This window comes from Vitis riparia, chromosome 6 (genome assembly GCF_004353265.1).
Source record: "Vitis riparia cultivar Riparia Gloire de Montpellier isolate 1030 chromosome 6, EGFV_Vit.rip_1.0, whole genome shotgun sequence".
Classification (NCBI taxonomy): Eukaryota; Viridiplantae; Streptophyta; class Magnoliopsida; order Vitales; family Vitaceae; genus Vitis; species Vitis riparia.
The window spans coordinates 18,407,695-18,547,370 of NC_048436.1; the positions used below are offsets into that span (position 1 = coordinate 18,407,695).

Here is a 139,676-nt window from a genome sequence, read left to right on the forward strand (position 1 = left end):
TTTTTTATTTAATTAAAAATAAAGGATCATATTAATTAAGATAATTAAATATAACATATTGATAACAAGTTTACTTTAATAATATTGGTCTTATTTTTAACCAATTTTAACTTTTTTTATTTAGTCAAAAACAAAACATCATCATATTTTAATTTTTTCTATTAAATTAAAAACATAATTTTTTTTCTCCAATTTAAAATTTTAGTCAACATAGTAAATTAAAATAAGGTATTTTATATATTAAATAAATTTATTCTACTTAAAAAAACCTTTCAACCATAAAGTCAAAGAGCTTATTTTGTCATTCAAGTAACCATTAAAAAAAAAATACTATATCAATCAAACCAAACTTTCCAACAAATTCTTTCCATCCAAACACACACCAATTGTTTTTTATTTCTTCTAAATCGCCTCCCCATCATTAGTCGTTTTATTGAGAGAAAAGTCTAATTATGCATGCAGAAAGTTAAATCAAGGTCCCTTGATGGGTAGACAACTTTTCCTTCATTTTCTCACAGATTCCCAGGAAAGAAAATTATCACTATATAATAAAAGACCAACACGATCACCACGTGTCTAAAACTCCAACAAAGTTGCTTCAAATGTCGGTGCACCGCAGTCGTGTCAACGTGAAGTTTGTCAACCGATGTACGGCTGGGATCCACAGAAGCCCACTAGATCTCCACGTGTCAACCGATTAACAAACTCCAAGCATAGAATAATTGTTGGTCACCGAAAGAACGATAAAACTAGTGGGTAGTTACTGTTTGGTGACGTGTACAAGCATTTCCCTGATTTTCCAATATCTAAAATATTAAACTAATGTGGACGATTATTGCTAAGATTTTGGTGTTGCAATTAGAAGCCAAATCAGCGTGTACGTGTGCCTCTGTGGAATGTTCAGAATCCAAAATCATCACTACTGCCAATAATTTATTAATTAATTTAGAGTTGAAACTTGAAAAAGACAAAAGGGGGTGTTTGGTCATGGGGTTAAAGTTGGACCATAAAATAAAGATAAGACAGTGTTCATCACCCATGATAATCTATTGTATGAAAATATTAGCATATTTTAAAAGGTAGATGACTGAAAATTTGGAGTGTTATCAAATATAATAATTGAGAATCCCAATTGATTTTGAAAGGCATGTGTCAATTCCAATATATTTTGGAAAATATTTTATGGGAAAATTATGAATAAGAATATTAGTATGGAAGTAATATTAAAATTTTAAAATCTTGGATCTTTTTGATTTCTACTTTGATAAGTTAAATCATTAGTTAATTTGTTTGTTATCCGATAATTTAAGGAAAAATATAAAAGAAAAAAAATAAAGGGGAAAAATAGAAAAAAAGAAAAAGTAAATAAAAAAATTAAAATTAATAAATTATTTTTATATAATACTTTTAATTTATTTTAATTACTTTAAAATTTTAATATTAGAAAAATGTTGATATTGCTAAGAAAAAATGGGTTACTCTATAAATAGAAACACGAAACGGGTTAATTTTATAAATATGAAGATTATTTTATCTTTTTAACTTATTAATTCTAAAAAAAAATGTAATTTTAAAGAAAATTGTACCAATTCATGCATATTTTAAAAGTTGATTAAATATATATATGAATTTGTTCAAAGTCCCCATCTGCCATCTAATCTCTCTAAGTACCATAATTGCCTCAAAAGAAAACCTCATTATTGAGGGAATATGTGTACATGGTGAGAAAGAAATATCATAATCAACATACTTTTAATTAAAATGTCTCAATCAATGACTCGTACCTACGTGAAAGGCTATGCATTCCCTTGACACATGCAGTCTAGGGAATATTATTGTGTAAGACAATTATTGCACATTATCAAACTTTTATGATACATTTATTAAATATAAAATTTATATATATAAAAAATTATGACTTTATTTTGATCTTAAAATTATAAATAAAAAGAATTATAAGGTTAAAAGGAATTATAATTATATTTTATTTTTTTAATAGGTTTTGTTGTGGTAAAGTTTGTATAAATATCACAAAACGGAATCAATCATACCACATCATATATCTCATTATTTTTTATATTTATTTTTTTAACCATTTTTTAAAGTAGTTCTAAAAAGCAGTTTTTGAGACTTAGAAATGAAATTTTATTTGACAACTGTTTTGCTTAACAATTTTTTGTTCTATAAAACAAAAAAATCAAGAAAATAAGTTTGGTAATAAAAAACTGTTTCTAACACCTTTTAGTTTTTTTCAATTATTTTTACTTATTTTTCAAGAACTATTTTAAAAAATAATTATATTAAAAATAAAACACTAGATATAAAAATTATTTTAAAAATAAATAAAAACATTAAAAACCAGCTTTCAAAAATTGTTCTAAAAAACTTAATTACAAAACCATTTTCGAAAACAATTACCAAATAAACCTTTTTAATTTTTTTTAACTTCTTTCTAATATTTTTAAATATATTTAAAAAAATTATATTTAATATTTGATTCTTAATCATTCCAAATGTTTGTATAATTTTCTTCTTAAATAGTCTTCAAAAAATAAATGAAAACAATAAAAAATACTAAAATTTGTTATTTAAAAACACCATATTCTCTGTTTTTAAAAATAAAAAACAAAAAATAGATTTTAGTTATCATACATGTTTTTCTAAATTTTTATTCTAAATAATATAAAACTGTTATAAAAAATAATTATCAAATCATACCGCAATCCATCCTTATATTCTTTGTGCATTTTGAAGAGCTTAAAATTTTCATTTCTATGAGAAAAATAAATAATAAAATGAAGGAGTTGTTGGCACAATTAATTTATGGGTGATATGGATATTCGTGTCGCATGCAGAAATACAGAAAATTAATTGGAAGGTACTTCGGGATTCATTCATACAATTATCGAAAATTTGACCTCACAGCAGCTATTGCAATCTGGACACGAAAATTTGCAAAGAATCAATAATTGTGAAAGGCTGGACCACATTAAGTTGGCTTTTAAAGATTGGTATTCGGCGTGACACATAATTATTTTTTTAATTTCACAAAACTTTTAAATAATAGAATGGAAGAAAAACAAGGAAGAAGAAGGTTGTTGGGATGAGGAGAAAAATGATTGATTACATGTCAGAGAGAAGAACGGTGAAAATTTGAAGTGTGAGTACAGCGAAGCCTGATCTAAACCGCACCTTCTGAGAGAGTGAGAGTTGACTTCCATGGCAATAACGCCATTCGGACCGTGCATGGTGGCCGAAAGCCTGAAAGAGCTCGTCATTACAATGGGCTCGGCTCAGTTCACGATGATGCCCCCACTTAACTCCGTCCTCACAAAAAGGAAGTTAGAAATTGAGTGGAGTCACCACTGAGACCCCTTTTGTCTGTTTATTTCTGGCTCTTTGAAAAGTGATCGCTTTTTAAAAGATATTGCTTTGTCTCAATTCCCATGATTTGGAGTTTGAGTTACTATGAAGAAAAGAAAGAGAGAGAGAGAAGAGAGTTCTTATCTTCCATGGCTGGCTTTTGGTAGCACAAGATACTGGTGGGTTAACAGCTTTCGTTGACAAACTAAAGAACATACCTTTATCTCTTCACCAAAAACGAGAAAATAGGTCTTTCAAGTATGAACTAAATAGGAAATGCACCACACAGACATAAGTTTTATCACATGGAGGAGTCTAACCCTTTTCAAGGGTAACATCCATCCATGGTGGCATTGAAGTTAACAGTCGTAAAAGGTGGCCTACAGTATCAGATTAAAGTCTCTAAACACTGGGGGTTTCGGTTTCACAAAAGATAAGAGCCCTAAACACCCTACCCAGACACTCCTTCCCTAAGTAGACGACTAGTGCTGGTTCAATGTACAAATCTGAATTCACCATCAGGCACAAAGGTGGGGTTAGCAAACTGTATCCCAGCCTATGTTATCGAATACCACCATCACAAGAATTGTTCGCAGACGAAGGGTCGTCGCTTTGCCCATCTTTCCCTGCTTTGTTGTCAGACCTGGAAAACAAAGCACGAGTGAGACTTAAAGAAAGCACAAGAAATGATGAACTAGTGTGGTAGTCTGCGTTATGGAATTGTGTTAGCATACACATTTTGCCGGACAAATTGTCCTCGAATACGTGGTCGTTGTTCTGCCAGTTTCTTCCTGCTTTGGTAACGAACCTGGCGAATAAGACATGAAAAACTTAATTCTGTTGACTCCATAGAAATACAAATAATGACAGCAAGGATGTACAGGTGAGTCAACTAGAAAATCAGTTTACAGACATTATTAAGCCAAACACCTCCTCCCTTCAACAAAATTATATGATTGGCTTTGTTGGCACGCATGAATGATGTTTTCAACAGCTGAACATCAAACTTCTAGGTTTAGCAACAGAATCAACGATGGGATGAACCCAGTAATTGCGCTATGTTCTTGCCCCCTGAAGAACCATGCATGGTACTAGCAAAAGACATGCACACTACTAGAAAAAACATGCATAGCTAAAGCTTGTTACCTTCTTTTCAAAGCATCTCTCTTTCCTTTTCTGACGGAATTTAGTCAAGGCAGCCTCTCTCTGCGCAAACCGGTCTTCTTCAACTCTATTTCCACCACCCTTTCCGCTGATGGCACCAGCTCCACTGTTTCCAGCCGCCCCATTGTCACCTTCCATGTTTGTTGCACCCACGTTCAAGGCAGTGCTGCTCCCATTCTGTCCATTGCTCCCATGGTTACTTCCCGAAGCACTCCCATTTACACTGTAGTTTCCAGGATTGCCTTCAGTGGGTCCACCAATCACATTTGATGATCCACATTGTGGAGCTGCTGCTGCCATGTTCTTCAAAAAGAGATCGTCATTATCAGTCTGCTGCTGCTCCTGCATGCTGTGGACATGGTGATGATAATGGTGATAGTGGTGATGATGATGCTGGACTTGGACCTGCTGGTGTGAGCCTATTACTTGTGCTTGAACTGCGTCAACTACCACATCATCTGCCTTCCCAGATGAGACTTTCTGTGGTGGAAACATTCGCCCATTCGTTACAGGTTGGAAGGCAGATGAATGGAAACATTTAAATGCTGACGTTGACTCTGATTTCTCGTTGTAAGCTTCTGACTTGGGAATAGCATATTTGGTGGTAGAGACCATGTCAATGTTGTTGCTACTGCCATTAGACTGCTGATTTGGAGGAATGGCATCCACATGAGAGGGGAAATTATGCATTGTTTCTGTCTTCATTGCAACTGAGCTATTATCGAGTAGAGAACAGCTTCCTACATTCCCTGTGGGAGCCTGCTTAACAGAGGAGGTAGTATTACTCCTGAACAGCAATAGGATTTCGGCTCCTCTATACTAATCTTTTATCCAAACATGGCTATCACCAGCTGGTTTACAATCAAGTACACTACAATGCAAAGGATGCTGCTGCCGTTTCACTCATAAGAAGAGGGCACTTATTATAAGTTGGTACCGCTTTTCTGCTGATGACAGCAGCATCCATTCACATCACAATGTGGTATGCATTAATTTGGAACAGGCCATAAAAAGTACTAATCATAGAGTAGCAAAGGCCCAACAATAGAAGGTATCTACCGTCTGAGATGCTATAGAACTTTACCTGATTAGCAGAAGAAGCAGTATTGTATCTGCATAGTAAATGAAAAGGAAATATAAAATTGTCTGAAAGGTATTTATAGTTGTAAAGTAGACGTTGTAGGTCTGCAACTTGTCCCTTACTTTGAGAATGCTGAAAGATCTGAATGTCTTAAAATACTGCGATCATCATGCACACAGGCCCCAACATCTCCTGCTTCTCTCAGCCTTTTTAAACTTAAGTCAAGGGGTGGCAGTTCTGTAGTTTCACAGCTTCCCTTGTCTTTGATCTGTGACACATCAGAAAGGCCATTTGGATTCTCAAAAGTTCTGCTTTCTACCTGTGGGTCAGTACAATTGGCACTTGCACTGTTATGTTCCAAGTGTCCTTTATCAAATGGTTTACTATCTGATTCAGGCAATTTATTCTGCCTCTTGCATGTTGGGTAGGTTGAAAACTTCTCATGTTGATATTCAAGTTGTACAGCTGGATTTGTAGCTACTCCTAATTCCAAGTCTCTGCCCATTGCAACATTGTCTGAAAAATGAAACAGACCTGGATTTTAGATTATAGCATGTCCAACCAATAATATTGCAAAAAGCCATACATAGGTGTCATCAAGGCGTACCAGGTTGTTCATCCTTGCCCTGGCATTCTTTTGTTTCAATAACATGCACCCACTGGTTGCTTAAAGTTCCAGGCTTTGTATGGATTACCTGGGGACAAGTGCTATCAGGTGCATCAGCCAATTGATCCAACGGTGATAATGGTTGGGGGCTGTCAACTTCAGCTGCTCTTTTTGTCCATGAGCTCTGCAAAGTTAAGAGCAATATCAAGTTCAACCTTTCTCAAAATTTATCAATTTAGGTTCTTCACAGGCTTATTTCAGGTTTTTCAGAATTTGAAACAGATTTGATACTGTATACTGTTAGACATGACAAAGCGAGCTTGGGCTACAAGTACCATATGCATTAGGATTGGAAACCACTGAAAAGGGATATGGAAGCCATTGATATCAAACCATGAACATTGCTATCATAATTATTTGTTTTTCTAATTATCAACATGTTAAGGCAAGTTCTAATTGTGGACCCGTTTTGGTTCTAGTTAAATCAATGGTATTTACTTCTTAAAGTAGTAACAAAGGACAACAGTGCCATCTTGGGGCAAAAAAAATTTAGAGAAAAATCAGTTGGAGGAATTTGCAGAGGCTATGGGATGGTGAATGGGCCTCTGAAAATACCTGGATCTCTTCTCATATCTATTTGTGAGAGGAACTCTAATCTTCTCTATTAATTCCCATATCACTAGCTTCACCACCTCCACCTCCTAACCTCATTTACAGGTTTATCAGTGATCATCAGTAAGTTGTTTCACATGGCTCAAGCTTAACATCTTCTTATTCAGAGGCTCTTGTTATCCACCTATGATGTTGAGCTTTACCAATTACATTACATCAAGGCACATTTACCTGACTAACATCCCACTGTTAAAACTTGTGTTATATAATCATGTTTCTTAATCTTTGCAATGTTTCTTTTCTGCCTTTTCTTCTATTTCTATACATTTTATCTTGATAGCAGACTTACTAAATGTTAGGATAGAGTCCATTAAAGCAAGACATAATGCAACAAAGTTAGATATGGGCTTCCACTTTTCTATTCATCATTTGCATTGATATTGATTTGAGCATTCAAACCCATATCACTTGCATTGTACATGACTTTGATGCATTAAAAGTTATACAGAAGATACTAGTCATGAATTCTTTACAAGATGATAAGTAGTTCACAGTCGGTATCCAATAGAGGCGGTAGTACACTACCTCCTAATTAGAGGTATAATTTGTTTTGGTTTTCGGAAGAAGTTTCTCATGATGAGTGCACTAGTGTGTATGATTACACATTGGAAAGGACCTACAGTGAATCATGACATGAGGCTATCAGATTATCATGATTCACCAATCTACTATGTTGCATTGACTTTGAACCTTGAGAGGATATTGAGTCTATATTGAAATCAACAGGAGACTTTGACCTATGGGTGATACCCTAATTTGGTCATATATCCTTACGGAATAGGCTATGGTTGATGGACGCTAGTGGCAACAGGTATTCTCAATAGAGGTACTATAATATCTCATGGGACTGAGATAGCGTATCCTTTTGGATCATCCAAGGGATATGTGATCATGAAATTAATAATCCTAGTAATATTCCTTAAGTAGAATTTGACATATGCTATTTATGAAATAAAGTACGTTAGTTGATCACATAGTAAGAGGATCTATAACTTAAGGATTTGAGAGGTAATCTTGATAAGTTGATAACACTATCCTGTTAGATTACGGACACTAGTTAATGGGGAGACTGCATGCAATGAATGGTAAGTCACAAACCCGAGCTTTAACTTATCATAATTTCATAAGATATTGGAGTACGGTTGACTCTCATTAGTCGAGAGTTTACTCAGCATCAAATTGGATTCCAAAGAAGCCAATATTTTTCTATGTGTCTTAATGGTCCCCTCTCAAGCTCCTAGTTCATGGTAGCACGTTTGCCCAGAGGAATTTGGGTTTCTAGTTTATAAGTGTGCATAAGAGTGTTTTGACAAAAACGTAAGGTTGCATTAGATCTTATAACTTGTCTTTCTGGACCGAGCTAATCAATTAATTAATTAATTATGACCCAGGCGAGCTGAATTAGGTGACCCAAACCCAATTTGGACTTCGGTTACTTAAGTTTAGAAGGAGCCCTATATATACCTCCTTAGGAGTTAGGGTTTTAGACTTTTGTCTGTCATCTTCTAGAGAGCTTCTAAAGAGAAACCCTAGCCATTCTAATAGGAGAAAGAGAAGTTCACCCATCCCTCATGTCAGGATCCATAGAGAGAGAGATCAGACACCCTTAAAAAATGTGGTGTAAGATGCCCAAAAGGAGGCTAAGAAATGAATTATGTCCCAAAGACCCTCTGAAATTCTTGTATTCTCCTAAAAAATCCTAGCATTTCTTTCCCACCACACAACCCATATCAAACTAAGATAAACAAACTGCCATAATGCCTTGCCATTGGCATTTACCTTTTTGAGTGTCACTAACCAAGCAAAGGATTTGACCTTAAATGGGGCTTGTGATTTCCAAACAAAATCAATAGGGAATGATGGAGTTGGATCGATATAGTTGGACAAGACTAAAAAGAACGATTTTATTATGAATAAACCTGAAGAAGATAAGGATCAGGCTCTCGAGTCATGACCAAATGGAGATAAGTGCAAGTGTGAAGGAGAGGACATGAGTATTTCAAGATCTTCTATCTCAAGATCCGAAAGATTGTGATGGAAGTTTAGATTCCAAGAAAAATGATTAGCGGACCTAAGAACTTATGAGATAGTAAGGTTTTTAACTATGACAATTCTAAATAGACCTGAGAATTGAGAACACAAAGGTTGATCACCTCATCACAAGTCTTCCTAGAACAGAATTCTTGTCCCATCTCCCACCACCAGCCAAATGCATCTAGAAAAATTTAGAAAGACCTATGCAATGGTCTTCCAAGGACAACGATGTGACCACTTGACTGTGCTTAGTATGTGTCTCATAAATAGTATACCTTTCCTTAGGAAACCTCCAAAGCCATTTCTCTAATAAAACGTGATTTCTTATAGAAATCCTCCCAACTATAATCCCACTCCCCCCCCCCCCCCCCCCCCCCCCCCCTTAGCCTTACACACCAAGTCCCAACTAACGAGATGGTCTCTGTTATTCTCCTTAAACCTTGACTGTCACCATAGAAAATCCAATTGCAATTTCTCAATTTTCAACACCACTGAAGAAGGAATTTTGGACATGGAAAGGAAGTAGTTAGGAAAATGAGACAAGCACGAGTGGATAAGAGTTATCTTCCCACCTCAAGACAAATAGACTTTTTTCCACCCATCTAATCTTCGCAAAACTCTCTCAATCACTGAATCCCAGAATACATCTGCCTTTGTGTTCTCCCCTAATGGAAGTCCCAAATAGGGAATAGGCCAATTTGACACCTTACAACCAAGGACCAATGCCATCCTATCGAGTTAATCTAGATAACATTGATGCTAAAGAGAGTACTCTTCTCTAAATTGACTTTAATTCCATAAATATACCCAAATACTACCAAAATTATCTTAAGAGTGTCCAATTCTTCCCAACAGGCTCTTGAAAAAAAGATGGTGTTGTTTGCAAATCGCAAGTGGGAAACAGTAGCCCCACTCCTACCAACTCTAAATGCTTCTAGTAACCTATTTTCCTCAGCCCTCAACATCAATCTACTTAGCACATCAACTACAATGGTAAAGAGAAATGGAAATAGAGGATTTCCTTGTCACAATTCTCTAGAAGCTTTGACCTACCTTTGGCATTACCATTTACTAGAACTGCAAAAAAGACAAAGGATAAGCAACTTCTCATCCAAGTCCTCCATCTAGGATTGAACCCCTTTCTTTCAAGTACAAGGTCTAGAAAGCCCTAATCCACGTGGTCATAAGCCTTTTCAAAATCAATCTTGAAAACTACCATTTCTTCTCCAGATCACCTTTTCTCATCCACCATCTCATTGGCTATCAACACAGCGTCCAATATTGTCTTTCTTAAACAGAAGCTCCTTATGTGATATGGATAGTTTTATTAAGAACATCTTGTAATTGCCCTACTAAGACTTTGGCTATGACCTAATACAAACAAGTGACCAAGCTGATAGGTCTAATATTAGACATCCTTTTGGTTTAACTCTTTTTGGGCACTAGGGCAATGAAGGTAGCATTCATGCTTTGATTAACTACCCCGCTTCTATGAAACTCTGAAAACACCCTCATTAAATCCTCCTTAACCACATCCCAACATTCTTGGAACACAACAATAATGAAGCCATCAAGGTTAGAAGCTTTATCCTTATATAACTGAAAAATGGCTTGATGAATCTTTTCTTCAATAAAGGCACGTTCTAACCTAGAAGCACTTGCTACTGAAATGGGTAACCAATCTAAACCTTCTTACCTCCAAGATTCTCCAAGGGGACTCATATATAGCTTCCTAAAAAAATGCAAAATCTTTGCTAAAATACTGTCTATGTTATCTAGAATTGCTCCTCCTTCATTTCTAAGGTCTTTATATACTTCTTGTTGCGCCTGCCATTAGCCACCTTATGGAAAATTTTTGAATTACAATCCCCTTCTTTTACCCACAACAACCTAGATTTTTGCCTCCAATCTACCTTCTCTCTTAATAGTAGCTCCTCCAACTCCCCTTTTCGAAAGGCTCTTTGCTCTGAAAGCTTTGTTGAAAGATTTCCTTCCTACTCGAAAGCATCAATAATAGCAATATTAGTAAGGTTGCTTTTCTTCCTTTCTTTTAACTCTCCAAAAGTCACCTTGTTCCACTGTTTTAGTTTGGATTTAACAAATTGTAACTTTCTCATGAACTTACGTCCTTCCCACCCATTACACTAGAATTTTATCCACCAACTAGTAAAATTACCTTTGAATTCTGGATGGAGCAACCACATGTTCTCAAATCTAAAAGGATTTGGTCCTCACTTAGGTTGGTGTTTAAGGCAATCGGGCAATGATCTAATGTCAATCTAGGAAGAGCTTCGTGTAGACTCTGTGGAAAACTTTGCTACCACTCATTTGAGCATAGGAATCTATCCAATCTTTTGCACATCAAGACATCTTGCATATTTAACCAAGTAAGAGAAGCATTCCTTAAAAGGGGATCAATTAACTCACATTCTCTTATGAATTCATCAAAATCTCTCATACTAGGTGTTAACCTAGAACCACTCAATTTTTTTGAACTTCTCCTTATGACATTAAAATCTCCCCCATACAACAATTTGGGTAGGTTAAATAAAAAAAATCCAACAACTCATGCCAAAAATCTTTCCTAAAAGTGGTGTTGTTTGGACCATAAACAAAAGGTAAGCCAACAAAACCTTACTCCATCTCTTAAAAAATTGATTGTGACTGAAAAGGACCCTATTACCACCTCTTCACTGCTAAACTTTCTTGAATCCCAAATAATCAAAACCTCACCCAAAGCCCCACAAGTTGGAAGGTAGGCCCAATCCTTATTCCTAACTAACCAAATGTTCCCCACAAACCTCCCTTTTTGTTTCCTGAAACATCACTATTTCTAGATTCTCCTTTCGCAAAAAACCTTTAATCACCCTTGTTTTATTTTTGGATCCTAATCCTCAAGTAGTATTCCAACCGACGATCCTCATAACAAGACTTCTCTATCCCCCAACCTCTAATCCAACACCTCCTAGTCATCCAAGGAAGGTCTATACTTTCATCCAACATACACCTTATCCATCACTATTGTTCTATTATTTCCCGAAGGTATGATGTTCTGGTGACATTTAACTAACTTGACATTCATAGAGGACAAAATCGAAAGGGCCTTGGCCACTTTACTAGGAGAAAGACCCTCTAAGAAAAAACCTTTTGTAGCTGGGCATTCCATTTTTGGGATACGGGACTCATTAGGGATGCTAGTCTCAATCCTAAACAAGATACTATTCAAAATCTTATTAGGGGATACTATTCAAACTACATATTATTTGATAAATCAATTACCCTCCTTTATATTGCATAAGAAGATTCCAAATTCTGTATTATTTCTTGCTCATCCCTTATTTCTCCATCTCTTAGAGTTTTTGGATGTGTTTGCTTTGTTTATAATATTTCTGTATTTTTGGATCCTCGATCTATTAAATGTGTATTTTTGGGATATTCTAAAACTCAAAAAGGACACAAATGTTTTGATCCTATGTTTCGTAAATACCTTATTACTGTTGATGTAACATTCTTTAAGACTATTTTTCTAATCATGGTTTACAATTAGAAAATGACTTATTTCAGTCCAAGTCTGTTTATCTTCCTATTATTATACTTCTCCATCTAAGACTGACAAACCATAACAAGCATATAAATGGAAAAAACTGGTTAGAGATAGTGAAACAAATCAAACTCAACTTCTACTTCATCCGAACTTGTTAGTGGATGATTCTATACCACCACCTATATTTGTTTCCTCAAATTCTCAATGAGTCAAACCTCCATATTGCACTCAAAAAAGGTAAACGCAATTGTACTTACTATCCTCTTACTCATTATGTATCTTTTCATAACCTTTCCCCCCACCTTTCAGTGTTTTGCTCATGCCTTGTTTTCTATTTCCATCCCTAAGTCTTAGTAGGAAGCTCTAAAGCATACCACATGGAAGAAAGCCATGGAAGAAGAAATGCATGCTCTCCTAAACAAAGATATATGAGAACTCATTGATTTGCCTCAAGGAATGGATGTTATAGGCTATTGTTAGGTTTTTTACTATTAAGTATCATCCAGATGAGACTATCGATAGGTTGAAGGCTCAATTAGTTGCTAATGGGTATACACAAACTTATGATGTGGACTATTTTGAGACTTTCTCTCCTATTGCTCGTCTTAATTCACTACATATTCCGATTACCTTAATTGTTAATTTTGAGTGAAGTCTATATCAATTAGATGTGAAGAATGCAATCTTGTATGGTGATTTGAGAGAGGAAATTTATATGGAGCAACCACATGAGTTTGTTACTCAAGGGGAGTTAGAAGTTAGAATTTGCAAACTAAATAAGGCTATTTATAAACTAAAGCAATTTCCTTGAGCTTGGTTTGATTAATTAAGTACTATTCTTCTATCATTTGGTTTCAAAAGATGTAATTTTGACCACTTATTTTCTCAAGAGGGAAAGTAGCATAGTGGTATTCATTCTATATGTAGATGATATTGTTTCTAGTGGTGATCTTAAAAGTATTGAAAAAGTGAGAGATTATTTGAAAAATACCTTTCCAACAAAGGATCTTAGGTTATTACGTTTTTCTTAAGCATTAAAGTTACACATAGTAGAGGTAAGATTATTTTGTCCTAAAGGAAGTATGTATTGAATTTGTTTAATGAACTAACATGTTAGGAATAAAAACAAGTACACTTTTATGGAGCAAAATGTGAATCTTAATGGAGATGAAAGCACTATGTTTTCAAATAAAAGAAGATATCAAAGTCTAGTGGGCAAGCTCATTTATTTGACAATGGAATATTTGAACAATATAAAAATACCGAAGCAATATTTTTTAGTGTTTGTAAAGGACTGAACAAAAGAATTTTGAAAATATTGGGGGAAATTCCACAATTTTTTATTAGCAACTCGTGTAGACTATAGGATAAAAATTCAAGGTTTTGAATATGAATTTATCTATTTCTCCTATGGGGAAATTAATGTGTAGTTATAAACTTCATATAAAAAATATCACACTACATATGGTAGTGAATCTTGTTTTATTTCATCAACTTTCACCACACTTGGACAAAATATTATTTTTAGAAATTTATCTAAATGACAACAACCAAATGGAAGTTGAAACATGCCTAAACTTTCAAAATATTTAGATTCAAATTATATTGCATTTTTAACTCATTATGAACTTAAAAGTTTAGGTTTTTGTAAATGGTGTAAAGGACATGAAAGTTGAAACCACGTTCCCTATGCTATCTAAAATGGCATGGGATATACTAACCTCACCAGTGTATATGATAGCATCAGATTTGCATTTTTTATAGTTTCATACATAACTAGAGACAAGAGGATGTGGCTCACATTTGAGATGATAAAAATATTTAGCATGAATAAAAGATTGGGAAAATGCAAATAGGTGGCAACGAGCGTGGAAAGTATGACATAGGGGATGTGCTATAAAAATTAAACATGCAACAAGTAGAGAATATTGAAGATGATGAAGCTCAACCTTCAAACGAAGATTAATTTTTGTCAAAAAGAAGTGTATATCTTAGTATCCGTTGCATTTTTATTTTTTTTCTAAATATGTAATTATGTATATCAACTTTTAACGTTGAGTAATATATATAATTAATAGTTAGGTTGGTGCCAATCTAGTTGGGATGTGCCTAAACTATGGTGATGCAATTGTTAACCTAGAACCTCCCACAAACCCTCCGCATCCCTTTACCAGTTAAGCTAGGCCTCAAGGGCAACTATGCTGATGCAATTGTTAACATAATTTAGTTTATTCATCTCATTTTTTAAGTTTTGGGATTACTTCAAAAAAAATTATAAGTCCAAATTTATAAGTTTCCATAATGTAATTTAAAACTTAAAAGTTAAAATATAATATTTTTATAAGTTACAATATTACATGTAAAATATAAACTATAAGTAACATAAAACTATAAGTTACAATTAAGTCACATATCTAAATCTACTTTTTTTTTAAAAAAAAAAAAAAAAGGATAACAAAAAATAAAAATAAAAAATGAGCCACCACCCTACCATGGCCTAAGTGGGCCTCATGCATGTGCTAAGCCAGGTATCCATGTCATTAGGTATCGCTTGGCCTAACCTATGGCCTATTTATCAGCTCAACCCTACCAATTGCCACCTCTAGCAAAGATCTTAGCATGGATTTTGTTCTTGACTTAAAAAAACTGAAGGACATAACTTTATTTTAGTAATGGTTGATCAATTCTCCAAAAGATGGCTCACTTCATAAGTTTCAAGAAAACAACTGATGTTTACTATGTGCCTACCTAAGTTGTTCATCTCGAAAGTTGTCCAACTTCATGGATTGCTCACTTCTACAGTTTTTTAATGGATATTCGATCCACAATTATATTATTTGCATGTATTTGAGTTGCACTTATGCTTTTGATTGCTACTTTCAATAAATATATTGTTATTTTTCTAAAGATAAAAAGTAGTTTGATTCTTCCTAATTCAATTCTTCTAATATGATTAAAATATGAAGAAAGATCTCTCAATAGGAGTTTGCCTTCTATCTCCCCCATCAAAGATTTTATTGCTTGAGATACCAACTCCAACAATTACCCTCGGGTGGTTAGGGTTGATTCAACATCAAAATCTACAAAGGAAGCTATTCTTCATAAGGGTAATCATGTCTAATAGCTAAATATCATGAGATTAAAAGCTAGCATTTCTCAATGAAGTCTAAAGCTATGAAAGTTTTCCATAATATTTTAAGCATGAAAGACTGCTTGATTTGCTTGAGCCTTCAAATGAATCCTTAATATCAACTTTTGTAAATCTAAATCTAAGACGAATAACCATCTTCTTTTTAATTGCTCCCTTCTCTTCATGAATATGGAATTCCATCTTGTAAAGATATCTTATGTGCAAGAATTCCAATTCTAACATCAAGATATTTTATGTGCAAGAATTCCAATTCTAACATTTACTCTTGAACCTTCATGCATTAAAGACTTGGCTAAGGGTGAGAATATTCATCTTGACAAGAAATTATCTACATGATAAAATATGTATCACAAGTACAAGGGCTATAGCTCAGTTAGGTAGAGCACCTCGTTTACACGCGCGCCAATGTTTTTCAGGAGAGTCCATCATGCATTGATCTTATTGAGAAATCGATGTCTTACTCCATGACTTTGAGGGAACAAGAGAACAATAGCCTGACAAACGATTCGGTCCGATTTGGGTGCCCATTTAATTTAAGCGCCAAATAGAACCCATCATTTTGAGATATTGATAAGGTGAATACCCAGACGAGGTGTTAAGCTTTTTATCATCCTGGCGTCGAGCTATTTTTCCGCAGGACCTCCCCTACAGTATCGTCACCGCAGTAGAGTTTAACCACCAAGTTCGGGATGGATTGGTGTGGTTCCTCTACGCCTAGGACACCAGAATATCGAACCATGAACGAAGAAAGGCATGAGAGAAAAGCATATTGGCTAGTGATTGTGAGGCCCCAATTCTTGACTGGAAGGGACACCAAAGGCCTCTGCCCTTCCATCCGATAGAGAGGGGGGGCAGCCACTTTCATTTCTGCAAGGCTCCTATAGTTCTAAATTTTTTTATTTGTTGAACTTCTTGAATGAAAATAAATAAATAAATAAAACTCATTAGTTGAACTCCTCAACATATTCAAGCTTTGTATGATTCTTCCAATTCCCAAGTCTCTAGATTTTAAGAACGAGTCAAGTAGCCTCTCTTGCTAGATATCTGCCCTTCTTAAACAAAGAGAGAAGCTCTTCTGATTGGGATGAAAGAACCAAATAATTCATAGATGTCATGGATTCTTGGTACTTGGTAGGAATTTGTTCCAACTTCCCCAAGTTGCAGAAGGATGACACTTACCACAGGTCAGTTGATGCAAAGCTGGAGGCCCTTGGTTCATTGGTATTATCTTTACAAGCTTGGAAAAGATTCTGCTAGGGATGTCAATATCCTGAATGTTTCAGAAACTTGGTTCAACCTGCCCTTAATATGTTGAGTTTGGGCAAAATATAACCTGGTACAGATGAGAATGGGAAATTTTTATAACCCGACTCTGGTTTGGGTCGAGGGTGGATCTTACCCAGCCTGCCTACCCCACGCCGGAAAGAGATCATTTTACAATTTTGCCTTTCTGAATGTTACTAATTACAAGATACCTTTATACATACACACACACCCAAAACCCTATCAACACCTCTTTCTTCCCTTTCCATGACATCTTGTCTTCTATAGGCACCCCTCATTTCTACAATTTTTTCTCTATCACAACCATTATCCCTCGTTTCCCTTTTGCCTTCATTTTCTACATATTTTTCACTCAAATCGTAGTAAAACTTTGTGGATTGGCATAGAATCATTTTTTTGTATCTCTTTTTTCTTCATCCAAATCTATGAATTGATGTTAGAATCAATGGAGTTTGGAGATTTCTGTGAAGGTTAAAGTTGAAATTTTTGGAGTTTTGGGATATTTACATGAAGGTTAAAGTTAAAACTTTTGGAGTTTTGAGATTGGTTTGTTGAAACATCACATCTTTTTTTTTTTTTTTTTGATAGGTAAAAAAGAAAACATCACATCATATATCTTTCTTTCTTTTTTATTTAGATTTTATTTTCTGGATTTATAACATTATGGAGATTGATGGGCTCTTCTAAAGGGTGTTGATTTTTTGAGGATTTATACACAGATTTTTTAGTTACCAAATCATGAAACTCTCTATATAAGATAGGTTTTATTTTCTCTTTTTTTGTTTGATCTCTTTTTATTCTATTTGTTTTTTCATAACATAGGAGCATATTGGAAAAACCATAAATAGCATCAAGGAGAAACAATCAAACAAATTTTCAAATTTTTTTTAGTACTCATGTCCCACCCTACTCTACCCTGAATTGAGATGGTATTTGGAATACTAAACTGCCCTTGGTTTTTGTTGGGAACAGGATCAGGTTTCTCTCTACAGGGGTGGGGATGGGAGAGGCCCCATCCCGAGCCCATCCCCTTTACATTTATTGAGACTCCTAAATCATATTCTCTTATACTGAGGTAGACAGATTACTCTTGAGCACTTCTATTATTTGTTTTAATCAATAATGTCAATAATATATCTCAAGAATGGTGAACCAATATTAGGATAGGGTAAATATAAATACTAAAAAAATTCGAAAATAAACGACATTTTGCGGAAAAAATAGGCAATTTATCAGTTGGAGAATTGTTGCAAAACCATGCCTACTAGCTGAAAATTGGCAATACATCAGCAAAAAATCATCATTTTTTATTTTAATGAGAGAGAGAGAGAGAGAGAGAGAGGGAGGGAGGGAGGGAGAATCATGACCCCATTATTTATGCATCCAATTGCCATTTTTTGTACTAAGATAAGTTGATTACTTTTTATGAAAAATATAGTAATTTATATCATATGATTTTTTGTAAAATGGATAATATTTATGAATTTTTATAAAATTTAAGAATATTTATACATTTTATTAGTTGAATAAGTCTAACAAACTTATTATTTTTCTTATTCTCAATTAAAAAAAAAAAAAAAAAAAAATCTTGGCCTTGTCCAATTTATCAATTCCAATCTCATTCTCTTTAACCAAATTTTTATGGAAATCAAAAGCTCCATTAAAGATTAAGGTCTTTGTTTGGTTAATAGTGCCCAAGAAAGTAAAAACCAATGACATGCTACAGTTGAAAAGACCTTACAAGTTCCTTAGTCCTTATTGGACATCCTTTTTTTTTTCTTTTGATAGGCAGTCCTTATTGGACATCTTATGCATAGAGAGTGAAGAATCGGTTGGTCATCACTTTCTACATTGCCAATTAACATTGGGGTTTTGGCATAAGCTTTTCAGTCTAGCCAAGATGGATTGGGTTTAGCCTAAGAGTATATGTGACATGATGAATATTTCATTTAGAGGTTTGGGGAGTTTCACCATAGGCAGGACCTTTCGGCAAATTGTTTGCATCACTATGCTTTGGATTGTGTGGCAAGAGCAAAATGATAGGATCTTTGAGAAGATATGGAGAGTGGGGGAGATGTCGTGGGATTTACTTTCACTTCTATTCCTCGTTGTGGGCCTCTTAAACTATCACCTTTAGAGGTGTTCCACTCAATGTTATTCAACTCACTTTAGAGATTTTCCACTTAATGTTATTCAACTCAATTGGCTTTCAATTTGTAATTCAAAGGGGGTGGATAACAATGAGAGAAATTGAGTCCTGTTTTGAGGAGATATCACCTTTGTCTAACTTTGAAACTCAGTAACTCATGCTTGCTCTAGCTTAAAAGCTCCTCAGCTCCACTAATTTGGAGATGCACTAATTGTAAAAATACATGCTTCAAAGTTCAAAGACTTCATATGATGTATCTGTCCCTTTTAAAATCAGAATCCCCAAAAAAAATTATCACTTTTAAACTCAGCTAAAATGGTTTAATCCACCACCTGCATATGGGCAAGTTCAGTAGGATCACACAACCAAACGGAGGACATTCTTATCAACCTGTCAACAACAACTACATTTGACTCCAAGACATGAGACTCCGAGCTCTGTCTCTTCCAGCAGTTGGCACACCCATTTTGAGGACGAAACCATTAGGAGTGATCACAAAGGCTCAAAGGATTGTGAACTACGAAGCATGGTAACTTCTATGGAAGTATCATAGCCATATGCAATACACGCCAAAGGCAAACACCATAGGCATGGCTTAACATGCATTGGATGCATTTAAATTGTCCAAGATTAGAGTATTTTTAACATTTATATCATAGATGCACCCAGGGATGTCTTGAGACACCCCAGATAATTCTAGGCAAAACACATCCTATAACCATAGAATTCTAGATTAATTAAATAAGATTTAATATTTTTATAGGTAAGTTAACTATACATGAAATACATTTATAAACACATCTCCACAGTGTTTGTATCATTCCTTTATCCTTTTTTTTCAAATTCTGTCTTAAGTGTTTGAATCATGCCGCACCTGTCTTAACTTCATGCTTGAAAAGAGACTGCCAAATTCATGAGAAAGAGAATGCAAATTTTATGCACATGAGAGTACATGTGTTTGAAGAGAAAAAGAACAGATGTGGCCAGGACTTATCAAAATCTAAACTCAAGCACCAATAATATCATCCATGAACCAAAATAAAAGAAAGGAGAGATAAAAACTGTAATTAAGGAAATAATAAACAAGAAAATAACATACAAAATTAAATTAAAGGAGTGTCCAATCACTTCTTCAATTTAAGTCCAAACATCCCTAGTGGAGTTGCATCTTTATTTAGATAATTCAATATTACTATTTGGAATTCTGATAAAAAAAATAAAAAATAAAAAATAAAATATTACAGTCCTGAACATCCCTATTGAACTTAATCTTCCATTTTGATCGTTTAGGGCTTTCTCTAAGGAGTGTCTTGTGAGTTGTGACCTTACCCTTTAAGTTCCACTATAATAAAATTAGAATTTCCTACTAAAATAGGGGGCTTTGCCTTTTGCCTAGAATTGTATTTATTTCTTTAATGATAGGTTTTCATTGGACACTCACATGTGAAAACTGCTTAGGTAATCAAACATCTGCTAGAGTATTATAAACAGGATTTTTTTATAATACCAACTGGTCTTATTTCAATGATATCCAACAACAATATATATGAATTTGCAGCTAAGAAGTTTTTGCAAAAATGAGCAAAAGCAGCAAGCATAATTGAACAAGATGTCATCCAATTTTGGCTGTCCATGATTGGTCCTACTAACTGCTTCTATATTATAAGTGTGAGAATATTTAAGCATACTAATCTTTGCCACCTCTCTGGTTAAAATACCAGTGGCTAGCTATCAGAGAATATTAACTAAAAGACATACATTGGACAAGTTCTAGCTATTTCATTCAAATGGATTTGTATATCATCACCTGGGTACCACTTCCATTGTCACTTCCATCCCGAATGCTTGGGCCAGTACTTCCATTATCACGCTCATCACTGCTGCCCGTATTGTTTTCAGACTCATCATTGCTTTTTGACTTCACAGATTTTTTAGTCTGTGTGCCACTTTCGCTCCCACTACCACTAGACTGAGAAAAGATGAGAAAATAATTCAAAGTTAGGGAGGGAATTTTAAACTTCATTGTCCCTGAGTTGGAAGAATAGTGATAAACTGATAAAAATATGATAATATATCTTCCGCAAAACCAGATAAGTTTAAGTACTTAAATATGCTACTAGGAGAGGAAATTGACCTTCCAAGCCCAAACTAGTGCACCAGCTAATATTATTATTAACATGGAGTGAGTGTCCATGATTGGACATGTAATTTCATGCCTGAAGCAAAAAGGTATAGCAACTCACACTGTGGCATCTTCTCCAAACATGCTGCCAAAGGTTTTTAAGTTCATTCTTTCGAATAGGTTTCACCAAAAAATCAACTGCACCCTTGGACAGACACTTAAAGACTATACCCATAGAATCATGGGATGACATCACTGCATAAAAAGCTCGTCAGGGTGGTAATTCAATGCATCAAATCAGCAAGAGTGATAGGAAAATGAGCCTTAAATTTCTATGAAAATGAAAACACTAAAATGATACTTACTAATCACAGGAATATTCTTGAAAGTTTTGTGGCTCATGATCTTGCATAAAAGACCAATTCCCGATATAAAGGGCATGACTACCTCTGTTAGGACGATATCAATATGATTGGACAAATCTTCCAAGATTTTCCATGCCTGAAGACCGTTTGCAACAGCAGTAACTGCCAAAACCAGATTGAAGGTTAAATTACGTGAAAGGAAAAAAAATAGTGATAAGAGTAGGAGTTAAGCTTGATAAACAACTTCATTGGGTTCCATTCAGCAAAGCATCGATCAAATGAATTGACAAGATCACTCCATCATCCATCTAATAGACTAACACATCAACCTAAGATGGCACTTTTAGAAATTGTACAAATTCTATTCGTAACATAATTAAAAAATCCCTTGAGGCTTGGCTCAAGTGGTAAAGGGTTGTGGGAGGTTCCAAATTCAAGTCCCAATGGAGACAAAAATTTACCTATAGAAAGAAACATAATTAAAAAATAAAATAAATACAAAAAATATTTTTTCAACCTACACAGAAGCAACTAATTGCCCTTGCGGCAAAATATAATCTGCACAAAATTTTAAATCCACCACATTTCCTACTCGTACATTATGATGACTGGATTCATATTAAAAATGCATTGGTGTTACATAGAAAGTCTGTACATGAAATCATAAAACACAAGCGATCAAAGTCATCTCATTGCTTTTCATTTTCAAACAACTTTTGTTTCCTTTCTTTCTATAAGGTCCAAAGGATGCACAATGAAGCCGTTTTCCAAACCTTCTTGCGAATTTTGCCCACCAAGGATCCATGTCATCCTAAAAGAATCTCTCTGACTCTGGCAGATTGCATCCAATGATATTTAAGACTTTTGCTCCCTTTTATGATAAAGGCTAATTGGCATCACACCCATGTCAACACATGCTCAAACACCATTTTCAATACTTACAAATAAATGTTATTTTATTTACTTAAAAGATATTTTGAAAAAATGCACTGTAGCCCAGCAATATCTAGTTGCTTCCCCACAAAGTCCTGGAGCCTCTGTTTGACACCATTTCATATCAAATCAAGTTCTTAAGTCTCACATAAACATTTTGGACGATGACTAGTTTCAAATCTTTAAAGAAGCATAATATCCAAAAACTATTTAACTTATACTTATTTAACAAATATTTTGCTTCAGCATTTAAAAACTTTCTTTAGATAATTTCAGGCAACCAAACTTTTAATGTCCTATTATCTACGATGTTAGTCAATAACTTATATTTCAGTTGATAGAATAAGCATTTCAAATCCTAACAAAAAACAACCCATTAATTTCCTTTATTCTATAAGCCATTCCTCTGGTCTTCATGTACATGCATTGCACTGATTTTAGGATATCTTGCTTGTACTTTCACTAATTTAATATAAAAAGAGTAAACTATATGTTGTAAGCCTAATTTCTCTTCTTTTTTTTATGCGTTCTTCGTTCCCCCTTTTTTCCTTTTCTAAAAAGAAAAAGCCTTTATAGGAGTTTCTAGATCAGAACATGAGGTATTAGAAGATAGATAAATAGCCATGCTGCAGTGAAGTGAGCATTTTCATGGTATGGTTACATTACTCAATCCCCAAGACAACAATACATTCTAAATTGTCTCCTAGTTAGGGGTGCAACTTAAATGGGTCAAACTGACCTAGCTCGATGTTTGGGCGGGGCTTGGACATTATTCTCAATACTCAGATTTGGGTTTGAGTTAGGTTTTTTCAACTTGAGCCCAATTTGAGTTGGACTCAGGCCAAGGTTCAAACAACTAGAGCTTAACCTAAACTTGATTTGATGTTTTTATAATATTTATAATATACATTATTCTATATGATAATATTCAATTTATTTTTATATTTTTAAGAAAGAATATCAAATTATATTTTATCATATACTTTTTCAATTTTTTTAGAAAAATATATAAATTTATGTTTTTTTTTTTAGTAGCATCCTTGAAATTTTGTCCTATTTACTATTTAAATTTTCATATAAATACATAGAAAAAAGTTTTTTAGAAAATATTATAGATGAATTTTGAATTTTGTAACCAATCAATCCACCTCTAACCCAACCAACTGAAACTCAACCCAAGCTTAGAGAAATGAGGTTAGGTTAGGCTTGGGTTGAGTACCTCAGGTTAGAGATTAGGTTAGGTTGAGCTTGGGTTAGCCATCAACCCAACCAATCCTCCCAAGTTACAGCCCTACTCCTAGTATAATGAGTTTTACAATTTTTTAAGGACTTTTGGACTACTTTAAATTCCTGTTTTGATTTGTCCAGAAGATGGTGGGTCAGGTATCGAATCATAAGAAGTTAAATTGCTTGAAATCCCACTAGAGTGGACTGGTTTGCAAAAGCTTGAAGCGGCCACTGTTTATTTTTTCTATTTACCTTTTTATTGCCTTCATATATTAAGAGGGTACTAGCACATGGCATATAGAAATTGATGAGAACTAACCATGCACTTCTTAAATTGATGATTTAAGCTGCACAAACATTGATCTGGAGGCTTAATAGCTTTGTTTATGAAAAGCAAAGGAACAATGAGGCACATAAGTAGGAAGTAGAGAAGCCAAATTGATTGGAACTCACTTATAAGAAACAGAAATCCCTTTTTTTTTCTTTTTTTTTCTGTTGATAGATAAAGAAGCAAATATGTATTAAAAAGAGACGTCAAAACAGTGACTCAAGGTATAAAAGATCAATACACCCACCGCCAAAAAGGCTCAAACAAGAGAAAAATCTACCAAATAGGAGGAGCTACAAACCTCAACAAAAACTAACAATCATCTATAAACAACTTAGTTTCTAACCAAAGAAAGCAAACAAAAGCGCTTTTTAGCATTTGGATTGAGCATGTCATCCTCAAAAGCAATTCTATTCCTTACCTTCCAAACTGTCCAAATGAAGCATAATGTGCCTGCACTCCAATCCTTCTTGCGTTTTTTACCCACAAATAAACCATGTCAACCCAAAAGAGTTTCTCTAACCGACGAGGGAAGTACCCAAAACACCCTAAAAGAGCAAAGAGTAGTTCCCATAAAACTCTTGTCTTTTCACAGTGAATAAGGAGGTGATCTATATATTCTCTATGCAATTGGCAAAGATAACATCCATTTGCTAAAGACCATCCTCTTCTCTGTACTTAATCCAAGGTTAAATTTTTTCTCACATTGCTTCCCACACAAAAAAGCTTAACTTTAGGTTGCACCCACAAATGCCTCTAATTGGAAAAGAAATGGAACTGCCAGACTCCAAGGCATTGTAAAGAGACTTAACTATAAACTTGTCACTCTTTGTCTCTATCTAAAGCATTCTATCTTCTGCATCCCTACACACTTTTTTCCCATGCAAACACACCAAAAATCTCTCCACGCAATCCACTTCCCAATAGGTCATGGCCATTCCAGTTGATACAATGCTGGCAGTGCAGGCATAGATACAATAAGCAGTTAGCAATAAAGCCTACTGACAAGGGCAGTTAAGAAGAAAGTCAATGTAGAGACATGAGCAATGATGAGAAAACGCTTTGGAAGCAGCATGACCTTTTGGAAAGGACTAATAAGTACTAGTCATGGTATGGTGCTGTCATAGAGCTACAGGTAATCCACTATACCAAGTCCTCTACTGCATATACATTTACTAACTTAGATACCTCAACTAACCCTTCAAGACCCAGATCATTTTGGCTCAGGACTTCCAACCACATATGGCTAGCGTAGTACTTCACTCCTCTTAGATATTGCTTGAGTAGAGAAAAGGCTAATATAGTTCACAGGTTACCATAACACAGCTGAAACTTCTTTTTTACTTTTTCTACTAATGCTGAAGTGTGACACTTTATCTCTCCCACAGCAATTTTCACAAACAGTGACTTAGAGAACAATTGGCATGGAAAATGTTCTATCTTTTGGATGATCATCTAAACTAAGAGAATCCAAATAATCTCAGCAATCTAGCATCCATAGCCATTCTCTCGTGGCCTAGGATATTACTCCTTTTTGTTTGTGAAGTTTTTTATCTGCTAAACAAATGGTTATGAATTTCAAAATGCTTGCCAAACATTGTAAAAACTCCATAGCTTTCCTGGAAGAAACAGAAATTCTGCAACTTTCATAATAGTTCACTTTGATGTTTATGTTACTTCCCTCTAGTACCATGTCATTGTTTGGATTGTAAATGACTTTTATTTTTGTGGATGGTTCCTTTAGGATTACATGTGTGTATTTTTGAAGGAAAAAAGAATGAAAACTTTCAGCAGAACTTCCACCAAATGGTGACCATGATTTGAAACCAATATCAAGATTGTTTTATTTGATACTACTGTTGAGTATGCTTTGTAGTTTTGCTTTGTACTTTCCTGATCACGGTATCATCACTGGTGTCCCACAGCAGAATAAAGCAATTAAAAATGAAAAATCCAAGTCAGATACTTGATTTTCCCCATCCTTGATTTTTCTCATGAATGTGCCCATGATTTCTTCATAGTGTTGTAGTACCTTATTAGTTACAAACTGGTTGACATAATGCTACCATGGTCCACAATGTAAGTATCATGCTCCCCTTATACCAATGTAAGTATATCGTAACTTTGTTTTCCCAGTCAAGGGCTTTGCTATATATATATATATATATATATATAGCAAAGCCCTTGACTGGGAAAACAAAGTTACGATATACTTACATTGGTATAAGGGGAGCATGATACTTACATTGTGGGTGCCTTATGGAAATTAGGAGTGGCCAGAAATCAAGTGGGATCGGATTTATTTCATGTCTATCCTGCAACAAGTGCATCATACTTTTGTTAAACAGGTAACATGATACAAAACAGGCAATCCATTCAATAAATAGATCAGGTTGGGCTGAATCAGATCTTGTTTAAGATTATATGCAACAAGGCAATCAAACAAGATTGCAACCCATTTAAGCCTCTAAATGTAAACTAATTGGAATTAATTTGTTCTCTAAAATGAACTATGTTTATTAATAAGAACCCTAATATTTCCTTAAGTTTCTAAAAGTGCACAAAGTTATATCAGCTAAAAGATCATATATGGATTGAGTGGTAAACATACCAATATAATATGATAACTAAATGTCAAAACAAGTTAACGGGTAGAGGTTTCTAACCTGAACATGACCCATGTGATAAATGAATCAAGAAGGTTGAAATGATCATAACATATTTACACATAAGATTCAAACAACCTGCTAATTTCATCCCATTTATGGAGTCGTGTTCAGGGTGTTAAGAATTCTCACCCTAAAGGAAATTGAATATTCCAGTCTAATGCTTCCAGCCATAGTCTACCACCCATAATGAATTCATGAAAAAAAAAAAAACCTAGCACACAATTAAAATCCAAAAATTGATCCTCAGAGCAAGCAAAAACAATTTAAACAGTATTAGAGTTGAAATAGATCCCTTTTTTGTTTTTTGAGAGTTGAAATAGACATGAGATGGGACATTTCCAGCTTCCCATCATTTAACGTCAAAACAAGCTCATGTGTGTGTTTACTTGCAGCTGTATTGGGATATGAACTACCAACCTTCATAACTGCAATTCCGAAGCAGAGCAGTGACTACATGGCGTGTCGAATCATCATTTTCCACCAGAAGAACCTTCAGTGATCTAATGGGGAGAAACCTATCCCAATTTATTGCTGACCCTTGAGACTGTTGCTGCAAATTCTGCAGCCCATCATGGACTTGGATTGCTTCTTCCGACCCCTTATTTGCACCTTCAATTATCTCATTGCTCCCAGGCTCATCTTCCTCAGATGAGCCCAAGCCTTGCCCCTCACCCACCATTCCATTCCTAACTTCTTTTCCCTCATCCCATGTACTGTTCTCTCTATTCACCAACCCTCCCTCCCCACCACCATCATTGTTTGCTTGAACAACCCCCATCAACCAGATTCAAAAAGACCAATGATGAGGGATAAGCATGATTGAGTAGATGACAACCCAGCATTCAATCTAATATGAAGCAAACACATGCTGACGATTCCACGAAATAAATCCTGCAAAGACAAATCCATAAATACCCACATTTTCCAACAGAAGAAGTTAAACAGACAACATAAAAAGGGATCCATGTAAAATAAAACACAGTTTAAACGACAATCTGATGATCATGATCATCTCAAAAAAAAATTAAATTAAAAAAAATAAAAAATAAAATGGGAAAGAAAATAACCCTCAACCCCTAAAGCCCATCTATCCATTCTATAACCGGACCAGCTTTCAGACAACAAACCATTAAACCAAACCATACAACTACTCAAAACAGATGATATGTGTAGAAGACACAAGTCAAGGAATCCATGAACATGGATCTAGGTTATTCTATTTAACAACGTGAAGCCATCTATATAGAATTCACAAACGAGAACAAAATATTCAAAGTTTATGGATTATCTATAGAGGAAAAATGAACACAAGGATCCCAGATTTAGTCATGATTAAATTTTGGTAAACATCACAGTAAAGAAATGGATTTTGTTAAAAACAAATAACCCTCTGTTAGCTGAGAAAACAGAGGAAAAAAGAATCAAAATTTTCAAACCATCATTTGTGTTGTTCCTCTTTGCAATTGCTTAAGAAACAGTTCATTGGATGAGTATCAATCTTCTGCGACTCCAAATAATACAAAGCCAAAGATTCAAAAGTTTTCAAAATTTTCTCTCTTTTCCTTACTTTTCTCAGCCCCAAACAGAGCATCAAAGTTGATGGATCCAAAAAAAACGATTCCACATAAAATCACAAATCCTGATTACCTTCGGAGCATTTTTAAAGGATAGGAAGCCGCAATTGTCTGAGCATAGGAATCCCAGATCAGAACCCTAATCTGCTTCCAAAAAATGAAAGACTTCAAAGCATGATTTTTCAAGGTCAAATAGAAAACGATAAACAAAAGCTCACAACAAAAATAAAAAGGAAACCCAAAAAAACAAAAAAAAATAAAACGCTTTCTGTGTTTACTGAAAATGTTATGGAAAAAGCTCTACTGGTTAAGAAAATGAGAAACAAAGGTTGAGAAAGAGAAAGGAGGAAGATATTATTAGAGTACCGATGACGTGTAACAAATGGAGGTCCGGAGCTGCTCCATGGTCCACGTCTGATGTCGTGTCGTCCGACGTGTAAAAATCCGAGGGCATTTGGAGTCTGACGTGACCAAGATCTAAAACCGGGAGTAGAGAACTATGTGCCGAATCTTTTAAGCAAATCCTCTAGATCTCGGGGCAACCACGTGGCGCGTCGCACGCTCAGTTAAAGGTCTGTCCCGAGTAAACGTCCGTCTTTTAAAACCGTTAGACGAGGGCTCGCTGTCTTCCTGTATAGATAACGATCGTTTTAACGGTTAGGCTTTTGTAGAATGACTGTGCTGCCCCCTATCTCGTTTTTCTCACCTTAATTTTGGAATATCCTTTTGTCCAAATTTTTTTTTCCGCCGTGAGCCTCCATTTTCCATCCTGACAAAATTGATATTCTCCGCAATTGAAGTCTACATTTTCAGTAAAGCAGATTTTTTAAGGTCACGTTTGTTTCCCGAAAATTCAAGGAAAAATGCATGGAAAAAAATAGAAAAAATAAATTTAAAGTAAAGAAATTTTTTTATATATTATTTCAATTTTTTGTATTTAACTCTTTTATATAAGGATTAAATAATTTAAAAATATATAAATCTCTTAATAATTTTAATTTTTTTTCATAAAAAAAACCAAACATGAAAAAATCATTTTCCTCAACATTTTATTTTTCTTTCTCTGATACTTTTCGGGAACCAAAGATAGTCTAAATGTATTTTTTATGAAAACTTGAAAGAATTAAATGTTTATAAAGATAATATTTTATTAATAGATAAAAAATTATAGTAGGTATGAGGATATTTTCCTAAGAAACTTTTATTTAGGTGGTGTTTGTTTTTTTAGTTTTTTACTAAAAGCAATATATTTTCATAATTTAGGTTGTTTATTTTTCTATTTTTCATGACTTATTATAAACTTTTTACTAAATAAAAAAAGTCAAACTATGTAGTTTTTTCTAAATAGAAAAAATAGTATATTGGTTTTTTTATTTTTTAATATTTAATATAAATAAAATACTACAAAAATAAACAACCTAATATTTAACACTATTAAACATTAAAGTTTTATTTATAATTAAGTAAAAAAAACAAGCATCAAACTATTTAATTGTTAATTTTGGGTTTTATTAAAATTATTAGATACGTTAAAACATCCACCCACAACTTCCCATGGTACATATGGGAAGAGAAGTAAAGCAAGTCTCCTCCTAAAAACACTAAGAAAATTAGAAAATAATTATGACTCAATGATCCTTTAATTCAAATACACCTACTTTTAATCATCATATATCGACTAACATCTACATTTTTCTTTTACGTCAAGATGCAATGCATCATGGTCCCTAGTAGATTATCTTAATACCATGTTGAGAATAATAGTTCGATGTACCACATATTTCTATTGAAAAGAATTTCAATATAAGTTATTGAAAGGCATTGAAATTTGAGAATGTTATGATAGAAAAATGATCATAAGATCAGATGCATTCTATTACAAATTAAAGCACTTTTATACCTTAGTTGGATATTTAGAAAAAGTTTTAACAATGTAAAATTATCAAAAAGTCTCACAAAAACCTTAAAATCAAAGTTAAAAATAATTTGGAAGATTCAGCAAATCATCCATAGGACGGTGCTTGAATCATGTTTGGACATTTGAACATTCATTAGGAGGATGTTATAAGTTTCATTAAGAGAATGTTTGAATGTCCATAAAATGCTTAAATGTCTTTAGTGAGGCGTTGAACATTCATCCTTACTTTTCTCAATTTGTGGCATTTTTTTTTCTTTTGATCTTTTGTTTCATTCACTTATCAAAGTCATGAACCATACCACAATACTTTCAACACATAACAGTGACTCTCAAACAATTTCAAGTCAACCATAACGGTTAAAACCCTCAAAATATAAGAAGTGTCAGATTCAATGTAGTAATAAAATAAAATGTTAATTTAAACTAATATATAATAATTGAAACTTCATTCTTAATTAAGAACTACCTAAATAGGGTGAATGGGTAGTCCAAGCAATGTTTATACCAATTTTCTAAATTTTACATCTAGAATTTCTAAGTTAACACTTGATGCAATCAAAGATAGTAGAAAATCAATCAACACAAAAAACAATCCACTAAATATTAAAAGAATGTACATAATTTTACTTAATTCAACTCCCTAGATACCAATTGGCACTTACACTTTTTTTTATTTTATATATCTTTGATATAGCACATCATGCTCTTTAGTGGATCACTTCAATACTGTGACAAGGCTAGTAGTTTAATGCATCATGTTTTTCCATTGATAAGACATCAAAGACAAGTAGTTTAAAGATTTTGAGAGTGAGGAGTGTTATGGTAGAACAATGCCTATAAAATCACTTGTAGCACGTTATAATCTAAAACGCTAGGCTTTTACTCATGACCATAGTTGGATGCTTGAAGAAGCTTTTTACAAAGTAAATTTATTATAAAGAAGATTGACAAAAACATTAAAATTAAGTTTAAAAAATAATTTGGAAGCATTAATATTTATAGCCTATGGAGGGATATTTGAACCTAGTTTGCTTGGATGTTTGAATGCCCTTGATAGGATGTTTGAATGTCCACCTCCATTTTTCTCATTGTTTTAGCCATTTCCATTTTTTTTTTCTCCAAATTTGCATTTCATTCACTTTCCATGACCATTGACCAAATCATAATACTTCCAAAACATATGAACCTCAAAGGAATTTGAATCTTAAGTAGCTTGAAGTCAACTACAGCTATTATCATCATTGAACCCAAAATGTGTTGCATTTAGTGCAATAATGGAACAAAGTTATTGACCTAATCTAATACATTAATATATTGCCCTTTTATAATTTTGTGACAAAACATGGATTGCAATGATGATCTCAGGCTCTTTTAAAAAAATTCATTAAATTCACTTTCCATGACCATTGATCGAATCATAATACTTTCAAAACATATGAACCACAAAAGAATTTGAATCTTAAGTAGCTTGAAGTCAACTACGACCATTATCATCATTGAACCCAAAATGTGTTGCATTTAGTGCAATAATGGAACAAAGTTATTAACCTAATCTAATACATTAATATATTGCCCTTTTATAATTTTGTGACAAAACATGGATTACAATGATGATCTCAGACTCTTTAAAAAAAATTCATTAAATTCACTTTCCATGACCATTGACCAAATCATAATACTTCCAAAACATATGAACCTCAAAGGAATTTGAATCTTAAGTAGCTTGAAGTCAACTACGACTATTATCATCATTGAACCCAAAATGTGTTGCATTTAGTGCAATAATGGAACAAAGTTATTGACCTAATCTAATACATTAATATATTGCCCTTTTATAATTTTGTGACAAAACATGGATTACAATGATGATCTCAGGCTCTTTAAAAAAAATAATTAAATGCCCATTTAAAATAACATACCTTTGAAAACCAAGTGACAAAAAGATATAAGTATATTAGAATATGAAACAAATACATATTAGCATTATTCTCTCTCTTAATTTGTGACAAAAAGAATGATAAAGCATAAAGGAAAACACAAATCATAAGATAATGAGAAGAAAAATAGCAAACATGAAGAATATATCTAGAATCAAAAGATGAAACAATGCTAGACAAGTGGCATCTAAAAAATATCAAAAAAAATAGAGTAATGCCACATAAATCCTAAAAGCGAAAGACTAAAGAAAAAAAAAGAGTAAAGAAAAAATGTCTCTCTCTAAGAAACAAATTCATTGAATATTAGAAGTTAATATCCAAAGGTGAGAATGGTTGAGACCTAGGATTGAGCTATGAAGCAACACAAAGTTTTACAAAAGTCAAGCTCTCATCCATGCTTTAGAGTCGTAAGTCCATTTTCCCTAACCAAAAATCCAAAGTGATCATGTTGGTAGCCAATTATTCATGTGACTTATCTATTAAACGAACTAACTTTTGCAAAGAATACTTGTATAGACTAAGTTATAGTAGAGACAATATGGGTAGGAGCAAGAAAAATAGGTTTAGTAAATCTAACAAATATAGGGGTAACTCTATGAGAACTACCTCAGCCCTTGAGAACCCTGAGCATAACCTTAAGAAGGTATAGGATGATTGTGACCTTGCTCAACTTCTCACCTTTCCATGTCTATAGTCTTATTACCCAAACCACACAGTTGCTAAGAAGTGTGGCTAAATGCTTGGACCAAGAGGTCTTGTCAATGAGTGGAAGCCTTTGAATAATTTGAGACTTCATGCTAAAACTCAAGCCCCTTTTTTCAAAAGAATGTGACAGATGGTGACTGAGAAGAAAAAAAATCAACAACACAAGTATCAAAAGTATACAAACCTATAATGTCAGGAATGAGTCAACCCATATCAATATCACTCCCAACCAGAATGTTGCTAACAAATTGAGTCATCTATCTCCTGATCAAGGTACAATAATAAATATGATATAATGTACTATATCCAAAAGTACCCAAAAGGCATGATAGCTTAAGAATATTGATAAAAGAAATACAAACAATTAATAGAAGAACCTCAATATAAAGAGAAAACACTACAATATTGCACTCTAAAGATGAGAGAGTTAAAGTATCAAGAACCATGGGTAGAGCGATGCCCTAATAAGGACACAAACAAAGGACTTCACAAATCACGTTTAGAGTGATAATTAAAGATAGTCCATATATAGAAATGCTAAATTGAATATTTGGAATGTAATAGTGGATGTTTGCATAGAATATTTGAGTATGGGATACACACCCCCTTTGTTAAAATCCAAAGGCTCCCAAAGACCTTCTTAAAATATGGGGAATAGGAGTATCCTTAAATGTAGACAATTTAAATTTATCCTTTAATGAATCTCTCACAAAAAGTGTCCATATATTGTGAGAAATGGAAATTGTAAACAAGCAAGTCATTTATGGTTGATGGAGCATGTGTAGTTTCATAGAGATTAGAGACTTAGATGGAGACGAAAGTCTTAATCAAGTGACTCTACTAGGAGCCATAGAAAAGATAATGAGAGAATTTGAAAATAAAGAAATTGACCTAGAAAATTGAACTGTTAAAAGGTCTTAGATACACGATGTAGAAACTTTACAAAAGAATATCAAACAAAGAACAAAAGAAAAATGCAAGTAAAACCACTTAAGTTATGATAAGAATGAACATAAGAAAATAAGGCGCGCGAAGGAAGAGAACAATGGGTGAGAAACAACCTTAAAATGCCTTTTATAGTAGGGACATTCAAATGCCCAACAAAGAGATTTGAGTGTCTTTATTAGTGTAGTAAAAGGATGTAGAAAGTAGCAATAAGAGTGTTCAAACATCTTTCTTCCAATTTGAACAAACACAACTAAAAACATCATTTCAAGTATTCAAAACACCAGTCTAAAGTTAAAACATTCATTGGAACATAATTTTGACTTTTAAGCACTTTCAAATCGAGATTCATAAAGATATCACTATAAATGCCTTGAGACATGAAATACTTCAATATTTATAATTTCAATTTATGCTTTCAAATACATGGACATGAAACTAGTCATTGGATCGAGAAGTGAATCAAATTTATTTAATTTCTAAAATCAGTCATTTTTTAAGTTTAAAAGAATATCATACATGTAACAATGTAAATGTCAATTCCATAATAAGATATATTACTCATCACTTAAATCCTTCAAGTCATTAAATTTCAATGTTCCATCAACTCAATCCTAGGCTATATAATTTGACAATATTCTATTTGAAACTATTTTTAGCAAGATTGTTGTTTAACACAACATACATTAAGGAAGAAATTATATAAGTACTTCCCCTTCTCATGATTAAATTATTATTTGTAATACATTTTTAACTTTGTGAGTAATTTAGATATAGTATGAAAATTGTCCTTCATAAAATATTGCCTATTCCTTAAGAGGGCATTTATGATTTGGTTAAGATAGTTTCATGAAAGCTAATTCCTACCTCTAAATGTGGCATATTGAATAAGTTGCTTCCAAATGATTTTTGACATGTTATGTGTAGAGTAGTGATGCCAATGAGACACAGTTTTCTCAGATACCCATACCTTATTGCTGTAATATGACAAATTTAGGAAAATTATAAACAAATTAGAAATAAGTTTGAAACTTTTTTTCAAATCCAAGACGAGTTCATGCATTGCCTTATTCCCACCTTATATTGCCCCTTTTAGACATACAATTAGTAAAAAATTAATTTTAAGTATATTTTTTTATTTTTCATTTTTTAAACACATAAAATAAAAAATATATATTAAAATAAATTATAAAATTTTAAATCTTTATTTATTTATAAATTATATTTATTTTTAATATAATTAAATTTTATTTAAAAATTTTGAAAAAAGCCTAAATGGCAAAGGGTATGAGAAATTCTCATACTCCTAAAGTCTTATCTTATTCTTTTTTTTTTCTTCTTAATTTTTGAATGAAGATGATTATATGTTTAAATAATTAAGATAAGTTGAGATGAGGTTGATCCGTCCCAAATCCGCCAAACTCTGTCAAGTGTAGGTGGATTCTACAAATATGAACCGTTTTGAAATGTAAAGAACATTAATGAGGCTTTAAACGACGCCGTTTAAGAGCATAGCACTCACACAAGGGAATAGCAGATCAGTTTGGGTGCAAAGCCGGTCCGTTTGACCGTGCCCAAAACCAAAACACAAGAATCCCCAAAAACGGAAGACGAGGCCTCAAACGACGCCGTTTTTAACTTATGTTTAATCACAAAAAAAAAAAAAAAAAAAGGAGAAAAAAGAACAGTAACAAAATTGGGATTCAAACCCTCTGGCAAGGCAAAAGAAGGGCGGAATGGCGTTGGTGAGGTTAGCAACCGCGAGAACCCACTATGGCTCGTCGTTTCTTTGTCTTAGGTCAGCATCTCTGCCCCGGTGTTGGAGCCAAATTCGAGCCTTCTCGGCCGCTATGTCGCCGCCGTCATCGGCGGTGGTGTATGAGCACCATGGACCACCGGAGAGTGTGACCAGGTTCGAATATCTTCATTGTTAGTGTAATTGACAGTTGCGATGAAAAAATATAGAGTATTGAATTTTCACATCTTTGTTTTGGCAGAGTGGTTGAGCTACCTCCAGTTGAGGTTAAAGAGAACGATTTCTGCGTTAAAATGCTCGCTGCTCCCATCAATCCTTCCGATATTAATAGGATCGAAGGTTGGATTAGTTTTTCTATTTGTCCTGTTTGGTTTCCGAGAAAATTGAGGAGAGGGAAAGAAAAGGAAAGTGAATGTCGTCTCACCTGAGAATCTGAGATAAATAGCCTCGTAGTTGTGTTAGTTTCAGTTGAGCGGGCGTTTTCTTTTTTCTCTTGTGTCTCTGATCAACCGAGACAAACAACCTAGTAGTTGTGCTGGCCTCGGTTGAATGGACGCTGTTATTTTTTGTTTCTAATATTGTAAGAATCTTAGATTCTGAATTTTAGTTAATTTTATTTTTTAAATTGCTGTTTAGCAGCACCCAAACAGTAGATTAGCGTCACTTCAATGCATCTTCCCCGTTGTTGTTTAATTATATTTGAAAGTTATTATCAAGGTGTTCTTTTATGGGATTGTTAGGTTAAAGTTTTGAACTACTTTTCTCAAATTTCAAGAGCTAAGATCAATGAAAATTTTGCTTTCAGAAGTAAGAAATTTTTTTGGAACTGCTAACAAAACTTTGCCTAATAATTTATATTTCTTTTTATTGTGTTGTTGATTTTCATTTGTTTATGAACAATGTCTTGAATTTTGTTTTGGAAATGATTTTTTTTGCTTTTGAGACTGACAATCTTTGATTTTATAGGTGTTTACCCTGTGAGACCACAAGTTCCAGCAGTAGGAGGATATGAGGGAGTTGGAGAAGTACACTCTTTGGGCTCTGCAGTTAAGGGACTTTCTCCTGGTGATTGGGTGATCCCATCTCCTCCCTCTTCTGGTAACACTCTCTTTTTCTAATTTGGATATCACAAAGTTATTATAAGTTTTGCATCACTTCATTGCTGGCATTCCAATACTTTGAAATGCACATTTCAATGCCTTTAGACGGAAAACACAAAATTAACTATGAGTATGTGAAATCCTTACACAGCCAGTTGAAGCAAAACTAGAAAATGCTACATCTTAAGTATCCAATCATTTGACAACAAAACACCAAGAGAATTCATATCAAAACATGTGTGCTTTGCATGATCTTATTGGATAAAATTTGTTCTGCATAGGAACATGGCAGACATATGTTGTGAAAGAGCAGAGTGTCTGGCACAAAATTAATAAAGATGTGCCTATGGAATATGCGGCCACTGTTACTATTAATCCTTTGACCGCACTAAGAATGCTTGAAGACTTTGGCAATCTAAATCCAGGTATGTCTTTAGTGCTAAAAATTTGTAATTTCTTTTATATGTGTTTCCCTGATTAGTATGGGTATGAATAGGTGATGCTATTGTGCAAAATGGGGCTACAAGCATTGTGGGCCAGTGCATCATTCAGCTTGCACAAATTCGTGGCATCCACAGCATTAATATAATAAGAGACAGGTGCTGATTGGAAACTTTGATACCAAAAAACTTGTTTTCATCTAAGTTTTTCAGTGCATGGTCGTGTCAAACTTAAATAATTAAGTGGCATTCAGCATTCTCTTGCATTTGCATGTGTTTCCAGTTGATCTTGTTCATGTATGAAACTTGGCTGATACGCATTTACTTGCGACTTCTTTAGTCTTCCTGGAATTCATCCACTTCGTGGTATAAAACCTTTTGTAGCATCTTGGCCTTTTTATTTAATACTTAAGTGAATGTTTTTGAGGTTTCAAATATTTTTGCAAAATATTTATATTTATGGACAACTGATCAAAACACAGAAGTTTATTGCATCATTAGATCCTTGTCCATGCATCAACAAAGGCTTTTGAGCCCCCTCAAGTTAACACTAATATCACTTTATCTTTTGATGGAATATTGTCCTTTTTCATCTTGTCCATGCATAGGTGATTACTTTTGTCCTTAATTTTTTCAAAGGGTGTTAAACTCTGGTGCCAAGTAACAACCTTATTGCTTTGTTGAATGTCCACCACACTAGTCAATCATCAGATGGTGACTTTCTTCCAGTATCCCCTCTCAGATTCTCTGCCAACTGGCTGTAGGTGCATATGGACAAGCATCCCCAGAGGCATCATCAATTTGACTTTTCTAGGTTGCATATAAATGCATGGATTCTCTTGTTATTGTATTGAAACCCACATAGTTGACTTCAACAATGGTAGGGTGAGTTCAGTGGCCTAACTTGCAGTTGGGGAAGCCTAGTATGATTTGTTGGATTTTGTCCAATTGGTGTCAAGCTTTCTGTAACCATCTATTATTCTCAGACCTCATGATGAGAGTCTTCCATGATTATGATAGTTTTCTTGCAGTTCCTAGTTTGCCCTGCTTCCCGTTCCTTTTGATTTGATACCTTCTGAAAATCATTGACACATTTGATGAAGATGAGGGAAGTATTGTGAATCAATTGGTCAACCAGTTGGATGTTGTAAAGTACAGTGACAAGGAATTGATTAAAGGTGTACAGACTCAATATCATAATATAAACAAAGGAATGAGAAGTGATATACGTCTGAATAAGAAGTGTGTGCTGATAATTTTAAGATTGTGGCTTCCTGCAGGTGTCTAATATAAGTGAGTGATGGAGTTTATTTGACTACATGTCTAAACAGATTGAAGAATAATTTGGCATTTGCTTCCAGCAAAAGAAATTTTATATGGGGAATTTCACCATTGTTTATCATCCTCCTCTTGCTACAGGGTTGGATCAGATGAAGTAAAAGAAAAACTTAAGGGGCTTGGTGCTGATGAAGTGTTCACTGAGAGTCAATTGGAAGTTAAGAATGTCAAAGGCCTCCTGGTATCTTATCTATTGCCCCAGTATAGTTGATACTTTCTGATGTAGGGAGGTGTTTATTCTTTATGATATGTCTTTGGTGTCGCTAAAGATTGTGCTTTATAGTAGTTAATTTTATTTCTTGGATTTTTCGGTCATAGCACTCAAATTTTCCATTTTACATTTAATTAATATGCTAGGCTAATTTACCGGAACCTGCTTTGGGATTCAACTGTGTTGGTGGCAATCCTGCCACTTTGGTTCTCAAATTCTTGAGGTGAGATGTGCTTGGAAATTAAGCTACTTTTTTTTGTTCTAAAATCTTCTTCTAGGGAGCTGATAAATTCTTGTCTTCAGGCAGGGGGGAACTATGGTAACATATGGTGGAATGTCTAAGAAACCTATCACTGTTTCAACTTCATCTTTCATTTTTAAGGTAATCCATGACATCAGATCCTGTTTCTTTCTGTTTTAGTCCATTGTTATTGTTGTCAATTTTGGTGCAAACTTTAGAGACTAAACAAGAAATCGCACATTCCTGAGATAAGTCCTTGTTAATTATTATATGCTTGTGTAGCACACTCTCCCTCTCTCTTTTTTTCCTATTTCCCCTCAACCCAATCCGCATGTTGCTATCCAATTGTCTAGATTATTTGGATGAGATTAGGCTGTCAGTAAAGCTTCATAGCTGCTTGGTTTGTTCAATTCTATCCAGATCTTTGGGATGATATAATGCTCTTGGATTGTTAAAATTATTTGGATGAAATTAGATTGATAAAGCAAGTCTCTTAGCTTCTTGGTTTGTCCAGAACGATAAAAAGAGGTCTCTTGCCTTTGCAGGCTTTTCTATCAATATCTTTGTGACATCTTTGGTTCCAGTAGCATCCTAACTTTTCCAGGCTTGCTATAACAATGTAACAAACTAGATATATGATGGTTTTTGTTCTCTGTTAAGTCAAATTATTCTGGTTTAAGTGGTTGTATTTGAGTTCCATTTCATCCATTTGGAATGCTCAATCTTCCATAAAGAAGTTTCTACAAAGCATATGGAAGTAAGCTGAGGTATAAAGAGGCCAAAAGTTGGAAAGGGAAAAATGGTAAATCTGGATTGAGAAGACTGGTGGAGTGCCGATATGAAGGAAAATTTCCTTAGACTTTTATGACTGTTTATGAGAAAGGTCAAATTAACTAAAGTCTTAAACAGGCCTGATATTAAACAGAATGTTGCAGATCTCTCTCTCTCTAGATAGCCATGTATTTTCTTCACAGCCTTTGTCATATATGACACCCTAATATCTATTTATTTTCAGGATCTTTCCTTGAGGGGATTCTGGCTGCAGAAATGGATGAGTTCAGATAAAGCAAAGGAGTCCAGAAAGATGATAGATTACCTTTTGGGGCTCACACAAGAGGGAAAGATAAAATACGAGTATGTTGACCTTCTAAAGAAAAAATAAATTGATCCCATGAGTGTGAACCTGGCATGATGCTGGATAATTTGATGCATGGGATCAACAGTTTATTCTGCATATCATTTTGGGTGTTACCTGGCAAGAGTCATATGGGCAATATGATAAAATAAGGTTTTGTCAGATAGACTCAACACTTACCAAGATATAGCACATTTTCTTTTACAGCATTTATTGACCTCTTTAGGTTTGTGACAGAATCACCAACTACGTGTCCTGCTGGTCAGGATCATATCCATCTATTACACAATATATCATAAAATTATCTTATTTTAAGTAAATAATGAAATTTTGATTAGAACTTTGTTAAATGCTTAGTTCTAAGGAGAGAAATCAGTGATGTAATGCTGATTTAACAAACTCTGGGAAGGTTTCTGATATGTCCCCTTTTTATCATCCAACTTATGCCTCTGGAAATGAGATTGCCGGCTGGGAATGTGGAGCCACCAAAATGAACACTGGGATCAATGAGTTTTTTTAACTTTCTGGGCTGGCAACACCATGCTGCTTTACTACATGTATCACTAGTTTCAAGGGTTCTTGATTATATCTACATGCTGTCTAGTGCTGACTTTGCTCATTGAGACATCTTTGTTTTCAGGATGGAGCTGGTTCCTTTCAGCAATTTTCATGCTGCTTTGGATAAGGCCCTTGGAAAATTTGGAAGCCAACCCAAACAAGTCATAAAATTCTAATCCCAAAGTGGGAACTGAGGTAGGTGTTTCTGAAGTTTTAGAGGGAATTGGGGTAAGTTTTTCTGTGTATATCTTTCAAACCGGGGTTGTTCCATAGCATTTGAAATGAAGAAATTAGATATGTTAGGTATCGTTTGGATAGGATACACTACCTGTTTTTTATTTTTTTAAAAACAGAAAATAGTAATAACTTATATATAAAAATAAAAACTTTGATACAGAATGTATAGACTTATCTTATATCCTTGAAAAATTCTTCAAAAAATTTTAAAATTTGAGTGAGTAAAGATTTTTTTGATACTTTTATTTTTTAAAACAAATTTTAAAAGCAATTCCTCTTTCTAATTTGAGACCCTAAATGTTTTTGTATTTTATATCAAAATTATTATTTTTGGTTTTTAAAAATAAGAAACAGAAGGTGTATCTAAGCGAACATTTAAATTTGTTTTTGCCCCTATGGTGCACATGCGGTAGTTCAACCGAAAGATTGACTTGTAGAAACGTCCTAGTTGGAGATCAGGTTAAACTGTTTAACCGTACGTTAATGAAAGATCTCCTTTAGATTTAGTTGTGTTTATATATAATTTATAATTCAATTGCTAATTTCAGGTGCAAGACTACAGGAATTGGCAGACAGCACTTCAAACTCCCTTTTTTTTTTTAACAAATGGGATTTTGTGGATCTTCCGAGGGTGCAACTTTTGAAGCAATATGTAGTCAAGTAATAATGCAAAGGGTTATTTGCAAATGGATGGATGTCTGGCATATATCTAGCGTTAGAGACGTGAGAGATACAAGTGCTGAATAATGAAGATTTCATCCACCCATGACGAAGCTTGTTTTGAATCAAAACTGGATCCTGCCAGTTTCACCTCTCAAAAAAGGTGAATTACATTCTCAGTTGAATGACCCCAGTCCAGTTCTCCATATAGGCCATATAGTTTTCCAAGAAATCCTCTCCAGCCCACATCCCTATAGGGCCAAGGAACTGGAACGTTATTTCTAAATAAACATTTCCCTATTACTTTTCCTTTTAGTCGTATCGTTGTCTCCCTCTCTTTTGTTTTTTTTTTTTTTTTTTTTTTGATCCGACACTTTTCAAAATAATTATTACTTTGGGAAAGAATGTATGGGTGTAGAAGCTTCATGAGCTGCACTCCTTTGTCAATATAAAGTCCACTGCCTCCTCCACAGTGTCGACAACCTGCACAGGCAAAAAAGATGAGTGTCAAATTGGGACTTGTGATCTTAAAATCTGGAAATTCATGCATATTGTTTAATGAGTTCTCCGGGACAGCTAATATGCTGAAAATTTCAAATTTCAGAAAGAACGGGATAAAAAAAAATGCTTTTTAAGTATTAAAATATGGGCGCAAAACAGGGGAAAAGAAAAAGCGATTTTTATCTCTATTGCAACAGGAAGAGATGAATACAGTCAAATAAAGACTATGTTAGGATTCTAAAAGTAAAAGTAAATGAAAATGAAAAAATAGATAAAAATTTAATAAGTTATTTTTATGTATTACTTTAAATTTATTTTACAAATTTTCACTCTTCTATCTAAAGATTAAACAAATTGAAAACGTATAACTTTTTACAAATTTTAATTATATTTTATCTTCTTTTCTATTTTTTAGGATATAAGAAAATCATTTTTTTTAACATTTTTTTTCCTTAATATTTTCTTGAAACCAATGGTGTAAAACTTATAGAAATGAAACCTGATATGTAAACAAACTTCTAAGAATTCAACAATCACTGACCAGATCTGCTGGAAATTTAGCATGATTTTCCTTTCCCTTGAAAACCCCGGTCCTTGTCAAAATAGAAAACCATGGATGTCCTGCCTGAAATGCAAAATATGGAATCCCATTCCTTCATCACCAAAGACTCACATAAGTGACTGGCTTGGAAACCAAATTCTTAGTCATAGAGAAGCAAACCTGACGAGCACCATTTATGTCAACTGAAGGATTATCTCCTATCATATACAGTGTTTTGAAAGGATGACTTCCAGCATTTCCATGATTCTCAGCCTCAAGGTTATGATGGAGAGATGACACATGTTGTGACAATATGGTTTCAGCATTCTTGAACACAGACGGGCTCGGCTTCCCGAATGATGTATATTCCAGAGCTTTAGGGTGGATTCTGCATATTAAAACTAGTAGGCATTAGAATAATCTGTGGTATCATGTGAGACCTGAAATTCAGGGAATATGATCATTTCTCTTCAGCCTAGTAATAACATTATAGATGATTGTCAATTTTGTCATTGGCGCCGCCTTAATTGCTAATGCCTCGATAGATGATTCATCTCCTGAATCTCATTTTAGGGGAATTGCATTCATTTGTCCCATAACATTTTCGCTTTGTTTGGTTCCTTGAAAATTTGAGAAAAAATGTGATGGAAAGAAAATAAATAGAAAAATTATAAGAAAAGAAAAAGTGAAATAAAATAAAAAATATATTTAAAATTAACAAATTATTTTTATATATTACTTTAAACTCATTCATTTATTTTAACTCTTTTATAAATAATTTAAATATATATAAGTTTTCAACTAATTTTAATTTTATATATCGTATTTTCCATGGTAAAACCAAACATGATAAAATTATTTTTCTTAAAAAAAAAATTTCTCTCCTTAGTATTTTCCGGAAACCAAACATGACCTTAAGTTTGTGGCTCATCCAAGAAGGGGCCTATGAGCCTGTTGAGACTTTGAATCAGTATGATTTCTTTGAAGGAGACTATACCATTACTCAGATCAAATCTCAACCTTCATTATATGTTACCATATTTTCCAGCCTCACCTATTGAAGATGGCTTCTAATGCAATCCTGAAAGCTCCCATCCCAAGACGTTCAGAAGGAAAAGCAGCCTACCTTTAATGTATCTTGTTAGTATATTGGATTTCAGAAGAAATAATTCCACAACAATTCAAGAAATCAAGATTGGAAGTAACCTCTAAGTAACATCATAACTGACCTGGTATTCAAGGTCATCATTAGCAAAATACAGAGGTGGTTGATGTCCAGTTTCCCTTCCAGGAAGACCTCCAGTTCTTAAAACATCGCAGAGAACCTAAAACCACCATCATTCTGTTCAGAGTTTAAAGATTGAAAGCCTGGAATACATGCATTTAAGAAATTCTAACTACACAAGAAAGAAAGGGGTAAAAGGATAGAAGAATTCATAGATCTTAGATACTAATCACAGCTCACAGAGACAAAAATAAAATTAAATAGTGATATTTGTGCCTTCCTAAAATATCTAGTTTTAATGATAGGAGTAATGTTTATATGGAGAAAATTCAAAGCACAAGTCAAGTGAGGATCATTGTGTTAGAAAACTTGACTAAAGAGAAGACGATTATGCCCCAGTTTTCGTCCTCTCAGATCTGAAAGAGGACTGATAGGAGAAGCATAGACCAAACTAAGCTCTTCATTGTTTTTCAAGGAAAATCTAATTTTACCTTTTTTCCCCTCTCAAGATTAATAAGATCTACAAATCCACCTGAAAACATTACTGCTGGATTGTTGAAGCCCTTGAGACTAGAGTAGCATCCCCTGTGAAAATCTTGTCCCATTTTCTAGTCAGGTATTTTTTGAACAGAGAAATAACTGGGTTTTTACAATATGGAACCAACAGTGCTTATAAGCAAGGTAAAGTTCAGTCATTTCCATAGTTGTCAAAGGTTAAAAAGGAATCAGCCCATCACCTCTTTACTCTGACCTGCCATGCTCCCAGATGTACCAGAGATCCCCTTTATCACATATACAAGGAAAATGAGTCTCCTTTACTCAAGTTCCTGTCAATGTGGTTCTGCATATGTTTTTCCTTTGTCTTTGATTATTCACGTATTGAAAGAAAAGGTCCATGGCTATAAGAGCAATAGTAGAAGTGCCAAAGTCAAGAATTTTGTCTTCTCTCCCTATTCTTTTCCCACCAATGTTTTACAATTAGACTTGGATCTTCTTCTCCAAACAAGCAAATACAAGTGTTGGTCATTTTCTTGCTTTTAGATTGGTATTTTAAATCAATTTTATAGCATAATGAAGTGGAAAACATGTTCTTTTTAGTAGATTTTTAGTTGTTCTGTACATATTGTCCACTTCTCTTTTTAAGTTAAACCTCACAGTTATTATCAAAGAAATGTTCAAATGATCAAATAAGCTGAAGATTAAGGACAACCTGAATGTCCCTGCTCCAGTCAACAGAATCGCTAACAACAAATGCTGCCTGAACTCTCTGTGAGTAAACAGTGTTTTTCATCTTCAAAGTGCTATTTTGATCAACTTCCTGCTTAGTTGACCATTTCTTATATTGTGCCAGGGGATCAATGTTGTCAAAACAGGATGAATACTCATCTATTGAAAGAACATTTCTGCAAATAAAATCAACAAGTCCAGAAGCAAATTTAAAATACAATTGTAGATCATCCTTGAAATTTAAATTTAACAGCCATGATGAAATTTTTGGCATTCACAAATCAGATAGACCAAGACAAGAAGCACAAAACCTTACTTAAAGCCATATTCAGACATCACTGCAGCAGGTTCTCCCTTGCCAACAGCAATAACAAGTTCATTCTCAAATCTGTAAAAGTAACACACTGGTTAATTAAGATGAAGATGAAGAGACAGATCAAAATTACACCAATAAAAGGAAGAGAGGATCTTTTTTTCTAAATCATCTTATTATTCTCCTTGGGATCTAATTCATTTTCCTGACCTGATAGGCATGTTATAATTTTATAAACTCTCATTAAAAAAAATTGTATGCATCATGTGTTATAAAATTTCATTATCTTGCATATATAGGGATAATATAACATATTATGATGCCTAGTGGTATATGAAGCATTTAAGCATCTTATTATTCTCCTTGGGATCTCACTTATTTCCCTGACCTGATAGACATATTGTAATACTATAAACTTTCATTTGAAAATTGGATGCATCATGTGTTATAAAATTTCATTATCTTGCATGTATTAGGATCATGTAACATGTAATGATGCCTAGTGGTATATGAAGCGTTTAAGCATCAGTGTTGGTTGGTTCCATGCATAGATCATATTTGACAAAAACTTGGCACACCCATTTATGAAGCCCAATGCCATCCTGCTCAATGATTCTTAGCTGATATCTTATTGCTATTCATCATTGAAGTGAACTGAACTCATTTATGATCTCGTGAGTGTGTTCTAATGTTACATATCATGAGATACTGTGAGATAAAAAAGCATATTAGCACAGATTCACAGATCAACCAACTGATGTCACTGAGGGAGGCTAGTTCAAGAATTCAAACATAATGAACACTAATAAACTTTCAAACATACATTGCTGGTTACATTGTGTTTTGACTTTCCCAATACCAAGAATAACTTATTAGGCTTAGGTATGTTAGGCTTTAATGAAAGTTATCTGCTAGATAGTTTTAACAACTTTTAACTTCTGATTGATGACATTATTACCAGTTCTATCTTATAATGGGAGATTTTTCAATATTATTGTAGTGTATTTCACTCTTCTTTCATATCAGCATTTTGCACAAGAAATTAGTTTGCATCTCACTAGTCATATACCTTTTTACCAGCTGCTTGAAAGGTGAATGTCCCTGGACAACCTGCATCAGAATCACAGTTTTAGGCATCAAATTCTGTGAGTTTGGACCTGAGTGGATTTTTTTAGTGGCACAATACCTGTGATGGTAAAATATTTACGCCCAATAGTTCACTTAATTCAGAGGCTCTTTTAGATTCATGAAATCCACCTCCTGTTGAAATAAAGAATTGATGTGGAATTCACTACTTCAAGAATTAAGATATGATTATCTAGGATCCAGAATCTTCTACAAACTGACACTCAATAAACAGTTCAAAAGATGACACAAGGGAATGATATCCTCAAATTTCTGATTAGAATTCTTTTTGGTTCGAAGAGACACTGAATAAAATACAAGTACAATTGGATGCACATCACAGAATATAACTATTAAAGTAATTCAACAGATTATTATACTCAGCACACGCATCTTCAAATCATCCAACCTATGAAAGACAGTCCAAATAGAATCCATACTACAAATTGCAAAATGGAGTCCTCCATTTAATGCTACCAATATAGGTTGACAAGATAAGTAAATTGAAAACAAGGACGCACCATTTGTCAAGAAAATGTAGGGAATCTTCAATTTACCTGCCAAGAAAGAGAGTATTAGGAGTTTAATGATGGATAAAAATGTTAAATGCTAAGTAAGTCTTGGGAGTAATTCCCAAACTATTTACAAACACTTCATCAAATAAATAAAACCCATATACTTCTATGCATGTAAACAATTCCTGACTTAGTCCAACATACAAATTTCATGGATAATTAATTCCCTAGATATTTCTGACATCATTTCTTCTTAATAATATGAAGTGATAGATCATTGCAAATCTTCGCTATTTTTTTAACAGCTATTGCTTTTCTTACTTTCAAGTTCATCTTGATTTTTTTTCCCCAAATCATGCCTGTATTTTTTCTAAAGAACTCCAGAATCCTGAATTATTTTGATGCCGAGCTAATCCCAAATTCAGGAGTATGCCTTGGACTGCCTGGTAATCAATCATGTAAACTTGACTAATGTACAAAAGATCCAGCATAATCATTTTATATATAATTAGTTTCTAAGGTCGCTTCAGGCACTAGACCTTTTACTAGCGAGTCTTGTGGATTGATCACATCACAGCTGTAATAGTTTTTCCTTAAGACTCCGTTTGAATATTGAAAAGAAGGAAAGGAAAATGCAGAAACTATGGATTATTTCCTCAAGCTATTTCAACTTTTTTCCTTCTCTTTCCCTGGTTCATCCTAGGGCCAAACAGAGTATAAGAAAAAAAAAATTTAAACTATCTTGCTTGGATAAAGTCGCTTCCTAACAAAATTTCCTATTTATCACAAAGTATTCAACTGATTTGAATTGCTAAAACATTACTTCCACTCCAACTTCAATATCTCGAATACTTACCTACTTTTCTCACATTTTTCTCAGCAACCAAACAGATCAGACAAGTACATTTCCACACAATCCAAGGGTAAATCCATAAAAAAAATAAAAATTCAGAACTGCTAGAATCTAATGCAACAAAAGCATAATTCGCACCGCAATCATCATATAATCTTTTGAGTGCCTGCGAGGAGCCCCCGATCGGAGTGTTACCGAGTAAAACGACGCCATCGATATCAAACGCAATGCCAAATGAAGGCCTGGAGATTTAGAACAGCTGCTTGTAAGAATTAGATGCCACAAAAAACAAAAACAAGCAAAATAAAAAAACAAAAAAACAAAAACAGAAAGAGATGAACCGCTGGCTCTGCGAGTGGAGCTGCGAATACGAGCGTGCGATTATGGAGAAGAATGGACATGATTGCGGTTTGCTTCGGCTCTGTGAAGCATTTTTAAAGATGATTCGAAGCATCGTCTTCTCACGGTGTTTGTTCCCTCTCAAAATGTGTGATTTTAGCAGTTTCTAGGGTCTGGAAGCACCGTGCAGCGTGCTCCGTTTCATTTCTATGTTTTCCGTTTTTAAAAACACTTTTCATTTTGTACTGTCAAAAACCAAATATAAATAAATAATATTGTAAAAACTAATCATATTTTACTTAATACATAAGTGTTAAGTCAGCGATTAACTTAAAAGCTAAAGTTATTAGATTATAAAGAGACTGATTGATACCAAAAACGTCAAAAATCCTCACATGTGTAAAGTATGAATTTTATTGATATAAAACATATGAATAATGAAATTTGAGTTTCACATTTTTTGATAAATACATTTTCAACATTGTAGCCAAATCCTAATAAATAAAATAAATCGGTAAAAACTTTTAGCATATTTTACCCTTTACTTTCTCATATTTAAAATTTTACGTCTTTACTCATTAACTTTGTTAATAACCAACATTTTGTTTCCGATTACAGACTTTCTATAAAATTATAACACAATTTTTTTTGCACTCTAATTCAAACACTAATTTGAATCTACAATCAATTTTGAATTAACAACTTTCAAATAAAATTTTTCAAATACCTTCAAAATATAACAACTATTAATTTTGATTTTTGGTTTTGGATAGATGTTCATATAACTATTTGTGACTGCTACTATAAAATTTGACAACTTTAAACTTAAATAATACATTTTTGTTTTTATATTTCAACTTTATTTTTTATTTAACAACTTATTCATTAATCTTTTTAACAACTTGGGGGTCAAAGTACTTTATTTTAATAAATTTGTTTTTATATTTCAACTTTATTTTTTACTTAACAACTTATTCATTAATCTTTTTAACAACTCGGGGTCAAAGTACTTTATTTTAATAAATTTAAAAAACAATATTAACGTGTAAGGGGAACAATATAAAACAAGGTTGAGGGGATAAAGTGTATTTAACTCTAAAAATAAGGTTCGAGATATTAAAAAACTTAAGCGTGATCCCTTTTTATGATAAAATCTTTGAAATTCATAAGTCCATATCAAATGACTATTCTTAGTGCAATATAACAAATATTATCTTGGAAGGGATGTGGCTACGAGCCTACGATATCGTCATAAGGCTGTCAATTCATCAAAAAGTTAATGTCCGCAGTGTTTAGATTATGTTTAGATTTTTCTTCATCTCAAAAAATATGTCTCAATTAATAAATAATGGGAAACTGATGTCCATGTTACTTGCTAAGCGAGAACAGGAATTAAAAATGAATATTTTATTAGCTAAATCATGATACCTTCGGAATTAATGGAGGCAATGATATTTTGAAGCGAAAGTCAATAGATGCACGTAAGTGCACTTAAATTTGAGGTCAGTTCTTCAAACCGTAATGTGGCGGACAATGCCGAGGATGGCTTATTGGGGCCATGATAATGGATGGTCATGGCACAGCGTGGAGACTGGCGAATAGTGGCAGGCTCTGGAAGGCCTGTGAGTTTGTATTAATAAATAATAATATATTATTTTCGCTATGTTTAATTTATATTTATTATAAAAATTAAATATAGTTGAAATTAATTAAAATATTATTTAATCTCTAATTATTTACTGTTCATATAAAAATTATTTATTAATTTTCAACATTTTTTTTCTTTGTTTTTACACTTTGTTTTTATTTTACCTTCGCATTTTCGCTTTTTCCCTCTAATTTTCCATGAACCAATGGCACATTAAAGAACTTGTATGTTCAAGTAAGGTGCTAAGGTATGATGTTCTCGATGAATTCAAACTAGGATGAAAGCAAAATCATCCATCTCTCTGCTGCAAGTAAATTGGGTCATTACATTTTTTTTTTTTTTAATAATCGAGAACCTTCTATGACCAAGCTCTTAAAGACTCTCCATAAGGACCCAAATCCCAGGATACTGAAAGCCCCATAACAATTAATATTGGGTAAATTCAAAATATCATCCATGGTAAGATTCGAATTAGGCCCTGATTGAGAAAAAATAAATAAATCAATCTAGTGAGTATTTGAGTTGGAACCCATTTCTCAAGGATATGAAAAAAAATCAGTAGTTTCCCCTCACAAGTACTTATTTATTTTTTTCCTTTTTGTATTGATAAAATTGGATTTGGGATATACAATACAGACTCAAGACAGAAGGTCAGAAGAGCATAACCTTCTTTTTATGCAGGCCAACCCTCCATGGGTTGCTGGATTCTTGAAAAGAATGTAACCCCAGTAACTCTTCAATATTGCTCTAAAACAACTACCACTTCACCCTCTCAATACAAGGAAGAACCTATCTTCCCAATCACTCTTATACATAATCCAACCACATAGTATACATTTACTTACCTTCCAAGCAAAAACCAAAATACTGATCAGGAACTATGGTGAATAAAGCAGCAGAACAACATGGTTATGATCACTCCAGCATCTCATCAGGGTTGAAATTCAGAGACTCATTCCATATGAGTTCCTTTATATCGTCTTCACTTAAGGATGATTGTTCAAAATCGAAGATGAAAGGAGAGGGGCAGATGGGCTCCTCGTTGATCTCATGGAGAGGCAACAAAAATGGGTGATTCAAGGCTTCCTCAACTGCGCAAATATCATGTGAAAAAGAACATAATAATCAGGAGAAAAAAAAAGGGAAAAATGTTCTGTATTGATAAACATAAGAGGCATACCAGTTATGCGCTTGCTTGGATCAAAAACTAGCATTTTTTCCACAAGATCCATGGCTATTGGAGATATGTTAGGAAACTTCTCTGAGAAAGGTTGCTTTGGAACACAAGGGAGCTGCTTGACATACTTCCTAGCATTATCACTTCTAAGAAATCCAAGATCTGAATCTTCCGGGGAACCTAATAGCTATTTTGGGATAACCAGGAAAATTTTCATTAGTGACCACCATAATAATATTTCACAGGATAAATACAATGCCGATATATGCAACTTGTCCTGATATCTTCTACAAATAGAGTTCATATACCCAAACCAAGAGAACGCCCTGTCGGCCTGCTAATAGAAAAACTGGCGGGGAAATAAAGAGGAAAGAAAAATACCTCAGTTATAAGCACCAGCTGCTGAACATAGTCTTTACCAGGAAAAAGTGGCTCTCTTCTAAGGATCTCCATCAAAATGCAACCAACTGACCAGATATCAATGGCTGCAGTATATTCTGAACAGTTGAGTAGCAATTCAGGGGCTCGATACCACCGGGTAACAACATATTCTGTCATGAAATCTGTCTCTGAGGTGGTTCTTGCAAGTCCAAAGTCACAAATCTTGAGGTCACAGTCAGCATTCAGTAGTAGGTTGCTTGGTTTCAAATCTCGATGCAAAACATTGGCAGAGTGTATATACTTCAGCCCTCGCAATAATTGATACAGGAAATACTGCCAAGTCCAACAAACATTATGCTTCACGTTACTGCTAATTTATAATTTAATTTCAACAAATTTTGCAACATATATTTAATTTCAAGCTGCAAATTTGAACATATATTATGAATGCATCAAACTTAGTTCTTAATATTCAAATGAGTTTTTGGACACGTCATGCTGTTTTTATGTTTTCAGCACCTTGTTTTTATTCCTCAAATAACACAGTATTAGTGTTCCCTACTAACTACCCAGGTGACACCTTCAGCTTGTAAGATAACAAGGGGTTGAGCTATCCAAGTTTTCTACAAAATATGTATTTGCTAAGGCAACAGTGTTAATAATTGTGACCTAGTGTTTCTTGTAGATTCTTCTAATTTGAAAAGAAGATGTAAAAATGATTGTCTTAACAAGCACTCTTTTGGATCATGGCAGCCTCAAAAATCATGTTATAATTCAAATGATACAATGAAATCCTACATTTGGACCTATGCACCTTATTGATATGCTAATGCGCTGATGGAACCAAAGGAAACCAAAGGATGCCTAAACAACAGTCCAAATAATGGATTTCAAAACGACAAGTGCATGTTCATGCAGGGCATCGGTGTCCACTTCCTGCATCAACAGCTTATACATTAAATTAAATGCTCTTTCAATATTCAAATACCAAATTGCAATGTTAGTTTTTCATATTATACGATGCGACTCAACTAAAGATGGCCAGACAGATTCGCCTGTAAAAGGGATTTCAAACTTGGTGTTATTAGCTGTTTTAATAATAAAAATCAAATGCCATGCACAATCTTTATTCACAGATTTACGGGTGAAGTAAAGAAGTTGCACAGTCTATAGAGACACTAGGCTGAAAGGAAGCAAGCCAGAGAACCAACTTACCTGACAATGATCATCTGTTAGTGCCTGGGAAGAGCGTATTATCTGATGTAGATCAGTATCCATTAATTCATAAACAATATACACATCATTGAACTTTTCCTTGTCAGGTGGCCTTATGATGTCCTTAATTTTGACAATCTGCAAAATAAAAGTGTCCTTCAGCATCTCCAGTTCACAACATTACAAGAAAAAGAACGGGGTTGCATATCCTCCACAATACTCCCTTTTTCAAACCTTGCAATTATCACAACACCTTGTTAAAATCAATATTACCTTTTCATTATTAAAAAGAAAAAGAAACAAAAATAAATAAATAAATAAATAAAGCAGCAAACAAACAGAGACAAATTGAAAAAGAAAGTAACTGCCCAGAATATGCCACCCCAAGCAACAAAGTTCTATGACTCATGTGAATACATTTTCATGATCCATATGGCAAAGGAGTTTGATCTCCCGGAGTGTCCTTTTAGCATCAATCCTGTTGTCAAATGCATTCCCAATCTTCTTGATTGCGACTTCCTTATTTGTCTCGGAATTCGTCGCACAGCTGTAGTCAGTGAATAATAATCAATTCCCAATCACAAAGAAATACAATTAGGAGCTCTAAGCCAAAAGTGTCATAATTCTTATATAAAAAATTGCAACACGCATATGGTAAGCAATCAATATAATTCCTGCCTTGTTGTTTGAGCTAGAAGCCTCAGAATCAGATTGAACTTCTGTTTATACCAAGTGGGCAGGGATTTAATCATGTAATCTGCACAGGAGTTTTGTAGTACATCCAAGGAAAGTCTGTTTCATCACTAACTTCCATTTAATACAATTCAGGATTTAACTCAGCATTTTTTATCCAAGAAAAGGCCATCCACAATACTGGAACATACAATATGCTTTCTACAATCCTGAATTACATAAATGATAAAACCAGAAATCTTATAATCACACTACGCATCAGAATTTTGAAATTAGAATAACTTTTAAAAATAAACTCTCTGTTTGGTTCTTGAGAAATTTGAGGAAGATAAGAAAACAAGTTGTTAATCTTATGTTTGATGTTGCTTCAGTTCCCCCCCACCCACAAAAAAAAAAAAGGACAAAAAATTCACCTTAACCAAGCCAAGAAGTTGACTTACGCTTTAATTAAACCATTTTCCTTCTCTGACTAAATCTTGAAAAATCCAAGAATTTATGTTTTTTTTTCTTTCCATGCTTTCAGCAACCAAACAGAGACTAGATCCCAAAATAACCAAGAAAATTCCACTCAAACGAGCCAAAAAACACTATTTTGCTGTATTGATTCATTTCATTTTTCATCACCAAAAAAGGAAAAAAAAAACAATTTTCAAAATTTCATTTACGTTTCCACTCCACCAATTTCTCAGAAATCAAAAGGGGCCCTACCGAGACAAATCCACTCAAGCGAGCCGACAAACACTATTTAGTTTAATTTGACTTCGTTTTTCAACAGCCAGAACCAAAACCAAACAAATAAAGAACTAAACCCGATTTAAAATTTCTACCATTTTCTCAGAAACCAAACAGAGCCCAAATAACGCCTACATCTTTCAATCCGAGGAAAACAAAGGATATTTTCCAAGTACTTTTTCATGCTTATAAAAGCACCAAAAAAAAAAAAAAAAAAACCCTGTGACAGCTCTCAAAAAGCAAGAAAAACAATTCCAAAATGCCAGCCAAAATAGCACTTTAGAATCCAATAAGCCAAAAAATAAAAAGCCGAGAAAATCTCACCAAACGATTCCATAGGCGCCACGGCCAACCGGCTGAATCGGCGGAACGTACTTAGCCGAGACCTCGAAGAGGTTACCGAGCACGTTGTACTGGACGTATTTCCCAGCGTAGGATGGAACCCCCTTCACTTCCACAGCCGTGGACTCGTTCTCCATTTCTTCAGAGCCTCAAATTGAGATGAAATGAGATTGAAATTAAAATGAAATGAGAGGATGAGCTCTCACACGCTCTCTTTCTCCCTCTATATATGAGAAGAGAGGGGAAAAGTGGAGGAAAGTGAAGAAAGGGTTTGAGTGCACAGAGTGGAAAGAGGGACCGTTTGTTTGTGCGTGGAATTTGAACTTTCAACTTTGAATTTTGAACACACTCAAAAAAGAGAACTCGGGTATATCCAAATGGACCCTACTTTCAATTCTTCGTCGTTTTCATTTCGTCTAGAATTTCACTTAGTTGGAAAGAGTTTGTCTGCAGTTGAGAAGTCTGCAGTTGTTGCAATCACACTCTCTCACCCCATTTTTTATTTTTATTTCTTTTATCATCGCATCACAATTTCCTTTCATTGTTTGTTGAAATTAATTTTTAAAAATTAATTTTTAACTTTTATAAAATAAAAATCTGTTTAAAAATTTAAAATATTTTAAATCTATTTTAAAAATAATTTTTATATTTAATGTTTTATTTTTAATTATTTCACTTTGTATAATTATTTTTTAAAATAGTCCCTATAAAAACAATTAAAAATAACTAAAAAAAATGTTATATGAAAATACCTTATTTTCTATTTATATTTTTAAAAATATAAAATAAAAATAATTATTAAATATATTTTTTATGTTTTTTATTTTAAAAAATAAAAAATTATTATAAAAAATAGTTTCCAAACAACCTTTAAATTCTCTTTGATTTTTTAATGTAATTTTTAAGAATTAAATATTAAATAAATAATATTAATTTAAATAAAATTTCTCATACAATTCAAATTAACTTTTTAGTTACTTTAAAAATATTTTTTAGAGTGATCATTTTTAAAAATGTCAAATATTTGCCTCTTCTTTCTTCAAACAACATTTTTAAAAAGAAAAATAATTTTTAGATCATAATTTTGTATTTTTATATTAAAATTCGTCAATTTTATGTGACAACTACCCTTATTTTTTTCCCGTTTAAAAATAAAAAGTAGAAAGTATATTCAAGTGATATCTTAGGTATGCATTTATTTTAAAATTTTATTCTATAATTAAACATTTAAGATAATCTATCCTATTTTTTGTTTGCAGTTTTTATCTCAAACCAAGAAAAAAGTCATTTTCAGATTTTTAAATTTTATATTTGGTTTTAAAGAAAACAAAATAAAGAGGAAATAAAATAATAAAAATATAATTATAAAAATTTTCCTTTTTTAATTATTCATAAACTTAAAAAAAAAATTATAAAATAGACTTTCTCTAAACTTTTTCTATCCTTTTTCAACAAAAATAAACCTTTTTAACATTTTCTTCTTTCTTTTTTTTTAACAACATTTTTTCAATACCCTTTTCATTTTTATATCAAAACCCTCAACACTTTTGAAGGTCATAAAAATTATTACAAATTTTCATATTTATTTTTCTCAAACATATCTCTCATTTTATCCGTATCTATTTATTAGACGATCAATTGTTATACTTACTTTAATTTGATTAATAAATAACTGATTTTAGGGCTTATACAAATACTATGATTTATCACCGCACCTTACTGAAGAGTAATTTAATCCCCAATTTGGATTTGATTTTCAAATACATATTTTTCTAAAATAATGATTTATTTTTTAGATTTTTATTTCTTATTTTATTTTTTTTAAATAAATAAAAATAAGTTGTAACATCAATTTTTATAAAAATCAGTTTTTTATTTTTTTTAAAAAAAACTAGTCTCACCATTCAATGGAATGCAAGTCCACCGTACACATTTTCAATTTGCAGATGGTTTCATTTTTTATTTTTTATTTTTTTATTATAATATTCCATTCTTAAAAGTGTTTTTAAAATGGTAATTAATTATATAATTTTTTTTTTTTTTTTTCTCTCTTGGAAATTTATAACGTGAGCCGTGACTGGCAGGTAAGTCATTCACTCTTCTATAAATAAATATGGCATATAAATCAACTTAGCCTCTTTCATTTAATGTATGTAGTTACAATTAAACACAGAATTTTGTCCATATTATTTATGTGACGTGTCGCATAATAATCATACCATCACTGTCTTACAGGTTACAGCTCATTAAAAATAAAAAAACCACCATGAATAGGTTGACCCTTCAACCGTAATAATAGGACTCTCGACTTCATTCGAATTCTTTGCCACGTGGACATTTCACAACACGTGTAAATGAGATTAGAGAAACATTACACATTACCCGTACACGAGATTAGAGAAACTAGGAGGAAAAGTCGTTCACGTTTTTATGACTGAATATACTAAATCTATATAAAGAAGAATCTGATGAAAACCCGATGTTCCGATTCACCTCTACTTTCATTTTGTTAATTATGCCATGTTGCGTCTGTTGAATTATATTCTCTTTAGAGGAATGGTTCCAATAAGTGACAGAACTAAAGCTTATGAAAGGAACAACTCGATGGGAACTTGGTGAGAGTGATTAAGTTCTGTTTGTAAGATAGTTTCTATATACTATATATTTATATTTTCCAACAATATTTTTTATTTTTTATTATTAATTTTATTAATAGGAGAATCTTTTGACTCTTCATTTTATACCATTTGGGGAAAAAGACGAGTACATCTTCCTTACAAGACAAAGTAAGGTTCCAATATATACCCATACAAGAATTCACAGCTCACTTTAGAATTTAAAGTTCTAATTGGAGAACGACCCTTAAAGAAGAATAAAAGTCATCTTTATTTTGTGTCATAACTTTTTAGTTTAATATAAGACTTAAACGAGTTTGATGAGAAGACTATTTTTTCCATTTTCTCTTTAATCTCCTTTGTATTCAATACTAAAATTAAATATATTTAGATGATTATTAATTCAAAGGTATATACATATAGTTAGACCTAAAAATTAATTGATAAAACATAAGTTTAAAATTTGACTAAAAATAACTTAAAATTACCCATAAAATATATAAAAATATAATAAATATATTTTATCATAGATTTTGAAAGAGATAGTATAGGTTAAAGTGAAAGTATAGTATCAATGAATTCAAAGTTCATCTAGTTTTAAATGTAAAAATAGTAAAAATAATAGTAAGAAGATAAACTATAGAGGTGTCACCTAAAATAAGTAGAGTTTTTATCCCTGATCTTGTAAGGTTTCAAGATTGAAGCGATCAAATCCAAAATTATATATATGCAGCAGTATGACAACCACCATAAGTAAGTTAGATCCTTCAATTTTGAAGCTTTATTTATCAATTATGTCATATCGTGTTTGTCAATTATTTAACACTACATAAATCAATTATATTTGACAACATTGAGACTCTAGAAAGCTTGATATAAATAGGAATTATAGTTAAAAAAAAAATTACATGTAATCAAGTGATAGGTGTTCTTCTCAATGATACGTGTTCTCTTATGAAAGGACAAGTGACTCATCTTTTTATAATTGTTCATATTAAAGCTTATAGATAAAAGAATTTGGTGAGAATTTGACTTGGACGATTCACCTTTGTTTCTAGAAGAGTGGATATTTTTCTATCATTTGGAAACTTTTTGGGTCATACAATGCCTATAATATAAATATAAACCGCAAGAGTATGATTTTTCTCAACTACTTTAATCATGAAATTTAAGATGTCTATTATTTTTGTGTGATTTACTACTCTGCAGCTCATTAATGAAATTATCCTTTTTCTTCGCCCACATTTGACATAAATATATTTCATATATTCTTGCTTTTATTTATAAAAAATTACAAGAAGTATTTTACACTTTGGAATTCTAATACTAATTCAAGGAAATTTCCTTATGTATACCTTTCTAGACATGAGGATTGACTTAGGAAGAGGATGAAGAAAGCCAGAGTTTGAGGACATGAACCTGAATTTCTCAGATAGTTCTATTTGGGAACTTAAGGTTGACGGGTTGAAATCATGACCAGTTGGTATATACCTAACGCGGTGGAGTCAAGTCTACCCACCAACTTGTTGAACAACTTTTTTGCCAAAAATAATGTTTGGTGTTTGAAAAGGCCAGCCCATAACCAATTCATTTATGTTTGGGCCAAAATTTGAAAACCCAAAATCAAATTGTCTCCACAATCCAAAATGAAACCCTGTTATGGCCATGTTTTAGAATAGTCTCAAGAATATTTTTGTTGAAAATAGAGAAAATAAATTGATAACCAATTTAAGGGCTCCCACGGTCGCATGAGATTAGCTCCTCCTACCCTACTATAAGCTATAAGCTAAAAACTTCCAGCAATTCCTAGGAACATCTCTTCCAACAGCAAGGAGATAGATAGACTTAACATGGCATGTAGAGATATTGTTTACCGATGGCCCATATTGTTTTAAAAGCACTTCATAACCATGAGGACATGAGATGGAAGCACACTAATATGAACACTCTTCTAGAAGTTAATATATTAATGTCATGTCTTCCAGAAAAGGTATCATGGGCTTCATTTGTTGTAGTCTAGTGCATCAACCCTAGCCACGTGTGGACTTCAATAACCTTCTTCATCAAGAGGGTATCTTCAAATTCTCGTCTCCAAATTCATTTATTATAATAAAATAATATTGAAAATTGTCTTTTTTATATTGATATTCAAATTTTCTTCTAGTTATTCGAAAGATGATTATAAATATTTAAATCATGAGTGAAAAAAAAGTTATGAGATGAAAATAGATTTGTAAAATTTATACCTTCATTATAAATATTTAAATTATGAGGGAAAAAAGTTAAGAGATGGATGGAGACATCCCTTGAAGTCTAGACTAAGAATGTAAAGATAAGAAAATCAAGAAAGACATCCCTTGAAGTAAGATTTTGCAAGTTGAGCTCTAGATATAAGAAGAGAAATATGAGATATGGAGATAATGGTCTCAAGATTGACCATCATTTCCATAATTAGGCATGTTTTAGGCTTAACTTGTTTGAATCTTAGCGTGGATTGGACCTTGGTGGTCTTGGGCTTTAACTTGATTCGAGTGTTGATGTGGCTTAATCAACTTAGGCCGTTGTAGACCTTTCATTTTGTCTTCCTAGCACATGTCCTATTAGGAACTCATTTGATACTTCACAATAGTCTTTTGGTGGCCCATGACCACTCATACAATTTACATTTTTTTGAGCCACCCAAAGACTTTAGTTGAAGGATTTATCTGACCCCTCATTGTGAACTTGGCAGCCCCCAGTTTAGTTTAGGTTTCTTTCACCTATGTGCACTTTAAGTTAGACTCACCTAGGCCCATTTCGGCATGCCTTGGCCCACTTAGGTTTACCTAGTCTTGCTTAGGTCACTTTTCAAGTATGGTTGCATGGCTTGTATGACTAGCATGTATTCGATTTTTTATTTTATTTTATTTTATTTATTAGTGTTAGGATAGAACCTTTAAAAATAAGACATGATGTAATAAAATTAGACTTGACTTTCTATTTGCCTTTTACATTGATTTTCATTTGAGTATGCTCGTATCACTAGTATTGTATATGACTTGCATGTATTGAAAGTTGTACAAAAGATACAAGTTATGAGTTTTTTACAAGGTGATAAGTAATTCATAGTTGGTTAATGAATTTTAGCAATTCAGTAGAGATTGTAATGTATTATTACCTCATAATTAGATGAATGACCTATCTTGCCTATTGGGATATGTTTCTCATGGTAAGTGTATTAGTGTTTATGATTATATATTAGACTACACATACGGTGAATTTTGACATAAGACTATCAAGTTATTATAATTCACCAAGTTATTGTATTACATGGACTCGTAATAAACTCTTTTAATAAAAACAAGAAAACATCATTTTGGAAACAAATTTGAACCAAAATAAAAGTCAATTTGTTTTTGTGAATAAATAAATAAATTGAAATACTGGAAATTGATTTTAGTGAATAAAATTCTTTTTTGCAAATGTTGTAATATTTGGAAATAATCAGTTTTTTATTTTATTTTATTTTATTTTAAATTAGTCTAATAAGTTAATTTGTGCAATCCCTTTGTCAATATTTTATATCATTATAGTTTGTTTTCATCTTGTCTTATTGTATGTACTTGTTTCCTACTTTTTCTCAATATTTGTGATTAATTGATTGTTATGATTTCATTCATTTATTTAATAGAGACCATTTCAAGTAACCCAACTCTCAAACTTAAATTCGATTTTTGTAAACCTGTTTTTCTTTTAAAAATGAAACATTTTAAAGTTTTATTTCTTATTTTTTTTCCTTTTAAAAAGAAACAAAAATAAATAGCAACTTTATTTAAAAAAAAAACACACACACACACAATTTTTCACAATAAAAACTAGTATTGCCATTGATTGGGAGTGCATTTGAAAAATGTGAGTTCACATAAACATTAATGGACAAAAATTTTGTCTAGAATGAATGATTAAGATTTAATGCATTGTATTTGTTTACAAGTTTATATAAAAACTAATTTGAAACTTAAAAACCCGATTAGTATAAAAAAATTCACAAACTAAAACTAGTACAAAAAGAGTTTGTTATTTCTTTTTTAAACATGATTATAGTTTAAGAATTTTTTTACTAGCAAATGAACTTCAAATTGAGCAAAACTTAATGCATTGAAATTATTTTAAATGAATTTAGTAATTTTTAAAAATAATTTAAAACTAAAAAATAAAACCAATTAAAAAAAAAGAAAGAACAAAACTAGTTTTGAATGAATCATGATCAGTACTTTTCCTTTACATATCTATATTTTTTCTAAATTTTTTAGCAATATGAAATCAAGCCTTTAGAATTTTGATAAATCCAATAATTTTTAAAATTTTCAATTTTTAATATATAATAATAATAAAAATCAATAAAATAAGTTATAAAAATTATAATATTTTAATTATTTATCAAATATATTTATTTTATTGTAATTAAAAAAAATTAAAATACTTTGTAAAAAAAATTAAAATTTTTCAAAAAAGCGTTCAACGGAGAGAATTAGGATGAGAACGACCTGTCTCGAATCCACCTCATTGTCATCCCTAGTTATAAAATATTAGGACCCATACAAAATTCAAACTATTAAGATTTAGATATAAAATTATGAAATTAGTTAAAGAGTGATGCCCTTTTCGTTACCTATTGAAAAAAATATCCTTCTATACTTACCATCACCCTATAAAGGTCTAACTTTCAATGCCTTCCACTCGTATTATTTTCTATCAACCAAGGAAAAGGGTAGAGTAGTGTCCATTTTTTATTCTTAACAAACATTAGCTTTGACCCAATTGTAAAATAGTATCTTACAGTGATTCTTTTTATAGAGAGTTGTTGTTGAGTCAATAAAGAAGGTTTAGCTCGACTCAGTCATGCATGATAAAGAATGTGTCTTTTGTTGCCAGCTAGGATTTCGATTCTAGATATGGTCAGTCAAAAGAAACTGAAGGGCAAATCTAGTCCAATCCAATCCAACCCATCAAATTCTATTCCTTTATAAATATATAAGTGGTAAAATACCACGGACATCCTTTTCGCTTAAGGACCAAGGAATACCAGCTTCCACATTCTGGTAGGCTGACTTCTATGGAGTAACTATCAATTTTAGTGATGATAAAAATAGAATGGAAAAAATATTAATATTAAAAAATATTTTTATACTCTGAGATTCTTTATTATGTAATTAAGGCAATGTTTGATTTTTGCAAAATTTGAAAGAAAATGTTAAAAAAAAGGAGAGAGAAAAAATAAAATAATAAATAATAAATAAATTTAAAATCAATAAATTATTTTTATTTAATTTAATTTTAATATAAAAATAAAATAATTAAAAAAATATACAAATTTCTAACTAATTTTAATACAAACATCTTAATATAATATAGTGTTTTTACCGTTTCGAAACTTATTGATTTACAAGAGGCCATGATATAACCATTCATACATATTTATTTTATTTTTTTAAATAATAATTATTATTAATTTTAAATATATCTTTTATTTTCTCGATTTTTTTTTCTCAAATTATTGAACTACCAAAATCTTGTAAGGGTTGACTTATGCAGAGTTGTGAGGGACCGAACTGAACTCAAATGGGACTGAGATGATATAATTTATTCAATGCAGGCGCCCCCAGCCCAGTGTTGCATGGTAACCTGAACCTAAAAGGCTGGGCCGCCGACAGATGGGCCGCCCTCAAGTGCCTCACTCATTCACTCTCTTTGTCATTTTCTTAATGATGCCGATTCTTGAAACTTAAAATACATTGTCTTTTTTCTTCATAACCCTAACTTCCATGCTTAAATTAATCATAATCAAATTATTTTAATTATTAGAATCTAATAAAAGATTCAAATTATTTTAATTATTAGATTGGCGATTTAGGAGTTCAAATTTTCAAAAGAATCGAAAATCATCCGATCCAAACAGACCCCATGATCTGAATTATCTTCAAGATCTATCCAAGTAGATATTAACTTATTTTCCTCTGCTTTCAATGAGGAACAGATGATTTGAGAAAAAAAAAAGGTAAGAAGTGTTTTAGAAAACTGGGAGATCAAATCATCATTCTCATCACATTTCCATGAATTAATATTCTTTCAAAATTTGCTAAAATGAGACAGACTCGAAGCACCAGAATCATATGTATACAGATGAGCATATTTCTGGGCTCATGATTAACCAATAGAGAATTCCAACCTTCAACGCCCCCTCTCTTTCCATTGAAAGAAAAGGCAAAAGAAAATGAAAAAATGAAACAATTTCTAGGAATCCAAATAACGCCGCAGACCAGTGTTCACTAACTGTACAGGGGAGTAGGGAAATATGAATTCAGTGGATAAGACTACCCATCCGAGCTGTACCCACTGGGAGTTCAGCGGGAGTAGTGGAGGTCGTGCTGCGCCGACCACCATTTTCTTCTCGTTTCCCTTTCACCCCACGCGCCATTCCTGCAACTGCGCCGACCGATTTGACCAGGCTTTTGAAAATTTCTTTTTTGACTCGTCCTCTAGGTGGAGGGAAGCGTTTTTCTGGTTTGACTTTGGAAATAGACGCTAGACTAACCATTTGCAGGAGATGGGTCTGAACAGTTTCGAAGCTAAAGAAAATATAGGGAAAAACAGGCTATGAAACTCAGGAAACAGAGAAAACCACTGAATGGAGTGAGGACGAGAACACACCAATAACAGGGGATAGAAAATTTGAAACCCCAGGAAGACTGAGAATCAGATGATTAAATTCGTGATCCCTCGGTGAAGAGAGAGAAGAGGGTGTAGAGAGGAGAAAGGAGTAAAGAAAAGAGGGGATGGAAACCAAGAAACAGAGGATTGAGAGGCGAACAACTTTGGAGAAGAAGGGAGAAACAGAGAACGAAAACCCAAAAGAAAGAGCAAAATAACAAGATTGATCTGTGGATCTGTGAAAGGGGAGTGAAGCATATGTAGGTGAAGCAGTCGAGTGAACAAAGAAACTTGGCTCGCAAGCTAAAGTCGGGTGAACAAAGAAACTTGGCTCGCAAGCTAAGTTCAGCTCAGTTTACCAGTTACCCATTTCTAACTTTCTATTTTGGGAAACTTACCCATTTTAATTTCTTTTCTTTTCTTTCAATCTATATTTCCATTTTATGTCAAATAAAAGACAATTATGTTTTTTTTCTTTTTGTTTTTTAAGATGTTGAATCCATAAAAATTTTGAGATTTTTCATCCAAATATTTTTATTTTTTTGTATTTATCTTTTAGTTTAATTTTCGTTTTTTATTTTAAATTTATATTACCCTTTTATTTATATTTTTTCTCTTATTTTTAATTATTTTTTATATTTTTCATATTAACCATATTTAAAAAAAAATGATTATCACTTTACTCTTATTATATATATATATATATATTAAAATTTTTGAAAAGATAAATTTATTAAAAAAATAATTAAAATATGAAATTCTAATATTATATTAACAATTTTTTTCAGATAAACTAATGAAAAGTATTTTGACTCACAACAAGATTTGTCAACGCAAATTTTTAGTAAAACTTTATAAATTAAATTTCAAATAAAATATATTATATAAAATTTTATTTAAAAATTATTGAATGTAGTATTTCATTTTTTTTATTGACTTTCAAAGTTATTTTAATTTTTTACTTGAAAGGTAATAGAATATAAACGAAAGTTAGTTTTTTATTTTTTAAATAAATGAGTATAAATATATTAAAAGAATTTAAGATAATCTTAGTAAAAAATTTGAGAAATATTATTATAATTTTAATATTTTTAAATATAGATTCATTTGGATAAAATTTCATAAAAAAAAATGGTGGAAAGAAAGAACATTGTTAAACTACAAAAACAAAATATACAATTACAAAATTTTGATGATGAAATTTAAAAATAAAAGTCGAAACAATTTTTGAGTGAGAGAATTTGAGTGGGGAAATTGTACAGTCCTTAAGTGAAAAAAAAAATTCAAAATCATTTGAAATCCTTAACAAGAAGCAGTCATGTATACCCTTATACAATTAGTAAAATTGTCTTGTACAACTAGTATAATACATTTGTACAATAACTCAAATTTCATACATCGTCTCATGAATATTTGACAATGGATTGATTAATTATGTTTGCATTGGTTTAGTTTTAAAAAAATAGGAAAAATTGTTGTACAATTTTGTTCTACAATTATAATTAGTGAGATAGGTATTCAATGACCATATACAAGTTAGATAAAGTGCATAAAATGAATATATGTTTAATCAACGTGTGTAAGGAATGTCATTTATCCTTGGTTATGAGAAATAAACAAATGAGTTTTTCAAAATCACTTAATTTTTTTTACAAATGACAGTTTTGTACACCCTTATACAATTAGTATTTTTGTCTTATACACTTAGTGTAAATATCTTGTATAGTGGCCTAAATTTCATATACTTCCTACTCAGTATGTGCTCATAGATAGGTTAATCATGTTTTCATTGGTCTAGATCACAAAATAATGGAAGACGTAAAAATAAAATTTTGCTTCTAGCATCGTTAGTGGGATAAATATTTGAATTGTTGCATGTAAGTTAAATAAAGTTCATAAGATAAGTGTATGATAGAGGAATGTATGCCATGAGAGTGTAATTCTTAGATGACAAGACAAAAAAAAAGGTTGTCCAAAATCGATTGAAATCCTTCATAAATGATAACTTTGTACACCTCTTGTACAATTAGTATATCACACTTGTACAATGATACAAATTTCATTCACATGCATACATTATGTGTCTACATAGAATGTGTGAACCATGCTTCCAATAATTTAATTTAGAAAATGATGTAAAATGTAAAAACAAAATTTTTCTTCAAACATCATTATTGAGGTAAGTTTTGAATTGTATATACAAATTAAATAAAGTATATGAAATGAAAGAATTTATGATAGGAGAGAGTGCATTTATTGGATGACAAGAAAAATAGAAAAAAGAAAAATGGGATTTGACTCACTAATATGAAAATATATGGAAAAAAGAACCTAAAAATTTTAAATTAGTATTATATTCATTTATTTAAAAATAATTTGAAATATATATACTTTTTAATGAGTCATCCAGTTATTCCTAAAAATACCCATTTACTTGTCATGTCATTCAAATCAATTGACAACTAGACTCCTCCATATAGATGTTTCCATTCTTTTTAGATATATATATTTTTATTATTATCATTATTTTATTATTTTATTATTTTGATTTTTTTTTTCTCTAGAAACAAACACCTCGTAGGATTCTTATTTTAGTTTCTTAAAAGTTTAGGAAATATTGTGCCAAAAAAATCGTATTTAAATAGGATTAATATTTTTTTATTTCTTAGAATTTTAAGAGAATAGATTGTCAAACAAATCCTATTTAATCATAATTACCAATTCAAAAAGTAATAAGGTTGCTTATTAAATAATAAATAATAAATTTAGTAATATATAATTAATTTAAATATGATTAATCTATTTAATAAGAAATATTTATTTATTTATTTATTTTTATACTATATATCAAAATACAACCACATTGTAAAACATTTTATATTTGAAAAACTCTTACAATAAATTTTATTCGCTATTATATTTTAAAATTATTAATATTATATAATAAATACAAATTTATTATTGGTTTATTTATTGTCAAGAATATGAATTTATTTTTAACTTATTAATACTAGAATAAACTTTTTTTTTCAAATTCTTAATAATATTTCTAGAGAAAAAAAATTCCTAAATAATAAAACAATAATAATAATAATAATAAAAATATCTTAAAGAAAATAAACATTTATATGAAAGAGTCCAGTTATCAATTGATTTGGATGATATGATAAGTAAATGAACATTTTTGGGAATTATTGTATGACTTATTAAAAAGTGCATGGATTTCAAATTATTTTTAAATAGATGAAAATAATATTAATTTTAAATATTTGAGGTTCTTTTTTCTAGATATTTTCATATTATTAAATCAAATTCCATTTTTCCCTAAAAAAAATATTAATATTAGATATGTTAGAAAATAGAAATAACCCCAAATTTATTTACTTATTTCATTTTATTTATTTAAATTAGAAAATAATTTATTTTAATAGATTAAAATGTACACAATTAATCTATTACTTTGTTAATTATGGAAATATTAAAATTTTCTATTACACAAAAAATCACTAATAGAGGAAATAAAATTAAAAAGAGTAATAAATATATATAATTTAGTTATTTAATTTTTTTCATGTGAAAAATAGTCACACAAAAAAACACACAGTTGACCAATTTCTTTGTTTAATTGTGAACATACTTTATATAGTTTTATTTTATTATTAAAATAACTAATGGAGAAAATAAAAATGGATAATCAAATAAATGGAATTTAATTCTTTTTATTATTTTCATATGAAAAAATAGTACTAAATAAGGTTTTCAATTTTCATTTTTAAAAATAGTTTTCATTTTTTAATTAAACATATTTTCAAAAGGAAAATAAAAAAAATAAAAATCATATTACCATATTTTTTTTAGAAAGTATTTTTTAAAATGGTTTTTGAGTCATTAATTTAATTTTTCTTTATTTATAATTTAAAATAGAAAACAATGCTAATTTTCAATTATTTATATAAAAAAAAAATTTTAAATAATGAAAAATCCAAATAGTTAAAATAGAATTGTCCTGGGTATGTGAATTGAGATGCAATAAAGACAAAAAAAGTTTAATAAATGATGAGTTCCACAAAAATTAGCACGAGCATGTGATGAGTTAAATGAGCATTTTAGTCTATCACTATTTTATATCCTTAAAATTAATTATAGGTGATAGAGGAACCTTGGGTCACTTTTTAGGTCCATCTTACCTCGAAGTACAATTCTCATTCCATGGATGATTCAGTGAATAATTGAAAGTGTCCCTACGAGATTTTGGTAACCAGAGATGACACAAAATTGAATTATGCACAATTATAAAGCAAAAACAATTTGGAAGATTGAAGGGGCAAAGGCATAGAAATCAATAATACATTGATTGATTCATTCCACTTTGTTAATGAAGTATGTACGAAGCGAACACAACCTTTCTACAAGACGATTTCTGTATTTATATATTTGAAGTCATGAGTAGAAAAAAGTAATGATATGAAAACGGTCATATAAAGTTTATGCGAAATAAATAGAGACGTGGGGAAGTATGAGACACCTAATAAAATAAGACCTCTCAGTTTAGGATATAAATACAAAAAGTACGAGAGCATGATATGTTTCAAAATTCAATAATTGTATATGTTTATTTTATCACTTGTAATATTCTTTATAGTATAGTAAAATGATTAATTTTCATTTATATGAGTATAATTGAATATAGACACGTGAATAATTTTATTTTTATGTTCTTGCAATAATATATTAGAATTAAAGCTTTCACCTACTTAGCAAATAGCAAGTAGTACCAAAATTTCTCAACTAGTACAAGTCATTTAAGAATATTATCATCGTCCAAAAGATTGCTTACTCGTCCCTTAAAGCTAGCTAATGACATAGTGCTAAAAAAAACTTTCACACTTTCTTGAGAGTAGGGCTTAGAAAGTTTAATTACACTACATGCATTTTAATAGTGATCAAGAAACTTTATTTGACGGTTAGAGTTAAAGGTACATTGAGACAAGATCCACACAGATAGTGTTGAGCCTGATTTACTACTTGGTTGTATATGTATTATTGTAGCCGTATGCTTCTTTAAAAGGATAAATTAAGGGCGTACGTAGTGTCATTTTATTAATCCACTTATACACGAGAGTATAATGTAGCTTCATTTCATTCATTTATATTACATCCTTTAATTAAGAGTGGGTTTGGTACGAATTCTATTTTTAACACTTGAATGATAAAAATTTTTAAGGGTTAAAACTATTGAAAGTGTTTCCTAAAATCACTATCAAATGAGTTTTAAGTTTCATTTATTCAACTTCTAAAAACATGGGTTGAGTCCCTATTTGGAGAATCATAATTTTATTCTTTGAAAATTAATTTTCTCATCTGAAAAACTCAAACTTGAATATATTTTTCCAATTTCCTACTATCTCAATTTTAGAGTACATTTGACATTGTTGTTTAAAAATATTATTAACCTAACAAGTTTTTTTTTTTTTTTTAAATCAAGTGTTTCATTTAAGAAACATTTTTAAAAATTTGATTTTTTTTATATAATTAAAAAATCATATATAGTGTTTTTTGGAGAAACACTTATAGGTAATTATCCTAAAAACACTTTAAGAGAAAACAATTCCAAAAACACTTCGACTAAAAGCACTATCAAACACACTCTTAGAGTGCGTTTGATAGTAATTATAAGAAATGTTTATAACATTTTTAACATTTGAATGATGAAAATTTCAAAGGGTTATAAAGACTAGAACGCATTCTAAGAGTACGTTTGACAATGATTGTAGAAAATGTTTCCAATTTTTTTAATACTTGAAAAATAAAAATTTTCCAGTATTAGAAATTGTAGAAATACTTCCTAGAATTACTGTTAAATACACTCCTAATGTATGTTTGATAGTTATTTTAGGAAGTGCTTTGAACCTTTTTAGCACTTAAATTTTTTTATCTTTTAAATATTAAAAGAGTTAGAAACGCTATGAAAAATCACTGCCAAATAGGTTCTTAGTGTACGTTTGATAATGATTCTAAAAAATGTTTTTAACTTTTATAATATTTAATTCTTTTTATTTTTCACGTATTGAAAATGTTATAAACACTTTTTAAAATCAATATTAAACATGCACTTAATATTCTTATCATTCGTGTTGTTGATAGTAGAAACACTTTTTATCAAGTATTTGTTCCTTCTATGCTTTATTGTGTAAGCTCTCAATCAATTTTTCACTTTTATGATTATCATCTTCTTTCTATTTTCTTTCATAGTGTCATTCATTTTGATTAAATTCTGAAATATTATTAAAAGTGATTCTTTTTATTGAATTAAAGTGCGTTTGATACTGATTTTATGAAGTATTTATAGTATTTTTTGTACTTGAAAATTTTTATCTTCCAAACATTAGAAATACAAAAAATACTTCTTAAAATCAATTTAAAATGCACTATTATTCAACGGTAGATGATAATAGCATTCCATTTGTTTGAAGTTTCACTAGACAACTCATATTTAATTGTGCACTTTCAGTAATCGATATTACAAGTTGGATAAATACCCAATCAATACATTAAAATTTTGTTTCCATGTCTTTTGTAGCCAAATATACGTGCGATTGAGTATATCCCCACTCAAAAATAAAGGAATAAAATGAATTTATAAAAACTCTTACCTTTCTGACTTGTGACGATCGTGTAGGAGTTACATGTAAATGAGGGGATGTACTCTATGCTTGGAGGTCTCCATACAATATCGGAGCGGCCCAGTCCAATATAATGTTGGGCTGGCCATAACTGACTAACACGCTCTATCTCATTTTCATTTTCATAATGGAGGCCGGCCCATTGTTGAATTTTAGAATACATTATCTTATATAAAGAATGTATTTTTTTTTTATATTTGGATATAATGGTAATTTATTGTCTTCGTCCCAGTTGAAATGCTTGTTGTTTTAAAAATAAAAATAAAAATAAATTAGTAATTGATATTGTGAATGGAGGAAGGTCTGGCCATCATGAATATGGAGATGATGGTCTCAACATTGACCATCATCTCCATGATTAGGAATGTTTTGGGCCTTGACTTGTTTCAACCTTAGCGTGGATTGGACCTTGGTGGTCTTGGGCTTTTTAACTTGATTTGAGCCTTGATGTGGCTTAGTCAACTTAGGCCATGGTAGGACTTGAGCGGCTGAGCCTTTGCTTGAATTAAACAATGTTACGTGAGGGCTTGAATTTTTTATTTTAGATTTGAGTTGAGTGGCTTGGGCTTAAGCCTGGACATAGACTTTTTATGTAACTTGACTTAGGCCTAGAACTTGGCTGGACTTGAATGATGTTAAGTGAGGGCATGAATATTTGATCCCAAATTGAAGATATTTTGAACTTGATTTTTTGGACCTTCAAACTTGTTCTTTAATTTTCAAGTGCTTGAAGAGTTTTTTGAATCTTTTCAAACTCGTTTTTTAGACCTTCAAACTTGTTCTTTAATCTTTGAAAGTTTGAAGAGCTTATAAATCTTTGAAGGCTTGAAGTGCATTTTGAATCTTGTAGGTGGTCTCTCCAACTCTTCTCAAGAGTGATTTTGAATTTTCAAGCTAGGTCTTGAATCTTCAACAAGGTTGTTATGAATCTTTGAAGGCTTCAAGTGTTGAGATAAAACCCTTAAAAATAAGACATGGTATAATAAAATTAGACTTAGCTTTCTATTTGCCTTTTGCATTGATTTTGATTTAAGTATGCTCATTTTACTTGTATTGTATATGACTTGCATGTATTAAAGTTGCATAAAAGATATAAATTATGAGTTCTTTGCAAGATAATAAGTAATTCATAGTCAGTTTATAAATTTGAGCAATTCAATAGAAACTGTAATGCATTACATCCAAATTAAATGAATGACTTGTCTTGACCGTTATAATAAATTTCTCATTATGAGTGCATTAGTGTGTATAGTTACACATTACTGTGAATTTTGATATAAGACTATCAAGTTGTTATAATTTACTAAGTTACTGTATTACATAGATTCTCAATAAACTCTTTTAATAAAAATAAGGAAAAGTCATTTTGGAAATAAATTTGAATCAAAATAAAAATCAATTTTTTTTTTTTTTTTGTGAATAAACTATTTTTTGTGAATAAATAAATTGAAATCATTAACTAAAAATTGATTTTAGTGAATAAAGTTCTTCTTCGCAAATCTTGTAATATTTGAAAATAATCATTTTAAAAAAATAAGTCTTTAAAGTTAATTTGTGCAATCCCTTTGCTAATGTTTTATATCATTATAATTTGTTTTTCATCTTATCTTGTTTGTATGTACTTGTCTCATACTTTTTATTGATATTTGTGATTAATTGACTGTTATAATTTCGATCGCTTGTTTAAAAGAGACAATTTTAGAGGTTTAGAGGGATATTACCCTCTAGTTCCTTTTCAATAAGTAAGCTAACTCTTAGACTTGACTCGATTTTTATAGGCATGTTTTTCCTTTAAAAAGTAAACACTTTAAGGTTTTATTTTATTTTTTTATTTTATTTTCTTTAAAAAAACACACAAAAATAAGTAATAACTTTATTTTTATTTTCTTTTAAAAAGGTTTTTTCACAATAAAAACTAGTCTTGGCATTGATTGGGAGTGCATTTGAAAAATGCGAGTTCACATCAATATTAATAGACAAAAATTTGGTCTAAAATGAATTATTAAGATTTAATGCATTGTATTTGTTTACAAGTCTATTTTAAAAATAATTTAAAACCTAAAAACCCGATTACTAAAAAAAATTCACAAACTAAAATTAGTACAAAAAGAGTTTGTTATTTTTTAAAAAACATAATTAAATTTTAAGAATTTTCTTACTAGGCAAATGAACTTCAAATTGAGCAAAACTTAATGCAATGAATTTATTTCAAATAAGAAGAAGAACAAAACTAGTTTTGAATGAATCATGATCCTTTTACTACTTTTCCTTTACCCATTTATATTTTTCTAAATTTTTTAGCGATACCAAATCAAGCCTTTAGAATTTTGATAAATCTAATCATTTTTATATTTTTCTATTTTTAATATATAATAATAATAATAATAATAAAATTTTCAATAAAATAAGTTATAAAAAATTATAATATTTTAATTATTTATAAAATATATTTATTTTAATATAATTTAAAATTTTAAAAATAATTTTTTTTAAACAATTAAATAGGCAAAGTTGAGATGAGGACGGCCCGTTTCGAATCTACCCGTTGTCATCCAGGTATAAAATATTAGGACATATATAAAATTCAAATGATTAAGATTTAGATATAAAATTATGAAATCAGTTAACACATTTTATTAGGGATGCCTTTTCGGTACCTATCAGAAAGGTCTACCTTACAATGCCTTTCACTCCCATATTATTTTCTATCAACCAAGGAAGAGTAGTGTCTATTTTTTATCCTAAACAAACATTAGCTTTGACCCAATTGTAAAATATTATCTTACGGTGATTCTTTTTATAGAGAGTTGTTGTTGAGTCAATAAAGAAGGTTTAGCTCGACTCAGTCATGCATGACAAAGAATGTGTCTTTTGTTGCCAGCTACGATTTCGATTCTAGATATGGTCAGTCAAAAGACACTGAAGGGCAAATCTAGTCCCATCCAATCCAACCCATCATATTCTATTCCTTTATAAATATATAAGTAGTAAAATACCACAGATGTCCTTTTTGCTTAAGGAGCAAGGAACACCAGCTTCCACATTCTGAAAGGCTGACTTCTATGGAGTAACTATCAATTTTAGTGATGATAAAAATAGAATGGAAAAAATATTAATATTAAAAAATATTTTTATACTCTGAGATTCTTTATTATGTAATTAAGGCAATGTTTGATTTTTTCAAAATTTGAAAGAAAACAGTAAAAAAATATATAAGTAGTAAAATACCACAGATGTCCTTTTTGCTTAAGGAGCAAGGAACACCAGCTTCCACATTCTGGACGGCTGACTTCTATGGATTAACTATCAATTTTAGTGATGATAAAAATAGAATGGAAAATATATTAACATTTAAAAATATTTTTATGTTCTGAGATTCTTTATAATGTAATTAAGGCAATGTTTGATTTTTTAAAAATTTGGGAGAAAATACAAGAAAAAAGGAGAGAGAAAAAATATAAAAAATTAATAAATTATTTTTATATATTATTTTAAAATTATTTAATTTAGTTTATTTTTTTCAATATAACGATGAAATAATTTTAATGTACATAAGTTTCTCACTAATTTTAATACAACATATAATTACCAACTTAGACATTAATATAACGTATTATCAAGATAAAAATACATGTAATGATATAAAGTCTATTTGACAATGATTTTAAAAAATGTTTTTATTATTACGATACTTTAAAATTTTTAGCATAGTAGTAGTCTATTTGTCAATAATTCTAGGAAATGTTTTTAATTTTTTTTTTTAGCATCTAACACTTAAAAAAATAAAAATTTTTAAATGTTCAAAAAAATTAAAAACGTTTTATAAAATTACTATCAGACAAACTTTAAAAAACAAAATAAAAAATATACATTAATACATCAATTTTAGCCTACTATAATTATTACAAGAATTGTTACCAACAACTTATTGAGTTACAAGAGACTATGATATAACCGTTCATACATATTTATTTTTAAAAAATAAAAAATAAATACGTAAGGATGACTTAAATATATATATTTTATTTCCCCCTTTTTTTCTCTTTTTTTTTTTATATTTTTTTTTCTCAAATTATTCAACTAACAAATTCATGTAAGGATGACTTATTGAGAGTCTTGAGGGAGACCGTGTTGAAGTCACATGGGACTGAGATGATATAATTTATTCACTGCAGGCGTCCCCAGCCTAGTATTGCATGGTAACCTGTGCCCAAAAGGCTGGGCCACCCTCAGCTGGGCCGCCCTCAACTGACTCACTCTCTTTGTTATTTTCTTAATGATGCCCATTCTTGAAACTTAAAATAAATTATCTTTTTTCATAACCCTAACTTCCATGCTTAAATTAATCATAATCAAATTATTTTAATTATTAGAACCTAATAAAAGATTGTGTATAAGAATGAAGGAAAGGGACCTTCCAAAAGGCGTATACAAATCAAATAAGTTCTAAAATACCTGACCGAATAGCAAAATACTGTTCTTGTATTGACTTAAACAGAGAACTTAAACCAAATGTTGCTGTAGGGAGATTGGCGATTTAGGAGTTCAAATTTTCAAGAGAATCGAAAATCATCCGATCCAAACAGACCCCATGATCTGAATTATATGAATTATCTTCAAGATCTATCCTAGTAGATATGAACTTATTTTCCTCTGCTTTCAATGAGGAACAGAGAATTTGAGAAAAGAAAAAAAATGTAGCAAGTGTTTGAGAAAACTGGGAGAACAAATCATCATTCTCGTCATATTTCCATGAATTAATATTGTTCCAAAATTTGCTAAAATGACACAGGCTCGGAACACCAGAATCATATGTTTACAGATGAGAATATCTCTGGGCTCATGATTTTATTTTTATATTACGACAATCAACAGAGAATTCCAATCTTCAACGCCTCTTCTCTTTCCATCGAAAGAAAGGGAACAAGAAAATGAAAAAATGAAACACTTTCTAGGAATCCAAATAGCATCGCAGGTCAGCGTTCACCAACTGTACAGGGGAGTTGAGAAATATGAATTCAGTGGATCAAGACTACCCATCTGAGCTGTATCCACTGGGAGTTTCAGCGGGAGTAGTGGAGGTCGAGCTGAGCCGACCACCATTTTCTTCTCGCTTCCTTATCCCCCACTCGCCATTCCTGCAACTGTGCCGAAAGATTTCACCAGGCTTTTGAAAATTTCTTTTTTGACTCGTCCTCTAGGTGGAGGGAAGCGTCGTTCTGGTCTTTCTTTGGAAATAGACACTGGAGTATCCATTTGCAGGAGATGGGTCTGAACAGTTTCGAAGCTAAATAAAAGATAGGGGAAAACAGGGGATGGAACCCAGGAAACAGAGAAAACCACTGAATGGAGTGAGGAGGAGAAGACACCAAAAACAGGGGATAGAAATTTTGAAACCCCAGGAAGAAAGCGAATCCGACGATTAATTTCGCGATCCCTCGGTGAAGAGAGAGAAGAGGGCGTAGAGAGGAGGAGTAGGGAGTCAAGAGTAAAGAACAGAGGGATGGAAACCAAGAAACAGAGGATCGAGAGGCGAACCCCTTCGGAGAAGAAGAAGGGAGAAATGGAGAACGAAAACCCAAAAGAAAGAGCAAAATCACAAGATTGAGCTCTGGATCTCTGAAAGAGAGGGGAGTGAAGAGAAGAATATGTAGGCGAAGCAGTGGGGGGTGAACTGGGAAACTTGGCTTCCAAGCAACTGAGTTGGTGGATGAGGGCAGAATATTCTGTGTGGACCGCCGTAATTCATTACAGTTACGGTACTAACTCCCTAACTCCCAGTGGGTGATTTTTCCTCACGTGTTTTCTCTTCAAATTGAAATATTTTACTCAAGGCACTAATAAATTGACTTTTTTTTTTTTTTTGTTATATGATCCTTTTTCATTAATCACCGCTTTTTTAATCAAATTCCCTCACTTGGAAAAAATTTAAAAAATTAATATACCTTTCAATTAAGGAAAAAAAATTTATGAGCCGTGAGCCCGTGACCATTGTTTTGTAGGGTGTGTAGGAATGTAAAATTAATTCAGCTTTGATCATTTAACTTCTATATTCTTTGTCTTCATTAACTTAAAGTCTCCAGAGAAGCCTTATTTCAAATGCCGATATTCAAAGAGAAGAGAATTATTGGTTTTTAATTTTTTTACTTTAACATAAAGTTTTAAATTTTCTTTGGATTTCCCAAAAAGACAACTTATAATTGGGATGGACTAAATTCAGCCCCCAACAGGATTCAACCACAAAGGACAAAAGGGTCTTTTTATTATGACACATGTTGTTCGTCATCTTCCGAAGTAAAAAAAATAAAGTAAAAATGAGTAACGCCTATAAAAATAAAATAAAATAACATTTCCAGTTACAACCCATTTTATACTTTACTTAACAACAAAGAAATATCATTCTAGAAGGCTGAATTTCGCAACTTGGGTTTCATTTTATATATATATATATATATATATATATTAAAAAAATTCAAAATTTATTTATTTTTTAATCTTCCACGAAAATTCCCCCAGTTAGATGCGATTTTATTCTCCAAACATTGCAATTTTCAGTTGGGTTCCAGATACTTGGAAGGAACTTCGGAGTCATTACACTTCTAATTGAAAATAAATAAATCTTTAACCTATATGCAAAAGAATTTAAGAAACATAAATGCATTTCCCTAAAAGGGAAAAAAAAAATTCAATCTGAGATAGCAAGAACCATGTATAGGAATTACGGGTTTGGTGGATTCCATGGATGATTCAGTGCATAATTGAAAGTGTCCCTACGAGATTTTGGCAACCAACGGCAGCACAAAACTGAATTATGCACAATTATAAAGCGAAAACAATTTGGAAGAGTGAAGGAGGCGGTAGCATAGATGATCTTCGGATTCATTTGCAAATTCATGGACGCATTTCATATCACAGTAATCCAGAAATCAATAATACATTGATTGATTCATTCCACTTTATTAACGAAGTATGTACAAAGTGAAAATACAAAGTTTCTACAAGAAGATTTCTGGATTTATATACAGGCATGGAGGACAGTACCCAATCATAACGCTTCCGATCGTCGATCGTCGATCGTCGATCGCCTTTCCTCGGTTCTGTCAAACTGAAGGAAGGGAGAAATTGGAATGAAATGTGAAATTTTCTTGGCATCCAAGCATATATCAAAAGACAGCCATCGCCAAATCTAATTTAATGAATCAACGCCTCAGATCTGAAGTGTAGCCAGTAGGGTTTTCAGGAAGAGGTGCGGAGGCGGAGCTAAGCCGACGACCCCCACTATCCCCTTGATTTGCTTCCATCTGGCCCAGTAAAAGCGCGATGGCACTAACATATTTGAGAACGTCTCTGAATATCTGTTTTTTGATCCCTCCTCTCTGTTGAGGAGGGAGGTGTCTTCCTGGATTGTAATTGGGATTACTGGAGACTGCAGTTTCCATTGCTGAAGAAACAGAGCAGAAAGAAACAGGGATTGAGGCGTGGAATCCTTTGGAAACGGGGGATGATCCTCGAGGGTGTTTGGTGCGCTATATATGTCCCAAAACAGGCGCCCACAATACTCCTAAGTCCTGCCTAGTGAAAGATATGGATCCCAATGGTGAAGACGATTCCGGCTTTGTACGCTTCTAACGGCACGCGTTTAATGCTTGCTTTAGGGTAAAATTGGCTTTAGGGGAAAACAGGGGATGAAACCCAGGAAACAGAGAAAACCACTGAATGGAGTGAGGAGGAGAAGACACCAAAAACAGGGGATAGAAATTTTGAAACCCCAGGAAGAAAGCGAATCCGACGATTAACTTCGCGATCCCCCGGTGAAGAGAGAGAGGAGGGCGTAGAGAGGAGGAGTAGGGAGTAAAGAGTAAAGAACAGAGGGGATGGAAACCAAGAAACAGAGGATCGAGAGGCGAACCCCTTTGGAGAAGAAGAAGGGAGAAACAGAGAACGAAAACCCAAAAAAAAGAGCCAAATCACAAGATTGAGCTCTGGATCTCTGAAAGAGAGGGGAGTGAAGAGAAGAATATGTAGGCGAAGCAGTGGGGGGTGAACTCGGAAACTTGGCTTCCAAGCAACTGAGTTGGTGAGACAATGAACTCGGATGAGGGCAGAATATTCTGTGGGGACCGCCGTTATTAATTACAGTTACGGCACTAACTCCCTACCTCCCAGTGGGTGATTTTTCCTCACGTGTTTTCTCTTCTATTTTATATATCCCAAAATAGGCGCTCACAATACTCCTTAGTCCTGCCTAGTGAAAGATATGGATCCCAATGGTGAAGACGACTCCGGCTTTCTACGCTTCTAACGGCACGGGTTTAATGCTTGCTTTAGGGTAAAATTGGCATTAGGCGGCTTAAAGCAATTTCTGGGTGAAGACGATTCCGGCTCTTGTACGCTTCTACCGCCACCTGTTTAGTGCTTGCTCTAGGGTAAAATTGGCATTTCCAAGCTCCAATTTTGTTGACCCTCTCGACAAACATAGAAACAAAGGATGGGAAAGCAAGCAAAGCTAGGAATGGCTACGAGTCGCCCCCATCCGAACCTGTCGTTAATTTAAAATAATTCTCATCCCATTTAAAAAATTAAATAGGATGAGATGGGTATGATAAATTCCATGTCCCACGTTAAACTTTTTTTTTTAATTTTTTTAAAATTATTTTAAAATTTTTTAATTATATTAAAATAAAATATATTTTATAAATAATTAAATTATTATATTTTTTATAACTTATTTTATTAAAAATATTTTATTATCATCTATATATTAATAAAATAAAAATTAAATTAAATTAATTTTATATATAATCAAGATGGGACGGGATAATATCCGAATCCGCCCAAAAAATCTCAAATTCGTTTGTTAAAATTGAATCCCGTTCCATTAGGGACAGGATGAGACGAGTACCTGAAAAAAGTCGTCCCATTGCCATTTCTAAACAAAGCAAAGGTAATCCAAGGAGCTTTTTTTAGTAATATAAAAAATTATACCCTTGTTTTATAGATTTTATTTTTCAATAGTGACTTTTTTATTATTTGTTTTTAATATTGGTTTGATTTCTTTATGTCTCTTCTCTATGTTAGTCCATTCAACCAATCAAATTTAGACATACATGTTAATGATCCATATTCGATATGATATGTATGTGTATGTTGTCTTGCACAAAGGGTATAATAATAGGTTCACCCACGGGCCAAACAAATCCTTACACCAGAGTAGAAGATTGACTCTGATAATATTAATAACAACTTACACTCAATTATGTAGATATTATTTGTTTTAAACCCAAAAAGGTCTTCGCAACTTTAAAATACGTTTACAATGTTAAAATAAGTTTATACATATATAGTATTCATAATTTTTTCTCTTATTTGATATGAGATATCACATTTTGCCTTTAACTAGCTATTTTAGCTTACAAAACTAAAGAATCTTCCTTCAAAGAGAGCCCTTTCCATCTAAAACTCAACCCTTTTGAGATCCATGCATCTCCAATCTTTATCGTATGTCAAGGAAGAATGATAAGAAGCTAAAAAAAAAAAAAAAAAACATAATCTCCAATTAGATGAACAAAATAGAACCATACTAAAGTCCTAATTTGTACAACTTTTGTGTGATGTCCTCCCAAAGTGGATTCACATATAACATTGCGCCACTATATAACGATGGCATATCAGGTAAATATGAGGCCCAAACTGAGAAGTGTAGCACCCCCTTGAATGGGTGCATGCTTATCACACCTCTTATGATGGTTGCTAAAGTTTCGAGTAAACCAAAAATAGGCCATGGACCTATATCAACCAAATGATATAGGTGGAGGGAAGCGTCGTTCTGGTCTGTCTTTGGAAATAGACACTGGAGTATCCATTTGCAGGAGATGGGTCTGAACAGTTTCGAAGCTAAATAAAAGATAGGGGAAAACAGGGGATGGAACCCAGGAAACAGAGAAAACCACTGAATGGAGTGAGGAGGAGAACACACCAAAAACAGGGGATAGAAATTTTGAAACCCCAGGAAGAAAGCGAATCCGACGATTAAATTCGCGATCCCTCGGTGAAGAGAGAGAAGAGGGCGTAGAGAGGAGGAGTAGGGAGTCAAGAGTAAAGAACAGAGGGATGGAAACCAAGAAACAAAGGATCGAGAGGCGAACCCCTTCGGAGAAGAAGGGAGAAATAGAGAACGAAAACCCAAAAGAAAGAGCAAAATCACAAGATTGAGCTCTGGATCTCTGAAAGAGAGGTGAGTGAAGAGAAGAATATGAAGGCCAAGCAGTGGGGCTGAACTCGGAAACTTGGCTTCCAAGCAGCTGAGTTGGTGAGACAATGAACTCGGATGAGGGCAGAATATTCTGTGGACCGCCGTAATTCATTACAGTTACGGTACTAACTCCCAGTGGGTGATTTTTCCTCACGTGTTTTCTCTTCAAATTGAAATATTTTACTCAAGGCACTAATAAATTGACTTTTTTTTTTTTTGTTATATGATCCTTTTTCATTAATCACCGCTTTTTGAATCAAATTCCCTCACTTGGAAAAAATTTTAAAAATTAATATACCCTTCAATTTGGGAAAAAAAATTTATGAGCCGTGACCATTGTTTTGTAGGGTGTGTAGGAATGTAAAATTAATTTATGATTGGGATGGACTGAACTCAGCCCCCAACAAGATTCAACCACAAAGGACAAAATGGTCTTTTTTTATTATGACACATGTTGTTCGTCATCTTCCGAAGTAAAAAAAATCCAGTTACAACTTACAACCCATTTTATACTTTACTTAACAACAAAGAAATATCATTCAAGAAGGCTGATTTTCGCAACTTGGATTTCATTTTATATATATATATATTAAAAAAAAAATTCAAAAGTTTATTTATGTTTTAATCTTCCACGAAAATTCCCCCGGTTAGATGGGGTTTTATTCTCCAAACATTGCAATTTTCAGTTGGGTTCCAGATATTTGGAAGGAACTTCGAAGTCATTACACTTCTAATTGAAAATAAATAAATCTTTAACCTATATGCAAAAGAATTTAAGAAACATAAATGCATTTCCCTAAAAGGGAAAAAAAAAATTCAATCTGAGATAGCAATAACCATGGATGATTCAGTGAATAATTGAAAGTGTCCCTAGGAGATTTTGGCAACCAACGGCAGCTCAAAACTGAATTATGCACAATTATAAAGAGAAAACAATTTGGAAGAGTGAAGGAGGCGGTGGCATAGATGATCTTCAGATTCATTTGCAAATTCATGGACACATATCATATCACAGAAATCAAGAAATCAATGATACATTGATTGATTCATTCCACTTTATTAACGAAGTATGTACAAAGTGAAAATACAAAGTTTCTACAAGAAGATTTCTGGATTTATATACACAGGCATGGAGGACAGTACCCAATCATAACGCTTCCGATCGTCGATCGTCGATCGCCTTTCCTTAGTTCTGTCAAACTGAAGGAAGGGAGAAATTGGAATGAAATGTGAAATTTTCTCGGCATCCAAGCATATATCAAAAGACAGCCATCGCCAAATCTAATTTAATGATTCAACGCCTCAGATCTGAAGTGTAGACAGTAGGGGTTTCAGGAAGAGGTGCGGAGGCGGAGCTAAGGCGACGGCCGCCACTATCCCCTTGGTTTGCTTCCATCTGGCACAGTAAAAGCGCGATGACACTAACATATTTGAGAAAGTCTCTGAATATCTGTTTTTTGATCCCTCCTCTCTGTTGAGGAGGGAGGTGTCTTCCTGGATTGTAATTGGGATTACTGGAGACTGCAGTTTCCATTGCTGAAGAAACAGAGCAGAAAGAAACAGGGATTGAGGCGTGGAATCCTTTGGAAATGGGGGATGATCCTCGAGGGTGTTTGGTGCGCTATATATGTCCCAAAAGAGCCAAATCACAAGATTGAGCTCTGGATCTCTGAAAGAGAGGGGAGTGGAGAAGAATATGTAGGCGAAGCAGTGGGGGGTGATCGGAAACTTGGCTTCCAAGCAACTGAGTTGGTGAGACAATGAACTCGGATGAGGGCAGAATATTCTGTGGGGACCGCCGTTATTAATTACAGACTTTACAGTTACGGTACTAACTCCCAGTGGGTGATTTTTCCTCACGTGTTTTCTCTTCTATTTTATATATCCCAAAATAGGCGCTCACAATACTCCTAAGTCCTGCCTAGTGAAAGATATGGATCCCAATGGTGAAGACGACTCCGGCTTTCTACGCTTCTAACGGCACGTGTTTAATGCTTGCTTTAGGGTAAAATTGGCATTAGGCGGCTTAAAGCAATTTCTGGGTGAAGACGATTCCGGCTCTTGTACGCTTCTACCGCCACCTGTTTAATGCTTGCTCTAGGGTAAAATTGGCATTTCCAAGCTCCAATTTTGTTGACCCTCTCGACAAGCATGGAAACAAAGGATGGGACAGCAAGCAAAGCAAAGCTAATCCAAGGAGCTTTTTTCAGCAGTATAAAAAATAATACCCTTGTTTTATAGGTTTTATTTTTTAATAGAGATTTTCAATTTTTAATTTTTTTTTTTAAATATTGGTTTGATTTCTTTATGTCATCTCTCTCTCTTCTCTGTGTTAGTCCATTACATACATATTAATGATCCATATTCGATATGATATGCATGTGTATGTTGTCTTGCACAAAAGGTACTATAGTGGGTTCACCCATATCTTTGTTTTCAATTACTTTGTAATGCAACTTTACAAATTGTCTTATTTAATAACTTAGTAGAACTTTACAAATTATCTTATTTGGTAACTTAGTAAGAAAGTCAACTTCACAAATATTATATGGAAGGGACATGAGAGAAATAAGTTGGATAGTTGAGAAGTGGAGATTGGTTCCAAGCTTAATACTATGGCAAGTGATGTGAACCCTCCTCTTCTTCCACTAAGGTTTCGTAGATCAGGGTGGTCCATAATCACTCTCTCATTGTACTTTCATAATGACAACAAAGTGATTGAAAAAATACATTCTAGATTGAAGTAAAAGACATTAGGAATTTTAAGAGGAACATAAAAAAGAAGTTCACTCAATAGTGTGATTTCATCAAGTCAAATATAAAGGATCTATCAACATAGAGGAAATCAATGATTCCAAGAATGCCCAACATGCAAACCTACTCTACACTAACTATTCATTTTCTTGTCCAAATTGGGTGAACCTAGTTAATTACTATCTTCTCTTTCATTGAAAGTATTGTGGGTTTATTATCTACCTTTCTAGTCACGTGAAGTGAGATCTTTGCTTCATTGATGATTGAAGCCTATCTATTGCATTTGCATCTCTTTGACTCAAAGTTTATGAAAACATAGTCTTTGATGTAATGACTTACACCCAATCGTATATATATTATTCATTCTAAACCCAAAGAGATCCTCATAGCTTTAAAAACCATTTACAAGGTTAAGAGGAACTCATACATATATAGCGTTAGAAACTTTCTCTTTCATTCGATATATGATATTACTATCACTTCTCATGCAAATACAACGTTTTTATTGTGTCCTGTGGTATTATGGGGTCAAATAGACACACCCCTCATAGGGCTAAACAAATCCTTATATTAGGATTAAAGATTGGCTAAAACGTGTTTACAAGGTTAAAATAAGTTTATACATATATAATGCCAAAAACTTTATCCCTTATTTGATGTGGGATATTACATATTGTCTTTAACTAGCTATTTTAGCTTACAAAACTAAAGAATCTTCCTTCAAAGAGAGCCCTTTTCATCTAAAACTCAATCCCTTTTGAGATTCATGCATCTCCAATCTTTATCGTATGTCCAAGAAGAATGATAAGAAGCTAAAAAAAAAAGCAAAAAGTAACATAATCTCCAATTAGATGAACAAAATAGAACCATACTAAAGTCCTAATTTGTACAACTTTTGTATGATGTCCTCCCAAAATGGATTCACATATAACATTGCGCCACTATACAACGATGGCATATCAGGTAAATTTGAGGCCCAAACTGAGAAGTGTTGCACCCCCTTGAAATGGGTGCATGTATATCACACCTCTTATGATGGTTGCTAAAGTTTCGAGTGAACCAAAAATAGGCCATGGACCTATATCAACCAAATGATAACAATGCCTTTAAGAGTCAATTATAAACTACTTTGACTTGGTTGCATGCATACCCCTAACCATCCCTACCTCCTTCCCCATTTACCCCCAACCCCTAAAGTGGTAAAGATGGCCTCTTTGGGTCTAATTTTGTTGCCTTTTGAATTGAATTTTGCATATTTTGTAGACTTTAGTTTAATTATCGACTTTATTTTGCATCTTTTATAATACGTAGATATAAAATTAAAATTGTTTTACTAAAATTGAATAAATAAATTCATGAAATTTATGTATTGGACCTTTTATGATAAGGTAAGTAAATATTTGGTAAACCAACTTAATAACTTAATTTAAGTCATTAAGTAAAATTAAGCATATCTAATAAAATAGCTTAATGACATGACTTAAAGTAAAAAATAACTTTAGGTAATAAGTAAAAATAATTAAATTATTCTTAAATCTACATCTTCATTTTACTTTTTTATCACAATTTGCCCTAGTTATCTTCATGATATTTTTCGCTATTCCACGATCTTCATTGTTATTTGACTTCCCTTACCATAATTATAATTTATAATTATGAATATGTCAATTTGATGATTTAGAATAAATTTTAAGTTATTTTTATCAAATAACCTTGATACTTAAAGTGATAATAAAGTAATAATTTTTAAGTTAACAACTTAAATATAATTTAATTTAAAATCAATTTAAGTCATTAAATAATAAATATTAATTTTTACCAAACATTATATTAACATACTAAAATATTTAAATAAGTTATTTTAAATAAATTATATACAACATTATAACATTTGGATTTATCACATCGTATTTGTAGTTCTTGAGCAAATAGTGATTGAATATGGCAAGAACAATGGATGGTTTTGAAACCTTTTTTCCCTTTGTCAAAAAAATTAAATGAAAATTTTAAATTTTAAAAGATAGTTTTAGCCATTATAATTCAAAATTAAATCCTTCGCTACTTAATTTTTAAACTTTTTTTCTTTACTAAAACAATCAAATTCAAAATTTAAATTTTTGGAAATACTTTCAACCATTGTAATTCAATAATAAAAATTTTAATACTTAATTTTTTTTTTTAACCTTAAAAGCACATTGAAATATATTTAAGAAGTGAGTTAGTTATATGTAAACTTAATCATTGTTAGATTTTAAATTGAAAGAATAATGAATTTAAAATATAATTAAGAAAAAGTGAAAAAGTGTTGTATTTTTTTTTAGTTTTCTTATTAAATCCATTTGAACTATGCAATCATGATAAACAAAAAATTATAATTTTATTAATAATGATTTATTAATAATAAATTTAAATTTCAAATATCTATTTTTGTAAGTCTTGTTTAGGTTGGCCTCACACTTGGCTAAAAAATATTCACATTTAAAAAAAAAAAAACGTAGGAAGCAAATCCATATTTAACTAATTTTTTAAAAATCTTTAATAAAAGTACTCTTAAAATATAATTATTAAATAAAAAATTTAATCCTTTAGCAATAATAATTATTTTTACTTTATCTTTTTTAAACCACTTAACCTAAAAGTTAAAAAGGTTATTCCAAATATACTTTTGATATAATTTTTATAGAACATCATATTTATTCGGAATATTTTTAATAAAAATAATTTTTTAAAGTGTTTTTAAGAAAAAGAAAAATTAATTTTTGACTCACTAATTTAAAAAAGTATTAAAAAAAAACTCTCAACTTTTATAAATCGATTTTGATTCACTAAAAAAAAGTCATTTACGGAGTATTTCTCCAAAATTCACTATAAATTATTTTCTAACATTCTAAATAATTTTTAAAATTTTTAAAAGAGTTTTCTAAATATTTTCAAATACTAATTTTTATTTAAAAAACATTTTTTTAAACTTCTAAATTGTAATAAATACTTTAATAATTTTATAAGTTTGATTTAACCATTTTTAGATGAAAGCTAATGTTGTAATCTATCGAGTGCGTATTTCTCCCTCACAAAAGATAAAAGCATTCCAATAAATTATGAAAAAGGCATTTAAGAGGCCTGAAAAATCATTTTCGTTCGGCTAAAAAAACAATTTCCCACCACCCACCATTCTCAAAGCAAAACAAACCATAAATCAGAAATCATATCAAAGCCATCATTATCAAAAGTACCAGTCTTTTTGTTTGCATGAATAGACCTATCCGCAGTTGAAGCCGCGTGGGACCATAAATTCAAAATTTAGTCCCAAATATTCATAAAAATTGACAGCTTTTGAGTCCTTTTTTGACGGTGAAAACCACCATACATGGGATTTGGGCATTGGGTGATGCACCTGATGGTGAGAGGAACAACCCTACTTTGTGAAAGGGACAAATATAGCCTCAATTTGAAATAAATATTTCTAGCTTTCCCTAAAGAGTTCATTAATAAGTATGTAATTGGCTGACATCGTAATTAGGATAAAACAAAAAGGAGCAATCTAAGGCCCCCACTTGTCATGTCATTTTAATAGGTCACTTTTTTATTTTCTTACAAAGCAAAAAGGAGCAATCCAAGCCCCCACTTCACATGTCATTTTAATAGGTCACTTTTTTACTTTCTTACATGGCCAAAGTCTAGGACTTGAAAAGAAAACTTTCACGTTATATAAAAAAGTATTTATATTAATATTCAAATAATGAAATTTTAAAAATACCCCTAAATCGTATTATGAGAAAATAAACATTGAATTATAATCAATGTTTGTCTATGACAAACATTGACCATGACAAATATCGTTGATATTTGTCCATTTTTCTTCATATGTTTTTCATTCAATATAAGTCACATACTACAACAACAGTCATCTTCTCCTAGTATTTTTCTTCATATGTTTTCAAAGAGTTTCATTAACAAGTATGTAATTGATGGACATTATAATCAATGCTAGGATAAAACAAAAGGCTAAACGCGGTAATCTAAGGCCTCCTTGCCATGTCATTTTAATGGTCACGCTCTCATAGCTTCTCTCTTTCAAATAGCTCATTAGCAAGTATGTAATTGGTTGACATCGCAATCATGTTAGGATAAAACAAAAGGTTGATGAACGCGGTAATCTTAATCTAAAACCTCCACTTGTCATGTTATTTTAATGGGTCACCCTCTCCTATCATAATGTATTAAATATAAGTTTTTTAGTATCATCATTATATTGATGAGACATTCCTAATTAAAAATGGTCTTACACATCCATCCAAGCAAATTTCTCAAGCATTCCTCATCAAGGAAGGACTTATAATTGAAACCCTCCACATACGAACTTTCATAATAGCTAAATAACCAAAATGATTAATGCCCAATGAATAACCCTAAGATCCAATGATTTATTTATACCTTGTTCAAAATAAATAATGATTAATACTAATTTATACATTCAGTATTTAATTTTTAGTTTTAACAAATATCACCTAAATTAATGTAGATGGAATATAGATCATTCTAGAGGGTTGAGTCCTCGCACGTGCTAAAATGCATGAGGAAGTGGGCAGTTGTACGGCAGATACAGCTGTAGACTTTTCCCTCGTTTTTCTACGGCGGAGAAAGATTCCATGGTCTTCCTATTTATAACTTCTAAATTGATTTTCTCTTTAAAAAAAATAAAATGAAATCCAACCGTAGATATTTCCAGCTGGCCTGGAGAAAAATAAAATAAAATAAAATTTGAAAAGATAATTCTCAGTGAATTTGCCCACGTCCCCACCAAGGTGGGGGCAATTCAAAGGCTGCGTTGAACCGAGTCACTTCACTTTGAAATTGCATTTTCAAGGTAGTACCTGTGGAGGACCACACCTTCCTGCCTGAGGAAATTCTCAGGTCTGGAAGTCATAATGGAGAAAATTGAAAAGAATCTGGGTTTTTTTTGGTTGAAATCAATGTAATGGTATTCAAAGTGCAGGATTATACAGCAAGAGACCATTGATGGGCTTGTCATGACAGACAAGAGGACTTTCAGACACACAATTACAAGAGGGACACAGGCGTATGTGATATGATCTTCATATCGATCAACATTTCCACTTGAAAAGAAATCAAGAAATCAAGATCCATTCAATCTCATACCCACTGATCCATTCCAGTCTCTAAACGAAGCATGCAAAAGCAAAAATACTACAACTTTTTCTGCATAAATGGAAATACAAACTTCTCAGAAGTTTACCAGCCGATCGTCTTTCTCCCTTTCTCCCTGTCTCCCTATCTCCCTTTCTCCCTTTCCGTCAACTGAAGGAAAAGAAAATTTTGAATCAAATGAAAAATTTTCTAGGGATCCAAGCATATCATAATTAGACAACAGCCATCACAACCGTAAGAAGAAATCTAAGTTCAACGAATCATTACCTCCCATCTCAAAGTGTATCTAGTACTTGGTAGAGGGTTCAAGAAGAGTTGAAGAGGTGGAGCTACCGCGACAACCACCACTATCTCCTTGATCTGCTCCCATCTGATCCCGTGAAGGCGGGATGGCGGCAACAAATTGGAGAACCTCTCGGAGTATCTGTTTTATGATCCGCCCTCTCGTTGGAGGGGGGAGGTGTCTTTCTGGATTGTAATTGGGACTAGTGGAGACTGCAATTTCCATTGCTGAATGGACAGAGTAGAAACAGGGATTGAGGTGTGAAGGAGATAGGGATAGTTTTGAGATGGCTTATTTACATATAGCCCCTAACCTGTAGCTTACTTGATGTGCAAGGTTCCACAAGGGATTGGTGAAATTAGGGTTGGCCAAGTTACCGCCAATGGCAGAGCAACACTTGGGAAGTTGAAAATTAAGAAAAGCTTGGAGTGACCGGTTGGTAGGCATGGTGATGATAAGGTTCGGAAATGAGTTCAGGGAGTATTTTTAATATTTAAAAGGTAAAAGAATTTAATGATTAAAAATATTATAAATGCTTTTCAGAATTATTTTCAAACACATTTTAAGGAAGATGGTGGGTGGTTTCTTAATTTATTTAATAAAGTGTTTAAGAAAGAAAAGGAAAGAATAAGCACTGTTTGGGAACATTTTTTATTTACCGTTCTCCCATTTAAAGATATTTTTCAAAAACAGTTTATGATATTTTTTTAAAACAAAATTATATTTGAGAATTTAAAATATTTTAAACTTATTTTTTGTGTTTTCAAATATTTTTTAAAATAAATTTTATATGTAATTATTTATTTTCAATTATTTTTTGTATTTTTGTATTTTTTAAAATAATCCTTACAAAACAAGTAAAAATAATTGAAAATGATTAAATAAAAAATACTTTTTTTTTTTTGTTTTAAAGAACACATTTTCTTGTTTTTTTTTTCTCAAAAGAGAAAATTGTTTTAGAGAAAAGTGAGCAAACAAGTAAGATATTTTTGAATTGTTTTTAAAAATAATTTTTTAGAATTTTTTTAAAAAATAATTTTGATGTTTTTAGAAAAAAAAATTATGTTTAGAAACTAAATTATGAAACAAAGTTTTTCTAATTTAAAAAAATGCATGTTTGGTTAAGTTGATAAAAAAAATTTTATAAAACAATAAAATAAAAAAGCTGTTTTTTTTTTTTTTTAAATGGATTGTTTTCCTCCATTTAACTTGATGTTAGAAATATAAATAATTTTTTGAAACAAATAAAATATATTTATAAAAAAAATAATTTTTCAAGATAGAAATGATTTTTAAAAAATAATTTATATACAAATTTATTTATTTTGATGAATAGATAAAAAAAAAGGTAAGAAATTTTTTACCTAACTGAAATAACTCAAAATAAATTATTGAAACAAAATATTATATTAAATAAAAAAGTAGAAAAAAAAATATTTATTACATGTAGAAGATCATATGCTGCAATTTGAAAAAAAAAAATATTTATTTATTTATATTATAGGAAAATTGAAATTTGTTCCATGAGAATCAAGACATGAACTAATCCAAGAATTGTGGAAGATAGTTGTAGGTTCCATTCCCAAAATTTAATTATCCTCCAAAAAATAGTAAAATTGTTCACAAAATCAATGAAACATTCCCAAAAATTAAAATAGCACTTCTAAAAATAGTCATTCCATTTGATAAATTTGTAATTTCACTCACAAAAGCAAAAATTAAGACGTCATCAATTGGTCTCATTACTTTATATTGTTAGTTTCATTTATTTGTACCTTGAATCATATTATTTTATATCATTATTTATTTGTACCTTGAGTCATATTACTTTATATCATTACTTTAAATTATATTGATTTCCATGTGTTGTTTATTTTTTCAAGGTATACATTTTTTTTTGGAAACAATTAAATTCATATTCCAATAATAATAATAATAATAATAATAATTTATTATTATTATTATTATTCATTAAAGAAAATTTCAAAGTATGCAATTAAGGGTTCATTGATGAGAAGAACCATAAAGCACCTATAAATAAAAGAGTTTTTGGTCTCTCTTTCCTCGCAATATCAAAAGCACCTTTTATATCTATTACCAAGGAGTACACAAAAGAAAGAGTAGAAGAGTAAAAATCAAAATCGAAGTTTAAGGCATTTATGTGAAGAACTTCAAACCAAACTGAGGTTAGGACTATGTATCAAAGTATGTTTTCTTCTTCATATCCTATATATTATTTTTTAAGTTCGATATTAAACACCAAATAAAGTAATTTTCAACAACTGATCATATAACTCTCAGGAAGTAGCAACTATCAAATAAATCTATGTTCTTATTTGGTTATAGTTAATGAATTGTAACTTTGTAGTTAATGAACTTGTGATTTTTAATTCATAAAATCTCTAAGAGTCTTTGTGAGTTGTTTTTCCATGTAAATCACATGTCCCTTTGTACGATTGATTATTCTTTACTTTTATTAATTAATTATATCTTAATCAAAGAACTTAGAAAATTAAAATTAAAATTTTGAACAATTTTTAATGGGCTACCTATTCACCTCCCTTTACATGGTTTTAGAGTCTAAGATGTTGATGAAAGAGTAATATTAATAAAAAATAATATAAAAGAAAGATGATGACATTAGATTCTAAATTGACTTCAAAATCTTTAATTTATATATATATAAATAAAGGGTTTTCAATTAAGTACTTGATATCAAGATAATGGAGAAGTAGTTAGGTACTTTTTTGGTAGTTGCCTATGTTTATACCTTGGGTCTTATGACTTTATAGTCAAGTTCAACTTTTTAGGTATTCTTTCGATGGTTGTCAAAAATGTACTATTAATCATATGGAGTTCTGTTTATATCTTGGTCCTATGACTTTGTACTTACATTCAATTTTTTTTAGGTATTCTTTCGATAGTTGTCAAAAATGTACTTTTAATCATATGGGGTTGTGTTTATATCTATTTGTTTGTGCCTACATCCAAAGATCAAGGGTAGGGTTAATGAAAAAACATCACCAATCATAAGGTGTTGTGTGTATACCTTCAATCCTATGACTTTGCCCTTAAGTTCCATTCTTTTGTAACCTTATACGATTAGTCTTATTTATTTATACCCGCATTCAATTGTTCAAGTTTCACCATATACATTTAACGATCAAGATAAGGAGTTGGATCGGTGGTTATTCTTAATATTTCTAGGGGGTGATAAAATATCTTACGATATAACTCAAACCTAACACATTGTTCAAGGGCTCAAGTTGAGTATAATGATATGAGATCAATTTCATGCCAACCTACATAATTTAATAAATAGATTGATTTTAGGTCAACTTAAATAATACAAATATTGAATTAATTTATTTGATAATGTTATTGATTAATCTAATTATAACTTTAAACCAATTAATCTATATGTGAATCATTACAAATTTTGTTATTGAATAAATGGATTGATTGAGTCATAAATTTAGTATGAAAGATAATAATATATATTGTGGGAATATGAAGAAGAAATAATCAACCAATTTATTGAATTTAATGCACAAAGTCCTTGCAATTGTAATACTACCCACACAACAAAGAAGAACTCACACACATAAACACCAAAGAAACGATAATCAAAACACAAAGGTTTACATGGTTTGATAAAAAACTAACCTACATCCATGAATTATAGCAGCAATTTTCACTATTTGCAGTCAATGATACAAAGCAAAACATACCAAAACAATTTCCCTCTAGGTAAACCACCAAATTACAAGCACATCACAAGGTGCTTACTTGCCCTGATTTTTTATTTTATCTTCCTATTCTGCCACCCTTAACAACAGGCCACAAATCTAGTTCGATTTACATCTCTTTTCCTATTCCATATTGTTTCCCAAAAAACCAATTTTGATTGGTTACCCAATCAATACTGATCGCTCGGATTTTGTCGTTTAATGGATCAAAACAAAATTTATAACCTAATTCACTATTCTATAGCAATTTGTACCCGATCAAAAAGTGGTTTTAGTACAAACTACTGTAGTATAGTGGTATTTAGGTATCGTCCACAAGGATGGATTATTCTCGGTAATTAAGGCTTGAATGAGATGATAAGAAATGATTGTGATCAAGTGAAATTGACTTGAAATTGCATGATAAAATTCCAAAATAACAATGTATTCCAATTGAGAGGAAAATGAAGTGTAAAAGAGAAGAAAATTAATAAGATGTGAGATTCTCGGAGTTAGGATTTTCTAGAAAGCAATTTCCATGGTGAATAGATGTTGAGATCTAATTTTCATCAAGTTAGATTGAAAACCTAAATTTTCATCTAAACTGATTTTTGATTTAGCTTTAGGTCTAGATCTAATTTCTCTTCAAATTAGGTAATCTAATCCAAGAGATCAATTTAAATCATATATTCAATTCATCTTAAATTATCTTCCGATGATTCACACAATGCAACTATTCAATCTCATCAAATCTAGCATTAAGAATTTGATGAATCTACCTAGCTTGCATTGTAGTAATCATCCAAGATAATTTGAAGAGAAAAATCCCCAAATTTCAATTAATCAATCAATTGGATCAAATTACCTTTGCAATTCAAGCTCAATTCTCTCATTCACCATAGATCTTGCCTTTAGATCTTCCTTCCTCCGAGAAAAACGAGATTTAGCCACTCATGCTTGGAGATTTGATCTCACAAGACATGTTTGGCTACCGAGGAAATGAGAGAAAATGAAGGAAAATAGAGAATTATATAAAGAGAAGAAGTATGAAAAGTTCTACAATTAGAAAATGTATCAAAAATAAGGTTCTTAAATGAGTCCATCTCGTTTCTATTTATAGGCCAAGGTAAAAAGGACACTTGACAACTTTTTAGAGGTCTTCCGGATGCTTCTTCATCAAGGAATCTGGAGAAAATCCATTTTCGCACAAGCCCCTAGCAATCTCGCATGATGATGCGAAGTGGAAAATCCATCAGCTTCAATTTCGTTCTTCTGGAGCGTTTCGCATGACTGTGCGAAAATTTGGCATGGTCATGGGAAATCACTTTTTCACAATTTCTTTATGTGCTGCAGCCAACATCCTTCCTGTTTCATTTCGCATGACTATGCGAAATCGAAAATCATGCTATTCCGACTCCTCTTTGCAATTTCTCTCATTTCTTCATTTTTAATCCATCTCCACCACCTTCAATTAAGCTCCAAAGTTTGGTCCAAGTGCATTTCCTCTTCCTCTTCATCCACATTATGCACCCTCCTCCATTCCATTTTCCATTTGTCACTCCATGTTTCAAAAATCACCTTAAAATATCTCCAAAACTCAACAAAGAACCATTAGTATCTCTTGCAAGGGTAGCAATGTATTATTTGGGCATATTAGACATAATTACTACTCAAAAGGTGTGAAACTCATGAAAGTTAGTATCTAAAATGTGTGGTTTTTGAGTAGTAATCAAATATCATAAGGAAATAAATCTCATATTTACTTTTCTGGAAACAAAAAATAAGAAATGAAAAAATCATCCATCTTGATTGTAAAATCCGGTATGATGATAAATGTTTGGAAGCTAAATTTTTCACAAATCTCCGTCTGGCTTTGAATTTATCATCCAATTGTTGCTACTCAATCTTCTCTTAATTGCTTAGAAAATTTATCAAGCTCAAGTAATGCTTGAACTCGATAGTTGTCAATGCCTTCATCAACATATCAACTGGGTTGTCATCCGTATGAATCTTCTTAGCCACAACGTCACCTTTTGACACCACATCTCTTAGGAAACGTAACTTGGCATCTATATGCTTCATTATTTCATGAAACATAGTATTCCTTATCAAGTAAATTGCATTCTGATCATCACAATGAACCGTCAACGTCTTTTGTGCCGACCCTATCTCACCAATCATTCTTCTAACCCACAAACCTTTTTTCACAACTTCTGTAAAAGTTACTGATTATTACTCAAAAAGAGCATATTTTAGATAATAATTCTCATGAGTTTCACATCTTTTGAGTAGTAATTATGCCTAAAACACTCAATTAACATGTTGTTGCCCTTACAAGAGTTACTAACAAGTTTTATGAAGTTTTGGAGTCATTTCAAGGTATGTTTTTGATAAATTTGTGACAAAAGAGATTAATCAAATTGAAGAAAACAAATAAAGTTGATGATGATCCAAATGCATAATGAAAGAAGCAATGAAATGCACTTGGACCAAGCTTTGGAGCTTAATTGAAGGTGGTTGAGATGGATTAAAAATGAAGAAATGAGAGAAATTGCAAAGAGGAGTCGGAATAGCATGATTTTCGATTTCGCATGATCATGCGAAATTTTGGCACAGTCATGCGAAATGAAACAGAAATGAGGTGGCTGCAGCACATAAGGAAATTGTGAGAAAGTGATTTCGCATGACCATGCAAAATTTTCACACAGTCATGCGAAACGCTCCAGAAGAACGAAATTGAAGCTGTTGGATTTTCCACTTCGCATCATCATGCGAGATTGCTAGGGGCTTGTGCGAAAATGCATTTCTCCAGATTCCTTGATGAAGAAGCATCCGGAAAACCTCTAAAAAGTTGCCAAGTGTCCTTTTTACCTTGGCCTATAAATAGAAACGAGATGGACTCATTGAAGAACTTTTACTTTTGATACATTTTCTAATTGTAGAACTTTTTAGATTTCTTTTCTCTATATAATTCTCTATTTTTCTTCATTTTCTCTCATTTTCTCGGTAGCCAAACATGTCTTGTGAGATCAAATCTCCAAGCATGAGTGGCTAAATCTCGTTTTTCTCGGAGGAAGGAAGATCTAAAGGCAAGATTTATGGTGAATTAGATAATTGAGCTTGATTTGCAAAGGTAATTTGATCCAATTGATTGATTAATTGAAATTTGAGGATTTTTCTCTTCAAATTATCTTGGATGATTACTACAATGCAATCTAGGTAGATTCATCAAATTCTTAATGCTAGATTTGATGAGATTGAATAGTTGCATTGTGTGAATCATTGGAAGATAATTTAAGATGAATTGAATATATGATTTGAATTGATCTCTTGGATTAGATTATCTAATTTGAAGAGAAATTAGATCTAGACCTAAAGCTAAATCAAAAATCGGTTTAGATGAAAATTTAGGTTTTCAATCTAACTTGATGAAAATTAGATCTCAATATCTATTCACCATGAAAATTGCTTTCTAGAAAATCCTAACTTCTAGAATCTCACATCTTATTAATTTTCTTCTATTTTACACTTCATTTTCCTCTTAATTTGAATACATTGTTATTTTGGAATTTTATCATGCATTTTCAAATCAATTTCATTTGATCACAATCATTTCTTATCATCTCATTCAAGCCTTAATTACCAAGAATAATCCATCCTTGTAGACGATACCTAAAAACCACTATACTACAATAGTTTGTACTAAAACCACTTTTTGATCGAGTACAAATTGCTATAGAATAGTGAATTAGGTTATAAATTTTGTTTTGATCCAATAAACGACAAAATCCGAGCGATCAAAAATGGCGCCGTTGCCGGGGATGGTGCCAAGGTGATTGAGGCATTTTCTTTGGTGAGGATTAGCCTTTGTGATCCACATCACAAGATTGGTGAAGTTCTCTTTACCGATTCTCCATTTTTTTTATTCCATTTTTATCTTTTATTTTTATCTTTTGTTCTTTTTGTTTTGTTTTGGTTTTTCTTAGCTTGTTTTGTAGGCTCTCCATTGCATGCTACATTGAGAATAAAATTCAAGGGAGAGATTGAAAAGAACTTACATTGCTAATCATCTTTGGTTTGTGATCCAATTGTTGAGGAAATGGAAAATCAAGGGGAAAATCAACAAACTCAACAATGACCAAACAATGGCAATTCTCACATGTCTAGATCAATGAGAGAATATATGTATCCTCAAAGTATAGGCATGGGATCATGTATAGTTCTTCCTCATGAGCCTATTGTGATAAAAACTCACTTGGTACCACTTCTACCTCAATTTCATGGAATAGAGAATGAGAATCCTTATACTCACATCAAGGATTTTGAAGAGGTTTGTCATACATTTCATGAGGGAAACACATCCATTGAGCTTATGAGATTGAAGCTTTTTCCATTCACATTGAAGGATAAGGCTAAGTTGTGGTTCAACTCATTGAGGCCCCAAAGCATAAGGTCATGGTTGGAACTACAAACAACCTTCTTGAAGAAATTTTTTCCCATATATCACACAAGTGGCTTGAAAAGGCAAATTACCAACTTTGTGGCATTGGACAATGAAAAATTTTATGCTTGTTGGGAAAGATATATGGAAGTAGTCAATGCTTGTCCTCATCATGGTTTTGACACATGGATGTTGGTGAGTTACTTCTATAAGGGCATGTCGCCAACTATGAAGCAATTGCTAGAAACCATGTGTGGAGGTGACTTTATGAGCAAAAGTCCCGATGAAGCTTTTGAATTTTTGAATTATGTGGCTGAAATATCAAGGTCATGGGATGAGCCACATGAAAGGGATTTACACAAGTCCAAGTCTCGAAGCAATTCAAAAGGAGGAATGTATATGTTGAATGAAGATGTTGATCTACAAGCTAAAATGATAGCTTTGACAAAAAGGCTAGAGGACCTTGAAGCTAAGGGATTTTATGAGGTGAATGCAATATATGATAATCCAATTTACATGGAGCAATGTTCTAATTGTCAATCTATAGAACATGAAGTGAATGATTGTCCTACAATACTAGCCATGGGGGAAAGACTTATTGATAATCATCCAAACATGTCATGGAATTGTGGACAAGAGCAATTTTCTTCAAGCCAATACTCACAAAGCCAACAATTCATGGAAGACTCTCCACAACAAGTTTCTTTGGTTGAGCAAGCTATTGTAAACTTGAGTAAAATTTTGGGTGATTTTATTGGTGATCAAAAGAATATCAATATTCAAGTAAACCAAAGGATAGATCATGTGGAGACATCTTTCAATAAAAAATTTTGATAGCTTGCAAACCAATCTCACATAAAAGATCGATAATATGTAGCTTGCTATTTCTAAACTCACAAGTATGCATACGGTGCAAGAAAAAGGAAAATTCTCTTCACAATCCCAACAAAGTCCAAGTGGAGCCCATGAAATTGGAAAGACAAGTGAAAGTTCTATTGAGAAGGATGAAGTCAAAGCAGTCATTACCTTAAGAGGTGGTAAGCAAGTTGATCAACCTATGCCAAAACCAAAAGAGAATAAAGGAGAGGAACAAAAGGAAAATGTGAAAGAACAAGAAAAATGGAAAGAGGTGAATGAGGATGATAGATCAAAGGAAGATGAGATTGTTAAAGAAGAGATTAAGAAGAAAGATATGCTCTTAGCTCCACCTTTTCCCAAAGCTCTTCAATCCAAGAAAATGGTAAATAATGCTCCAGAAATTTTTGAAGTTCTCAAGCAAGTCAAAGTCAATATACCACTCCTTAACATGATAAGACAAGTTCCAGCCTATGCCAAGTTTCTTAAGGATTTGTGTACCATAAAGAGAGGGGTGCATTTGAAAAAGAAAGCTTTCTTGACTGAACAAGTTAGTGCAATCATCCAATGCAAGACTCCAATCAAGTACAAAGATCCGGGGTGTCCAACTATCTCGGTGAATATTGGCAACACTTTTGTAAAAAGAGCACTTTTAGACTTGGGGGCAAGTGTGAATCTTCTTCCTTACTTGGTATATAAGCAATTGGGGCTTGGAGAACTAAAGTCTACTTCCATCACACTTTCATTGGCGGATAGATCGGTTAAGTTTCCAAGAGGAATCATCGAAGATGTGTTGATTCAAATCGATAACTTCTATTATCCGGTTGATTTTGTGGTGCTTGATACGGAAAAAAGAACTAGTGGACTCAACCATGTTCCTATTATACTTGGCCGACTTTTCTTCGCCACAGCAAATGCATTGATTAATTGTCGAAGTGGGGTGATGCAACTTACCTTTGGTAACATGACAATTGAGCTGAACATTTTTCATTCATGTAAGAAGCATGGTACCAAAGAGGATGAGGAACTTAAGGAGGCTTATTTGATTGAATTGCCTATGGAAGAGCTAGAGAAAGAAAAAGTTGAAGATAATTTTTCAAAACTCGGTGAAGTAATTTCCAATGAACGGATTGAAGTTTGGAGGATCAATGAAGAAATTCAACCTTTGAAGTTAATGAAATGGTCTTTCAGCTTCAAGAAAGTGAAAACCATGAAGCATGGTGTGCACAATAATCCAAAGACCATGAAAAAGAAGATCAAGGAATGGCATGACCAACTTATTCAAAAGAACAAGTTCAAAGAAGGCTATTTCAAGCCATATCTTTCCAAGAAAGCTTAAGTACCAAGGAGTTGGTCTATTCATTGTTTGCAAGCCATATCCAAATTGAGTATGCACAGAATAATGGGCTTAGTCATGTCAATGGCTAGCAACCCAATGGTTTCTCATTTCTCTACTTTCCTTTGAATTTTCATTTTTTTTTCTTTTAGTTTCCATTAAATAAATCCATCTCAATTCTTTGATTTGTGTTTTGAAGGATTTTCCGGATGGATGGAATGCATGAAACAAAGGAAAAAGGAGTTTTAATGGCCCATCACCAATTTGAGTCTTCATGCCAAAACAGGGGAGTCATGCAAAAACAGGGGAGTCATGCAAAAACAGGGGAGTTTTCATACCTTTGGAAATGTGCAAAACGAGTCTCTGTCCCAGTTGGCATGATCATGCGAAATTCTCGCATGACTATGCGAAACTGATAAGGGTAGTGCAAAAAATTTTTAACACTCTGGACCATTTTGCATGACTATGCGAAATCCATCTTAAAGACTGTAGTAAAATGAGCCATCTAGACCATTTTGCATAACTATGCGAAATTTTTGCATGACTATGCGAAATTTTTGCATGACTATGCGAAACTAATGTGGATGACTGCAGAAATTTCATGCATCTGGACCATTTCGCATCAGCATGCGAATTTTCGCATGACTATGCGAAAATTATGCTGAAGGCTATAATAAGATAAAACTCTCTTGACCAATGCATGTACATGCAAATTTCTGCATGATTGTGCCAAATTATTTCAAAAGAAGAAAGTGGTTGCAACACACTTCACCTTCTTGTCTAGTTTGCACACTTGTGTGAAATTTTCAAAAACTCCATGAGAATCATTGACTTATCATTGAAATCATGTTTTCTTTGGACATTGTCATCATCTATACCTTGATTTTACTCATACATTGTGTCTCTAACATAGTTTTTTTTGGTTTTTAATAGATTTGTTTTCATATTTTCTTCTCTTATGTCATTCATATTCGACAATTCTCATGTGTGGTCTTAGTTTTGTTTTAGCTATTGAAGCTGAAATTCATGAGAGATTGAGGTATCTTCCCTTTCTTTCTTTGTATATTTTCATTATACATTGAGGACAATGTACAAGTTAGGTTGGGGGGAGGGTTAAAAATGAAGAAAAGAAAATATGTTATTAGATTTATTAGTTTTTCTATAATTTTTTTTTTCCATAAATCACATTTGTGACTTATTTGGTGAGATTTTTTTGAGATGACTATAGCATTTGTGATTGATGAATGAGCAAACCTAACTTGAAAAAAGTTGATTTAGAGTACTAGCTTATTTGCTTGATCTTAAAAGATTTGTTATGTGAATTAAAGTTGATTTGACTTTGAAATCTTCATTTTCCAAAGGGTCATTTCTATTTGAGTCTTGACACATACTGTGCACTTTAGACCCCGGATATAAGATGAAAAACTAGTCTGACCTTAAGACTTGAACTTAATTGTCTTGTAACATTGATTACTCTTGAATTGAGTTGAGACACCTTAAAAAGATGCCAATGTGCCCAATTGAAAAAAAAAAAAAAAGTTGATGATTTGATGAATAAAAAGGTTGAGTTATGCTTGCCTTGAAACCTGAGCAAGGTCCGAGGGGTATATGGCCCAAAGGTCTCTAAAGCCTGGTGCCCTAAGCCATTTTGGTTGGGAGCCACCGACCTCAATGCTTGTTACATGGGTGGATAGGTGGAGTATGAGCTCAATTGTAGGTGCTAAGGTATTGGATCCTGATTTGAGGAGTCCGGGGTGAAGTCCGAGAAGTTAGTGGCTAGTTAAATAGTCCTATAAACTTGGTGCCCTATGCCTTATGGTTGGGAGTCATCGATGAATCCCCGCTACATGGATCATATACTTGGAGATACTTTTAGCATTGCACTCCTACAATAAGTCATTTGAAAAAAAAATAATAATAATAAAATAAAGATAGGTGCGTTCTTGATCTATGAGAGAGTGATTTTTGTTGTTTGAGATAATTTGAGCTAGGTTGGGGGGAGGATTAGTTTTGAGTACTATATTTGGGGGCTAGCTTAATTACACTCAAGACTTGTTTGGAAAAATTGTTTGGGAAATGAAGATGGATATGTTTTTGATACCTTGACTTACATGATATTCTTTCTATTAAAGATAGTAAATAAGTTGGGATTTTGTTGATACCTATGGATAGTAGGGTGTGCTTGTTTATCAATCATTTATGCTATGGAAATTTCAAATATATTTTTTCAAATGATTTGCTTATGTGACTTATGATTTCTTTTGTTTGGTATTGTTTTTCTTTTCTTTTGTTATACCATTGCTAAGGGACTAGCAATGTGTTAGTTGGGGGGAATGATTACTACTCAAAAAGAACATATTTTTTCACGTCTTTTGAGTAGTAATTATGCCTAAAACACTCAATTAACATGTTGTTGCCCTTGCAAGAGTTACTAACAAGTTTTATGAAGTTTTGGAGTTATTTCAAGGCATGTTTTTGATAAATTTGTGACAAAAGAGATGAATCAAATTGAAGAAAACAAATAAAGTTGATGATGATCCAAATGTATAATGAAAGAAGCAATGAAATGCACTTGGACCAAGCTTTGGAGCTTAATTGAAGGTGGTGGAGATGGATTAAAAATGAAGAAATAAGAGAAATTGCAAAGAGGAGTCGGAATAGCATGATTTTCGATTTCGCATGACCATGCGAAATTTTGGCACAGTCATGCGAAATGAAACAGAAAGGAGGTGGCTGCAGCACATAAGGAAATTGTGAGAAAGTGATTTCGCATGACCATGCAAAATTTTCGCACAGTCATGCGAAACGCTCCAGAAAAACGAAATTGAAGCTATTGGATTTTCCACTTCGCATCATCATGCGAGATTGCTAGGGGCTTGTGCGAAAATGCATTTCTTCAGATTCCTTGATGAAGAAGTATCCGGAAGACCTCTAAAAAGTTGCCAAGTGTCCTTTTTACCTTGACCTATAAATAGAAACGAGATGGACTCATTGAAGAACTTTTACTTTTGATACATTTTCTAATTGTAGAACTTTTTAAATTTCTTTTCTCTATATAATTCTCTATTTTCCTTCATTTTCTCAGTAGTCAAACATGTCTTGTGAGATCAAATCTCCAAGCATGAGTGATTAAATCTCGTTTTTCTCGGAGGAAGGAAGATCTAAAGGCAAGATCTATGGTGAATTAGAGAATTGAGCTTGATTTGCAAAGGTAATTTGATCCAATTGATTGATTAATTGAAATTTGGGGATTTTTCTCTTCAAATTATCTTGGATGATTACTACAATGCAATCTAGGTAGATTCATCAAATTCTTAATGCTAGATTTGATGAGATTGAATAGTTGCATTGTGTGAATCATTGGAAGATAATTTAAGATGAATTGAATATATGATTTGAATTGATCTCTTGGATTAGATTATCTAATTTGAAGAGAAATTAGATCTAGACCTAAAGCTAAATCAAAAATCGGTTTAGATGAGAATTTAGGTTTTCAATTTAACTTGATGAAAATTAGATCTCAATATCTTTTCACCATGGAAATTGCTTTCTAGAAAATCCTAACTCCGAGAATCTCACATCTTATTAATTTTCTTCTATTTTACATGTCATTTTCCTCTCAATTTGAATACATTGTTATTTTGGAATTTTATCATGCATTTTCAAATCAATTTCATTTGATCACAATCATTTCTTTTCATCTCATTCAAGCCTTAATTACCAAGAATAATCCATCCTTGTGGACGATACCTAAAAACCACTATACTACAGTAGTTTGTACTAAAACCACTTTTTGATCGAGTACAAATTGCTATAGAATAGTGAATTAGGTTATAAATTTTGTTTTGATCCAATAAACAACAAAAATCCGAGCGATCAGCTACATATTCCATTTCCGTCGAGGATAGAGCCACATTGGATTGAAGACTAGCCTTCTAGCTTATAATTCCACCAAACAATATGAAAACGTATCCTGTTAGGGATCTTCTTGTGTCCAAAACTTCCTGCATAATCAAAATCTACATACACTCTTGTAGCACCTAATTTTCCAATAGCTCCACCTCCATAGAGAATTCCAACATCAGTAGATCTCTTCAAATACCTTAAGACCCATTTCACAGCATTTCAATGTTCTCTTCCTGGATTGACATAAATCTACTTATCATGCTAGTGACATAGGCTAAATCTAGCCTACTACATACCATTGCATACATGATGCTACCAACAACACTAGCATATGGTATTTCCTTCATGTACTTGACTTCTTCCTTGGTTATAGGTTTTACTTGACTCATGCCAAACCTCTCCAAAATCTTATTAACATACTCTTTTTGAGTAAGCTTTAATGTTTTCATTTCTCTATCACGTGATATCTCCATTCCGAGCATTCTTTGAGCAAGCCCCAAATCTGTTATTTCAAATTTTCCTTTCAGTTGTTTCTTCAAATCTTTAATTACTACCTTGTCACAACTTGCCAACAACATGTCATTAACATACAATAGAAAATAGACATTACTAGTACCTGATTTCTTCTTGAAGTAAACACAATTATCAAATTGACTTCTTTCAAAACCACTATAAATCATAAGATCATCAAAACACTTATACCATTGTCGAGGGGACTGTTTCAAACCATACGATGATTTTTTTAATAGACAAACCTGATCTCCTTTGCTTTTAGTTTCAAAACCTTCAAGTTACCTCATGTAAATAGTCTCCTCAAGCTCACTATGAAGAAATTTTGTTTTGACATCCATTTGCTCAAGCTCCATGTCAAAATGTGCCACCATAGTTAGCAAAATCCGGATTGAACTATGCTTCACCACCAGAGAGAATATTTCTATGTAATCCACTCTTTGTTTCTGTGTAAAGCCTCTAGCAACCAACCTGGCTTTGTACCGTGCTTTCTTTACTCCTGGTGTAGCCTCTTATTATTATTATTATTATTATCATAAATCCACTTACAATAAAAAAGTTTCTTATCTTTTGGTCTCTCCACCAAAACCCAAGTTTTTTTCTTGTATAATGATCCAATTTCATTTTCCATGGCCTTCTGCCATTTTTCTTTGTCATCACAACTCATTGCTTGTTGATAACTTTCTAGTTCTTGATTTAAAGACCCACTAGTAGTTGTAAGAGCAAAAACTACTATGTCTTCATAGTCATATTTAAGCGGTCTTATAACTCTTCTCTGCCTATCTTTTGCCAATTGATAATCATCACACCCTTGTTTCCGATGTTGTTGAAATGAATCCTTCTCTTGAAATTGGGTTGATGATCTTGGACCAATAGTTTTCCAAGATTCCAAATGTGTGAGCTCCACCTTAACACCAACATTGTAGTCTTGGCAGATTGAATCGTCTTGACAAAATGCACCATCAGACTTCAAACCAGGAAATTCTTCGTTGAACACTACATCATGATTGATTATAGTCATTTTTAACCAGATTCAAGACACCACAACTTGTACCATTTAACTCCATTTGGATAGCCAATAAATATACACTTTAGTGCCTTAGGTTGTAGTTTATTTTGTTTTACATGAGCATAAGTTGTACACCTAAACACCTTCAAATTTAAGTAATTTGTAGGTTTCCTATACCATACTTCTTGAGGAGTTTTCAAGCCAATTGCAGTTGAAGGACACCTGTTGATCAAATGTTTTGTTGTCATCACAGTTTCAGCCCAAAAAAATCTTGGTAAACCTGTTGTTGACAACATACACCTGACTCTTTCTAGGATAGTCTTGTTCATTCTCTTCACCAAACCATTTTGTTGAGGAGTGTCTCTAACAGTTTTGTGTCTTCTAATCCCTTCTTTTTTTGCAGTATCCATCAAACAATTCAGAACAAAATTCTAAGCCATTGTAAGTTTTAAAAATTTTCAATTTTCTCATTGTTTGATTTTCAACCATGATTCTTCATTATTTGAATTTGTCAAATGTCTCATCCTTACTCTTTAATATGTAGACCCATAACTTTTTAGAATAATCATCTACCAGAGATAAAAAAAAAAAAAAAATGCTTGCCTCCACCATGGGATTGAACTCGTGCTGCACCCCAAAGATCCGCATGAACATAGTCTAGAATCCCTTGAGTTGTATGCATCGATTTGTTAAACTTCACCCTATGACTTTTACCATACACACAATGTTTGCAAAACTCTAAATTCTTGAGTTTTTCTTTTCCAATTAGCCTCCTCTTATACAACTCATCTAGACTCTTCTCACTTACATGCCCCAGCCTCTATGCCACAAATCAGTTCTATTGCTTCCATTGGTCAAGACAATTTTGCCTTCTATTGTGAAATTCTCTCCATTTGCTGAAACAATCTTGTTAGTTGTGTCTTTTTTATATTTTGTTACAATAGATGTTGCAATTCCATATTCTGTTGAGCCAATCAAAGAACATAGACCATTCAAAAGAACCTCTTTCATTAGAGTTAATGCACCTTTCACAACCTTCATCACCTCATTTTCAATTTTGATAGAACAATTTATCGAATCAAGCATCCCAAGGGAAATCAAATTTCTTCTAAACTTTGGAACATACCGTACATTTTGTAGTACTCTATCACAACCATCAAACATTCGCACCTTGATAGATCCAATCCCTCATATCTTACTTGCCTTGTTATTGCCAAGGAAGACAATCCCTCCATCAATCTCCTTGAATGTTTGAAACCACTCATAATTTGGACTCATATGAAACGAGCACCCAGAGTCCAAAACTCACTCCTTGTGAGTATCTTGTGCTGAGTGATCAAGTATTTTTGTCGAATCATAACCATCCAACACCACAAATGCGTCTCCAAATTCCTGCTTATCATTTAACTTCTTCTTCCTATCAGGGCACTATCTCTTTATGTGATCCTCTTTGTTGCAATGATAACACCTGAACTTTATTCGTGATTTGGATCTTAATTTTCCTTTGTTCTTGTTGTCTCTTTTCTCCATTCTACCTCAAACATTAAGAGCCTTATTGCTACTATTTGTCTTTTTCTCTGCCCTCAATTCCAACTCTTTAGACCTAATAGCCGGTTCCAAATAATCAAGAGACAATGTATCCCTACCATACTTAATAGTATCAGGAAGTTGATTGTAGGTTAATGGTAACAAGTTCAACAATATGACTACATGATCTTCATCATTGAAGTTCTCATTAAGATTCTTGTCCTCTTGCATCTTGAACCCAAACAATTTTACCTTCAAATGAATCCGGTTAGTGAGAGATTTTGTGATATAAAGACTCTCCAATTTCAACCATAAGTCTGTTACAGTTGTCTTCTTGTTGCACTTCCTTTAAACACTGTCACTAAGATACAAGATCATAGTGCTATATGCCGTTTCGTGCATCTCCGTCTTCTTTGTCTCTATCATGGTGCTTGGAAGGTTCTTTTCTCCTTATAGTGCTTGAGCAACCTTCTATTGAACCAAGATTGCTCTCATACGTTGTCGCCAAATGTCAAAGTCTCTCTTGGCATTGAATTGTTGCATCTCAAACTTAGTTGTAGCCATCTTCAATAATTCCACGCTCACCGCACCAATTGTGGGAATATGAAGAAGAAATAATTAACCAATTTATTGAATTCAATGCACAAACTCTTTGCAGATGTAATACTGCCCACACAAGAAAGAAGAACTCATGCACGAAAATACCAAAAAAACGATAATCAAAACACAAAGGTTTACGTGGTTCGATCAAAAACTAACCTACATCCATGAATTGTAGCAGCCACTAATTGCAATCAATGATACAAGGCAAAACATATTAGAACAATTTCTCTCTAGGTAAAACCCCAAATTACAAGCACACCACAACATGCTTACTTGCCCTAATTTTTTATTTTATTTTCCTAATCTACCACCCTTAACAGTAGGTCACAAATCTAGTTTGATTTACACCTCATTTCCTATACCATATTGTTTCCCAAAAAACCAATTTTGACTGATTACCCAATCAATGCCATAAGGAAAGAAAACCCCTATTTACTTTTCTAGAAACAAAAAATACAAAATAAAAAAAATCATCCATCTTAATTGTAAAATTAGGTATGATGATAAATGTTCAAAGCCAAAATTTTCACAAATATAAACTTATATAAGATTTAATTTGAACTTGATTAGTAAATAAAAAGATATGGTTATTAAGGATTATATCTGAGTGATCAATGTATACTTTTAACTTGATTATTATTCAAATGATATTACTCCTCCATAAGCACTGACATCATACGAAAACCAACCGCAACATTAAAGGAGTGTGAACAAGATGAAGAAGGCCCATAGTAGACTTGACGAGTCAGTACGAGACCTAGCCATGATTTTGGCTGTGATGGGAAAGGAGTGTGAACAAGATGAAGAAGGCCCATAGTAGACTCGACGAGTCAGTACGAGACCTAGCCATGATTTCGGCTGTGATGGGGAGGGGTGTGGAGCCCACTCCAACAGCCCATTTGTGGGGTTTATCCACTGTGGGCGCTTTCAGGAGCTCTTTAATGATCGACGGAAAACAAACAATCTTGGTGCCAAACAGACAAAATGAGTTGACCGTCGTCCCACAAGAGATTGGTGCCTGGACTTGGGGTCGGTGGAAGAGGTCGTGGCCTTCATTTTCCTGGGGGTGACTCTTCTTTCTTTCCTTCTTTTTTCAACCCCTAACACTACACACTACAGATTCAGTTGCAAGAATTAGATTTCCTCTCCTCAGGAGCACATGTCCACACCCATAACCAGATTTCAATACCTAACATGTACATTTCTTTTCTTTCTTCTTATCCTTTTTCTTGAGTGGGTGGATTAGAGAAGGCAACTCCATTTCCTCAGTGATTCCCCTATGGTCCAAAAGTGCCATTGTCTTGTGGTTCCAAAACTTAACACAAAATTAAATAAATAAAAGTCTCATAAATTACACAAACTTTTAATTAAAAAATGGTTTCCTTCCGTTGGGGCAAATCACATAAGAGCTACTGTCTCAAAAATTAATAAGGCCAGACAAATCATTTCATGGCCAGAATGAAACAGCCACGTAAGGAATGTGAAAAGAAGAAAGGTGGGAAGTCAAGCAGAGAACCCTACCACTCTCACCGCCCATTTCTGGAGTTTGTCCCCCCTCTATTAATCTTCACAGAAGCAGCCCTAGAAGGACACAACCCTTTGTTCGGTGTTGGCCGACCTAAATTAATTCTGATATTCCCTTTTCTGCTAACTCCATAACGTCAGCCCGAGCTGGGCGTTATCTAGAAGGATGATGTAGGCATTTTTGGTGTCATTTTGGAAAATCGACGTGTTTGGTTTTTTTTAATATTCAACTAAATACCTTTCATATCAATCAATATCATTAAAATGAATTTATTGTTAATATATTTTATTTACTTATATTAATTTATATCAACGTATTATTAAATAAAAGAATTAAATTATTTTAAAAACCATTAAATAATGAGTTTATAAAAAATAAACGAGAAAGACAAAAATTGGTAATGGTCCATGGGAAGGAAATGATTATGGAGTTGAAATTTTTTGGTTCAACTTTTCGGTGAGGAACCCACAAAGTTTAGAAACGTATTTAAAACTAGTTTTTTATGCTTTTTTATAATATTTTTTTTCAAGGATAAAAGTTTGTTTGAAATGAGAATCTTCTTAAATTGTGTTTTCTTATATTTTTTAAGAATAATTTTTTATATAATATTTTACTTTTAAGTATTTAATTATTTTTTAAAATACATTTAAAAATAAAAAATAAAAACCATTAAAATATATTTTCAAACAACACTTTATCTTGATAACCACTTTAGAAAATTGATTTTTATGGAGGAAAAAAAAATTATCAAATCAAAGTCCAAAAAATAGTTTGATTGAAAACAATTTTTTAATCTTAAAAACTAAAAAAGTTTCTAAAATAGACTCCTTATTTTTGTTTTGGTTAGGCTTCAAATACATAACCGTCACAACCATTCAATGGTGGGTTGATATAGTTCAAAAAAGACAACTTAACCCTAGGCAGCTAGGTAGAGATCGCTCGATGCCAAGATCCTTTAGAATCTTTTCCCTACCCCTCTTAGTCTTGACATTGACTCAGGAAGACAAAGAAGGGTGATAAAGATGAGTCTCAGTATAAAAGATTTAATATTCCATAAAATTCATTATTTTAGAGTTTGTTCTTTCTTCAATGGGACCCCTAAAAAAGATTATTCATTACCTTGGTAAGATTGGTGGGATTGTTGTTTGATCTTTTTTTTTTTTTTAATGTCCTCTTTCCTTGGATTAGTACTCGGACTCATATATCAAAAGTTCAATATGAAATTTGAAAGAGATCAATTCTTTCAAATTTAAATTAGTAATTAAAGTTACACAAAATCAAAGCCAGAAAAGGAGACCAAATGACTATGAAATTAGAGTCAATACTTCCACATGTTATGGGTAACATAGAAGACATCTCTATTTTTCCCTTGGGGAATCTTTAGAATTACCACTGCTTAGCTTTCAATTCGTCTCTGACCATCAAATGAAATGTGAATAACCTGTCATCCTCTCTTTGAAACAAAGGGCGTTTCTGGTTCTGTCAGTGCTTGAAACAATTTTATCTTTTCCATATTACTATACCTCTAAAGTCAATAATTTTATATGAGGAACTACCGAACGGTTTTGTACCTCTTCCTCTCTACCTTTTCTACTTGTAGCTATTATTTGGTCCCCAAGCCAAGCGAAGCGTTGGTTGTCAAACTCTTCCATGCCAACTTGTCACTAATAAATGCAAAAGGTCTTTTGGGGATGAATAATAATGAGTGAATCATTGCATATGTGAAATAAAAGGTCACATACCTCTGTATCGAATCAATGAATACATAATTGACTATCGGATTCTCATTCATATTACAGCTTGCTAGTAAACTTATACTCCTTAGTGCTAGAAATCAGTATCTTTATCTGCATACATTATTTTTAGGATACCACATAATCTAATACAACTTTTTTTTTTTGTTCTTTTTTTCTTCTTCCAAGTGAAAAATCACCTATTTTTTTATTTGAAAACAAAGGCATCGTCATTTCTATGTGTTGGGCCTTATTGTTATTTGATACAGAATCAGCTTTATGAATTTATTTTTCTATGCTCTGGACAGCATACGCATACCCCCAACAACTATCATTGAAAGGGTCCTTAATTAGATATGGATAAGCTTGTTCCCGGCCGACCTTTTTCATCCATTTGCACTTTTTCCATATCTCAATCTCAATGAAACAATGGACAGCTATATACCCCTTTTCACGTCTCAATCTCAATTCTCTACGGGCGCCTTGTGGTGGATGGTACACAATCAATTTTTACAGCCCACCCTATCAATAAGGTGGAAATGTACTTAGGTTAATTTCATTCATATCCTCTACAATTTAGGATAATTAGAATAAGTTATTATTGATTTAAATTTCATGTATAACACTTTATAGATATTTTTTATTTATAAAATTTATTTTTTAAAAAGTATTTTTTATTTAAAATCTTTTTGAAAAATAAATTTCATAAATAAAATACAGCTCCGGTGCGGACAAAAGTCAAAGACGTCCTGATTTTTCAAAGGTATATTCCGAATCTGAAAAAACAGCACTAAGATTCATGTACAATCCCATTAAATCAAATCAATGAGCATGGTTCATCAGGGTCAACGGCAAGCCTTCCCAAGGAGAGGCCAAAAATTCAAAGAACTCGGCCTGAAAATTTTGGCCAAGTGGAGGATTTTGGTGAAGATGATGAACGATTTGCATGCAAATTACCAAATCAACGACCGTTTCAATCACCAACAGCAGCCCACCATTTCAGTCATAATAAATTCAAGGAAGAAGTAAACTAGGAAAAAAAAAAAGTAAAAGTTCTTGAAACATAGATTTTTTTTCCACTAGACAAACAGCATCATATTCAATAGACAGAAGAAACGGAAAATACAGAGTCCAGAAACGGTAAATACAGACAACTAAAACCACCTCCTCCAACCAGGTCATCTCCGCTCTAAAAACATGGAGATTTTTTCTACATAGTAAAAGCTGGAAATGGCAGAACGCAAACTAAATATTAAGACACTGACCTTACAACATAAACATAGATCGGCATAGCCTCCTGTCATAGCCTTCTAAAACATGGGCTATGCAGGAGAATACCCAATTCACACGTATCCATTATGCAAACCAAGTAAGAAACTGCAGACAAATATAAATCCAAAGCACAAGGCGAAGAAAACATAGATGTTTCTTCACATAACTTTTCCCGGTTTTTATAAAGAATCTGGGAAAAGCTCAGTTCGTTGGATTGAGAAGGTGGTGGTGATGTGCTGATGATTGCCGGATTGGACTTCTTTTAAGAGATATCGGAATTCCAATCCGAGTTGTAGCCGCTTGGTGGGGGGGTTGCAGAGGCAGAGCTTCCACTGGCATCGCCATGGCCACCGCTGCTGCGGCGGATTCCCAGTGTTTCTCCCGACTTTGAGGCTACTGAGAGAACCACCTTCTTCAAGCTCTCAAAAATTTGAGCTTTGATTTGGCCTCTTTTCGGAGGGAGACCGGAGTTGCTTTTCTTCAAGGGTGAGGGGGAACCAGTTGCCATCGGTAGGACTTTTTGATCTGTGCGGTAACCTAGAAACAGAGCACGGAAGATTTTCTGTCTCCGACGAGGAAAAAAAAGGAAAAGAAAGGAGGGGAAGAAACGGTTTCTGTAAGGAAAGGGGAGGAAGAAGCAGAGAAAAAAAAAGGAGATGAGGCCTTGCTAGAAAAATACAAAACGTTTTGGGTAGAGAAATTCGAAGAGAGAACTTGCAGAGACAGAATTCATAGTTATGCTGATAAGAATATGTCAAAAAGGAAAAGATACTAATTTTTGAAAAGCAACGGAAGAAGAAGGTGGAGATTCAGAGGAGAACCCCCAACTTCTATCTCTAAAAAATACAAGGAAATATGCAGAATTTCAATTGAGAAGATGTAAGGAGCGAGGAGAGGAGGGGTGTTTATATAGAGGACAGACTGGTGGGGTTTCCCTCTTGAAGGTGGGTCGCAGCTGATCAAAACTTTCCCGGAAGGTATGAAATTACGGTGGGGGATACACGCAATACTTCTACTAACCGTACAAGTGCTCATACTCATAGCAGTCGCGTTATTGCAATTGAGTTAAGACATAAGTGGAAGAGTACACACGGATAAGCTGCTTGGTATGTACCACCGGCCAAATCGGATACGGTAAGGTACTGTCTTCTAGCAAGAACCTTCTCATTGACATGATTACATCAACATTACTTAATGGATCTTCTCATATTGCTTGATAGCTGTCCAATTCCAATACAAAGAACCTAACCATTGGGAAGATAAAGCATACAAAAAAACTTCGTGAGTTGACGATTAGCCAAAGAGATAACTACGAATATCCAAGTGAATTAGTTTCCACGTAATTGGTCATGCGTACTGCTCTACTGCTCTATTGACGCATCAGAGTTGAATGTTTCCTGTCAGAACAACAACAGCAAGAGAAGCTCGGTGCCATGGGACAGCAAACAAAGGTGAGGCGTGCCGGGAGGAAAAGGACAAATCAGTAACCAAAAAGTAGAAGGAAAGTAATTAATTGGAGGGTTAGTCGCACTTTGAAAATTCACCACTAAAAATCATATAAAAATAGGATTACAGAATCGCATCACTGGGTTTCAAATAGCACGCAACGTCATCGCTTAGCTAAAGGCCCAAAACTAGGAAGATCAAAAGCACACTCATGATACGGTCCCAAAAGTTGCCAACAGAATCTAAGGGATTGGATTTGGTCCCTGGTTGAATTGATAGCTATGTGGATCATGGGGATCGCCCTTTTACGGAACCAACTACGTTCGCACAGTTTACAAAAGGCATCGAGATTATCTTATACTAGTAATAAGGTCTGATGTTGGCCAGGCAACCTTTTCCTCTGAGGCATATTGAACAGAGCAAGTCCAATTACGAGAGAATTGTACTTTCATGCAATTTGGAACAAAAAAAAAAAAAAAAAAAACTCTCTAAGAATAATTCAAACTTTATGCATTCTTTATATTAAAAGTAGTACTTATGATATTAAAGTTAGTAATGGGGTGATTTAGCTAATATCTTATCGAAAAATATACAAAATTTTAATTATGTTTTAATAAATGTGTTAAGTTTTGATTTTATAAATTTAGGTTCTCATTTTTTATTTTTGTTCAAAGATGTGTTGCAAATCATATTTTTCTTTCAACTCTTTGAATGCTTTCTTCAAGTCTAATTACAACATTGAATTGTATTTTTCTGATAATGTATCGAAAATATATCATCAATTAGGTGATATCATATATATACACTCATCTATCATTTGTCTTTACATTAATCCTATTGGTTCATGTTCTGATTGAATGACCTAAATTTTCATAACATACATTCAATAAGGTCGGAATTGAAGTTCGGTAGCTATCACTTCGTTACATGAGCATTTTCCTCTTCCTTTAACATAATCATTATGGTTTTCACTTTTCTCACACAGCCCTGGCCTACCTTGTTCTTGGGCACCAGAAGAAACGACGCATAGTTCAACCTCAGGCTCGACAATTTGTCCCAACTGTGGAGGAAATAATGGGTACCATATCTTGAATTTGCCACTAGAATCAGCAGATGCCACACGTATGTGTGCTTTGTCTATATTCAAGCCCCTACATCCTTGTGACAGGGTACTATCTAATATAATAGACCCCACCATCATATGAAACACTATCTAATATGATTGAAATGTGCTTTACTTTCTTGTGGGTCATAACTAAAAGCAGGAAAAAAACGAAGTCAGTTTGATTTGGTCTTAAGGTGCATTCCCAATCACTAAGATATTATAAGATTCATGCACAATTTTACTAGGCAATCAGCATGCTTCATCACAGGTCAGTAGCTAGTGTCCCTAATTCAGGCAGGGTGAGGATCAAATTGGGTTGAAAATTTTGGCCAAACATGGGACCAAATTCAAACAACATGGGGTGAAATTTTGGCAAAGTGAGAGTTCTTTTGATTGGTGATGATGGGAGGTCCACATGAAGATTGGCTAATGAGAGGGAGACCATTTCAACCACCAAAAACAGCCCACCAAATTTTGAGACATTGATGCCCCAATTCCAAAAGGAGGCATAACCCAGAAAAATTATTGTAAGTAAGAATCCAACATCAATTTGAATATTTGATTGGGTCCAATGAAATGAATATAGAAGCATTCATTTCGTTTTACTGGAGTTGCTGACAATAACAGCTTCATATTCATTGATAGAAACAGAAGATATATACAAAGCCCACAAATATAAACTATAAAGCTGGAAATTTTAGAACACAGATGGAATATAAACTATAAAGACACTGACCTGCCCTTGAAACATAAACAAAGACGGGCTATGGTCTCCTGTCCTGACTCTCTAAAACATGGGTTATGCAGGAATTCAAACCTAGACAGATATGTTTGGAAGTAAAGCAGAAGCTTTGATCTGGGTCTAAAATGGCAGAATGTCATAGATTTTGTTTCTCCGACGTTAGAAAAAGCTCAATTCAGTGAATTGAGGAGGCAGTGATGATAGTTTGATGATTTCCAAATTGGAATTCTATTAAGAGATACTGGAATTCCAGTCGGAGTTGTAGCCACTTGGCGGAGGACTTGTGGAGGCAGAGCTTCCACCGCTGTCGCCCCCCTTGCTGCTGCGGATGCCCAGTGCTTCTCCTGCCTTTGAAGCTGTGGAGACAAGTGTCTCTTTGAAGCTCTCAAAAATTTGAACTTTGATCTGCCCTCTTTTTGGATGGAGATTCGTGTTGCCTTTCTTCATGGATGTGGAGGAATTGGTCGCCATTGGAGCAAAGGAAAAAGAAAAATGGAAAGAAAGAAAGAAACAGTTTCTATCCGGAAAGAGGAAGAAGAAGGAAAGGAATAAGGAGATGAATGTATGCTATAGAAGGGTTAAAGGTCCAGAGAAATGTGATTTGAAGAGAGAAAAGGCAGAAGTTCAAACCAGCTAGAGATACAAAGAAGAAATCAGAAGTTGCAGAAGATAAATCGAAGGGTTGCAAATGAGAATTCTGATTGAAGGTCACGAACAAGGCTGGGTTGAGTATCTGCTTTTTCCTCCTGAGAGGGCGATGAGAGATGGGAAAGGGGGAGCAGGGTATATATAGACCAACAACAAAATGGGACCTCCGCGTACTACTCACTGATTTTAGAAAAGGTTTTTAATTCTTTTTCACACCTATCCGGAAAGAGGAAGAAGAAGGAAAGGAATAAGGAGATGAATGTATGCTATAGAAGGGTTAAAGGTCCAGAGAAATGTGATTTGAAGAGAGAAAAGGCAGAAGTTCAAACCAGCTAGAGATACAAAGAAGAAATCAGAAGTTGCAGAAGATAAATCGAAGGGTTGCAAATGAGAATTCTGATTGAAGGTCACGAACAAGGCTGGGTTGAGTATCTGCTTTTTCCTCCTGAGAGGGCGATGAGAGATGGGAAAGGGGGAGCAGGGTATATATAGACCAACAACAAAATGGGACCTCCGCGTACTACTCACTGATTTTAGAAAAGGTTTTTAATTCTTTTTCACACTTGAAAATTTTGATTATTTAAATATTAAAAAAATTAAAAATATTTTTTAAAATCACTATCAAACATATTCTTAAATTGAAAGATGGTGTAGAAGCCGTGTTAGAATATTTTGTTACATCTCATATTGTGGCGGAGAATGAAATAGAAATGTCATTGTTCCATCCACACAGCATTGTCGCATTTCACCATGGCACATCACACAAACTCTCAAAGTAGTCAATTGAATCAGTAAACCTGCTTTTTCCAGGAAGCTTCAATCCACAAGTGACAATCAATAATCTTAGTCTGCTTTCCAAAACAATAGAAACGGTCTTTGATTTAGCAATTGAAAGTCAGGTAAAGCTTAAGGGAGATACATCGTTTCCAATTGAACATTGCGCGTAGGAAAGGAACTCATAGTGGTACATAGCTGTCAAGCTCTAATACAAACTAAATGGGAAAAGGGAAGAAGAGATTTTTAAGAGTTGTGAACTAGGCGAAGAGATGAAGCCAATGATATTCAAAATAGTCGGCTTCCATGTTATGAAACCCCTGGCTATACTTCGCCAATCGCCATGTCAGAGTCCCAATCCTTCAAATTTTCTAAAGCCCAACATGTGAATATCTGCTACAGGACCAACAAGAAAGCTCAGATGTATTGTGAAAGCCGACACGAGTGATGGGCATTGTAGGTGAAAAAAGGAATAATCGATAAAAAGTAAGGGGCCACTGAATCATTTAAAAATCAGATCAAATAATCACATCGCTTCACTTTCTTTGAAATAGTTGTCAGTGTTATCACCCCCCAAAAGGTCCACCACTAAAAGTAAACAAGACCCACCAATTCAACAACAAAATCAAGAGTTTCTTCACAGAATCCAGGGCATGGGGCTTTGGTCATATGCAGTCAAAAAATAATAATAACTGATAATTTGAGCAGATACCAGATTTTCACCATCCTAGCACGGATGTAAAAGAACAACACTAGATGAACTCTTCCAAAACGCCATGATTTCCATGAGAAAGGATGTTTTGGGTTAAATTCCAAGAACAAGCACAGACAGCCTTTGACAAGGACTTCATTTCTGGTAGGGGCAAGAAGAACCCACTTGGAAATGGCATCATTAGTCCCACGCAGTTTCAGTACCCAAGTCCTCCACGCATTTGAAGTCGTCCATACTCGAAATGTGAAAATACTCCAACAAAAATTTGTTGAAATCCTGAATTCATCTTTTCTTTAAGACTCCACGTCCCAAATATACACATTGCAGAGGTTATTATTATTTAAAAATAAAGAGCTGCAGTCAATGAAAGGATAAACACACAGAGGGTGATCATTTTCCATATCGTCTGCTGAAAAAATGAGAAGAAAGAAAATCCACTATAAGGAAACTTTTTTTTCTTACTTCTAAAATTATTTTTACAAAAAAAAAATTTCTTACTTTTTTTCATTATTTGAATTCATTTAAAAGGAAAATCCCAATTCAGCAGCATAAAATAATTTGAACAGAAGTACTAGTATTTCCTAACCTCAGTTATGCAAAATCATCCCGAACTTATCAGTGGACTTTCGGGATATCATTTTGCTAAAAAGAACATCATATGCATATTAAAACCAAATTCTGAAAAGTAATGTTTTTAAGAAAATTAATAGTTCATTCCGACATCAAAGCTTGATTATTTGCATTTATTTGGGCATGGTTTAACACATTTCACTTAAAAAAATAAAATAAAATAAAGAAAAAGTAATATCATGGGATGCATAAATATTAAAAAAAAGTCTCTATTAAAATTGATCAAGTAAAACTTTGAATTATAAATTATACTAAAAAAAAGACTCGTGTTTTTTCCTCAAATGTCATGAAGAAAAAAAAAATTATTGAACTAAATTTTTTGTGAATTTCAAAATTACAAAAAAAAAAAAAAAAGAAAGAAAGAAATTATCCTTAACTTTAAAGAGATTATTTTTTAAATATACTTCCTAATATAAAATTCAGTTCAAGTAACAATTACTTCCAACCCAAACAGTACCTAAGTACCATAGAGAAGGAAAACAATTGTAGAAAAGGATTTAATTCCCTTATTATGTAATCTTATTATAAAAAAAATATGAAAAAACTATTTCGAAATTCATTTTATTTTCAAAATCTGCATTTTTTTTGAAGTTGAAGTAAGTTGTTAATTAGTCTTAACAAACTTTGTGATTAGTTAGTAAAACTAACAACTTTTTGTTATTGAAAGTTTTTTATGCTTCCAAAATTCTCTCTAGTTATATCACCCACATATATGTATAAAACTCAAGTAGATTAGAAGTCAATAGAGCTATTGAAACTCATATAAAGAAAACTCTCTATAATTATTTTTCTTGGTTTATCAATAAAAAATGATATCAGAGCTAGAATGACTTGCGTATATGGCTTAAGTTGACTACTAGTCTCTCTTCATCAATCGTCTCCAACTCTTAAGTTGTTGCATTGACTACCGATCTCTCTTCATCAATCATCTTCAGCATAAGTGGAGTAACATTGATGGTAGCCCCCTCACTGACGTTCACATCTACCATTCCTTCATTATCTTTGAAACTCACAAGAAACAACTATGGATTCTAGTGTTCACGAGTTCTTCCAACTATTCGAGTTTTTGATCTTGAAAGTTATTTTCTTGGGACAACAGTGTGTCCTCTCGTTTCATCTCAACTAGAGATGACAATTCTTCAATAATCAACCCAGAATTTTTAATCTGGACCAGAACATACCAGTTCATCCTGAGTTGGATTCTTTCTTCTTTTTAGAAGCCAATGTTTGGTCATATTGTTCAATGTAAAACTACTATTGAAGTGTGAAGTACTTTTGATTGTTTGTTCTTCATCAACTCCAAATCTCAGGTGCAACATCTTCAAAATAATTTGCAAGAAGCTTCAAAAGGCTCCTTGAGTATTGTTGATTATTTTTTGCAAATGAAAAAGATTGTGGATACTCTATCTACAATTGGTCCTATCACCGATGATCAATTGTTGATGCACATTTTTTGGCAATTTAATTCATGAATTTGATGTTGTATGTCTTAGACTTAGCTTTTCCTAAGCTCACATGTGACACTTAAACAACTCAAGATGTTTGATGTTGCTAAGTCAACCTTTCCCACCCACTTAGCTCTCAATTTGGTCGATGCCTTAGTCAAATGAGATCATCACCTATTTATGAGCACCTGATGAACTTTTTGGAACCTACAAAGGTTCCTCACTATCCTAAAATTCTCTAAAAGACTCTATACAAATTTTATATACAAGTATTTATATGATGACTCTAGAACATTTTAGAACACTCCACTCATTTCCTATGTCTTTCATCCCTTATGCAGAAATGTATGGGTGTTCTAGCCTTCTCTAGAATCTTCCATCAGCGTTTAAGTGTAGATTGCTCCAAGAGGTTCAAGAAGTTTCCTACTCTCCCATATAAGCTTAAGGAAGGGTATGAAGTTTCCTACTCTCTTATATAAGCTTAAGGAAGGGGTCATTTGAGTAGGTTGTGACAAATTGTCAATTTTCAATAAAGAAAAGATTTTGTTTCTCTTGAAGAAGCTCAATTCTTCCTCCAAAATCATGAGATGAGACTTCAAAAACTCAACTCTATTTCAAATATCAATATTGGTCCATTTGCAAATCTTGTTGCCAATCAAGGCCACAAAAGAAACAACTATCAATTCTCTAGGGCTTCTAACAATAGTCCTTTTTGTAGTGGTTGAGGAAAAAGAAGCCAAAACAAACCTATCTATCAATTATGTGGCAAAGATGGTCATATTCAACCGAAATGTCATTATTGGTTCAACATTAGCTTTACAAGACCACAAAAATAACCACCATATGAAAATTCTACTCCATCATAAGGCCCTCATTTACAAGACAATGCTCAAGCTTACTTTGTCATGCTAGCTACTATCAATAACCCTAATTGGTATATGGATATAAGAGCCATAAATCACCTTACTACTGATCTTAATAAGTTGACTCTCAAGATAGGCTACAAAGGCAAAGAAAAACTTCTTATTGGAAATGGCAATTCTCTAAAGATTTTTCACATTGGTTCTTCAATTATATCATTTAGTTTTTTATCATAACCATTATATCTCAATGATATCTTATATGTGCCTAATTACAAAAAATTTATTAAGCATATCTAAATTCACCAAGGACAACAATATAGTTGTTGACTTCTATGATGATTGTTGTCTTGTTAAGGATCAGAACACAAGGAAGATTTTGATGCAGGGCAAACTTAAAGGAGGGTTTTATCAACTTGATGTTCCAGTGTTCTCAAGAAGTTTAAAATCTATCTCAATTTTTTGTTCCAATTTTCGTTCAGTTTCTTTAGCATCGATCAAATCTAATGGTCAAATCTAATGAGACTTGTACTAAGATTGTGAACACTCGACATAGTAGACTTAGTCATCCTCATGCACTCAAGTGTTAAATAAAGTACTTAGGAATTAATTTTATCTCTAAGAACTGAGTACCTTCAATTTTGTGATGCTTGTCAATATGGAAAAGCTTGTCAAACAAATTTTTCGAACTCATTGAATGAAACTTCTACTCCTTTAGAAATAGTATATTTTGATATTTGGGGACCTTTACTATTTTGTCTACAGAAGGCTATCGATATTACATTCACCTTGTGGATGATTTTACGCACTAGGCGTGGATGTTTCCAATGAAGTTAAAATATAAAACCAAAGGTATTTTTCTGCAATTTCAAAGTTTGGTAGAAAGACAATTCAAAAATACAAGACACGACTTGTTGCTAAGGGTTTTCAGCAAACAACAAGGCTTGATTACTTTGATACTTTTAGTCTTGTTATCAAGTCATCAACCATTCGTGAGTACTTTTGTTGTTACAAAAAGTTGGGATATTCAATAGATTGATATCAACAATGTATTTTTAAATGGAGACCTACAAGAAATCATGCACATGGCTCAACCAATTGGTTTTATTGATCAACATATTCCACACAATGTTTACAAGCTACACAAAGCTCTACATGGTTTAAAGCAAGCGTTAAAGGCTTGGTTTGATAAGCTTAAAACTGCACTACTAAATTGGGGTTTTGAAAAATTCAAAATCTAACACTAGTCTTTTCATACATAAATCTGTAAGCAAATTAGTACTCTTGTTGGTCTATGTAGAAGACAATTTGATAACTGGTGATGATATTGATTTGGTTGAACAGGTAATTAAGGATTTAAATGAAAAGTTTGCATTAAAGACTTTAGGTTCCATAAATTATTTTCTTGGACATACAAAGATCAATTTGGTCTTTACGTAACCCAAACAAAGTATACTTTGGATATTTTGGAAAAGGCTAAGATGGCAGAGCTAATCCAAGTTCAACACCCCTTTCACTTGGGGTTAAGTTACACCCAAATGACAACAAATTATTTGAACAACCCTTCTTGTATCAAAGTATCATTGGGAGTCTTCAATATTTGACTATGACTCAACTTGATATATCTCTTGTTGTAAACAAATTCAATCAATTTCTTCATGCATCTACAGTTCAACATTGGCAAGCTTGTAAAAAAGTATTGAGATATCTAAGAGGCATTATTGGATCTGCCTTGAAGTTTCAACTAGTAAAAGCTTTGTTCCTTAAAGGATTCACCAATGCAAATTGGGCTAATAACACTGACGACAAGAGGTCTACTAGTGGTTATTGTATTTTTCTTGGAAGAAATTTGATTCAATGGAGTTCTCGAAAGCAAAATGTTGTAGCAAGATCAAGTACTAAGAGTGAATATTGAGCTTTAGCTCAAGATGCTACTGAAATAGTTTGGCTACAAAGCTTGTTTTCTGAACTTGGACTCAAAACTATGTGTAGTCCTATATTATGGTGTGACAACATTGAAGCAGGATCCTTAGCTTCAAATCCCATGTTTCATGCAACTGGAAAAACAACTTACAAATCTATTGACTAAGCCCTTAACCACTACTCGGTTTGGACTACTTCATGACAAACTCATCTTTGCCAAGGCATAGCATTGCTCGAGGGGGCAAGTTGAATAAGTTGTTCCAAAATCTCTCTACTTATATCTACATCTATGTATAACACTCAAAGTAGATCAAATTCAATACAACTGTTGAAACTCATAGAGAGAAAACTCAATAATTGTTTTTCTTGGTTCATCAATCAAACATTTAATACAAAAGATAAAAGTATAAGTAATTTAAAAAGAGAAACAATTATTAAACTTCCACAATATTTTCCATCACTTTTTATTTTCAATCCTTTTTCATTCTTTTATTCATTTTTATCAAACTTTCCAAGGTGTAGCCTATAAAAATAAGGCATCCCTTACATTGTATTTAGGTGTCAAAATTTCGAAATTTGTAAGCTCTTTAATCATATTTTCAGGAATAGTATCATTAAAAAACAATTCTTAAAAATAATTTGGAGGAATAAAATTTTACTTCACAACTCAAATATAAAAAATAATTTTGTCAACTTATTTTCCATAAAGATAGTACACACTTATGTTTCGGTACAATGTTTTTAAAGCATTTTTCATATTTTCAATTATTAATCAAAATAATTTTTTAGAATAAATTTTTGAAATTTTATTTTGGATTGAAATTTTTTTTTAAATAATAAAAAATTATTTTCAAGAACCGACCTTATTTTCATTATTACTTTCCTACATTTAATGCAACGGGAAAACTAATGGGTAAATGATGTGTTCTTCTCTGTTCCTATCCTTTATTTTCATTGAATTTTAAATTACACCTCCACAACTCATAACAGCTGCATGTCATAAATATTCACAGTGGTATATGGATTTTTTTTTTGGTACCTTGGAAAAGCTAAACAAATAATTTCTTAATTGCAAAAAAAAAAAAAAAAATCGCACTGTATGCCCACATTTTTCCCTCAAAAAATGGAATTTAAGTGTAGAAACGCTCCGGAGAAGGGAGGGCAAAGGAAGAAGGAACGATGGCGAACAAGTTGATCAGTGAGATGGGTCTCCCCACATCAATAGCCAACATCTTCGCTGCTCGCAACATCACTACTGCCAAGGTAACCTCCCCACTAACCCTTTAATCTTTCGTAGAAAATTGGAATCATATTTTCCATAGGTATCGTGTGGTTTCAGGAAGCATTATCTCTAACCGAATTCGAATTGATGGAGTTATTGGATGTGGGTATGGCGCGAGTAACATCTGCAGTGGCACACATCAGCGAAATCGTCTCGCCACCGACGCAAACTGTAAGAATCATCGCTACTTGCAAAACCCATCATTCCATTTTCACAGAAACAGAATTGGAAATGTGGGTTACAGTCGTTGTGTTTTGTAGGCCCTGTCACTGATGGAGCAGAGGGTTCAGAATGAGTATATGGCTGGCCATCTTCCCACACGCCTCAAAGGGTTGGACGAGGCTTTAGGGGGTGGAATCCCATTTGGTGTTCTTACTGAGTTGGTTGGTCCTCCCGGAATTGGCAAAACCCAAGTATGTTTTTTGGTTTTGAGATTTTATTTTTCCCTAATTGTTGTGTTCCAATTTTTATCAAGATATTGATGGTTGGGATTACCAATTTGTTGCTGGAACTAACATACAAACATGAGAAATAAGAAGGAAACTTTCAGAATCGATATCACAAAAATTTGAAGAAAATGATATAGGTATTGGGTTTGATTATGAGCTTTGCTACTATGGGCATTTCTTGTTTTTGTTTTTTTGTTTTTTTTTTTTGGTCAATTTGCTTTTCTTCTTAGTGTGTCTAGCTTCATAAAAAGTTTCACTCCCTTTATCAAAGATAACAATAATTCTCCATTGTTTGGTCCACTGGGAAAACAGGGAATGTGGGATTTGCAAGATACAAGACTACATTTTTTGGTGCCTATTTTGAAAAGATATACATATGAGAAGAGCTATTGCATGACTAATACTGAGAAGCAGGCATTTTATTTAATGAGTTCATATTGCAATCAAATATGACCTTGGAGTATGTGCATTCTTTTATGGGAAGTATCTGCCTGAGACAGGTTGAATTGTTGTCTATTTGATGGAATTGCAGTTTTGCCTTAAACTCTCATTATTGGCTTCTCTGCCTGCAAGTTATGGAGGCTTAGATGGCCGTGTAATATATATTGATGCCGAATCCAAGTTTAGTTCAAGAAGGTATTTGCTTCTAGTAATTCAGGTTTGTGACATAATTTTCATTGCTATGTTTTAACAAGACATGACAACTGTTCATAATTTGAACATTTCTTTCTGCAGGATGATAGAAATTGGATCAAAGAGTTTCCCAGAAATATTCCATGTGGAAGGAATGGCAAAGGAGGCATGCCCACTGTTTATCCGGTTTTTATTGTTTTCATTTGTTAATTTTATAGCAGAATTGAGGATCTCAAAAGGGCATTTTTAATTTATTTTGCAGATGGCCGGGAGGATCCTAGTTTTGAGGCCAACATCACTGTCTGAATTTACTGAGAGGTGTTTCCTAAAATATAACTTGAGTCCAATAGATGTTATTTTGTTGGTAAATCTGACTTATTTTCCATCAGTAGAGAATTTATGCAAATCTATCTGCTGATTGGAATATAACCCGAGTCTAATGAATATTATCTTGTTGATAAATTTGATTTTTGTCCCTAATGCATGAGTTAGCATAGCCAAGCATCTCCTTAGTCCACCTGTGGTTTCTGAAGTTCAGTATCAATCATGTTAAACCCACAATTTTTTTAATTATGCTCCAATGTTCCACCATGCTATCCATTTTTCAATCACATGTTTAATTTAGTTCATTTATTAAAAAATCCAAAATTGTCTATCTTTTGGATTAAGCTAAATGAAAGGTGCATCATGTTTCTAATGAATAATTAAAAGTACATGCGCTGCTGAGAAATTCCTTGAAGCTTTTCTTCCCTTTGTCTTTCTTACTTCTGTATATGAACAAGTCAAGAGGCTACTTAATTCCTTTTTTGAGTTTTAATTATGTAATTTATTTCCAGCTTACAGCACATTAAGATTTCACTTCTCCAAAATCATGTGAAGTTGCTTGTGATTGATAGCATGGCTGCTCTTGTTACAGGGTGAGTTTTAATATTGAAATGATATGTGTCTAGACCTTTTTATTTGGACTCAGATCAAGCTGCCACACTTCCACATCAGCTACTCTTGTTGCATGAAATAGTATAACTACCCTTACTTGAGATTGAGCGATATTTTATCTGCAGCTATTTGCTTTAGATCTCTAGTATAAATGTCTATTATATTCTATTATGTATTATAAAATATATATATTGTTATTGGGAACTAAAATTCTGGTTTTTTCTGAAAAGGATAACCTCAAATATCTGATCTGTGTAGAACCAGCCTTCAATACAATCGTTTACTTTTCCTCTCAAAGGTGAATTTATTATTGTATTGAGTTCTCTCATGCAATGGAATTCGTAATCTTGGTTCTGTTCACATTATACTTTGTCAGTCATTGGCTTGGGTATTTCCTTATCTTAAGAGGGAATGGTGAAAGAAATGTTGTAAATCTAAGAAATAAAATCTGCCAAATTCTTTTGAATCTAACACTGAGAGGAGAGGGAGGGATGTTTGAATGCTTTTATTTCTGCCAATTTTCACCCTATTTCTTTTTTCTTACTTGAGTATCAGAAGCTTCAGCCTAGATGGCAGTGTCTGGCACTGAATGTATTGAATTCAACTCAATTCAGCCTTAATCTGATTGATTGGGGTCAGCTACAAAAATCCTATTTGGCAATTTAACTTTATTTAAGGGTCATGTCCTCTATTAATTCCTCGCTAATCATATATTTCACCACCTTGACCAATGTTCCATTTGACCTTTTTCTTTTCATTTCACTGTCTGCTACTTTAATCAAGTCATTCTTTTTTGCTTGTGCATTCATTAGTTTTTGTATATCGCCCAGCCATTTTAAATGACTTTCATTTCTTCCTTGTGTTGCCCATGATTGAAGCAATCTCTAACTTCTCATGAATGCATTCATTTTGCCCTCTAGCATTTGTATTGTAACTCTGCTTGGTGTGCTGATTTCAGCCTCATCCGTTTTCTGGGCATTTTTCATTAACTGCCTAACATTGTGTATCATATGCCATCTGAATCTGTAGACTCTCTAGACAATATTTCAAACTTGTGTATCATAATGGCTGCATTGTGCATCCTTATTAAGTAATTTTTACCCTGTAATAGAAAATTGTAGTTCTAATGTTACCTACATTTATGTGTGGAACTTCTTGGAATTTTCAACTGTTGCTTGATGGAAACTTGTTTGGTCAATTTAATTCCTCAAAGTTAATCCCCCTTTCTTGTATTCTTCAGGTTTTCTGACACCATTGTTGCATGTTCTATCTCCATATGCTCTACGGCATGAATTGTAGTTTCCTTTTTTCTGGGCATAAATTTGGTCTGACCTTAGGAGTCCATACAAAATCCAAGCATAGATACTAGCTGGATGATGCACCTTGCCTTCTGGCTTTTGTGATATTTAGGCATTGTCCACCATTTTTGTTTTTCAGGGAATATGACCAGGGGCCTACCAGACAACATTCATTGGGTTGGCATATTTCTTTTATTAAGTGAGGATCATATCCCTTTAACTTTTGGTTTCTTGGAACTTCTTGGCTACATATTATTTTTTCTGGTCAAGTGATATTACATTTTTGACATCTCTAGGTCAGTTGCAGAATTTTCACGAATTCCTATTGTAGTGACAAACCAGGTGAGGTCTCAAAGCCATGACGGAACCTCGCAATATTCCTTCCAAGGTGCAGTGGCAAAATTAGATTGTGAAACCTTCTGCCCAAAATTATTAACACTATAATCTATTCTTTGCAGTGAATAACAGGGTGATTCTCAACATTAGATAATTTAGATTGTGAAAGCTTCTGGCCTGATTATTAATCCTATAATTTATCCCTTGCAGTGGAGAGCAGGGGTGAAACTGTAGATGACCACACGAGATTTGATTCTCATCTTGTTGCTGCTTTGGGGATTCATTGGGCTCATGCTGTAACCATTCGTCTTGTGCTTGAGGCTAAAGCAGGTTAGCATAAGACTTACATTAACTTTAAATGATCCTAGGCTGTCATGATAGGTGAACCTGACAGCATCTATAATATCCATTTTTCTTTCAGTATGCCAAAAGGAAAAAAAAAATCAAGTAGTTAATGTTCCCAGTAAGCATAAACCGCTGTTTTAGTTGGCCCTATCACAATACGACTGTTATTTGATTTATCCATTCAGTTTTTGGAGGAAAGTTGTTTTTATGCTTGTGCTGTTATGGAATATCTGATGCACAAACACAACAAAACCTTTTTTTCTGAGCAAATTCTTGCTTTTCTTTTACCCTCTGCTCTGGGTCAATTCGTACCTCATTATGAAACCTAAATTTCATCACTACTTCTGCATGATTTGGACCCAAGGATGTGTTATTTTTCTGCAAAATACTTGTCTGAGGCCATTTTGACCCATTAGAATTTTTCTAGACCCATCATGTCTGGGTGTCATGGGCAGTAATTATAGTACTTGGGTTTCAGACACATCTGAGTTGGCAGTTTTCTCCATGATGTGATCTCCTTACAATTGATGGTCTGGAAGATCTGTAAAAGATTCTATCCTCTGCCACTACTTTAGAGGCTTGGAACCTGGTACAACATCCAAACTTTTAATGTGCAAACCCAGGAAAAAAAATTCTTGAGTCGATACATGCCTTTAAAAGCTGTATCCCAAGAAGGCCATCATCTTCTCAAGGCCACAGTGCAGTTTTGAAGTCAAAACACAGCAGAATATTATGACTTTGAGAGCCAAGCCAACTCAAACTCCAACATGTTAAGGTAATCATAAGTGCTATCTCTGGATGGCTGAGTTGTGTGACCCATTACCAGCAAAGTTTGAACTTTATATCTTCATGTGGACTTAGATTGACAATAGATCAACCTTTTACAACCACAAGGATTTGTCTGAAAGTAAGCAAAGCTTATTAGGGATCTCATATTTTTCTTCAGAGGTAACAACTTTTTCCAAATTAGGGATTCTTTTGCCATCCTTTTTATATTTACAGTGCTTTAAATTTGAAATATTGAAACAATTTTTTTTTCTCAAGTGTTTGAAAAAAGCCATAATCAATGGGGATATATTTTAAACAGGAATACTTTTATACAATGAATAAATTTCTTCGTGTCTAAGCCAACATTAATCATTATTTTAAATGAGAGGATTCATTTCTATTAACATCTGAAAATCTATAACATTTTTTATTAGTATGAAATATGCTTTTTCTTCTTTTGCAGGTCAGAGGTTTCTGAAAGTGGCAAAATCTCCAATATCTCCACCTCTGGCATTCCCTTTCAACATAACTCCATCAGGGATCTCCTTGCTAAATGATGAGGGAATAGAAATGAAAGGACCACAGATAAGCACAATTCACTATCAAGGTTTGTTATCAGAACTTCTGTAGGGTGAAATTTGCAGAACAGTAATAGTGCAAACTGAAGAACCTACCAATGGCATTGTCCTACAGGGGAGCACATGTGAGGGTGGCACCCTTCATCTATTGATTTTTGCTTGCATGATTTTGATGAAAACAAATCCCCCAACAAATGATATCAGTACCATTACCTTGCCAAGATATTAGGGGGTCCACCTCTATGCCCATATGCATGAAAATGCTTTGAATGCCAGCTGTATTGTAGACTAAGCAAAACTTGCTTGAAGTATACAATTTGGGAAGCCTCATATTTTGCTTTAATGCTGAAATGCAGGCCACGAGGACATCATCAACTTTGACAGTGAAAGGTTGCAGTGATCAATCAGGACGCAAGCTGCATCAATCAATATGTAGGCATGTTGCAATTCTTATACCATGTACTGCTGACTCATTTGAACCGTGCTCCTATGTTACCTTTTACTTTTGAGGAAAATCCAATGAAGAACACATTCTTTATTCATTCACACATTTTTTTAAAAATGGTATCTTTTGTAGGTGAATGAACTTGGATAGAAACAGTGTAATTCCACTTCGCCGTATAAGATAGTTTAAACAGCTGTCATGAATTTGTCATGTGATAGATAAATTGGATTCCTCTTTGTAATAGACAGAACTGACTAGCATTATAACGAGATAAATTCTCAACTACCTGGGGTCGGCACTGAGTAGCTGGAATCCTGCTCTACCATTCTAAGCCTATTTAAAGCTGTGTGTCCTACTTCGGAATAGGTTTAAGTGTGTTAATATAGTTATCAACAAAATGTGGTGATATGTACTTGCTTCAACTTGAGACAACCGTGTCAATTTTTTTTTTTTTAATTTCTATCAATGAAATTGTAATACATGCTTCAATTTGAATCATAATTAGTATTTTGAGATATCAAATTCTATTTTGTCTAATCTAATTATTCAAAAAATGAAAAAACCCTTGAGGATTCTTAAGGGTATATCAGCAGTGAACCCTTTTGATATGTGGAAAAGGTGGGTAGTGGAGAAGTTGGGAGTTTAGTTTGAGGGTAATGTTTTGGGGTTTGTGTTCATATGGAGGTAAATGTTGAGTTTTAGTGTTTATGGTCATGTGATATGTACAAGATCTTGCATCACATAGACCTGGAGTTGGTTTGACAAGTACAGATGGAGAAGAATTAGGCTGCTTATAAGTCCTGTTGATCCTGGCTAAACCTGTCATTTAAGTGTTAGATTGGCTAGAAGCCAGGGAAAAGTAAAAAAATAAGAGGGCATCCTTCAGTTATTTTTGCCTATGTCTTGGCATTCCTGAATAGAACAAAATGGTAGAAGTGGGTTGTCCATCTTATGGTAATGGTCTGAAGGGCGAAGCTACAAACAAAAATATCCCTGTGTTAGCTAGTGTTTTTTAATATATTTGCTCAGGTTCTCATTACATTCAGAGAGGAAGGACTTTCTTTTATGTTGTTTTGTCTTTTTTGGTGAAGTGGACAGAGGGGGAACATGATGATTAAGAATTAAGAAGTGATCAAGCAAATTGAGAAGCACACAAACCGGGTGATTGTGATATTTCTTTTTCATTATAGAATTCAAAATTTTAAGTGTATTGATGATTATGTTGAAGGAAACAAATACTCATTGATCTAATCCATTTTTCTTTCTTTTATATTGGAAGGGAGGTCAGGATCAGCCAATGACAGTTTACTCATAATATAAAAAGGAATCGCCGCAACTTTTTGAGTCTCCGATGAAGGGTGGAAAGTAGAGAGCTATTGCTTGTTGCATGTGAGGGTGAAATTTGAACTGAATTGCTGAGAGAGTGAGAGAGTAGGAGAGAGAGGAAAAGAAGAATAGGAGTAGAGATGTTAAAGGAAAAATGTTCACAAGATGAAGACATTCTCAGTTTAGGCATAAGATTTGGTAAAAGGATTCAAAAAGGATACTGCCAGAGAGTTGGGGATTTTATATTAGGAAGACTGTTCTTTATTGAGCTTGAACTTGAGTTTAGCATGCAGATTGTGACTGCCTTTGAGTATTTGTTTCTTTCTTTTTGGTTTCCTTCATTTCTTTTCTAACATAATTTAGATTTTGTCTGAGCATCTTTGGCACTTTTCCCATTGAACACACCCTCTTAACTCTGGTAATGCTATAGATCTTACTCTGCTAATAAACTTTCATTTGGCCAGCTGGTTAGAATTATTATTATAGTTTCTTTACTCTCTGAAGCTCCAGAAATCAGAGCTTAGACATTATACAAGGTTGTAAGCATTGTTTTTTCTTGCACTAACCAACCACTATTTGTTTCAGATGCAATGGATTCATGCAGACCAGCAGACAAGGAACACATAATTTAAGGTAATGACTTACACCTAAAAGATATAATCATACCTGCTATTTGTTCTATTATCATGAATCTCCAGTAAGGAGTAGAGAAGTGGCAACATTGAGTTTCCATAAATAGTCAGCATTCGGCTGTACCCTGTCAAGGTGTCTAGCCGGTTAAGGCAAATGCTAGGATATCTGTGGTAGAGGTGTATGATCCTAGGTTTGATTTCTGTTGTTTGTTGAACCAGTGCTGGTTGTGACAGGCACTATCAGTACCCAGAGATTTTGGGTCCCTATGGAGCGTCCAAGGGGCTCGGCCATAGGAAGTTTCTTGGTTATTTAAAAAGAAAAAAGGCTGCAATATCCCCATGAAAGTCCAAAGGGCTTGGTCATGGGAGGTTCATCGACGAAAAAAAAAAAAATAGGCGGCAAAGATCATGATGGCATGATGAGGGTGATACCATGTGATCATGTACCAAAGCAAAATCTTATTAGTTTATGAGTCAGATCTTTGGAACAAGAATACCTTAGCATGCACTCCATCAAGATTCAAAAGATTTATTCTTGTTTATTATTTGTAGGAACCGAGGAAAAAGAGCTTTTAAACTATACAAGGAACTGGGTTGGGTTGTTTGTTTGTTTGCTCTCGCCTAAAGAAGACATAAAAGTACTCCACAGTCCACACCCTTCAAGAATGGTTTCTCAAGACAAAAGGAAAATATTATATGCACCCAAAGCACACAAAGATTGACTGGTTTTTAAGGTTTCTTTCCTTTCTTCTCTTAGGCTTTTCCATTTTATATCATTTCTCTCCACACACCAGGATTGCTTTGAATCTTCTTTTCCTTAGGTCTCTCAGTTGTGTTATGTGAATCATCCACTTAGCCACCATTCTCACTTTGGGTATCAATGGTTTCCAAACCCCTGTTGATTTTAAGTTCCGCTTCCTCTCCGATTTTAAAGGATAATATCGGTATTATAAAAATTTTATCAAACACGGAAATATTTATTAATAAATGCTCAAAAAGAGCTTTTAATTCGTCAAAAATCGATCCAAACAAGGTCTAAGCTCAAAAGCAAATCTTCATTAAATTAAACGAATCTCGGATTATGTGAATTGGCATGCCTTTTTTTTTTATTGTATGTTTTGGCATCTTAATCTCCTCGAAATTTTTTATGCTTAGTATATGGTATACTACATAATAAAAGATCATATATTAATTAGTGGCATGGTGCATATTATATTAATTAGTGGCATTGTATTTGTTGGCCATGATGGACCACCTTGATGTATAATCTTCTTTCTTTCTTAATTCTGATTTGTTTAATGTGCATTGCCTCTTGTGGCAACTGGCCTTAACCCCTCAAAAAAAAAAAAGGGAAAAAATAATCTCTTTCCTTAAAATAGTCGATGGTCGATGGAGATAGAATGATACCGAAAATTGTCGCGTTTAAATGTGGCCCTTGTGGAAAAGCCCAAAGGTTGAATCAACTTTTTGCAATAGTGCTTTTAAAGCCATCAGGTCCTATCATTTTCCTTAAAAAAAATAAAAAGAAAATACTCGTTTAGGCCTCCTTTTCTTTTTTCCCTTTTTTTTTTTTCTTTTTTGTCGGTTTAATCACTGTAGATTTAATGGCTTTGATGGTACGTGTTCGGTGTGATATTCGTGAGTTTTTAATTATATAATAATATAAAAAAATGGTTAGCATCGTTTTCACACCTCATTTTCTTTGCTACCAAACAAAAAAAAAAAAGGTATTTTGGTATGCTTTTAAGTCAATTAATTAATAGGTAAGTGACAGAATCAATCATCTTGCAAAGTAAATAGTATATTCAGTTTAAGAAATATTATTTTTATCAAAATAATATTTAAAATCTAATAATTTATAATTATTAAAAAAAAGTGATGTTTGGTAAAATTTAATAGTAATTATTTAAGTTGATTTTAAATTAAATATATTTATTGTTGACTTAAAATTTATTATTTAATTTTTACTTTTAAGTATTAAGATTATTTGATAAAATTAATTTAAAATTTATTCTAAATTATCAAATTAACATATTTATTCCTCATAAATTATAATTAAAGAAAATTGGTTAACAATGGAGGTCTTAATGTAAAGGTAATTAGAGTAATTATGGATAAAAAAAATAAAATAAAGATTTAAAACTTAAGAATAAGTTAATTATTTTTATTTATTAGTTAAAGTTATTTTTTATTTTAAATCGTATCATTAAGTTATTTTATTAAATATAAATAATTTATTTAAGGACTTAAATTAAATTATTAAGTCACTTTAAGTTATTAAACAATCATCTACTAAAATTCAAAATATAAAAAATATTAATAGAGATTTAATTATGAATTAAAAAAGTTTTATAATTGTAATATTTAAAAAAAAAATACATATGGATCTAATTTTAGTCCAAAAGGGCATTGAGTTAGAGTGAACAAAATCAAACTATAGACCTATAGGTTGTCCATAAAATAAAGATTGAATCAAAGTACGAACTAATGGTGTTGAGACCTTGAAGATTGAGTGTGTCTCACGTTGTGAGGAGTGATTATTGAATATAAAATAATTATTTGTACTTATTTTATTTTTTTACCTCTTATATTTAATAATCATATGTGACATGTGAAGGAAAAAGAAATTATATAAAGTCTCATAGGATTGACCGGTTTGATTCGGTGGATAATACACCCCGGTTATCAGCTATAATTGAGTTGTATGTCTGCCTTGGCGTTGTGATGAATGATGATGAGCATGGGAAAGGGAAACAACTTAGGATTCAACAGTTCGGGGAGCCTTTTGATGGTCCTGATTTGTCAGAAAAGTTTGGGAGATCTCCTTTTGTCACGTTGAATGCGTGATGTCGACCGCACAGGAGCCGGTCTCTTCACGCCAATTATAAATAAATAAATAAATAAATATGGGGTTGGATAAGGGCATTTAGGTGATTACACATATGAAAAAGTAGTGGTACGATACCAGCATTTTTCTTTTTCTTTTTCTTTATTTTATTTTATATTTTTTTTCGTTTCCCATTGATTCAGACTTGGCAATAATGGCGGGTTGAGGAGAGAGAATAGAATAAAATATTTTAAAATTTTAAATTTTAAAAAAAGAAAAAGGAAAAATATAAGAGTTTGACTAAGGATAATGATAGAAAAGGTAATTTCCATGAATGGAGAGGAAGCGTCCACGTCCCCCTAGGCACAAACCTCGTACACAACCTTGCCGACAATATACCCACCAAAAAAGGAAACCCCATTTCTACTTTCCCATTTTACACTTTTTTTTTTTTTTTTCTTTAATATTATACATGCCCATACCTTCTTTTATATATATATATATATTATCTCATTGCATTGATACCCTCGAAAATTGTCATATCTACAAGACTTCCACACAAAGCAAAAGGTCGTTTGGCCACGAAGCTATGTGTATTTTTTAAATGCAATTGACTTGCTTTTCCTAGGTTTAATATTTTAAATTAAGGTTGAATAATAAAATAAATCAATATCATTAATTAATCACTGCTTTTTTTTCTTTTTTCTTTTTTTTTTTGAAGTTTTATAGCCGAAAAAAAAAGGATTTGGAATAAGTATAGTGGTAGAACACAGCATATCGGCAGCCGTTTTTTTTTAATTATTAATTTTTACTATTATAGTATTTTATATTTTCATCTTGAGCCATACAAGACTTCTACGTAAAAAAAATATTATCAGTATTTGAAAAAAAAGGATTTTTATAATGATGGTGGACCTTTGGCTTTTAATTTTTAAGTACTTTTGTTTTTATAAATTATTAATTTATTGTTATTATTAAATTATTTTTTAGGGAAAAAATCTTCTCCGTCCATGAACCATTTGGAAACTTATAAGCAAGAGGGCGGGTTGGGCAAAGTCTAGAATCAAGTACGTGGAGGAGGGTGATTGGTCGAGGGAGGGACCCAAGATAGCGTTGTTGATACGAATACGATTGTGGGGATGAGGTGACTTGTGGAACCGGATATTGCCGGTGGAAGAGTCATAATCAAGGTGGTGGGGATGGTTGGTTGAAGTTACTAGAATTAGCAAAGAAGCTTAGTAAAAGGTTTTAAGGTAGGAGGATTACCCTAAGAGGAAGGTACTAATTGTTCGTGACTATGAAAAAAAATATCGTATATGCCTGTCCCTTTCTCTCTCCCACAATTCTGCCTTTCCACTGCCACGTGTCGGTTGAGAAAAAGACGCTCGCATATAATTAGTTTGTCTTGCCATTATTTTGTTCACGACTTTGAAGCCCCACTCGGGACCCCAATTTTTATGCTTAATTTTCTCTTTAATCTTTTTCTCCCCAAAATTAATAAATTTATGGAACTTAATATATAAATATTTTTTATTGCAATTTTGAATCCAAAATTGAGCGAGTTCAACCATCTAATCCTTTGTTCCGTTTGACTAATGACATGGACAAAATTTGAACGGCTAGAATAAGTTTGAATTATAAAAATATTAAAATATATATCTTTTATTAAAATATAAAAACATAAAAATTATAAAAAAATATTTAACTTACGTTTTAATATATTTTATATAAATATAAAATAATTTACACAAAAGTCCTTGAGATTCTTATGTAATTCAATTAACTAATTATGTGTACCTCTGTAAATTAAAGAGTTTATTATATCATTGAGAATATTGTTTTTGATATAAAATTTGAGTTTGTGGATAATAAATTATATTAAATAATAACTAATAATGTTAAATATATTGGACGCAATATCAACCATGGCATCAAGTAATGGAGGAAAAATGAAAATGGTGAGATTGGTGTTGATGTGACGAGTGGGATAAAGAGTCAACCCACCAAATAGTGACCCCTCATTCTCATCCATCATTCATAAATAGAAAAATTGGGCAAACCCATTTCAATTGGTTGACTATTTAAAGATATTTTCAAATTCAAACCAATTCAAATTGACTTTTGAATCATAAACCTTACAAAGAGATGTGTTAATGTTAGTGTTAGAATCAAGCAAAGCTTGAAGCACTCTTCGCCTTTAAAAAGATGCAAGCAAAGTGAACTCCAATTGATTGCATTGCCCTTTCTAAAGCCATTATAAATATTATACGTATTTATTCAAAAATGGGACTAGTGAAAAAAAAAAAAAAAACATGTACTATATATGTCATTTGCACCAAAAATACATTTTTCTAAAAGTAATAACTAAAATTTTTTTCCCATATATAGTGCCGAGAATGATACATGCCCATGATATCTTAAGGTGGTCATAGATTACGAGAGGTTTTGAGGTCAATGACTTAAAGCTGAAAAGTTGAGTTAGGGTTTTTTTTTCTCTACTTTTGGAATTGTAAAATGGGGATTTGATCGATTTTGTGTCATAAGGTGTAATCGGTTTAAAGTAAATGATAAATTTTCTTTGAGAACATTTTTACTTGATATGTTTTTAATAATAGTGTTTTTTCTATAAGTGTTTTTAAAATAATCATTAATCAAGTATTTATTTAGAAAACATTATAAATGGTTTTTCAATATTATAAATGATTTTTTAGATTTTTAAAAATATTTTTTAAATTTTACCAAACATTTAAGAGTTCGTTTGGGAGTGATTTTAAAAAGCATTTCTAATATTTTTAATACTTGAATGATAAAAAATTTCAAGTATTAAAAATATTGAAAGCGTTTTCTAGAATCACTGTCAAATAGGTTCTAATTTTTCTCAAAAGCATTTTTAGGCTAAAAACACTTTTTTAAATTACTACCAAATGAACTCTTAGAATACGTTTGGCAATGATGTCTTTCTAATACTTTAAAATTTTATTTTTCAAGTATTAGAAATGATAGAAATACTTCTCAAAATCAATAACAAACGCATTCTTAAATTGTCTCATCTAACATTATTTTTTAAGCATTTAATGTTGGGATTGAGCCACATGGACCCATCATGGTTGGCGCTTAGCACTTCCGAAAGGAAGGTCAAAGGCCTAATACCGTTCCCCTTCAAATCTACCAATTGTTTATTTGTTCCTTGAGGAGGCATCCCCGGGAGAATTGGAGATTAGGACTAAACCTTATGTCCAACCAACTCCTGGTAACTTACCCAAATGGTACCAGGAGTTGGTTGGACATAAGGTTTAGTCCTAGTCTGATGCTTCCTTAAAGGACAAATAAACAATTGGTAGATGGCGTATACCTAGATGGTACAAGGAGTTGGTTGGACATAAAGTTAAGTCATAGTCTCGATTTCTCCTAACGGTCCTAGGCCTCTAACCTTTTCTTTTCAAATGCTAAGCGTTAGTCATGGTAAGTTCATGTGGCTCAATTCCAACATTTAAATTTTCACATTTTATTTTTTTAATGTTTTAAAAATTCATTTAATTTAAATAAAAGTTTAAATATATGCTTATCTAATTTTATGTAATATATATATATATATATATATATATATATATATATATATATATATACATTTCTTAAAATTTGATAAGAGAATTAAGAATTAAAAAAGAAACACCTATTTTAAAATATTTTGAAAAATAATTCTTAAAAAACTATATTTTAAAAAATAGTTCTATTTTAGTTTAAAAACTTGGAATAATTTCAACTATATATATATATATATATTAAAATAATTATAATCTACAATATTTTCAATCATTTTTATATTTACATAATAATTTTTTAAAAAATCTTTAAATAATAAATGAAAAATAATTAAAATATGAACTTTAAAAGTAAAAATAATCTTGAAAACTTATTTTGCAAACAATTGTTCTTGAAAATAATTACCAATTGGCTTACCTCATGAAGGTGTGATGTCCATTCGATATAAAATTCGAGCAAAATCCATAATTACCCTTAAAGACGTAAATACGATCATCATACATTATTTAAGACAAACAGCCATTGCATAGTGTGTAAATAACTAATTATTTATAATGACTAAATAATTGGTTGTTATACGCTAATAATGCACATTAAAAATGTGAGATATACCAAACAAAAAGGTACAAACAAGATTACAAGACTTTTCACTACAAAAAAACACATGGTGTACTCTAATTTCATACTAAAAATCATCTAAGCTAACTTAGCTATTGGAGTGACGTGTCATCTTTCGAACTTAGGTGATTTTTATTTAGGTTTAGATTTTCAAATAAAAGGCAACATGAGGGTGGTATTTACTATTTTCTTTATTTTATGTAAACTGAAAATCATAATATAGATTTGAGTAAAAGCCTCGGGTCTGCGTGTGGTCTTGTCGATGAGAAAAAAGAAAACCAAAACAAGAAAAAGGAAATATCACAATCACCCCCGTCCCACTTTATAGAAAACATTTTGAATCTTGAAAAAGGTGAAAAAGAGAGAAAAGCAGAAGCATAGTCATGGTTATGGTAGCCAACTAAGTTATCCAAAAAGCTTTAGGCAGTGTCGAACTGGTCTTGATTTTGATGATATTTCCTTGAGCCAGGAGATGAACCCATGTTTCATTCGTCCTTCCTTATACTGTGTGGGTCAAAAGCAAATCATCACAGTCAAAACTTGCGACTCCTCATTTTCAACTACTTTTCCAATGCACCCTTCTCTCTCCTCCCTACTCCCTCCTACGACCTTACCCAATCAATTTCCTTCTAATTAGCCACTTTTTAGTCTCAATTTTAACACTTCTAATTATTGTAACATTTAAAATTTTTTATTATTTAAATATTAAAATATTTTAAAAAATTATTATTAAATATACTCTAATTAGTTTCATTATTTACAATATGTTTATGATATTAAGAGCGGTATGATGGTGTTTTAAATTTCGAAGTATTTTTAATAAAAATATTTTTAAAATAATTATTTATTAAGTATTTTTTTTTAGAAAATATTATAAATTTTTTAAAAGTAGTAATATTTTCGTGATTTTTATATTAATTTTTTATTGGGATGAAAAATAATTAATAGAATGTTTTCACGAAAAAATTCAAAATGATAGAATCCAAGGGTAATTTTGGAAGTAAAGTGAGAGAGGGCAAATGGAAGCGTAACTAACATGCTAACAGGCGAGAAACGAGGGGGAGGAACCGTAACGAACAACAACCACCAGAGCAGAAGGAAGTAGAAAGCACGTGTTACTCATTGCAGGGCAGACAGGGACACCTTGGTAATTTCTGAGCCCAAAAAAGGCAGACGCCGTATAAAATCCCTTCCGTCTGCTCCAACACTCCCGTCTTTTCGTCTCTTCTTCCGTCTCTTTCTTATTCTCCTCAAAATTATATAAATTAAACTAATATCTTAAAAAAAAAAAAAAAACCAAAAAACAAACAGAAGCGAAAAATGGAAAAAGCATAAATCAACGTGATAATATTGTTAGTTATTGGGAGGGGCAGGTTCGGGCGGTTAAAAGTGGTTCACAGCTGTCCGAGTTCGGGCAGCTAACGACGTGTACGGTTCTTGCCCGCTCGAAATCACTATATTATTCCTTTAAGGCCGCGTTTGGACATTGAATGTTTTGTAAAAATACTTGAGCTACGCCATTAAAATATTCATAAATTGCTTTCTATCCACTCAATAAAATATCCTCCAAATGACGTTACTCTAAATGTACATTATTAGTTAATGCGAATGGTTTTTATTTTAAAGGCATTGCCCAAACAGACCATAAAGGAGCTGGTTTGGAGGAAAATCTAGGACAGAGTAAGAACAGCGACGATGTAGAGATTGGGTGGGGTTTTAATGATTTTGGTGAAATAACCCCAGCCGCTGGATGAGGGGAACACAGTATTAAGTAGAGAGCGTATCGGACGGTCACGAGCAGAATGATTTATTAAAGAAGAAAGCCAGCAGCCAGCAGGATTTGATTGACATAGAGAACTAAGATTTCTCCTATCTTGAAATGACACTTTTGACCCAATTAGTCACTCCTATTTCCCAGGTTCGCACCAACATATATTTCTGGGAATCATATAATTTTATTTGTATTTGTCCATGGCTTTTACGTAATTATATTTAAGAGATAGATATCTCATAAACAAATATTTCAAAATATTAAATAATTTTTTTGAAATTTTTTTGAATTTTATTATTATTATTAGTAGTATTAAGTGGGTGGTTGTGATCTTTATTGACTATGGTTATGATTGATTCTATATGATTTAAGACTCCAACAACCTCAGCTGCAAATTCTGAACAAATAAGGAAAATAACCCCTCACATCCCAGTGGAC

The 139,676-nt window shown here is 32.6% G+C and overlaps 6 protein-coding genes and 2 long non-coding RNA genes across 22 annotated transcripts; 3 read left to right on the forward strand and 5 right to left on the reverse strand.

The window, feature by feature from the left end:
• Positions 1-3,560: 3,560 nt before the first annotated feature.
• On the reverse strand, positions 3,561-28,573 carry LOC117916598 (two-component response regulator-like PRR37). Of its 2 annotated transcripts, none has more exons than XM_034832712.1 (11): positions 28,341-28,573; positions 27,111-27,584; positions 21,537-21,698; positions 21,293-21,426; positions 20,857-21,018; positions 6,216-6,399; positions 5,731-6,142; positions 5,612-5,639; positions 4,510-5,286; positions 4,098-4,171; positions 3,561-4,006 (listed from the first exon to the last, which is right to left on the reverse strand). In XM_034832712.1, exons 2-11 carry the CDS (start codon positions 27,469-27,471, stop codon positions 3,925-3,927), a joined length of 2,376 nt encoding a protein of 791 aa, XP_034688603.1. In that variant the 5' UTR covers positions 27,472-27,584; positions 28,341-28,573; the 3' UTR covers positions 3,561-3,924. The 2 variants fall into 2 exon arrangements, with proteins under 2 accessions (XP_034688603.1, XP_034688604.1); XM_034832713.1 differs by having other exon boundaries at positions 5,731-6,124; positions 28,341-28,572.
• Positions 28,574-35,470: 6,897 nt separating this feature from the next.
• LOC117916511 (enoyl-[acyl-carrier-protein] reductase, mitochondrial) lies at positions 35,471-41,763 on the forward strand. 2 transcript variants are annotated; one of them, XR_004651568.1, is made up of 11 exons: positions 35,471-35,684; positions 35,770-35,867; positions 36,495-36,626; positions 36,910-37,053; positions 37,125-37,227; positions 38,488-38,587; positions 38,764-38,840; positions 38,921-38,999; positions 39,874-39,992; positions 40,634-40,779; positions 41,337-41,763. XR_004651568.1 is itself a non-coding variant. In XM_034832587.1 (11 exons), exons 1-10 carry the CDS (start codon positions 35,509-35,511, stop codon positions 40,725-40,727), a joined length of 1,122 nt encoding a protein of 373 aa, XP_034688478.1. In that variant the 5' UTR covers positions 35,472-35,508; the 3' UTR covers positions 40,728-40,746; positions 41,337-41,763. The 2 variants fall into 2 exon arrangements, 1 of the variants encoding a protein (XP_034688478.1); XM_034832587.1 differs by having other exon boundaries at positions 35,472-35,684; positions 40,634-40,746.
• LOC117916510 (uncharacterized protein YKR070W-like) lies at positions 41,555-48,289 on the reverse strand. 2 transcript variants are annotated; one of them, XM_034832585.1, is made up of 12 exons: positions 48,090-48,289; positions 47,887-47,990; positions 46,902-46,937; positions 46,442-46,515; positions 46,325-46,365; positions 45,259-45,330; positions 44,926-45,118; positions 43,720-43,815; positions 43,545-43,612; positions 42,671-42,878; positions 42,491-42,574; positions 41,555-41,931 (listed from the first exon to the last, which is right to left on the reverse strand). In XM_034832585.1, the coding sequence occupies exons 1-12, from the start codon at positions 48,200-48,202 to the stop codon at positions 41,872-41,874; spliced, it is 1,149 nt and encodes a 382-aa protein (XP_034688476.1). In that variant the 5' UTR covers positions 48,203-48,289; the 3' UTR covers positions 41,555-41,871. The 2 variants fall into 2 exon arrangements, with proteins under 2 accessions (XP_034688476.1, XP_034688477.1); XM_034832586.1 differs by lacking the exons at positions 46,442-46,515; positions 48,090-48,289 and having other exon boundaries at positions 47,887-47,937.
• Positions 48,290-50,280: 1,991 nt separating this feature from the next.
• On the reverse strand, positions 50,281-54,542 carry LOC117916793 (mitogen-activated protein kinase homolog NTF6). The gene is made up of 6 exons (XM_034832966.1): positions 54,258-54,542; positions 52,926-53,055; positions 52,509-52,646; positions 51,294-51,626; positions 50,916-51,099; positions 50,281-50,826 (listed from the first exon to the last, which is right to left on the reverse strand). Exons 1-6 carry the CDS (start codon positions 54,410-54,412, stop codon positions 50,651-50,653), a joined length of 1,116 nt encoding a protein of 371 aa, XP_034688857.1. The 5' UTR covers positions 54,413-54,542; the 3' UTR covers positions 50,281-50,650.
• A 33,758-nt stretch (positions 54,543-88,300) lies between these two features.
• On the reverse strand, positions 88,301-89,082 carry LOC117916527. Its single transcript, XR_004651574.1, has 2 exons — positions 88,706-89,082; positions 88,301-88,588 (listed from the first exon to the last, which is right to left on the reverse strand). It is a non-coding gene; the product is annotated as an uncharacterized LOC117916527 (long non-coding RNA).
• Positions 89,083-98,127: 9,045 nt separating this feature from the next.
• On the forward strand, positions 98,128-99,084 carry LOC117917081. Its single transcript, XM_034833307.1, has one exon. The coding sequence runs from the start codon at positions 98,128-98,130 to the stop codon at positions 99,082-99,084; it is 957 nt and encodes a 318-aa protein (XP_034689198.1).
• Positions 99,085-114,332: 15,248 nt separating this feature from the next.
• Positions 114,333-115,651, reverse strand: LOC117916714. The gene is made up of 2 exons (XR_004651591.1): positions 115,324-115,651; positions 114,333-114,976 (listed from the first exon to the last, which is right to left on the reverse strand). It is a non-coding gene; the product is annotated as an uncharacterized LOC117916714 (long non-coding RNA).
• A 6,899-nt stretch (positions 115,652-122,550) lies between these two features.
• Positions 122,551-134,384, forward strand: LOC117915850 (DNA repair protein RAD51 homolog 2-like). 12 transcript variants are annotated; one of them, XR_004651463.1, is made up of 15 exons: positions 122,552-122,714; positions 122,791-122,904; positions 122,994-123,146; positions 123,715-123,818; positions 123,918-123,981; positions 124,078-124,133; positions 124,652-124,732; positions 126,189-126,248; positions 126,346-126,437; positions 126,596-126,715; positions 127,962-128,105; positions 128,433-128,512; positions 129,613-129,682; positions 130,433-130,480; positions 131,032-131,285. XR_004651463.1 is itself a non-coding variant. In XM_034831572.1 (13 exons), the coding sequence occupies exons 1-12, from the start codon at positions 122,631-122,633 to the stop codon at positions 128,474-128,476; spliced, it is 1,116 nt and encodes a 371-aa protein (XP_034687463.1). In that variant the 5' UTR covers positions 122,552-122,630; the 3' UTR covers positions 128,477-128,512; positions 130,433-130,872. The 12 variants fall into 12 exon arrangements, 6 of the variants coding, with proteins under 6 accessions (XP_034687465.1, XP_034687463.1, XP_034687464.1 ...); XR_004651465.1 differs by having other exon boundaries at positions 128,433-128,508; XR_004651461.1 differs by lacking the exons at positions 129,613-129,682; positions 131,032-131,285 and adding an exon at positions 134,297-134,384.
• Positions 134,385-139,676: the final 5,292 nt, after the last annotated feature.

What these genes read in the sequence shown, in the direction of transcription:
- LOC117917081 (XM_034833307.1), top strand. Translation starts at nt 98,128, where the DNA reads ATGGTAAATAATGCTCCAGAAATTTTTGAAGTTCTCAAGCAAGTCAAA.
- LOC117915850 (XM_034831572.1), top strand. Translation starts at nt 122,631, where the DNA reads ATGGCGAACAAGTTGATCAGTGAGATGGGTCTCCCCACATCAATAGCC. An exon ending in CCGGAATTGGCAAAACCCAA is followed by an intron (nt 123,147 to 123,714) that starts GTATGTTTTTTG and finishes ATGGAATTGCAG; the next exon opens with TTTTGCCTTAAACTCTCATT. An exon ending in TCCAAGTTTAGTTCAAGAAG is followed by an intron (nt 123,819 to 123,917) that starts GTATTTGCTTCT and finishes TTCTTTCTGCAG; the next exon opens with GATGATAGAAATTGGATCAA.
- LOC117916511 (XM_034832587.1), top strand. Translation starts at nt 35,509, where the DNA reads ATGGCGTTGGTGAGGTTAGCAACCGCGAGAACCCACTATGGCTCGTCG. An exon ending in CGATATTAATAGGATCGAAG is followed by an intron (nt 35,868 to 36,494) that starts GTTGGATTAGTT and finishes TTGATTTTATAG; the next exon opens with GTGTTTACCCTGTGAGACCA. An exon ending in CTTCATCTTTCATTTTTAAG is followed by an intron (nt 39,000 to 39,873) that starts GTAATCCATGAC and finishes ATTTATTTTCAG; the next exon opens with GATCTTTCCTTGAGGGGATT.
- LOC117916510 (XM_034832585.1), bottom strand. Translation starts at nt 48,202, where the DNA reads ATGCTTCGAATCATCTTTAAAAATGCTTCACAGAGCCGAAGCAAACCG. An exon ending in ATGATGACCTTGAATACCAG is followed by an intron (nt 43,613 to 43,719) that starts GTCAGTTATGAT and finishes CATTAAAGGTAG; the next exon opens with GCTGCTTTTCCTTCTGAACG. An exon ending in TTAGAAGCCATCTTCAATAG is followed by an intron (nt 42,879 to 43,544) that starts GTGAGGCTGGAA and finishes TTTAATATGCAG; the next exon opens with AATCCACCCTAAAGCTCTGG.
- LOC117916598 (XM_034832712.1), bottom strand. Translation starts at nt 27,471, where the DNA reads ATGGGGGTTGTTCAAGCAAACAATGATGGTGGTGGGGAGGGAGGGTTG. An exon ending in CTGCTTCTTCTGCTAATCAG is followed by an intron (nt 5,287 to 5,611) that starts GTAAAGTTCTAT and finishes TCTGTTAAGCAG; the next exon opens with GCTCCCACAGGGAATGTAGG. An exon ending in AGAGATGCTTTGAAAAGAAG is followed by an intron (nt 4,172 to 4,509) that starts GTAACAAGCTTT and finishes CTTATTCGCCAG; the next exon opens with GTTCGTTACCAAAGCAGGAA.
- LOC117916793 (XM_034832966.1), bottom strand. Translation starts at nt 54,412, where the DNA reads ATGGAGAACGAGTCCACGGCTGTGGAAGTGAAGGGGGTTCCATCCTAC. An exon ending in GGCGCCTATGGAATCGTTTG is followed by an intron (nt 53,056 to 54,257) that starts GTGAGATTTTCT and finishes CACTGACTACAG; the next exon opens with CTGTGCGACGAATTCCGAGA. An exon ending in TAACAGATGATCATTGTCAG is followed by an intron (nt 51,627 to 52,508) that starts GTAAGTTGGTTC and finishes TGGACTTGGCAG; the next exon opens with TATTTCCTGTATCAATTATT.